The 121,896-nt window shown below is 43.8% G+C and overlaps 2 protein-coding genes across 5 annotated transcripts; one reads left to right on the forward strand and one right to left on the reverse strand.

The window, feature by feature from the left end:
• Positions 1–60,189: 60,189 nt before the first annotated feature.
• TRMT10B (tRNA methyltransferase 10B) lies at positions 60,190–121,349 on the forward strand. 4 transcript variants are annotated; one of them, XM_077475274.1, is made up of 9 exons: positions 60,190–60,257; positions 64,824–65,021; positions 67,044–67,158; positions 72,369–72,496; positions 73,001–73,153; positions 73,390–73,468; positions 76,460–76,527; positions 77,934–78,057; positions 82,951–83,080. In XM_077475274.1, the coding sequence occupies exons 1-9, from the start codon at positions 60,237–60,239 to the stop codon at positions 83,055–83,057; spliced, it is 993 nt and encodes a 330-aa protein (XP_077331400.1). In that variant the 5' UTR covers positions 60,190–60,236; the 3' UTR covers positions 83,058–83,080. The 4 variants fall into 4 exon arrangements, with proteins under 4 accessions (XP_077331400.1, XP_077331402.1, XP_077331399.1 ...); XM_077475276.1 differs by lacking the exon at positions 82,951–83,080 and adding an exon at positions 121,149–121,349 and having other exon boundaries at positions 60,205–60,275; XM_077475273.1 differs by having other exon boundaries at positions 60,205–60,275.
• On the reverse strand, positions 86,729–97,850 carry EXOSC3 (exosome component 3). Its single transcript, XM_077475272.1, has 4 exons — positions 97,574–97,850; positions 90,811–90,960; positions 88,959–89,110; positions 86,729–87,028 (listed from the first exon to the last, which is right to left on the reverse strand). Exons 1-4 carry the CDS (start codon positions 97,817–97,819, stop codon positions 86,821–86,823), a joined length of 756 nt encoding a protein of 251 aa, XP_077331398.1. The 5' UTR covers positions 97,820–97,850; the 3' UTR covers positions 86,729–86,820.
• Positions 121,350–121,896: the final 547 nt, after the last annotated feature.

The raw sequence follows: 121,896 nt of genomic DNA on the forward strand, positions 1-121,896 counted from the left end.
CAGGTTAAGGACGTGAGCTACACAGGGCACATGGGTCAGTTGTCCCTGTCGGAGGGCGGAGAGGAGGTTGGTGCCATTGTCGCAAACCACCATTCCTGGCTTAAGCTGGAGTGGCGTCAACCACCTCTCGGCCTGCCCCTGCAGAGCTGACAAAACATCCGCCCCAGTGTGGCTCCTGTCCCCCAAACAAACCAGTGCAAGCACGGCATGGCATCGTTTTGCCTGCGTACTTGCGTAGCCCCTGCAACGCCTATGGAGCACCGCTGGTTCTGAGGACAGAGCACTGGAAGAGGTCATGGAGGAAGAAGAAGAGGATGGGGTGGAGGAGAGAGGTGTGTCACAACCAATAGTAGCATTTTGGAGGCGTGGTGGCGGAACAACCTCCAACACTACTGCACCTTGTCCTGCATCCTCCCCAGCAGCCAGAAGAGTGACCCAATGGGCCGTGAAAGACAGGTAACGTCCCTGTCCATGCCTGCTGGACCATGAGTCAGCGGTAATATGCACCTTACCGCTGACCGCCCTGTCCAGCGAGGCAAGGACATTGCCTTCCACATGCCGGTAGAGAGCCGGAATCGCCTTCCGTGAGAAAAAGTGGCGTTTGGGGACCTGCCACTGAGGAACCGCACATTGTACAAACTCACGGAAGGGGGCCGAGTCTACCAACTGAAAAGGCAGCAGTTGAAGTGCTAGCAATTTAGCCAAGCTAGCATTCAACCGCTGGGCATGTGGATGGCTGGGAGTAAACTTCTTCCGCCGGTCCAGCAGCTGCGGCAGGGACATTTGCCTGCTATAATCGGACGTGGGTGTACCGCTAGCAGAGTTCCCGGAAGCACTTGACTGTGACACACCTAATTCTACACCTTCATTCCTCTCAGAGCAGGTTTCAGAGAGGACTGAAGGTCTAGTGGGGTTGGAGATGCCAGCTGATGAGGAGCAAGGAGAGGTCCGCTTTGTTCTTTGGTGTGGGTCTTTGAGGTACGCTTGCCAACGAGCTGCATGGCAGGTCAACATATGTCTGGTCAAGCATGTGGTGCCCAAGCGGCTGATGTTTTGGCCACGTGAGATACGCTTGAGACATATGTTGCAAATAGCAGCGGTGCGATCTGATGCACTCGTCTCAAAAAAGGCCCACACCAAAGAACTTTTAGAATAACGCGCAGAGGCAGCGCTCTGCACAGGCGGAGCTCTGCGGTGTGATTCAGTCGGTGTGCTGCCCCTAAGCTGGCCCCTGGAGGGCATCCTGCCTCGTTGGACATGTGCCTCCTCCTCCTCCTCCTCCTCCTCCCTCCTTCCAGGCACCCACGTGGAGTCAGTGCCCTCATCATCCCCTCCCTCTTCATCGCTGTAGCAAACCTGGCAGTATGCTGCAGCTTGTGGAACATGACTGCCAGATTGCTGTCCTTCTTGAGCATCCCCTCTCTCTGCGCTCACGCTACTGCCTTCCTCTAGCTGAGTGTCATCATCGGAGCCCACCAAACACACTGGGCATCCTCCTGAAGCATGTACCCAACACTGTGCTCAAAGAGTTCAGGAGACTCCTCAGGAGGACGTGGTGGGTCTAGGGAAGGAGTCACTGATAATGACATTGAGAGGAGGGAAGACGATGCGTTGGCAGCTGCTTTGCGACTACCCTGAGACTGGGTGAGAGAGGATGAGGAGGATGAAGAGGGCTTGGTCATCCACTCTACCAAGTCGTTGGCATGTTGCGGTTCAACATGTCCAGCTGCCGAAAAGGACAAGCATGTCCCATGGCCACGTGCTGATGACAATGCACCGCGTCCACGACCAGCACTGTTGTCTCTAGACACAGAGCCTGCTTGCCCTCTTTTATCGGCTCGCGCCTGTCTGCCTCTCCTTGCTGGCCTTCCAGACATGGTAATGGCCTGAAGGGAGTTGGGTAAAACAGCAGTTGGGTAGTTTATATTGTGCTGGAGGCACACACAACTTCCAATAACTCCTGCAGATGGCAATTGGGCTCAAATAGAGAACAGCTATGTAGGTGGATTATAGCGGTATGTACTGGGTACAGAGCACGCAGACAGCACGCACTATCTCCTAACACTACTGACTGCAAGCTCTATTATTAACGATAGATCACTAGCTATATAGGTTAGGTGAATATCGCGGTGTATACTGCGGTCAGGGCACGCAGACAATAACCAGAAAACAGCAGAGATAAAGGGGTATATACAGATGTATACTGTGCTGTGCTGGAGGCACACACAACTTCCAATAACTCCTGCAGATGGCAATTGGGCTCAAATAGAGAACAGCTATGTAGGTGGATTATAGCGGTATGTACTGGGTACAGAGCACGCAGACAGCACGCACTATCTCCTAACACTACTGACTGCAAGCTCTATTATTAAAGATATATAAATATAGTGAAGTGAATATAGTGGTGTATACTGCGGTCAGGGCACAGACGATAACCACTACACAACAGCAAGATAGGAAATCAGCCAAAAACGATCGGTGTGTACTGTGTTGAAGGTACACAGAACACCCACTGCTTCAGATGCTAACACACTACACGAGGCCGCCTCAATGGCGGCCTTATATAGTGTGGGGCGTGCACTACACAGCCTCAGCTATGATTGGCCACAGGCATCCTGCCTGTGGCCAATCATGGCTCTCCTCGCTGCTGGCGCTGCGATTGGCCAAGCATGCGGGGTCACAGTGCATGCTTGGCCAATCATGAGCCAGCAATGCATTGCGCCATCGCAGTGCATTGTGGGCCGTGAGCGCCATGCGAATTTTGACGCGAACGGACCAAGTGTTCGGATTTCGCCGAACGGACGAACAGCCAATGTTCGAGTCGAACATACGTTCGACTCGAACACGAAGCTCATCCCTACAGATCACTCTCTGTGTTCATTAACCACTTAAGCCCCGGACCAATTGTCAGCCTAAGGACCAGAGGCCTTTTTACAATTTCGCACTGCACTGCTTTAACTGGTAATTGCGCGGTCATGCAATGTTGTACCCAAACAAAATTTGCGTCCTTTTCTTCCCACAAATAGAGCTTTCTTTTGATGGTATTTGATTGCCTCTGCGATTTTTATTTTTTACGATATAAAAAGATCATTTCTAATTTTTGTTATAAGAAAAATCGAATAAACTCAATTTTAGTCATACATTTAGGCCAAAATGTATTCAGCCACATGTCTTTAGTAAAAAAAAATGTCAATAAGCGTATATTTTTTGGTTTGCGCAAAAGTTATAGCGTCTACAAACTAGAGTACATTTTCTGGAATTTACACAGCTTTTAATTTATGACTGCCTATCTCAATTCTTGAGGTGCTAAAATGGCTGGGCAGTACAAACCCCCCCAAATGACCCCATTTTGGAAAGTAGACACCCCAAGGAAATTGCTGAGGGGCATGTTGAGCCCATTGAATATTTTTTTTTGTCCCAAGTGATTGAATAATGACAAAAAAAAAAAAGTGCAGTGCATTGTGGGCCGTGAGCGCCACACGAATTTGGTGCGAACGGACCAAAATGTTCGGACTTCGCCGAACGGACGAACAGCCGATGTTCGAGTCGAACGTATGTGTCACGATCGTTCCACCATCCCGATCATACATAGGAGACTTACCCGCAGGTTTCCTGTACAAGAGGATCGTCGGTGCCCTCGGACGCGGGTTGGCGCAAACGAACGCACACGAGTGCATGTAGTCCCTAACAGGCGCACGCGGGTGCGCGTTGATACGAGCGGGCGCACGCGGGTGCGCGATAAGCCGAACGGGCGTACGCGGGTACGCGGGGTCACGAACGGGAGCACGGTTACCCGCGGGGGTACGCAAACGTACCGTGCGACCGTTCCTGGCGCCCAACAGGCTATTTAAGGGATCAGCTTCTGTTCCACAGTGCTGTCCTGTCTACAGCGTTCCTGTGACTTCTGCTACCAGTTCCTGTGTGTTCCTGATACTGTACCCGGCCTGTTCCTTGACCTTGCCTGTTTGCCGCCTGCCTCCGACCCTTTGCCTGATTGACCACGCTTCTGCCTTCTGCTCTGTACCTCTGCTGCCCGATAGTTGCCGACCCGGCTCGCCTCTGACCACGCCTGCCTGTCCTCCTGAATTCCAGCACCAACTACTCCTGTGGTTCCTGCCTGACTACCTGTGCCAGCTGTTTCTGCAGTTCCTGTCCGGCTTCCAGCGCTGGTTGCACCTACCGTTCCAGTCAGCTACCTGTTCCGGCTGTGCCTGCTATCTGCTACCCGGCCTGGCACTTGTGTCCTCCGGACTCTTGAATCCCTGTCTCCACCTCCAGGGGCTCTCGAGCCGGAGGCTTACGAGGCGCCGCTCCCTGCACGTTTGGGCTGTCCAACCAGGTACGTGACAGTATGTTCAACTCGAACACGAAGCTCATCCCTACTCTACAATAATAAAGCTGAGGGAAAAGGTGATGGACTGGCCAAGCATGTCTCCAGACCTAAACCCTATTGAGCATCTGTGGGGCATCCTCAAATGGAAGGTGGAGGAGCGCAAGGTCTCTAACATCCACCAGCTCTGTGATGTCGTCATGGAGGAGTGGAAGAGGACTCCATTGGCAACCTGTGAAGCTCTGGGGAACTCCATGCCCAAGAAGGCTAAGGCAGTGCTGGAAAATAATGGTGGCCACACAAAATATTGACACATTGGGCCAAATTTGGACATTTTCACTTAGGTATGTACTCACTTTTGCTGCCAGCAATTTACACATTATTGGCTGTGTGTTGAGTTATTTTGAGGGAACAGCAAATTTTACACTGTTATTCAAGCTGTACACTCCTACTACTAAACACTGAAGGAATGACACTTTGCTACAATGTAGTCACATGAAAATATATAATAAAATATTTACAAAAATATGAGGGGTGTACTGTGAGATACTGTATATACTGACTATATATATATATATATATATATATATATAATCACCCTCTAGTGTACAAAGTTGGTAGGAAAATTTTGCTGATTTTCTATAGCTTAAGTGAGTCTGGGGTATGGTTGTGGGTTCAGATGTAGATCAGGCTATCAGCATCTCCCCTGGTTCTACCAGAATGTTCTATAAGCTAACGGGCGGAGGTAAGGGGGCAGTGATCTACATATTTATGAGAAGCTGACCACTCCCTGGGCAGGAAGCCTGGCAAGGTGTTTGGGTGGGCTCATATATATGGAAGAGCTTGGTCAGCAAGGTTGTCGAGTGGAAGATGGAGTATTGAGGCTGGAGTTGTGAGGCCTGTGAGTGGACCCCTGGGGCTGGGGGTCTACTCACTTATTGTGGCAAATGTTACAAAACATACTGATGGCATTGGTTACAGAAAGTTTTATAAACTTCTGAATTTTCCAGTGAGTAATGTTGGGGCAATAATCTGGAATAATTTTACCATAAACCGGTCACGACCAGGTGTTCCTCGCAAGATTTCTGACAGGGAAGTGAAAAGAATTATCAGAAGAGATGTCCAAGAGCCAAGAACCACTTTTGAGGAGCTCCAGAAAGACCTAGAATTAGCAGGTACAATTGTTTCAAAGAAAACCATAAGTAACACACTCAACCGTCATGGCCTGTATCCGCGTTCACCAGGCAAGACTCTGTTGCTGAAGAAAATGCATTTTCAAGCTTGTTCAAAGTTTACTGCACAACATTTAGACAAGCCTGTGAAATAGTGGGAGAATATAGTCTGATCAGATGAGACCAAAACTGAACTCTTTGGATGCCATAATACACACCCTGTTTGAGGTCACCCCAAAAACACCATACCAACAGTGAAGTTTGGAGGTGAGAACATCATGGTCTGGGGCTGTTTTTCAGCATACAGTACTGGCAAACTTCAGATCACTGAAGGAAGGATGAATGGAAAATTGTACCAAGACATTCTTGATGAAAATCTGTGGCCATCTACAAGGATGATGAAGATGAAACGAGGGTGGACATTTGATGCCAAGGAAATTCTCAATTGGTTTCAAAGAAAAGAAAGCTGCTAGAAGGGCCTAGCCAATCACCTGACTTGAATCCAATAAGAAAATCTATGGATAGAACTAAAGATCAGAGTTCAAAGAAGAGGAACCTTTAAGATTTGAAGACTGTGCGAAAATCACAACTGAGCAATGCATGAGACTAGTTTCGAAGCGGTCATTACCAACAAAGGATTTTGTACCAAGTATTAAAAAAAAACTCAGTTAGCGTGTTCAATAATTTTTCACTGTGCCATTCCACTTTAATATACATAACTTAAAGTGTTACTAAACCCACAACAGTAAAATCTGTCTGTATATGCAGCATAGCATGCTTGGTATACTCACTGAGGAACTTAAGGGGTTAATCCTGTGCATTGTGTAGAAAGGCTGTTTTATCCTGTATGCACAGATCCTCCCCCTCCTGCACTGTCTATCTGGGGAAAGCCAGCTAACACAGGCAGAGTAGCCAACCTGCACATGCTCAGTTGTATCTTTTATGCTGGAGAGAACATTTACTTGTTCTCAGAGATAGCCAGGTCACATGATTTTGGTATCACACATGTGGGCGTGTATATAGGCTGCAGTGGAAATCTCCACCTTTCTGAACAGTTTATCACTGACTGTGGTATACAGATCAACCAAAAAGGTATATAGTGGCAGCATTTTTATGTAAAAAGAAAATTTATAAGCAGTGGGCACTGTGGGGGGATGAACTATCTTCATATTACTGGGTTTAGTAACACTTTAATTTCTGAACTTCTTTGTATGTATGGATTGCATCTTTGTATGCATGTATTCCCGTTTGTATACTGTATACACACACACACACACACACACATTATATATATATATATATATATATATATATATATATATACATACACAAACCTGGCAAAAATGATCTGTCCATATAATTCTGTAATCAGTGCTAGATATTTTTTTCATGATATAGTATATAATATTGATACTTAGCAAATCACTGTGTGATATATAAAATGGCTACAGCAAGTCATAACAAAGCAATTTCTGAACCACAAACATTTGGGGCTTTCCCTACTCTTGTTCTGCAAAAGTTAAGCTGTCTGTCAGTGCACATAGGTATTAGCTAAGCAAATAATATGTGTAAATCCAACACTGGCTGGGCTGGAAGCATTGTGAACCTATTGTCATTAAATGCTGTATGCAAATGCATGGCTGCAGTGAGTCATGAATTTTACACTGGCAGGTGCCTTTGAAACAAGATATGATTTATTCATGACCTGTTATTCCAACAATAAAAGCAGCATTCCTGCATAATATTTTCCATTCCATGTCATGAATACATATTGTAATGTGGTGATATTAAATATTCAATTTTTTATCCAAACAATTCTCTTAGCAATCACAGGTGTGCCAAAAAATGTGCATTTTTTGGCATGGGGCCTGTGCATTGTATTAAACGGAACGACTTAATGCAGGCTGGTGCTCATTCCATTGTTTTCAGAGAATATTTCACTTTCCATTTACCTCTATGGCAACACCTGCAAAACATACATGTGGGAATTTATAAAGGATGTCGTAGTCACCCTTTAGAATTCCGTTGGGCTGTAGCACCAAAAGTGTCAATGCTTGTGCTCAAATAATGTCCTTTCCTTCCCCAGTGCAGACACGGACAAATTCATGTACCTGTGAGTAGGCAACATAATGCCTCTACGTGTCCTCTGAAAAGCTATCCACTGTGGAATGCTCATCAGAGACTGACACCACTGTAAACGAGCCCTGAAGCCTCGTACACATCGGATTGTTGGCCAACAAAACCGTGAACTTTTGTCTGAAGGGCGCTGGCCCAAACTTGTCTTGCATACACGTGGCCAACAATTACAAATGTAGTGACGTACTACATTGTTTTTCAGCTCTTCTGCTAATTTCATGTTAGTAGAAGTTTGGTGAGTGTTGATTTGTGCTTTTCATTTTGCAATATCTTGTTTGTTTCTGAATGGCTGTTCGTCAACCAGACATGTTGCGGAATCGGAGGAGATAATGTGTTATTTATTATTGGCCTTGGAGTTATTGCTTTGACATAATTTTTTTGGTTGAATAATGATTTGATTTGGTATATTTTCTATATTTTTGGATGCATAGAATGTACTTTTTGGTTAAGTTCTATTGGTAGATAGCGTGTCTAATTTTATTTGTTTTCTTTTTTTAATGCACAATAAAAAAACTGTGAAGAATAATGCTATGTTTTTAAATGACAGTTTGGGAGTAAGCAGTTATATTTTAAAAAATACAATGTAAAATTGACAAGGGACACCAACATAGTTGTATCTTTGATCTTAAAAACTACAGGATAATGGTGTTGTGGTAACTTGCACCAAAAAAATAAAGCATAATAATATTATTCTTGATATCACTAGAAATAAAAAGCCTTTGAAAATTAGTTTGCAATAACTCCACCAGTATCACCAGCATAGCAGCTTCATTATTATCCCATTAAAGAAGAGAATGTGTGCTGCATTTCGAGATTTCATAATTTGCCACGTCACAAATGTTAATTCTACATTACGAACGCTAGTTTACAAGACCAACCGCTTCTGGCTTGTCCTTGCTTCTGAGCATGCGTGTTTGTACTTTGGACTTTTGTCTGACAGACTTGTGTGCACACGCTCAGAAAATCTGACAAAATACATTTGGCCCCAGAAAATTTATAAACCTCTAACATCTGTCCGTGGAAAATCCGACAACAGTTGTCCGATGAAGCATACACACGATCGGACTTTCTGCCAACAGCCTGTCATTACACATTTCCTGTCTGAAAATCTGATCATGTGTATGAGGCTCCAGTGGTGCACGAGACAGGGTGACAATGCAAGAGCACAACTAATGCCGTGTACACACGATCGGAATTTCGGCCAGCAAAAGACAGATGAGAGCTTTTCATCGGAAAATGGGACCGTGTGTATGCTCCATTGGAATTTAGCTGGCCGCATTCCCGCCAGCAAAAATTTGAGTTCTCAATTTTTCAGACGGAAAAACTTTCTATCGGAAATTCTGATCATGTGTATGCAATTCCAATGCGCAAAAACTCATGCATGCTCAGATTCAACTGCGAGATGGATGCTATTGGCTACTGGGTATTGAACTTCCTTTTTCTAGTCCAGTCATACGTGTTGTACGTCAACGCATTCTTGACGGTCAGAAGTTGGTGTGGCTGTGTGTATGCAAGACAGCTTGAGCGAAATCCCATCGGAATTCCGTCGGGAAAACCATCAGAGCTTTTTCCAACCAAAATGTCAATTATGTGTACGTGGCATAAGAGATGATTGCCATTCAGGAAGTGCCTCACCAAGGACCTTCATGGCATGATGACAGGAGTTATTTTTAAAAAAGCTGAAGATTTAAGAGAAAATAACACTTGCAATGACCTAACACTGAGAGGTTTATATGATAGTTTATTATTGGGGTTAGACCTACTTTAAAACATTTCTAGAAATTATATACTTCCCCATTATATTTAATTTGACAATAAAGGATTAAATAAAATATGTAGGTATATATTCAAAAATTATACTCAAAACATTTTGACTACAACTTATTTTTTCTTTTTTTTTTTTATCTGAGCCAAAACTATATTGGGCATTAGTCAAGGAAAGGAAACCTGTGTTAGATTAGTAACATTATAAATAGGCTGCAATCACACTATAATATTTTGTGGATGCACACAATAGTTTGTGTGCATTTTGGAAACACAAAAAAGTGTATCACACTTGTAAATGGCAAGCAAAATGAAAAAAAAAAATAAAAACGTGTGACAAACACTACAAAGCTCAAAAAGATAAATTTGCTACTTTGCGTGCTTGTCACATATAGTTTCCCTATTTGTGTGGCACATCATCACACAAATGAATGGGTTTTCCTATTTCTGTGGCACATCATCATACAAAAAATGTGCATATGCGCTGCACAATTATGTGCGCATTCACAAACACTGTAAAGTGAATGCAGCCTAATAGGCTTGTGTACTCCTCAAGTGGTTGTAACGACTAAAGGTTTTTTACCTTCATGCATTCTATGCATGAAGGTAAAAAACCTTCTGTGTGTTGCTCTCCCCACAGCCCCCCCAAAAACTCATCTGTGCCCCCTCTTGAACCAGTGATGTGCATGGGAGCCTCGGCTGTCTTGGGTCTCTCTCTCCTCATTCGCTAAGACAGCAGTGGAAGCCACTGATCCACCTCTTCTCGAGTCCCCGCTAGCACTCTGGGCCCCTCCCTCTTGCCGATTGTGCCCATAGCAACCCATTTTCTATAGGGGCACTCTTGTGTGCTCACTCCCAAGCCAGCTCTCTGCGTCCATAAGACACAGAGAGCACGTCTCAGCCCCACCCCCCTCTCCCACCTCATTGGCTGTGATTGGCATTGTCAGCCAATCAGGAGAGAGACCCGGGAGAGCCTTGGGTCTCGTGCACATCGCTGGATCGAAATTGGGTTCGGGTAAGTATTAGGGGGAGCTGCACACTGAAGGTTTTTTACCTTCATGCATAAAAAATCTTCAGCCATTACAATCGCTTGAAAATATACTGTATATCTTATGCAGTGACAAATCAGACACAGAATTTCAAGTTCCTTCAATGTTTTTTTTTTTTAAATGTGATTAAAGAAAGCAAAACAGCTATAGATAACCATAACATGTACAGTTGTGAATGTTCTTTTATCATTTGGCCACCTCTTATTGTTATTTTTTTACCATAAAACTGTTTGCTAAAATCTCACTGTATGTGCCTTGCATTTTGAGGCTCTTTACCATGAAGAGCACAGGCAGACTGGGTCACTGATAGAAACCACAGGGCCCCGTACAGCCTACCTGACATGTGGAGCACCCGCGGAAGTGACATTCAGCAGAAACACAAGAAATAGTCCCTCCAACACACCCACAAGAACATCTACAGTGAGGGACCCAGGACGTTAACAGATAAGTCGAAGGGGGCGCTGGTTGGAGAATTTTTTTTTTTCTTATTCTGCATGCATTCTTCTCTGTCAGATTGCCCGGGCCACTCTGCTGGCCGGGACTGGTACAACAGGGCCAGTTGTACTGGCTTACCAGCGGCCCTGCGTGCATATGCATTTATACGGACCATCTTTGCAACATTTTCTTCAAAACGTTAATAAATACAATTGAACTAGAAGGAAAAGACATAGATTGTCTTCACACAAAAAAAAAAAATTACTTCACAAAACGTATGCACAACAGCGAAGGAAAAACACCCCTCTGGGACTTTAGAGGCAGAGCCACACAGGAGGTTTGTCTACAAGGCGCCAAGTAAAAAGGACCAAAGGTCCTAGTAAAATAACATCACATTAGACAGACATAGTTGTATATAAAGAGCAATACACCTATTGTTATTATCAACACCCAATTACATCAAGGTGTCCCCCCCCCCCAAAACAAAAAAATCCAAACAAAATACGCTTGGTCAGCCTGGGTGAAATCCTTTGATGAGTCTCAGACAAACCTTGTGTGTGGTCTTGCCTCTAAAGTCCCAAAGGGATGTTTTTCCTGCACTGTTGTGCATAATTTTTGTGTCAAATTTTTGGGATGTTGGCAGTATGAATTTTACTACACTCAGCCCTTGCACCTTTAAGCCCTTGTACACACGGTCGGACATTCTGACAACAAAATCCGTCGGATTTTGTCCGAAACTTGTGTTGCATACACACGGTCAAACTTGTCAGAAAATCCGATCGTTTAGAACATGATGACGTTATTTTCTTACGACGGGACTACGTTCAGGCTAGTAGCCAATAGCTTTGGTCTTGTAATTTGATCTGAGCATGCGTGGAACTTTGTCCGATCGGAATTCTCTACTAACGATCGGACAATGTTGTCTGAAAATTTTATAGCTCAGCTCTAAAACTTTGTTGGTCGGATATACAATGCGGTCCGATCGGACATTTTCCGTCGGAATGTCCGACCGTGTGTACAAGGGCTTAGATTGTTACTTCGGTAGTTAAGAAGAAAAAAAAAAGACAAAAAAAATTGTGACAATGTCTAATAAAAAATAAAAAAATTGTATTACTAGCAGCCATGCATCTTCGCAAATAAAAGAAGACTATAGTAATGCTTAAGGCAATTTCTTCCAGACAGAAACTTGACTTTAACTGTGATTTCTGGCAACTGGCGTGTACTCTGATAATCCTTTAGAAGGTATCTAGGGATCATTTGTCCAAGAGACTGCAGTGAAATCGCTGTCAAATATTTAAAATCTTCAAAGTTCTCTTTTGTGACAAAAGCAAGTCTTTCATCTGCACATAAGTGCTAAACAAAATACCTAAAATAATAATTGTTTGTTATTCTAATTAGAATGGTTCCCTACATGTTAATGAATAGTTGAAGCAAAGATTCTTATTTTTACTATTTTATATGAGTTTTGTATGGAGGCACAATAACAACCTTCATCATGACTTCAGCAAGTCTGTTACTTCCTTTATGTCCATGTGGCTTGGTCTTCCATTTTTTCTCAATGACATTGAAGGATGTGAGGGCATACATCTTTAGATGTGACATAGAAAGTAATATACTGTAACTATCTCAAAAGCTCTACATCTTTCTCACTTTATCTCACTTTGAGGGAACAACATACAGTTCAAAGATAAATGTTAGGAGTGTTTTATCTATGTTAGCAAATACTGTATATCTATATGATGATGATGATGATAAATCCCTTTTGTTTTGTATATGTATAACATGCCCAATAAAGATGTACAGTTATAATTTACATTAATCTGAAGTTAAAGGCCCCTTTCACAGTTTAAGGCCCTGTTTTTAGATGGATCTGAACGGTCGCTCCATACAGCTCTATGGTGCATTGAATGTCAGTGGTGACTTGTCTGCTGACATCCGATCCGATCCTGAAAATCCAGATGGATTGGATTTCCTATTTTCCATCCGTCTGGCGGATCGGATCAGATGAAAACAGACAGGCGGTCCGTGATCATTCGATCCCCCCCCATAGGGGAGAGCAGACTCTCTGACAGGTCCGTCCCAGCACAGAGTGCAGAGACAGACTTGTCATCCGCCGGTTCAGCGGGGATCGACGGAGCGATCCCCACTGAGCAAGCGGAGTAGTGAAAACGGACAGCCCCGTGTGAAAGGGGCCTAAGTGCGATTTTGTTTTTCTTTTTGCACAACTTGGAAAAGTCTATAGATTATGCTAAGCAATATACATCTATTCCTCTTTCTAAAGAAAATGTAATTAACCCTTTCGCTGCCAGGCCCTGTGCTTCATTTTGTACACACAGGTGGCCAGACCATTTTTGCAATTACTCCTTTGCTTTTTTAATTTTTCACTTATAGCTTTCAAAGTTTGTAAAACCCCCAAACCATATATTTTCTGAAAGCACATGACCAGTGGAATAAAAAGAAGGTGCTACTGATTTCTAAGGTCCCATGATATTTGCGTAAATGTTTATCAAAAACAATATTTTTGCTAAAAATCCAATAAAATCATGATTAGCACATAAATACACAGCAAATTTGACAAAATTCCTACTAAATATAAAATCTTAACCTGTATTGAGTTAATAAATAACAAATATGCATATGACCTCTAGAATAAAAAGAAGGTGCTACTGATTTTTTAGACCCCACAGTATTTGTGCAAATGTTTATCAAACCAATATACACAGCTAATGTTACAAAATTCCTGCTAAATCCCTACTAAATATAAGAGATTAACCTGTATGGCGTTAATAAATAACAAAAAATTTAATTTTTACATTGCGCCTTTTTTCAAAATGGTGAAAATAGAACGTACGCAAAAATGTAAATATCCAAATCTCTCTAAAAATCTGGTTTCCAGAATTTGTGAAAGACCCCCAAAACCATATATTTTCTGAAAGCATATGACCTCTAGAATAAAAAGAAGGTGCTACTGATTTTAGACCCCGTGGTATTTGCGCAAATGTTTATCAAACCAATATATATATGCAAAAAATACACTAAAACCATTATTAGCAGATAAAAACACAGCAAATTTTACAAAATACCTCCTAAATCCCTACTAAATATAAAAGCTTAACCTGTATGGAGTTAATAAATAACAAATATTTGTAAATTTTAAATTGTGCCTTTTTGAAAAATGGTGAAAATCGAATGCACCCAAAAAGTTTTAATTTTTTCACTTACAGCTTTCAGAGTTTGTAAAAGACCCTCTAAACCATATATTTTCTGAAAGCATATAACCTCTGGAATAAAAATAAGGTGCTAATGATTTTTTAGGCTCCACTGTATTTGTGTAAATTTATTATTATTAGCAGATAAAAACACAGCTTAGTTTACAAATTTCCTGCTAAATTCCAACTAAATATAAAAGCTTAACCTGTATGGAGTTAATACATAACAAATATTTTTAATTTTTACATTGCGCCTTTTTGGAAAATGGTTCAAATTGAACGTACACAAAAATGTAAATATACAAATTTCTCAAAAAATCTGAAGGTTTTCATTTTTCCCTTACAGTATTCAGAATTTGTGAAATGCCCCCCAAACCATATATTTCTAAAAGCATAGGATCAGTAGATTAAAAAGAGGGTGCAAATGATTTTTATGGCAGCGCAATATTTGCGCAAATGTCTATCAAATCAATATTTTCGCTAAAAATACACTAAAATAATGAATAGTGCGCATAAACACAACATAACCTACAAAATTCTTGCTAAATTGCTACTAAAAGATCGTTCACATGTGCCATACTGTGGTATGCCCATGGAGGGCCATGTTTACCCGCACAGGAATGCACAGGTTTTCCCTGCATCCCCGTACAGGCAGTGCCATTTATGTCAATTGGGATGCAATGGCTGCACAGGCATAGCTGCTGTTCCCAATCTGACATCTGTGTGGGTGTGGGTACATGTCCTCAAACGCAGACAGTGTGAGCTCAGGGACATGCATGCGGACCTACATGGATGTAAAATTGGGAGCAATGGCTCTGTTCGTGCAGTTGTTGCATCCCAAATAGCATCAATGCGATGGCCTGCACAGAGATGCATGGAACATCTGTGCATCCCTGTAAAGGTACGCTGTGTATGCCCTGTGTGCACAAGGCCTTAGGCCTAATTCACACAAGCACACCGATCAGATCTATCCAACCGCCCCATAGAGAACAGCGAGCTGTGTCCGTGTCTTCTCTGCATCAGCGGAGCAGACACAGACCTGTCATCTGCCTGCTCAGAGGATCAGCAGACAGAGCAGGCAGATCTGCTGGACAGAGTCTGCTCCATGTGAAAGGGGTCTTACTAGGAGTGGCCGGTCCATTAGGGATGCCCCCCATGCAGGGTGCCTGACTTTTTTTTTTCAAGCCACATGATTAGAGCCTGAGGCTATAATTGGCTTGAAAAAGGTTGCGCAGAGCATCACATCCCAACCCACCCACTTGTGACAATAGCGAAATAATATTCGCTATTGTCTTCCGGCTTCTACTCCTGGCCAATCAGGAAAGATCGGCTTGAGGTCCGGAGCTGAGGAAGCCATGGAGGGAGGAGTACGCGGGGGGACCATCACTGTTGAGAGGCTAAGTGCAGGTGGACCTGTGGAGGGGGTTGTTTGCCGCCTCGCCCCCCTAACTATTTTTAGTTTTTTTTTTTTTGGGGGGGGGGTCTTTGGTGAGATATTAGAGGTCTAAACAGACCCTAATATCTCTTTTTTTGAGACAGAGAAAGGGACTGAAAACAGTCCCTTTTTCTGTAGCACTGTAGTTGAATGAAATAAGGAATCTGTACACAGATTCCTAATTCATTCATAAAATGACAGCCTGATACATAGTAACACTCGCGTTTACTATGATCAGCTGTCAGTGTCAGTGGGTAGGGATGAGCTTCGTGTTCGACTCGAACATCGGCTGTTCGCCCGTTCGGCGAATTCCGAACGTTATGGGCCGTTCGCGCCAAATTCGTGTGGCGCTTACGGCTCACAATGCACTGCAATGGCGCAGTGCATTGCTGGCTCATGATTGACCAAGCATGCACTGTGACCCCGCATGCTTGGCCAATCACAGCGCCTGCAGCGAGGAGAGCCATGATTGGCCACAGGCAGGATGCCTGTGGCCAATCATAGCTCAGGCTGTGTAGTACACGCCTCACACTATAAAAGGCCGCCAGCGCGGTGGCCTTGTGTAGTGTGTTGGTGTCTGTAGCAGTTAGCGGGTGTTCTGTGTACCTTCAACACAGTATACACCGATCGTTATCGCCCGATTTTTCGTTCTTGCTCTTTTGTAGTGGTTGTTGTCTGCGTGCCCTGACTGCAGTATACACAGCTATATTCACCTATATAGCTAGCGATATATCTATCGACGTACGTTTCGTTTGACACATCATCAGGAAGCGCTTCCTGATGACGTGTCAAACGAAACGTACGTCGAGGCGGTACCTAGTCACGTTCGTACACGTACAGTTCCGGACGTTTTTTGGTTGTCGGCTGTTTCTTGGTGGAACGCACGCCCTACACAACGAGGAACTACGCATCCATTACGAAACGATTGTTTTAAGCGAGCAGCCCCAGTGCCAGGTCGGGCACCGGCATATGTAAGCAGCCATTTGGCCTTATGTTTTTTAATTTATTTTTATTATTAAACGGTGTCACACTATGGATTCTGTTTGCTCTCCTTTTTTTATGACCTGTCTGAATCTATGAGGAGAAGGTTTTTTCCATTTGTGCTAATTAACCATCATAAAGGTCCAGCATATTCCATGTGAGCAGGGAATTCACCTGCATAAGCCTATTTGACTATCTTTTTAAGTAAAGTAGTCAACAGCATCTGGTAAGAAGACAACTTTATCTTCACAGTTGGGGTGTTTTTCTGTGTCCAAAAAAAAGTTTGGTGAAGGGACGTATCACAACTTTGTAGAAGATTTTAGCCGCCTTCTGGCATATGGATTTAGACGGAGTTTTTCACTGAATGAATCACTGTCTTGGACTGTGGATATTTTTGTTTTTCTAGTATCTAAGTGGGACTTTATTTTTTATTATTATTCATTTCGTTGCAAATATTTGTTTTTCAATTCATGGTGATAGGTTGACTATTACTTTTTATGTTTGTGTTTTATGATTATTAATTTTCAAATTTGTAATTGACGTTTATATTTACAATTTTTTCAGCGCCCCTACGATCACTCTATTTTCAGCACTAATGTAAGTATGCATATCTCATACCTGACGGATCCTTGTGCAAGCTGCAAATCACCACAATCTTCCAAGTCCAGTGCTGAGTGCCTGTAATTTTGCATAGTGACCACAGGGGAGTTGCTGCACTTAGCACTGTCACCAATCTAATAAAGCTTTGTATTTTATTCAATGAATACAAGGTATTCTCTGATTGGATAAGGCAGAGTCTGTGACATCACAATGTCACCTCTCCACTCCATCCAATCAGAGAATGCCTTTTATTCATTGAAAAATAAATACAAGGTTTACTCTGAACCTGGAAGACTGCTGCTGCCACTCCACTATAGCTTACTCAGGTATGGGATATTCATACTTACATAGGTCCAAGTTGGATCAATGTAACTATGCAAAAAATCCTACCTAAAGCTCAGCTTTAAGTTTTCTTTTAGAAATAGGAATAGCTGTATATTGCTTAGCAGCCTCATCATTTATAGACTTTTGCAAGCTGTAGTGTTGCCATGGATGGAATGCATGCATGTTAATCATTTAATTTTAAAGCCTGACTCCATCAAAAACCATAGCAACCATTCCGTTATATTGGGGAAATGTAACTTTTTGTCAGGACAGAGAGTGATGGATTTTTTTATTTAAAACTTTTTATTCCTGTCTATGTCATCTGTTTTTATTGTAGAGATGTTACAGGGGCAGAAAGTGAGAGAAAATCTTTCCTAAATGAGGAGATGAACAGAAATACAAACCTATCCAAAATGACTAAAATACATTTAGTATGAAGCTTTAAATATGAAGGTATTTAATTATAGTATAGCTTGTCACTGTCCGTTCTGAATTGCGAATTGATGATGGTTAATTAGCACAAATGGAATGATTTTGGACAGAGGTGTTTTGAGCAATACAGTTTTTTTTTTTTTTTTTTAGGAAATGTAGTTGAAGGTCATCTTTACCCCCTGGTATTTATTAAGCTATAAATGTTATTTATACAGCTGAAGACTTTGCATTAAAAAATCATCTACTGAAACCATTCCCTCACAAGCACACGTATGAATGAAATATGTATAACTATCAGCTACCCTACACAGCATGTAGCCAAAAATTGCTTTTTTTACAATATCTCAGCATTTTTAAATTCTCCTTACATCTGTAGCGGCGGCTCCTGAAGAGCACGCACTATGGGTTTTTCAAAGTTAAAGTTATGCCTGAATTGCAGTTCGGTTTGGGTACAATTGTCTAAATTTAGACTTCGGCATCAGTCTGACTGGACTGTGAGATGTTCAGCCTGGCCACAGGGGACACTGTCTCTCTTCTGGCAGGCATGGAACTATGGTCTGGTTAGGTGCTTAAGTTACTCTCTTTCGGGAGCCCGCCCAGTGGGAGTGGCGCTCTCGCTGTGCTTTCTGGGAGAAGGTATTTAAGATGCGGACATCTTGTGGTTCGGGGTTCCGGTCCAGAATGATGTACTGACTTCATGGTCCTGGTCCTCCTGACCAGCCCCCAAGGAAGGCTATGGCCTGGGGTGCGGATCCAACCGATTTTAATGTCTCGAGGCTGGCTAGCCCGAGGCAAGGAAACTAAAGGAGGATTCTGAGGTGGTTGGGTGCCGTCTCCGGTTTGGGAGAGACCCAGTGACTTGAAGCATTCCAGGGGAGGACTTTTCAGAAGAAGACCATATACGGGTTGGTTTCTTAGTAAGAGCTTGGAAGCGCTGAAGTACCCAAGAGAATCCGGTCTCGTGGATATCGCCAAGCTGGCTGAAAGATCCGGGAATCTTACGAGTGTTCTTCAAGTTTAGTTTCCCTACGTGTTCTACAACAACGTCTGTGGCAGAGAAATTATCTTGTACTTTCTACAACAACGTGGCAGAGACTTGGCAGAGACTTGTTTAAGTAAGCACCTGTTGGCTGCTAGGCCTTGTGAGAAAAGGACTGTCCAACTTGAGTGAACATCCAGTTGCGAATGGCTATTCTCTGGATGCAGTCAAAGCAAGTTCTTCAACATTTTGATTTTGACACTAAAAGTACCTGAACTTCCTCTCCAACCCTCTGATCCCAATTTAACAGACTGTTCGTTGTCTACGTTTTGCAAATAAAATCCATTCAAGTGGATCTGTTGTCAGTCTCTAAAGTTACTGGGCCATCTACCACGGGACACCCCTAGACGTGAAACGAGGAGAACAGAAGGTAACGGTAAGCCCAAATCTAACCAGCAGATCCTTCGGGGGTAGTGCTACACATCCCTTAATTTTAAAACTTGGTTAGGCTTAGATATTAGTGCTTACCCGGGGCCTTCTCCACAATTTCCCTTAAAGGCTAAAAGTCTTAAAGGCAAAACGAAATAAATAAATGCACATATTTTTGAAGGTCAAAAAATTTGCTTTTATTATTATTTTTTTACTGGAGTCTGCAGAGTATTTTGCAGGCTGGCTGGTAAGTGTGTTGAAAAATCTTTTGTATGTCTGTGACGTGCATCGCCCTTCTATGTTCACCTTACTCCAAAGACTAGTTATATTTTTTTGTGCAGTTGGTTGAATTGGGAGCAGGGACGCACTGGATGCCTTTCGCTGCCACTGTGCTGGGTGTCACATGTGCCCCTGTGCCTTTAAGGAGGGGTGGGCTCCCTTCAGGCATGCCTGCCCTTAATCTATCCTACTGCTATATGTGCTCTTGGAAATTTATAGAGTTCCAACCAAAATTAGTGGAAGTTTCCCATAAGGGTGACATAAACCACATCACTTTCGCTGTATACTACGCTAGTACGTAGTTTATGTTTGCCTTTGTCTGCCAAGAATTGGCAGTTGGCAAGTCAATACCATTCTGAGTACATCATGATACGCACTGTCGTAGAAAATCATACAATCGCCCGTCCAATATTTTCATAGTGTGTACTAGGCTTAAGGCTACTTTCACACTGAGGCGTCGGCGGAATAGAGCCTCTATTTTTATCGTTTGTTTAGCTGTGCTATTTGGCCGCTAGCGGGGCGCTTTTAACCCCCCCCCCACTAGCGGACGAAAAAGGGTTAAAACCGACTGCAAAGCACTGCTTTGGTGGCGCTGCCCCATTGTTTTCAATGGGCAGGGGCACTTTAGGAGCGGTGTATACACCGCTCCTACAGTGCTGCAAAGATGCTGCTTGCAGGACTTTTTTTACCATCCTGCACGCGCACCGCTCCAGTGTGAAAGCACATTGGATTGAGAGGAGAGGCTCTTTACAGGTGCTTTGCAGGTGCTATTTTTAGCATTATAGCGCCTGTAAGCCGCCTCAGTGTGGAAGTAGCCTTAGGACTGTGCTTTACAGAGGAGCCTTGGTGTGGGCACTGCAGGTTATGCATATATTTGAAAGTGTGTGCAAACAAAACCCTCTGTTTTTAACGTGAATTGTTAGACAGGGTCAATTATGTTGTTTTGCAGGTTGGCTGGTATTCCTCAGTTCTGCTCCACTCCTTCAGTACAATGACAGGATTTAACCTTTTCAGCTCTGGAAGAATTGACCCCCTTAATGACCATAGCATTTTTTGCGATATGGCACTGCATCGCTTTAACTGACAATTGCGCAGTCGTGCAACGCTGTACCCAAACAAACTTGACGTCCTTTTTTTCCCATACATAGAACTTTCTTTTGGTAGTATTTGATCACCTCTGTGTTTTTTTTATTATCTAAATAAAAGAGGAGCGATAATTTACAATATCTTTTACTTTTTGCTATAATAAATATCCCACATTTTTTTTTTTTCAAAAAAAACTAACTTTTTCCTCAGTTTAGGACCATATGTATTGTTCTACACCGTGGTGCTTCTGGCATATTCAGCTTATTTACATCAATATATTGTGAGTGTAACTTATTTTAATGCTTTAATTATAATAAAATATGGAATTACGCTATGTAGATCTCTTTATGATCCTCTTTGTAGGAAATGGATATCCACCATTAAATCCTGCCATTGTATCGAAGGAGTGGAGCAGAATTGAGGAATACAGGAATACAGAACCTGAGACCAGAATATCCCCATGCAAGTGCATAGTGACTTTGAATGTTTAGAGTCAACTACTGTCAGTGAGTGGGGGCACACAGGACGGGAGCACGGCTCTGTGGTTCTTAGAACGTTTTTAGACACATAAATTGTATAGTTCTAGATGTAGAATTGATTTAAGGAAGGGCAGTGCTTTATATTTGTATATTACTATTTTTGAAGGGGTTTGTCCTCTGCAACAGCAGCCATCCCAGAAGAAAAAATTAAGCTAAGCTCTGGAAAAAAAATGCCCATGCAAAGTGAACAGCCTATTTGCCTGTGTTTGGTTATGCCCCGCAAACACGATCGGATTTTCCAACAACAAAACTGTGGATTTTTTTTTCTGAAGGGTGTTGGCTCAAACTTGTCTTGCATACACACGGTCACACAAATGTTGGGCGAAAATTCTGAATGTGAGAAAGCGGTGACGTATAAGATGTACGGCGAGCCGAGAAAAAGGAAGTTAAATAGCCAGTGCGGCTCCTTCTGCTTTATTCAGAACATGCGTGAACTTTCGTGCGAAGACTTGTGTACACACGATCAGACTTTCCGACAACAAAGTGTTGTTGTCGGAAAATTTGAGAAACTGCTCTCAAATTTGTGTGCCGAAATCCCAACAGCAAATGTTCAATGGAGCATACATACGGTCGGACTTTCCGACAACAAGCTCACATCGAACATTTCCCTTCAGAAAGTCTGACAGTGTGTATGTGGCATTAGACTTACCTTCCTTGCAACAGTTTTTTTTTTAACTTGTATTGGCCTTTCTCTCTTTTCTGATTTCAGTATGGAATTTAACTTATTTGGGTGCCCATATCACTGGCTGGTTGATGCTGACACTTCCTATTATCTTTCCAGCAGTCAAGTTCTTTTGGGTCCTTAAGACCTCAGGGTCACAACAAGGCCCCAGTGAGGGTATAGATCGTATAGTGCTGGATCTCTGCTCCTGGAAGAGGCTCAGCAACAGGCACTGACCCAAAACAAACAAAAATACTCAAATTCAGAGTGAAGTAAAATTCAGATCTGCATCCTTGTTCTAGGCCAGTAATTTATTTGAAATTGAAGCCTTTGGAAAAGCATGACAACTGACCAACTAGCATTTTTAAAAGAGGAGGTTAATGTGATTGTAACGGGCCAAATTTTTAGTTTTAAATAAAAACCATGTTATACTTGTTCAATACAATAGTTTTGCACAGAGCAGCCCTGATCCTTTTTCGCCTTGGGTCCCCTGTCAGCGTTTATGGCCCCACCCCACTGCCCCATAGCCAGCCACTGGCTATGGAGGCACTGGAGCAGGCTCGATCCTGAGCTGTGCTTTGTGTGTCCATTGAAACACACAGTGCTTCTTGCCCCAGTCCCCTCCTCACTGGGTGGGATTGACAGAAGCAGGAGCCAATAGCTCCCACTGCTGCCTTTGAGCCAATGCAGAGGGAGAGAGCAGAGAGCTACTGCTCTTGTGCACAAGGCTGGATTGTGATCAGGCTCAGACGCGTATTAGGTGGGGCTGGGGGGTAGCTGCATGTAGAGGCATCATATTAGACCAAATTATCTTTTAAAATTTGTAACACTTTTTTTTTTTTATAATAATGTTTTCAAACTAAAAATCAACATTTGGAAAAAGATATGCAACTGAAAGATTTTTTCCTTAATGTGAAAAGAAGATCCAAAAGACAGGAGTTGCCTACATTGATTATTTTTTCAGCTGCACAGCACCTACACAGCTCTATGTGACAGCAGCTGAAATATCAAGAGCGATTTGCTGACATCAACTCTCATTATCTTCTAGGAAGCTAAATATGTGGTAGAGCCAAGGCTCTACGTGAAAAGTACTGTAACACTGTAGGTAATTGTTCTTTGAAACACATGAAGCAGAATAACACAAGTATTTTTAACCTTAAACAGCTCACTTTACTTTGCTCATTCGATCAACTTGTTAAAGAAAGAATGAATAACGTTAGAGAATGATAATAAATATATGGTATAAATTAAAGTGGTATTAAACATAAAAACAAAAATGTAATATATTGCAGCTTAGCAATGCTTAGATGTGGTGGCTGCATTAGTTAAAATTTCTAAGGCTTTTTTCCTTTATTTTCCCCAGGTGATCTGGCAAGTAACACCCCTCTTGTATTAGAGTACCCCCACCCTGGAGGAAGAAGTAAAGGGGCACCTTTGAATAGCAGCATCGTCAATCTGGGGAGTGTTTGTCTAATGCCCCATACACGCGGTCGGATTTTCTGACGGAAAATGTGCGATCGGATCATGTTGTTGGAAAATCCGATTGTGTGCGGGCTCCATCTAACTTTTTCCGACGGATTTTCTGATGCACAAAGTGAGCAGGATCTAAATTTTTCCGACAACAAAATCCGATCGTTTAAATTCCGATTGTGTGTAGACAATTCCGACGGACAAAGTGCCATGCATGCTCAGAATAGACTAAGAGACGAAAGCTATTGGCTACTGGCCTCTTTATAGCCCCGTCGTACGTGTTACAAGTCACCGTGTTCTGAACGATCGGATTTTCCGACAACTTTGTGCGACCGTGTATATGCAAGACAAGTTTTAGCCAACACCCGTCTAAGAAAATCCGATTTGTCCGACTGTGTGTATGGGGCATAACAGATGAACTTGACTAACAAATTTAAGCCAAATCCAGCTAACGCTTTATAATCAGTTACAGTGTTTTTTTTTTCTTTTGGGATAAAGGTTTTTACATAAATCAATAAAAGCTGACCATTCTTTATAAAGTGCATATGTGCTTTAACAAATAATAAATTCAAACAGCAAATATATAAAAAAAAAATTCATCCTGTTAATATCAGTAAAGGAAATTTATAACATCTGTGCTATCAAGTTTAAATGAAAAAGTGCAAAATCCAAAAGGAAGAGAATAATTAAAAGTCCCACATATGATTTTTTGAAATAGATGTTTAACAAGTACACATTCCTATTTCTTAGTGTTGCAGGTGATCACCAATCAGTGCTCCACTCCGAGATGAGAAAAAAGAGCCTCTTACCAGATAATAAGACCTTTTAAGGGTCTAAACTCGCTTTCCTGACAGACTCCATGGAAGCATATGTATGGGTTAACCCCGCCTCCCTCCACTCCTCTCCTGTAGGACCCCACTCCCATAAATCTTTGCTCTGATCCAGAGGCCACTTTCTTTTTTTGTCCTCCTCCTGAGGACCGGTTAGTTTATTCAACAACCTGAAGTTTTTCCTTCTCTGCGATCAGGACTGGCCAACGGCAATTACTGGGAAGACGGGTCGCGTTACTCCGATAAGCCTTAGCTACTAGCGAGGTATGGGGTGGGCAAATGGAAGAGGTGCTGGAAGAGCTGAAGCCTGGCTATTGGCAGGCAAGCGGCGCATTGGTCAGATAGCCTAGCTACTAGCGTGTGGCCCTAACTGCCCCAACTACTGTGTGATCAGCCCACCTGGCCAGTTTGATCGTGGAAGCAGGATTGAATTACAGATCTATGTTCATGCAGTTTGCCATATGCCATATTCCATGGCAGCAGTTTGTGTGTTTTCTGTTTGTCTGTTTTCTTCCCTGGCTCTAGTGTCTCCCAGTCTTCGACAGATGAAGTGCATTTGTGTTCCAAGCCTCTGCTTTCTCTTTCGGCCTGGTGTCCCTGGGTTACTCCTGCCCAGGGGAACTGTGGGCGGCGGTGGCATCTTTTCAGTGAATAAATTCAATCAGTGGTTAGTTCTGTTGATGTTGGGATTTCTCTGTGGGCAGCTTGCAGCAGTTTCTCTAAATGCTGTGTGCAATCATCACAGGTATCTGCTCTGCACTAACACCCTTGAATGCTGCCTGTGTGATTTTGCTATGATTTGATCACCTGTGCAGGCTATCTGTGCAGTTTTACACTGTGGATTTTTCACTGCCCCCCCTTGTGGCCAGACCTTGGTGTAGCAGGCATGAGAGGGTGGGTCTAACCCTTTCCTTGCTGACCTGGGTACTTTTTGTTTTTTTAACCATTTCCTTTCTATCCTAGTTTGTATTTTTTTAGTCCTTCTAGGTTAGATTGAAAATACACGGCACAAGATGATAAAGACCTCATTAGGTCACAACATTCCTCTTCTAGATGTATTTGGCATAGGTCACCATCAAGGCCCAGCCTTCATAGTAGAAACTATAAATCCTCCTTTACGCATCCAGCGCTATGTCAGTTGCTCCAAGGAGGGAGCCTGCTGGGGATGTGGGACTCTGGTCTCAGAGGGCAAGTGTCTGTGTGAGCTATGCTAAGCCCAGGTGGCTGGAAAAGGGGATGGTGATTTCCAGCAAATGGAATCTCTGGTGAGGCATATGGTGCAGAAATCCCTTAAAGAGTGGATACAAGAAACACGCAAAGTTCAATAACCATTGTGGCGTGTTCTCCCACTAGGATGACCAGGAAGAATTGGAACTGTCCAACAACCAAGCCATCCATCTATGAAGAACTCAGACAGTGAGGCTGAGGGAGATGAGTCTCTTTACTCTTGTAACATCTTTTGGTTAAAGTGGTTTGGTACCTAAAAATGAAAGTTCATGTTATTAAAATCAACCCGTGGGAGTAGGCGTGGCTATCGTCCTCGCAATGGTCCCTGGGAAATTTCCCAAGAATCCATGGGGGACAATGAAAGTTTTTCTTTCCTTGTCACTGCTCTCACTGAGCATGTGCAAGATGGAGCGGAGCATGCTGGGAGCCAGACGTCATCATATACCAGGAAGTAAATGCCTGTGGGCTTCAGACGCCCACAGTTAAAATGGAAAACGCCAGAGCAGGTTTTTATAAGTCATCCTGAGGAAAAGATTCGTCGCGCCGGGGGTCAAATAAACGCCGGACGTGGATGCCAATCGAAGGTAGCACTCGCCCACCAGTAAGACAGGTAAGAAAAAAATAAAAAAAGAGCGGAATCCCGCTTTAAGGCAATGATGGGTGCATTTACATGAATAGAACCTGTAGATTCTCCTGCAAAGCAAGAGGAAGTTTCGTTAGCACCTTGGGCTCTGTTTTCTTCCAGTGCCGCTTGTCATGTGACTTTGGATACATAGGGTCACAAGACGAGTCTCAGCCTATTGATTTCAATGGCACCTGTTCCAATTTATGCAACTTAAAGTTGCAGGGACACTGAAAAGGTCCCTGCTCTACTTTGGTGCGACTTTTGATGCAGCTTTGAGAGACTGTAAAGTTGGTTCAGGGCTGCACTCAGAATTGAATCGGGGTTGCACTCCAAAATCACACTCTAAATCGTGCAACTTTGGGGTCGCAATAGTGGAGATGTAGCCTTAGAGAGAGTGTTCTATTCTCCCCATTCCTAATGGAACTAGGGGACATCATTTTGGGTGAATGGAGCAAGGTCGTGAGATATATCTTCCTTCTGAGCAAGCATACCACTTTTCCTCTGAGGATGCAGTGAATAGCCAGAAAGTTGGCCTACTGAGTTTGGGCCTTGGACTATTGGAACATTAAAATGGTCTTTTGAGACATGCGCGGTCAATCAGAAGTCCTCCTGATCTTAGTTTCACTTCAATGGATTGTACCTCACTTTGAGATAAAGGAAGAATATACTCATGCTTTACGTAAGTCGCAGGTGTTGCAAAGTGCTGCCATGCCAGTCTCTGAATGCAAGAGATTTCAGGGCAAGTACTCACCCCTCTTTATGGTCATGAAAAGGAACATCTTGCAGAGGCTGGTTTTGGACCATGCACACCTGAGACAATTTTTAGCAAGGAGAAGTTCAAGGTGTAAACATTGTCCCTGATGATTGGCACTATGGTGTCTACAGATACAAGGGTGGTCAGGTGGAATCTGGAGAAGGGAAGGGGTTTCTCCAGCAGTGGGAGTCAGGAAGCACAATATAGGCCTTTCACCATATAACGAAGGGAACATCAGTCTCCTACATTAAAAGACAAGGGGGGCTAACAGCCTGTTACCTATTACAAGAAGCAGAGCTGATTATGTCTTGGGCTCAGAAGAATCAAGCCTACGTCTCAGCGGCTTTTGTCCCCAGAGTCCAAAATATTCTAACAGATATTCTAACAGACCAGTTCCAATTGGACAACAAGGAATGGTCTCTACATGCGGAGGTTTTTCAGGCACTTAAGCCCTGACGGATGATTGGAAATGCAGTAGGGCCTGTGCATTTCTTCCAGTCCTTGTCATCCTCGGGTCTCTACGACTCTGAACAGAGGTTGTGGAGGTAGTGGCAGTGATGCCTTATTGGCCAATTAGGCCATGGCTCCCCTTGTTAGCACAGTTCAGCTTCCGGAACCCAGTGCACCTGCTCCTCAGATCAGACCTTCTGTCACTGAGTGCAATTCTACATTCATGTCCAGCACGGTTGCGTCTGACAGTCTGGTTTTTGAGATTGGAGGTCCTCGGCTGCTCCTGCAGAGTCATCTCTGCTCTCTTGAATACTAGAAGTATGAACGCAAACAAAGTTTACAGGAGAATCTGGTCAAAGATTGTTCAATACATGTCTGCAGCTGACAGACCATGTAGTGATCTAGAAGTTCTAAATATTCTAGGCTTCCTCCAGTCGGATTTAGATCTGGCTCTATCGGTCAGCTACCTCAGAGTTGAAGTGTCAGCTTTATCGGCCTTTACAGGTGTATCCCTGTCGTTGCATCTTTTCCTGTCCAACAATAGTTCAAGGGAGCAGCTACTCTCAGACCTCGGAGTAAACAGAGATTTTCCAAATGGAGTCTCCCTCTTGTTCTCCACTCCCCCTTGGCAATTGGAGTGGGGTGTTCTAGGGCTGTCTCCGTTAAAGGACTTTCGGTCAAGTTTGCCTCTTTGCTGGCTATCACGTCGGCATAAAAAGCCTCAGAGATTGATTCGCTGGCCATGGAGAGCTTTCTTAATGTTCTTTCCAGTTCGAGCAGTGCTGTTACTTATGTTTGACTCAATTCCCAACTGTGCATTAGTCTTTCATGGGAGCCAAGAAATTGTTCGGCCAACCTTTAGAGTTCTAACTTGTAATCTGTAGACATGAGAGAGGGCGCACTGTGGCTTAGTTGGTTAAGCATATGTCTAGTAAACAGCAAATACTGAGTTGACTCCCAGCAGTGCCTTCCTTCAGTTATAGGAATCCCTCAGATATTGAGATGTTATATCGACAAAGCCACAACTTCCTTCAGGCTTCAGAACGTCTGTTCATTCTTTTGCCAGAAAGGACAGAGGAATGTGCCTCATCTAGATTGATTGTGGCACGGATAGCCTAGGCCATCCAATAGGCTTGGCTCCTTTGGAAGTAGTGCCTGCTCACTCGACCAAGAGTGGGTCTACATCTTGGGCAGCTTCACAGCATGTGGCTCCCAAAGTAGTCTGCAGGGCAACCTTGAGGTCCACAATCGATACATTTATGGCTCATTATTGTGTAGAGTCTGCTTCCTTATCCTCTGTATATTTTGGCTTGCAGGTCCTGTCTGTTGACGGTACAAATTAAAGCCTTTGGGATAGCACTGCCTGCCCATTGGGTGTATGGCGAGTTACTTTTCAGGTGTATGCTGCCATGAAGTCTGGCAGGAAAATTGAAAATTCCCTATCAAATACTTACTGTAATTTTCCTTTCCTGGTGGACTCCATGACAGCAGGATTTTTCCCCCTCAGTGTCTTGAGTAGGCTAGTTACGGCACACAGCCTTTGGCTCAGAGCAAAGATTTATGGGAGTGGGGTCGTATAGGGAAGGAGTGGAGGCAGGGTTAACCCATACGTATGTTGCCATGCAGTCCATCAGGAAAGGAAAATGACGGTAAGTATTTGATAGGAAAATTTCCCTTTTTAGTGAGCTCACCCCTCACTGTGGGAAGGATCCTGTCCTAGGATAAATTATGTTGGTGAAAGGACTGTGGATTAATTTAGAAGATCCACTGCTAGTTTGTACTGCAATACAATGTATATACATGGTGTAGAATCCTTACCCTTATAACCTGCATCTTAGGTGTCGCTACCTAGGACAGGACTTACTGAGAATCTGAAACTGAAGGAATGTCGTTCTAATACCAGGACTGGGAATTAATTAGAGGATCCACTGATAGGCTGCACTGCTTTATATATATATATATATATATATATATATATATATATATATATATATATATATATATTGTGAGGGGTTTGCTCAGCAGCGGGTGTGTGTGACCCCCTGGATGGGTTCACAACACAAAATCAGGCACAGCAGACAGCGTTGTAGGTGGAAACAACAAAAGGTGCAGTTTATTTATGCTACATGCAGTGAAAAATATAACAGCCAAAAAATGAAACAAAAAAAACATGAAAATAAATCCTGGTCAACTTGACCTCTAATTTCACACTTAGACTCCCTGTCTAACAACTGAGTGCAGCCTTGTGCTGCACCAGTCCCTGTCTCTGTTGTAGAGGTTTGCCACACAGGCGTTAACTCACCGCACAGAACAGGTGTCACACTCCCCAGTCTATACAAACACAAAACTGGTTCCAGGATGGAGCATCTCCCTAAGCATGCTGGGGCTTTTTGTAGAGGCCTTAATGAGCCCACTTACTTCAGCTGGGCTCATTAACTCTTCCCCTATAGGACTCCCAGCACTCCCCTCTAGTTGTACAAGTCCGCATAAAGCCTGAATCTAGGGCATAAATATTTTCCATCCTGGATACAACCAGGTGATTTTACCTGCCTGCTGCCACATACCCCCTCTCTTGTTTCCACCTTGGGGTTGTAACACAAGCAGTCAGACACGCATGTATACGAGACAAAGCATCCACATTTCCCATTTTAACACCAGGGCGATGCTTAACTGTAAAGTTAAATTCCTGTAGGGCCAGGAACCACCTATTTACCCTTCTATTGGTCTCCTTTAGGGATGAGCTTCGTGTTCGAGTCGAACGTATGTTCGACTCGAACATTGGCTGTTCGTCCGTTCGGCGAAATCCGAACACTTGGTCCGTTCGCGTCAAAATTCGCATGGCGCTCACGGCCCACAATGCACTGCGATGGCGCAGTGCATTGCTGGCTCATGATTGGCCAAGCATGCACTGTGACCCCGCATGCTTGGCCAATCGCAGCGCCAGCAGCGAGGAGAGCCATGATTGGCCACAGGCAGGATGCCTGTGGCCAATCATAGCTGAGGCTGTGTAGTGCACGCCCCACACTATATAAGGCCGCCATTGAGGCGGCCTCGTGTAGTGTGTTAGCATCTGAAGCAGTGGGTGTTCTGTGTACCTTCAACACAGTACACACCGATCGTTTTTGGCTGATTTCCTATCTTGCTGTTGTATAGTGGTTATTGTCTGTGCCCTGACCGCAGTATACACCACTATATTCACTATTCACTTCACTATATTTATATATCTTTAATAATAGAGCTTGCAGTCAGTAGTGTTAGGAGATAGTGCGTGCTGTCTGCGTGCTCTGTACCCAGTAGATACCGCTATAATCCACCTACATAGCTGTTCTCTATTTGAGCCCAATTGCCATCTGCAGGAGTTATTGGAAGTTGTGTGTGCCTCCAGCACAATATAAACTACCCAACTGCTGTTTTACCCAACTCCCTTCAGGCCATTACCATGTCTGGAAGGCCAGCAAGGAGAGGCAGACAGGCGCGAGCCGATAAAAGAGGGCAAGCAGGCTCTGTGTCTAGAGACAACAGTGCTGGTCGTGGACGCGGTGCATTGTCATCAGCACGTGGCCATGGGACTTGCTTGTCCTTCTTTTCGGCAGCTGGACATGTTGAACCGCAACATGCCAACGACTTGGTAGAGTGGATGACCAAGCCCTCTTCATCCTCCTCATCCTCTCTCACCCAGTCTCAGGGTAGTCGCAAAGCAGCTGCCAACGACTCGTCTTCCCTCCTCTCAATGTCATCATCAGTGACTCCTTCCCTAGACCCACCACGTCCTCCTGAGGAGTCTCCTGAACTCTTTGAGCACAGTGTTGGGTACATGCTCCAGGAGGATGCCCAGTGTTTGGTGGGCTCTGATGATGACACTCAGCTAGAGGAAGGCAGTAGCGTGAGCGCAGAGAGAGGGGATGCTCAAGAAGGACAGCAATCTGGCCGTCATGTTCCACAAGCTGCAGCATACTGCCAGGTTTGCTACAGCGATGAAGAGGGAGGGGATGATGAGGGCACTGACTCCACGTGGGTGCCTGGAAGGAGGGAGGAGGAGGAGGAGGAGGAGGCACATGTCCAACGAGGCAGGATGCCCTCCGGGGGCCAGCTTAGGGGCAGCACACCGACTGAATCACACCGCAGAGCTCCGCCTGTGCAGAGCGCTGCCTCTGCGCGTTATTCTAAAAGTTCTTTGGTGTGGGCCTTTTTTGAGACGAGTGCATCAGATCGCACCTCTGCTATTTGCAACATATGTCTCAAGCGTATCTCACGTGGCCAAAACATCAGCGGCTTGGGCACCACATGCTTGACCAGACATATGTTGACCTGCCATGCAGCTCGTTGGCAAGCGTACCTCAAAGACCCACACCAAAGAACAAAGCGGACCTCTCCTTGCTCCTCATCAGCTGGCATCTCCAACCCCACTAGACCTTCAGTCCTCTCTGAAACCTGCTCTGAGAGGAATGAAGGTGTAGAATTAGGTGTGTCACAGCCAAGTGCTTCCGGGAACTCTGCTAGCGGTACACCCACGTCCGATTATAGCAGGCAAATGTCCCTGCCCCAGCTGCTGGACCGGCGGAAGAAGTTTACTCCCAGCCATCCACATGCCCAGCGGTTGAATGCTAGCTTGGCTAAATTGCTAGCACTTCAACTGCTGCCTTTTCAGTTGGTAGACTCGGCCCCCTTCCGTGAGTTTGTACAATATGCGGTTCCTCAGTGGCAGGTCCCCAAACACCACCTTTTCTCACGGAAGGCGATTCCGGCTCTCTACCGGCATGTGGAAGGCAATGTCCTTGCCTCGCTGGACAGGGCGGTCAGCGGTAAGGTGCATATTACCGCTGACTCATGGTCCAGCAGGCATGGACAGGGACGTTACCTGTCTTTCACGGCCCATTGGGTCACTCTTCTGGCTGCTGGGAAGGATGCAGGACAAGGTGCAGTAGTGTTGGAGGTTGTTCCGCCACCACGCCTCCAAAATGCTACTATTGGTTGTGACACACCTCTCTCCTCCACCCCCTCCTCTTCTTCTTCCTCCATGGCCTCTTCCAGTGCTCTGTCCTCAGAACCAGCGGTGCTCCGTAGGCGTTGCAGGGGCTACGCAAGTACGCAGGCAAAACGATGCCATGCCGTGCTTGCGCTGGTTTGTTTGGGGGACAGGAGCCACACTGGGGCGGATGTTTTGTCAGCTCTGCAGGGGCAGGCCGAGAGGTGGTTGACGCCACGCCAGCTTAAGCCAGGAATGGTGGTTTGCGACAATGGCACCAACCTCCTCTCCACCCTCCGACAGGGACAACTGACCCATGTGCCCTGTGTAGCTCACGTCCTTAACCTGGTGGTGCAGCGGTTACTGGCTGGCCACTCTCCTTGATCCACGGTACAAGGGTAAGGTTGCCGACCTTATCTTGCCATCGCAGAGGGAGCAGAGGATGAGACATCTCCGGGAGGCCTTGCAGAAAGCTCTGTGCAACGCGTTCCCAAAGACTGGGAGGTTACAAACTCCTGGTCCTGGACAACGTGTTGCTGAGGCATCAGTCAGAAGGAGCGGTGGAGAAGGTGGCCGTCTGACTGATGCTTTCAGACAATTTTTTAGTCCGCAGCCCCAAGGTATGATTGGTTCCAGCACCCATCGCCAGCGTCTGATTTACATGGTGCAGGAATACCTAGGGGCAAGGTCAGACTTGGACACCTTTCCCACCGAAAATCCTCTGGCTTACTGGGTCTTGAGGATGGATCACTGGCCAGAGCTTGCACAGTATGCAATTGAGCTACTGGCCTGTCCTGCATCCAGCGTTCTTTCGGAACGCACCTTCAGTGCTGCTGGTGGCTTTGTTACCGATCACAGGGTGCGCCTGTCCACCGAATCAGTTGATCGACTGACCTTCATCAAGATGAATCAGTCTTGGATCACCCACAGCTACCAAGCACCTGAAGCTGATGTAACCGAATAATTTTTTTTGAAATGCCACATCCCTTCAAGACTGCCTATGCTGATGCTGAGTGACTGTCCTGTTATGTTGATTGTCTATCCTCTTCCTCCTCCGCTGATATGTTGGAAGAACATTTTTGGTTCTGGGTGATGCCAGCAGCCCAATTTTTCTGCCCCTGTTTAACAGGGGCGTTTAATTACAATTTTTGATGCAATGCTTTGCAGCAGGGCTAATTCCTGCAATAAAACTAGAGTATATGGCAGAGGTTGCAGTGTGGTGGCACCAGCACCAGTGCCTAAGGCCCAATTTTTCTGCCCCTGTTTAACAGGGGCATTTAATTACAATTTTTGATGCAATGCTTTGCAGCAGGGCTAATTCCTGCAATAAAACTAGAGTATATGGCAGAGGTTGCAGTGTGGTGGCACCAGCACCAGTGCCTAAGGCCCAATTTTTCTGCCCCTGTTTAACAGGGGCGTTTAAGTACAATTTTTGATGCAATGCTTTGCAGCAGGGCTAATTCCAGCAAAAAAACTAGAGTATATGGAAGAGGTTGCAGTGTGGTGGCACCAGCAGCAGTGCCTAAGGCCAAATTTTTCTGCCCCTGTTTAACAGGGACATGTAATTACAATTCTTGATATAATATTTCACAGGAGGGCCCCTTCCTGTGCCCACCCAGAGTAACGGTGAGGACTTATAGTGTTGTGGCACCAGCACCACAACCACCAAAGGTCAATTTTTCTACCACTGTTCAACAATGGCATGTAATTACAATTCTTGATATAATCGTTCACAGCAGGGCGCTCCAGCGCCCACCAAGAGTCACTTTGAGGGCTTACAATGTTGTGGCAAAACCAACACCTTGTTCCGCCATTTCTGCAGAGCATATAGGGCAGGCCCCTACTTTCAAACATCCAACTTACAAACATCTCCTACTTGCAAACGCAAGGAGACAGCAGCAAGTGAGATTAAAAAAAAGATGGACGACAAAACAAATTATACAGGGGTGATAACCCTTCCCTATGTTTTCCAAAAAGCTTAAAAATAGTTTTTTTGACTGGAGCTACACTTTAAAAATGTACCAGTTGAAAATTACAAACAGATTCAACTTAACACAACAAACCTACACAGTCCCTGTCTTGTTTGCACCGCCTGTATACTGCTGTTCTGAGTATATAGGGCCTGGGGGCCACACGCATTTCCTTTTTTTAATATGGGTACAGGGTTCCCCTTAATATGTGTACAAGACCCAAATAGGCTGGTAATGGGCAGGGAGGGCTACCCATACCATTTTTTTGAATGATTTTCAACCATATTGCAGGAACCAGATATAACATTAAAACCGCAAGCAGTTTTAAATGGTGTTATTTCCGTTTAATGTCATTTTGTGCAGGGACTGTTCTAAACACGGGAAACACGTGGCACTTCACAGGCATACTACAGACACCCCCCAAGCACCATATTTAAAGGAATATTTCACTTTTTTTTTCACTTTAATCGTCAGTAAAATCAGTGCTCCCACCAAAACGGCCATTTTTAAAAACATTTTAGGCATTGACCCATGTCCCCTGGGGCAGGAGCCAGGTCCCCAAACCCTTTTTAGGACAGTATCTTGCATATTAGCCGTTAAAATTAGCACTTTCCATTTCGAACGTTCGAGTCCCATAGACTTCAATGGGGTTCTAACGTTCGTAACGAACGTGGGGTCCGTTCGAAAGTTCTGGTGCGAACCGAACCGGGGGGGTGTTCGGCTCATCCCTAGTCTCCTTGTTCTGAGCCATCCACTTTAAAGGAGCGTGATCAGTCACCAGGTCAAAGTGCCTACCTAACAGATAGTACCGAAGGGAATCTAGAGCCCACTTCACTGCTAAACATTCCTTCTCAATCGTGGCGTAATTTACCTCATGGGACTTCAACTTCCTGCTGAGGTAAATGACTGGGTGCTCTTCCCCGTTCCAGACCAGGCATAACACTGCTCCTAACCCAACGTCTGATGCATCAGTTTGTACAACGAAGAACATGACAGTCTCTTTCCCTTTTGTCAGGTTGGTGAGGGGCACAGCCTGAGAAGCAAAATGGGGAATGAAACGTTGATAATAGCCAGCGATTCCCAGAAAGGCTTGTACCTGTTTCTTGCTGTTGGGACGTGGCCAACTCTGTATGGCCTCGACTTTATTGACTTGGGGTTTTATCACCCCCCTCCCAATAGTGTACCCAAGATATTTGGCCTCCTCCTGTCCAATGGTACACTTCTTTGGATTGGCCGTAAACCCAGCTTCCCGGATAGAGTCTAGGACTGCTTGTACTTTTGGCAAATGTGAGACCCAGTCTGTGCTATGGATAATCACATCATCCAGGTAAGCTGCAGCATATTTCTGATGGGGCCTCAGAATCTTATCCATTTTCTGCTGGAATGTTGCCGGTGCATTCTGTAACCCAAACGGCATTCTCTTATATTGGAATGCCCCATCTGGGGTTACAAACGCAGTTTTCTCCTTGGCCAACTCGGCCAGGGGAATTTGCCTATACCCTTTGGTGAGATCAAGAGTTGTCATATATCGGGCTGTTCCCAGCCGGTCAATCAACTCATCTATACGCGGCATGGGGTAGGTGTCAAATTTTATAACTTTATTCAATTGTCGAAAATCGTTACAAAACCGCCAGCTCCCATCAGGTTTGGGCACTAGTACGATAGGACTGGACCAGTCACTCTGGGACTCCTCTATCACACCCAATTCCAGCATCCTTTGAACCTCCCCACGTATTGCCTCCCGTCGGGCCTCTGGTATTCTATACGGTTTTAGTTTAACCCTTTCTCCTGGTGGGGTGATAATGTCATGCTCTACGCCAGATGTTTGTCCTGGCAGCTCCGAGAAAATCTCTTTGTTGCGAAGTACAAACTCTTTAACCTCCTGTTGTTGGGGTTTCGATAAGGTGACTGCTATTCCAACCTCAGGAACTAAGCAATCAGACTGGGCTTGTGACCAAGTCTCTGCGACTAGGGATTCCCTATCCCTCCAGGCTTTCAGCAGATTGACGTGATAGATCTGTTCCGGCTTTCGTCTTCCAGCCAGGGTCTAACCCTGTAGTTCACCTCACAAATTTTTTCAATTACTTCGTATGGACCTTGCCATTTGGCCAGAAATTTGCTTTCAACCGTAGGGACTAGCACCAAAACCCTATCCCCCAGGGAAAAAGTACGGGTCTTGGCCCCACGGTTGTACACTCTCTGCTGTGCTAACTGTGCTTGGGTCAAATGTTCCTTTATGATTGGCATTACCTGTGCAATTCTATCTTGCATCAGGGCGACATGCTCAATCATCACACTCCTGTGAGGAGAACTCTCATTTTCCCAAGTTTCCTTGGCGATATCCAGCAGCCCTCTTGGGTGTCTCCCATAGAGCAACTCGAAGGGTTAGAAACCCGTAGAGGATTGGGGTACCTCCCTAATGGCAAACATCAGATAGGGTATTAGACAGTCCCAATTCTTTCCATCCCTATCCACCACCTTCTTTAACATTTGTTTTAGGGTTTTGTTGAATCTTTCAACCAACCCATCTGTTTGGGGGTGACACACAGATGTACGCAATTGTGTCACTTTGAACAACTTGCATAGTTCTTTCATAACCCGGGACATAAAGGGTGTACCTTGGTCCATAAGCAGTTCCTTACAAATACCCACGCGGCTAAAAACAAGAGATAGCTCTTTGGCTATGGTTTTGGCCGAGGTATTTCGAAGAGGAATTGCTTCCGGATAACGGGTGGCATAGTCCAATATAACCAAAATGTACTGATGCCCCCTAGCGGACTTCATTATCGGACCTACCAAATCCATTGCGATCCTCTCAAAGGGGACCTCAATGATAGGAAGAGGTACCAGCGGGTTACGGAAATGTGGCATAGGTGCCGACTTCTGACACACAGGGCAGGAGGAACAATAATTTTCTGTTTCCTTCATGACCCCAGGCCAATAGAATCTCTGCAATACCCTCTCTCTGGTTTTCTCGGTCCCCAGATGACCTCCCAGAATGTGCCCATGGGCTAATTCTAACACCAACTTCCTGTAAGGTTTGGGCACCACAAGTTGCTCAATGGTTTCTTCTGCCCTTTGAGCCACTCGATACAGCAGGTCCCTTTCCATAGTGAAGTACGGGTAAGTGCAAATCTTATCTGGGTTCACTAACTCGCCATCTATTTTCACCACATTTTCCCGTGCCTTTATTAGGGTGGGGTCTTTTAACTGTTCTGTGGCAAAATTTTCCCTGTGAACCTCAAGATCCAAAAACTCCACAGACGGCATGTTTTCATCTGAGGAGGTTGGCTCCTCCCCAGTTTCTCGAGTTTCCCCCACCAATACCGACAAGGGAATTTCAGGAGAGTCCTCACCACTCCCAGAGGAATTCTGGTCATCTTCCTGGTCTATAGGGCCACCAGTGGGGGGCTCAGGACAATCCCAGAGTTCCCAGAACTTTGGAAAATCCCTTCCCACAATAGCATCATGTGGTAAGTGAGACACTAACCCCACCTGATGAGAGAGGTTACCTTTGGGGGTCTCAAAAAACACTGAAGTTACAGGATACTCTGGGGTGTCCCCATGCACACAAATAACAGCCACCTTGTTATTCCCAGAGACCTCTGTAATAACTAATTCAGCTTTTATCAATGTTACCAGGCTACCTGAATCCAGCAACACATCAACATTTCTACCATTAATACACATTTTACATAAATGTTTCTCAGGTCCCCAAATGGCAGTGCATGCAACTGTCGCAAACAGCGACTGACGTCTCTCCCTTATAAAGTCACATTGCATAGGCTCATCCACAACTGGGCAATTGGCTGCAATATGTCCCTCTTGCCGGCAGCGGTAGCAAATAATCTTTTTCGCTGCCTCTTGCAGCCTGGGCTTCCCGGGCTGCTCCCGCCAGACCTTAGGTAGAACCAACCCTCTCACTCTCTCCACCCTCACCCCTTGGAGTCATCTTACCTGCCACTGGGGATGATCTGGTCTTAGGGTGGAAAGTCTGTGAGTCCCTGGAAGAGGTGGTCAGGTTCTCTGTAGCCAAGTACCTCTCAACCAGATCCACAAGTTTATCTGCATTTTCTGGGTCTCCATGGCTTACCCATTTTTGGACGGCAGTAGGAAGAGCTCTCAGGAAACGATCCATAACAACACGTTCCACAATGTTTGGTGCGGTCAACGTCTCTGGCTGCAGCCACTTCCTGCTCAGGTGAATGAGATCATACATTTGAGACCTGGGGGGTTTTCCAACCTGAAAAGTCCAATTATGCACACGCTGAGCCCGGACGGCCAGGGTGACACCCAGCCGTGCCAATATTTCTGTTTTTAGCACCACATAGTCTTTTGCTTGGTCAGGCTCTAGGTCATAATAAGCTTTCTGCGATTCCCCAGTTAACAGAGGGGCCACTAGTCCAGCCCACTGCTCCTTAGGCCACTCTTCCCTTTCAGCAGTCCTTTCAAATGTGGTCAAAAACACCTCCGGATCATCCTCTCCAGTCATTTTTGTCAGTAAACGGCTCTCACCAAAGGATGCGGTATTAGTGTAACCACTTGCCTCATTGGTCTGCGGACGTTGCTGTATTAATGTCTCTATTTGCTGTTGAAAACTCTGCTCTTGCTTCTGTAACAGGTCTATGAAGCGGGCTTCAGATCGTTGCTGGGCTTGTTGCTGAGCTTCCAGACTCTGCTGCAAAGTTGCATTTGTCTGCTGCTGGGCTTGTTGCTAAAGCCTGAAATAAATAAGCCTGATAAAGCCTGAATCTAGGGCATACATATTTTCCATCCTGGATACAACCAGGTGATTTTACCTGCCTGCTGCCACAATATATATATATATATATATATATATATATATATATATATATATATATATTTCTCCTGGTATTGATAACTACATCCTGCAACTTGCACTAAGGGTACAGCCCTCCTAGGAGCCATTGAAGTTTCTGTCTTTTGATATGAGGACGTTGCGCAATGAGATTTTCTTCTCTTTATACCACCCCCTCCTGTATGAGTAATATTTGGTGGAGAGACCTGAAAATTGTTTCCGCACCAATACTCTATTGGCCATTTTAATGGAAGACACTCCACAGTGAAGGGAGAGCTCACTAAAGCGAGTTTAGACCCTTAAAAGGTCTTATTATCTGGTAAGAGGCTCTTTTTTCTCATCTCAGAGTGGACCACTGATTGGTGATCACCTGCAGCACTAAGAAATAGGAACGTGCACGTGTTGAGCACCACTTTCAAATAATCACGTGGGACTTTTAATTATTCTATTCCTTTAGGATTTTGCACTTTTTAATTTAAACTTGATAGCACAGACAGACCTTATGGCTTTCATCTTTACTTATAATAACTGGATTCATTTAATTTTTATATATTTAATGTTTGTATTTAGCATTTGTTTAAGCACATATGTATGCACTTTATAAAGTATTGTTTATTAATTTATTCTATATGAGGATATGAACACACTTTAAGACATTTTTATTTTTATGGTAGATATTGTTATGTGCAATATTGTGAGTGCAGCTATTGTGATTACTGATTAGCATTATTGATATTTATTTTTGCACTGAGTGCAGATATCACTGTTTAAAAAGCTGACCATTGTAACCACCTCTGTCAGTGTTAAATGGCTTGTCTCAACTCTCTAACTGCTACATTGTCTGGTTTGCTTGTTCTGTTAAAGTAAGTTGAAAAATAACTGAATTACTGGCTGGATCACCAGGTGAAATAAAGGAGAAAAAGTCTAAAAAAAGGAGGGACTAATGCAACCACCACATCTAAGAATTGGTGAGCTGTAATTTAAAGCCACATGAAACTGTGAATTAAACTGTATCTGAGCACCACAAACTGAAAATGCTATTTGCTAGTGTAAATGGCTGTGGATATGGATGTGAAATATTATCTGTAAAAGAAGGATCCTAGTGACTCAGTATCAGCAAGGTCCATGTTGCTATATAATTTTCAGTATGGTCATAGCATTGCTTTTATGGATTGTTTTCCAACTTTGGATACCTTACTTTTGCAATGTTTTCATTGTGATGTCACAAGAAGTATGTACATGAATAACCTCAGGCTTGGCATCCACTGCATACAGTATAATAAAGCCCAATTCCAGTGTGGGTAAAAAATTTATGTATGGCTGTATGGCTCCTCACAGCTCTAAAAAAAAAATATAAAAAAATACCTGAGTGCAACTTACAGTGAGCAAAACAATTACCGTATTTGATCCCCTGCAGATTTTGTAAGTTTGCCCACTTACAAGAAATGAAGGGTCTATAATTTTTATTATAGGTGTATTTTAAATTAAAGAGAATGAATATCAACCAAAAATCCTGAAACACATTATACAAATGTTATAAATTGAGTTGCAGTTCAGTGAGTAAAATAAGTATTTGATCCTCTACCAACCAACAATAATTCTGGCTTCCACAGACTGGCTACAGTATGTGCTCATGTGGTACACAGATTAATCCTGTCAATTTTAAGAAGGTGCTCCAAATGACAACTTGTTATGTATATAAAAGACACCTGTCCACAGAACCTTTCTTCCATTCAAACTTCACCATCATGGGCAAGACCAAAGAGCTGTCAAAAAATATCAGGGACTAGATAGCAATCACCCTTGGTCTGGAGCTCCATGCAAGATTTGGCCTCATGGGGTAAGGATGATTATGAGAAAAGTGAGGGATCAGCCCAGAAATACACGGGAGGAGCTTGTGAATGATCTCAAGGCCCTTGGGACCACAGTCATCAAACAAACCATTGTTAACACAATACTCTGCCATGGACTGAAATCCTGCAGCTCCTGCAAGGTTCCCCTCCTCAAGGGACATGTACAGCCTTTCCAATGAACATCTATAAATGATTCAGAGAAGGATTGGGAGAAAGTGCTGTGGTCAGATGAGACCATAATTGAGCTCTTTAGCATTAACTCGACTCGCCGTGTTTGGAGGAAGAAAAATGCTGACTATGACCCTAAGAACATCATGCCTACAGTCAAGCACAGGAGTGGAATCATTATGCTTTGGGGCTGTTTCTCTGCTAAAGGTACAGGCCAACTTTGCTGCATTGAGGGGACAAGGGACAGGGCCGCGTATTGTAAAATCGTGGCTGAGAACCTTCTTCCCTCAACCAGAACACTGGTTTGTGGATGGGTCTTCTAGCATGACAATGACCCAAAACATACCGCCAAGGCAATGCCAAAAGAGTGGCTCAAGAAGAAGCACAGCAAGGTCATGGAGTGCCCTAGCCATTCTCCAGACCTTAATCTTATAGAAAATTTATGGCGGGAGCTGAAACTTCCAGTTGCCAAGCAATAGCCAAGAAAACTTAAAGCAGAGCTCCACCCCTCTGATGTCACATTTGGCACTTTTTGGGGGGCAGGCACCTGGTTTTGACCATGGCGAACTTTGTGCATACGCAGTACAGAACCCGCTGTGAAGTCACAAAGTTTCATTGGTGGTTTCTCTTAGTGGAGATGATGGTGGCAGCACCTGAGGGCCGACTGCAAAATTGCTGGATCCCTGGACTGGTAAGTGCTCTAATATTAAAAGTCAGCAACTACAGTATTTGTAGCTGGTGACTTTTTTTTTTTCTTCCTGAGCTCCTCTTTAAGGATTTAGAGAAAAATTATAGAGAAGAGTGGACCAAAATCCATCCTGAGATGTGTGCAAACCTGGTAACCAACTACAAGAAACATCTTACCTCTGTGCTTGCCAACAAGGGTTTCTCCACCAAGTACTAAGTCATGTTTTGCTTGGGGATCAAATACTTATTTTACTCACTGAACTACAACTCAATTTATAATATTTGTGTTTTTTTGGTTGATATTCTGTCTCTATCATTTAAAATACACCTATGGTAAAAATGATAGACCATTCATTTCTTTGTACGTGGGCAGACTTACAAAATCTGCAGGGGACCAAATAATTATTTCCCCTACTGTATACCAGCGTACAGCTAGTGCACAGCCATTTATTGCTATGGGCAGCTTTACACTGAAGCTGTGGCTCTCAGGCACAGAAATATGCCTGCTATTTATACTCTAAAGCCTCATATGCCCATGTGCATGAGGCCTAAATACACATTTGGGATAAATGATAGTAGCTGAATTTTGACTCTGGGCAAACAGGATACATTTTTCAGCACTGTATGTAAAACTGTCCTCTGCTTGCCTTTCGCCTCAAATATGTAAGTATACGTTTTGCTGTTATCACCTTTATACCCTAGCTTATTGTTTATTAAATGTTTCGGGTTCACAATGCAACCTGAGTAGACAAGAATTTCTAAGAAACTGCAATCTCTACTGCCATCCAGTGGCAACACTGGAAACAAGATTTTCTTGTTTTGCAGTGTTTCATTAAATTGGAAAGGAACAAGCCAAAGCAAATGTTTTAACATGGGACAGATTAGTCAGACAGTGCATGTAAATCTTTCATATTAATCTTTGCATTGGAAATAATACTTTTATGTTTATTAGCTTTTGGTATCACAATTGCAAGGTAGCCGCTTTAGTTGGGTGCAGCGCAGATTTTTTGTTTTATTTTAATACTTTTATACATGTTATCTAATTCTGAGTCTAAGTATTTAGCAAAAGTTATCTCATTTGGTCAAATTCTAACTAAATAGCAAAAGTGTGTCCATTTGAGCAAAGAAGGGTCCAAAACCAGGAATGGAAACTGGTAAGCCTGATGGGTGACAGCATACAGTGGTAGGATAGACACAGTAAAGTTTATAAAGTAGAAATATGGGGTATATAGTGTACAGCAGAGAAAAGACTATGGAGCTGTGTAGCATATAAGCATGCAGCATATTTTAGCATGTGAAGCAGAGTGCAGTTAGAAATATACACCACAGTCCCAAGAATGGAACAGTATGCACATCTTAGAGCTCGCATTTGCGTCAGCCCTTGTCGCCCCTCTAAAAAGCAATTGCTTTTCCTGGGGTGGCAAAACCATAGATGTGCGCAGCCTATTGCATTAGGGTGTGCACCCAATAAGCTCAAACGCACATGGATGCGTGTGTGTATATACAGTATCTCACAAAAGTGAGTACACCCCTCACATTTTTGTAAATATTTTATTCTATCTTTTCCTGTGACAACACTGAAGAAATGACACTTTGCTACAATGTAAAGTAGTGAGTGTATAACTCGTATAATAGTGTACATTTGCTGTCCCCTGAAAATAACTCAACACACAGCCATTAATGTCTAAACCACTGGCAACAAAAGTGAGTACACCCCTAAGTGAAAATGTCCAAATTGGGCCCAAAGTGTCAATATTTTGTGTGGCCACCATTATATTCCAGCACTGCCTTAACCCTCTTGGGAATGGAGTTCACCAGAGCTTCACAGGTTGCCACTGGAGTTCTCTTCAACTCTTCCATGACGACATCACAGAGCTGGTGGATGTTAGAGACTTTGCAATCCTCCACCTTCCATTTGAGGATGTCCCACAGATGCTCAATAGGGTTTAGGTGTGGAGACATGCTTGGCCAGTCCATCACCTTTACCCTCAGCTTCTTTAGCAAGGCAGTGGTCATCTTGGAGGTGTGTTTGGGGTCGTTATCATTTTGGAATACTGCCCTGTGGCTCAGTCTCCGAAGGAAGGGGAATATTGCTCTGCTTAAATATGTCACAGTACATGTTGGCATTCATGGTTCCCTCAATGAACTGTAGCTCCCCAGTGCCGGCAGCACTTATGCAACCCCAGACCATGACACTCCTACCACCATGCTTGCTTTTAGGAAAGACACACTTGTCTTTGCATTCCTCACCTGGTTGTCGCCACATGCGCTTGACACCATCTGAACCAAATACATTTATCTTGGACTCATCAGACCACAGGACATGGTTCCAGTAATCCATGTCCTTAGTCTGCTTGTCTACAGCAAACTGTTTGCAGGCTTTCTTATGCATCATCTTTAGAAGAGGTTTCCTTCTGGGATGACAGCCATGCAGACCAATTTGATGCAGTGTGTGGCGTATGGTCTGAGCACTAACAGGCTGACCCCCCCCCCCCCCCTTCAACCTCTGGAGCAATCATACGTCTTTTTCCCAAAGACAACCTCTGGATAGGACGTTGAGCACGTGCATGCAACTTCTTTGGTCGACCATGGCGAGGCCTGTTCTGAGTGGAACCTGTCCTGGTAAATCGCTGTATGGTCTTGGCCACCATGCTGCAGCTCATTTTCAGGGTCTTGGCAATCTTCTTATAGCCCAGGCCATCTTTATGTAGAGTAACAATTCTTTTTTTTTTTGAGAACCTCAGAGAGTTCTTTTCCATGAGGTGCCATTTTGAACTTCCAGTGACCAGTATGAGAACGTTAGAGCAATAACACCAAATTTAACACACCTGCTCCCCATTCATACTTGAGACTTTGCAACACTAACGAGTCACCTCACACTGGGAAGGGAAAATGGCTAATTGGGCCCAATTTGGACATTTTCACTTAGGGGTGTACTCACTTTTGTTGCCAGCTGATTAGACATTAATGGCTGTGTGTTGCGTTATTTTGAGGGGACAGCAAATTTATAGTTATACAAGCTGTGCACTCACTACTTTACACGCACATGAACTTTAACCACTTATGGACCACCTTCCATCATTTTACTCCGCTTTGAAGAGGAATATAGTTGTTGTCAGCTGCCATAACCCCCGGTATCCTCAGCGGGTGGTCTGCTTCAAGATAAAAGTGGTCTCTGCAGCAGATTTGTTGCGTGCTTACTGGAGCCGCCGGCAGATTCGGAGGCGATCGGATCCTGTCCCCTGCTTGGTATGGAGACGAGTGAGGGGAAGATGCCCCCCCCACCCATCTCCATAACATTGCAGGGCGTAATCGGCATCAAAATGTCACTTCCGCCCGTAGCTCTTAAAGGGACTTTTTTTTTTTTTTCAAATCACATAAATTATTTTTTTATTGCATTTTTGTGTAAATATGAGATTTGAGGTCTTTTTGACAAGGGATGTTTACATTATTTGTAATAGGAATAAAAGTGACACATTTGTTTTTTAAAAGAACAGTGCAAAAAATGTAAAATAAAATAAATAAGAAATAAAATTAAAATGCACACCATCCCGCCGAGCTCGCATGCAGAAGTGAGCGCATACGTGAGTATCGCCCGCATATGAAAACAGTGTTCAAACCACACATATAAGGTATCACCATGATCGTTAGAGAGAGAGCAATAATAATTCTAGCCCTAGAACTTCTCTGTAACTCAAAATATGCAACCTGTAGACATTTTTAAACATTGCACATGGAGATGTTTAAGGGTAAAAGTTTGTCGCCATTCCGCGAGTGGGCGCAACTTTACTCAGCGTAACATTATCTTTCACAATATAAAAAAAAATAATTGGGCTAACTTTACTGTTGTCTTATTTTTTTTATTCAAAAAAGTGCACTTGTAAGACTGCTTCACAAATTTGGCGTGGCAAAAAGTATTGCAAAGACCGCCATTTTATTCTCTAGGGTGTTAGAAAAAAGATATATAATGTTTGGGGGTTTCAAGTAATTTTTTAGCAAATAAAAAACAGTTTTTAACTTGTAAACAACAAATTTCAGTAAGAGGCTTGGTCCTTAAGTGGTTAATGGCATACCAGTCTTAGTCCGTAGGGTTCAATATTGAGTTGGCCCACCCTTTGCAGCAATAACAGCTTCAACTATTCTGGGAAGTCTGTCCACATGGTTTAGGAGTGTGTCTATGGGGATGTTTTATCATTCTTCTAGAAGCACATTTGTGAGGTCAGACACTGATGTGGATGAAAAGGCCTGGCTCACAGTCTCCGCTCCAATTCATTCCAAAGGTGTTCTATCAGGTTGAGGTCAGGATCTGCGCAAGCCAATTAAGTTCCTCCAGTCTTTATGGATCTTGATTTGTGCGCTGGTGCGCAGTCATGTTGGAACTGGAAGGGGCCATCTCCAAACTGTTGCCACAAAGTTGGGAGCATGAAATTGTCCAAAATGTCTTGGTATGCTGACACCTTAAGAGTTCCCTTCACTGGAACCAAGGTGCAAAGCCCAACCCTTAAAAAATAACCCCACACCATAATCCCCCCTCCACCAAATGATTTGGACCAGTGCACAAAGCAAGGTCCATAAAGACATGGATGAGCGAGTTTGGGGTGGAGGAACTTGACCGGCCTGCACAGTCCTGACCTCAACCCGATAGAACACCTTTGGGATGAATTAGAGCACAGACTGCTAGCCAGGCCTTCTCATCTGACATCAGTGCCTGACTTCACAGAGGCGCTTCTGGAAGAATGGTCAAACTTTCCCATAGACAAACTCCTAAACCTTGTGGACAGCTTTTCCAAAAGAGGTGAAGCTGTTATAGCTGCAAATAGTGGGCCAACTCAATACTGAACCCTACAGACTGGGATGCCATTATTAAAGTTCATGTACATGTAAAGGCAAGGTATACACACACACACACACACACACACACACTGTTTGTATGTGTATATATATATATATATATATATATATATATATACACACACACACACACATCAGCTTGTGATCAATCGAAGTATGAGGAATTGCAAACAAGCGATTCAGTGTCAATTAAAATATCGACCAATGCAACATATATGATACTGATTGAAAATACAATCAGAATTTATCTATTGAAAGCCATCAACTAATCGATTAGTAGTCTGACACACAAGCAGATATTCATTTGATCAGAAATGATTGATAACATTTCACAACCATCTTGAATTTCTATTTCTTTAATATTTAAAAGAATGGATCAGGAGATGCAACTGGGACACAGAATGAAATAAAAATCCTCTTGTTGAATCCTCTTGACTCTTGCCAGGGCAATTCTTGATAGCATAGCAGCGGCCATATTTCACTATTGTGTGAATCTTTTGTGGCAATCTTTTGGCTGAATCTTGTTAAAAAAAAAAAAAAATTAAAAAAAAAAAAACACTAACCCAACTATTCACATGCCGACGATTACTATCCATGGTGCTGAAACTATTTCTAAACAGTATGTCATTTTATATATGAGACAAAAAGTAAGAAAAATCTGTTACAGGCACATAAACAGGGAAAAAAAAAAGCTGTCTGGGGTTCTATTCCCCCCTACTAAATTAATAAAAGTAATTTTTCAAGACTACTAGTTAGGGCCTTTCACAGGATAGATATGAATTATCTTTTCCAAGGTAGAGTTAATTAGATTTCCTTTATGAATACCAGACCTGACCACTGGGGGGCATGGTGAGGTCTATTCACAGAATAGGAATTAGGGTGTCTTCACAGGGTCAATTAGATTACATTCTTCAAATTCCCATGGCAACACAGCTGGAATGACAGGCGAGTGTGAAGACCTATTGGTGACTATTTGCACAGCAAAATGACAGATAATTGTGTCTGGATATGGGATAAGGGGCTGCAGCTTCTGTACACACCTTTCATTCCAGCAGCAGGAATCTGCAGATTATTGCTGCTGGTATCCGCAGGGTGAACATACCCGGATCTGGAATTCAAACCCCAATGAAATCAATTGGAGCCATTGGTGCGTGCAGCCTATTGCATTAGGGTGTGCATCCCGACAGTGCTGATCCTGACCTCCCTGTGGCCCTAAGCAAAATTCTGCTAAGGTGCCCTCTACCTGACCCATGATGCCATGAGCTATGTAAACCATTTTCCATTGTCACACAGTCACACCTGACACTTCAGTGCTCCCAATACAATCCTCCCTCCTTTAACCCTTTCATGACTAAGCCTATTTCTGACATTTGGTTTTTACAAGTTAAAATCCGTATTTTATGCTAAAAAGTTACTTAGAACCCCTAAACATTATATAATATATATATATATATATATATATATATATATATATATATATAAATTTTAGCAGAGAATCTAGAGAATAAAATGGCGATTGTTGCAATATTTTATGTCACGCGGTATTTGTGCAGCGGTGTTTTAAATGCAACTTTTTGGGAAAAGGGACGCTTTCATGAATTTTAGAAAAAACAAAACCGTAAAGTTAGCCCATTTTTTTTGTATAATGTGAAAGATGTCACGCTTTATAATTGCACACACTTGTGGAATGGAGACAAACTACGGTAACTAAAAATATCCATAGATGCTTTAAATGTTTCTTTCACGATTATCAAGTCAGAGTTACAGAGGAGGTCTAGTGCTAGAATTATTTCTCCGACGATCGCAGTGATACCTCACATGTGTGATTTGAACACCGTTTACATACACGGGCGCGACTTCCATATGCGTTTTCTTTGGTGCGCAAGCCCGCGGGGAGGGTGGCGCTTTAAAAAAAAAAAATCGTATTTATTTTTATATAATTAAATTGTGTTTAAAAAAAAAAATGATCACTTTTATTGCGGTCACAAGGAAGGTAAACATCCCTTGTGACAGTAATAGGTGATGACAGGTACTCTTTATGGACCCCCGATCCCTCCTTTGCACTTCAAAGTATTCAGATCACCATTTTCGGCGATTCTGAATAGTGTATTTTTTTTTTAAACCGGTGCCATTGGCAGCTGAGTAAACAGGAAGTGATGTTGCTTCTGTGTTTACAATCAGGAGACTGGAACAATCTGTCCCTAGCCGTCAGAAGTGGCGGACCGAGTCTCTCGTAAAAAAAGAAGGAAAATTAGTCATGAAAAAAAAAAAGACTGACACCATCCACCAATGCTTATATGCATGCATGTGTGTTTGTGCTCTGGGATCAGAGCCAATCCGCCCTATACTCTCACTACGCAAGCTGCGTAGGGCCCCGCCGCTGTGTCCCCAAGGGCGGATCGGCTCTGCTCCTGGAGCTCCGCAGCTGCAGGCATCATCCCGGTACTGTTGTTTAGATTGGGATATTAGCTTTCCAGGGATAACAACCGATGCAGCTAACGTCATAAGTGGGAGTGTCTGGTAACCAATGAAAATCAACACAGATATAGTTTTTCTATTCCATTCCACCACCACCACTATCACACGTCATAAGTGGGAGTGTCTGGTGACCAATGAAAATCAACACAGATATAGTTTTTCTATTCCATTCCACCACCACCACTATCACACGTCATAAGTGGGAGTGCTGAGGGGGTGGAGTAAAAATCAACACAGATATAGTTTTTCTATTCCATTCCACCACCACCACTATCACACGTTTTTACTCCACCCCCTCGGCACTCCCACTTATGACGTGTGATAGTGGTGGTGGTGGAATGGAATAGAAAAACTATATCTGTGTTTTTTTTATAATATTATTTTGTATTATTTTTTACAATTGTTTCAGGAGCCCCATTACTTTTGAGACAGAGAAAGAAACCGAGGACAGAGTCCCTTTCTCTGCAGTAAACATAGTTTACTATGCTTTAGTTAAGAATGAAGACATGAGCGATCAATACAGATCACCGGTTACTGAAGAATTTACCAGCTGCTTACTCCTGGGAGGAGAGGAGGATGGCTGGCAGCACTTTAGGGCTTGAGACAGGAAGTAGGAGGAATAAGCACTGCATAGGCAAACCCTGTGCACACGTCTATGATGGAAGCTGAATGTTTTTTTTCAGAAATGGCAATATTCCAAGCTTAAAAAGGTAAGGGATTGAGAAAGAAAGGCAATATTGGGGGGGTTGCACTGCCCCAATAGGAAAAGAAAAAAAAAAACTTAAAAAATGATTGTTCAATAAGAAAAGGCCATTTTATTGTGCTTCCGAGGGGAACATTAAAAATTTGCATTTGCTTTAAATACCGCGAGTTGAGGGTGCCTTAAAACTACACATGTAATTACAGAATGGTATGACTCTTGGGGGCAGCGTCAACAAAACCAAAATTCTGGCATCAGAAGTGAGAGTTACACATTTTTACCGCTCTAACAGTAATGAACCCCATACACAGTTTAGAACTGAACTGCTTCTCGTCAAGCATTACGACTTTATGACCGCCCACCACACATTTACTGTGGCAGGGTGGCCGCTCTGCATCGAATTACGTAACTAGTATGAGGCCGAGGTAGAAAGCGCTGTTTTTTTTCTTCATGCAAAGCAGCCTAAACAGTAACACATGTTGGCCACACAATTAACCCCTTGATCGTCCTAGATTGGGGGTCAGAAAGCTGAAGTGGTTAAAACATTTTCTCCCAATGTTACAATCACCAGTCAAAAAAAAAAAAAGAGTAAAAGCGTATATAAAATAGAGTTTGTTTTTCCAGAGCACCAAGCCAGAAAAACTGAACTGATTACCTGTACAATATGTACTTCTTATTTGCTACTAGATTCTATGTCAGAGGGAGATCCAGCAACAGACCTGATAAAAAGGGATAAACACATTTTTTGAACACTGACAATAGAATTAGAATACTGTTTTTTGTCAAAGCTAGAAAACCTGATTGAACAGGCGTTTAACATTGGTTTAAAAAAATAAAAAATAATATTACTGTCTTTCTTGGATACAGATGATGGTAGTGGCATACAGGTTTGAACCACAGCTAAAAAGGCAGTTTGAACTGGCTTTAAACTTCTGAGCAATTGAGCAGACATTTAGCATCAGGAATGTAACAATTGTTTTTCCACACTGAGGATGGAAAAAGCATACAACTTAGTAACACAACAAAGTGGTAAAGAAGAAATTTTACAACAGAAAATGTGGTGCTTTTGTTTTGTGAAGAACAGTGAAGAAGGAAACAGCATATATTCTGTGCCATCACACAGCCATGAAAAATTGGGTTTCTAGTGCTGGTGGTGTCCAAACACCATAACCCAACCCAAAATTTCTTGCAGAGCACAGGATGGACACTGCTTTAATATTTACCATATCTGCAACTGTGACACAGCTGCAAAGAAATTGGGTTATTATAGCATCTAAACACCATAACCCCACAGATAAAATCCTGCAGCGCACAGGATGGACACAGCTTTGAAAAAAATGGGTTTTGGTGGAACCCAAACTCTGTAACCCCATTGATAAAATCCTTCAGGAGCACAGGATAGTCCATTTTAAATTTACAGAACGTGTTAAATAGCTGCTACAAATTTGGGGTGCAAAATTAAAATTGCTGTTGCAAAGAACAGCAGCTACTGTATGGACCCGTGTTTACGTGGCTATGGTAGCAAATCTACAACAGTGGCAGGTAGAGGGATGTGCTGACAGTGGCTTGGTGTGGTCAAAAAGAACAGACATAGCAACGGAGGCCGAATTTTAGATGTCCTTTGTGGCCTGCAGAGGTGAAAGTAGAGGATTGGGATGCAACAAAAAATATTTAAAATTTGAGGGTATCAGGATCCCCTAAATATTTAGTCAGCAGCATCTGAAGCAGCCTCTAAAGAGGAGTGGCAAAGGTTACTCTGTAGTGCATCCTCCAGATCTTGCACCCTTTGCAAACAAGCTCTGTGACTTTCCTCTTGATTAAGGTGGCCAACCAGTAATTGTCCCACTCCTTGGCGACAAATCCTAGGTTTTTTTCAGGATCTGGAACACAAGGGAGTTCATTGGCAGAAAAATTGCTGAAGGCAGAAGAACTCAAGTCCTTGTGGTTACTGAAGATGACATATTTCTACCTGCCCTCATCTACCTACTATTACCAGGTTTGGGAGGAATGAAACTAACCCTTAGAAGACTGTCCCATGTTCTCAATTCTCCCCATGGCATCCATACTCCTCTTTGACTTGCTGTGGCCTCACAGGGACAGTGTCTGGATAGAGCAGGCCATGAGATGCAAGGAAGTCGCCCTCTTCCTCCTCCCAGAGGATGCCGTACCTAGTCCGCCGCAAAAGTACTGTGTGTGGGCAGGTAGCTCGTTCGGAAAGTCCGGTGGACAGTCTGATACGTGTGTACGCGGCATCAGTCTTTCTCAAATCGCCTTTCAGGATAACCCCAGAGAGGATAACCGATAAACTTACTCTAGGGTGGGACTACTGCCTGCAGTACCTTCCTGCTGAAGACCTGATCTGCAGCGGACAGTAAACCCAGACGGTAGTGCCGGAGAAACGTTGAATAACTGGACCAAGTGGCAGCCTTACAAATCTGTTCAGGCGTAGCACCGGCCCTTTCAGCCTAGCAAACTGCCGTGGATCTCGTAGAATGAGCAGCAATCCCTGAGGTATGTATTTCTCCTTTCGCTTTATAGGCTTCTGCAATAGCCAGCTTGAGCCACCTACCCAGTGTACTTTTTGAAGCTCTCTCTCCCTTGCGTGGGCCAGAGAAAACATCTTCTCACATCCAAAGTGTGGAAAGCCTCTTCCCCTGGATTAGCTGGAGTCGCAGAAAAGGTGGGCAGGATTATTTCCTGCGACCTATGAAAGGTTGAAGACACTTTAGGAAGGAACGTTGAGTCTGTCTGAAGGACCACCCTGTCTGCAAACACTCTTAAGAAAGGTTCTGTAACTGCCAAAGCTTGTAGTTCACTGATTCTTCTTGCAGAGGTGATGGCCACCAGAAAAATCATTTTGAGACCCAAATTCTGTAATGAAGTTTCTAGTAAGGGTTTAAACAGAGCTCCCGAGAGACCTTGCAAAATGGTAGACAAATCCCAACTGGGAAAGTCTTTAAGGGCTACTGGCCTACTTCGTGCGAGAGCCCTGAAAAATCTAGAAATTAAAGCTTCTTTTGATAACGTCTTTTCAAAGAAAACTGATAAAGCCGCCACCTGAGTCTTCAGGGTGCTGGCTGCCAGACCCTTCTCCTTTCCCTCATGGAGAAATTCAAGAACGGACACCACACTTCTGACTTGGAGGCCTTTGGACACGCACCAGGAATTAAACTTTTTCCAGACTTTCGTATATATTGCCTGCGTGACTTCTTTTCTGCTAGATAGTAGGGTCTTTACTACTTTGTCTGAAAATCCTTTTGATTTCAAGAGGTCTTCTTCAGAAACCAAGAGGTTAACTGCAGAAAATCCACTTCCAGATGATTCACTGCCCCCTGGAATAGCAGATCCTTCCTGAACGGTAACTTCCATGGGGGTTCCATGGCTAAATTCAGCAGAACCGCGCATCAAGGTCTTTTTGGCCAGAAAGGAGTGATTAGGATCAGATCTGTCTTTTCCTCTCTGAACTTTCTTAAGGCCAGTAGAATCAGAGAAAAGGGGGGGGGGGAGCATAACACAGTTGGTAATGCCAAGGGTGGGCAAACGCATCTATGCCTACTGCTTTGTTCCCTCGGTAAATAGAAAAGAATCGGCTTACTTTTGAATTTCGTTGGCTGGCAAATAGGTCTATTTGCGGATGTCCCCAAGTCTTGGAAATCATCAGGAAGACTTCCCGAAATTCTGCACATCGCCTTCTGCCATGAGTCTCTAAGGGGGTTCTTGCAAGACGAACATTTTCTCTGGCTTGGTTTAGGCCTTCCTAACGTTTTTTCCTGAAACGACATACAGTTTACACTACACCTAGTGCCCAGGCTGCTAAAAAAAAAAAACACCACAAGCCAGTGCAGAGCCTGAACACCACAGATACATGTGAGACACCCAAACCATGCTGCAGGGTCCGAGTGACATCATCTCTGACCCTGCAGCGAAAGGCCCCCGATAGGGGGGAACAGACAACATCACATACAAAGCCCATAAGGTAGCATAGAAAGGCACCACTGCAGCCCACCTACCTGGGCTTGACCGGTGCTAGGGGTGCCTGCCTCCACCATTGCTGTTTTGCTCTTGTCCATTCCACGGAGGAGAAAAATCCATCTGAATTAATTTCACAGACCTTTTTAAATTTCCCAGCCGGCGCGTCATCAGTGCTGCCCGGAAACTGAAGCGCCGGTCCCCTGACCCGCCCCCTGGTCCCTGCGTTCCAGGTGCTTGGAACCACAGCGCCACGCCCCCTCAGGACGCCCTGCGTCACCAGAAACAACATTCTCGCCGGCCGGGACCTGAATCCGAGAACATGCTGCTGACCTGCAGCGACCCCCGCCTGCTACAACCAAAGCCCTCTCTGAGCAAAAAACACGGACCCCAGGCACAAGGATGCCAGCTCCCTGAAGGTCCTTACTCCCCTGAGATGGTGGGACCAGAGACCCCAGACCACCCCACACCCTTGGAAGGGCTGCTGGCTGGCCAAAGGACTGCAACACAACACCGGTAAGCCTGCTCCACATGCTTCCACCATGGAGGAAACACAATAACTGAAGCCATGGTGGAAGAGGAGGAGTTTTTAAAAGCGGTCATGTGTTTCCTGAGAAGAAGGTAGAGCTATACCCCCAGACCCCCCCCCCCCATTTACCCCCGTAAATCACTTGCAAACCACAGCATATATACTGTACACTCACTGGCCACTGTGTTAGATACACCTTGCCAGTATCGGATTGGATCCCCTTTTGCCTTCAGAACTGCCTTAATTTTTCATAGCATAGATTCAACAAGCTGTTGGAAACATTCCTCAGAGATTTATGTCTTTATTTTATTTATCTATTAATATTGACATGATAGAATCACGCAGTTTCTGCAGATTTGTCGGCTGCACATCCCATTCCACCACATCTCAAAAGTGCCCCATTGGATTGAGAACTGGCGATTGTGAAGGCCATTGGAGTACAGTGAACTCATTGTTGTGTTCAAGAAACAAGTTTGAGATGATTTGAGCTTTGTGACATGGTGCATTATCCTGCTGGAAGTAGTCATCAGAAGATGGGTACACTGTAGTCATAAAGGGATGGACATGCTCAGCAACACCACTCAGGTAGGCCGTGGCATTTAAACAAAGCTCAATTGGTACTAAGGTGCCCAAAGTGTGCCAAGAAAATATCCCCCACCCCATTACACCACCTATGCTTTCATTTTGTTTACATGAAATTCCGACCCTACCATCTGAATGGCACAGCTGAAATTGAGACTCATCAGACCAGGCAATGTTTTTCCAATCTTCTATTGTCCAATTTTGGTGAGCCTGTGTGAATAACAGCCTCAGTTTCCTGTTCTTAGCTGACAGGTGTGAAACATGGTGCAGTCTTCTGCTGATGTAGCCTATCTGCTTCAAGGCGCAATGTGTTGTGCAATTAAAGATAGTATTTTGTATACCTTGGTTGTAACAAGTGGTTATTTGAGTTACTGTTGCCTTGCTATCATCTCAAACCAGTCTATCTATTCTCATCAGTAGGGATGAGCTTCGAGTTCGAGTCGAACTCGAACATTGCCTGTTCGCCTGTTCAGCGAACAGTGAACAATTTGGGCTGTTCGCAGCAAATTCGAAAAGCCGGAACACCCTATACAAGTCTATGGGAGAAATCTAAAGTGCTCATTTTAAAGGGTAATATGCAGGTTACTGTCCTAAAAAGTGTTTGGGGACCAGGGTCCTGCCCCAGGGGACATGGATCAATGCAAAAAAAAGTTTTAAAAACTGCCGTTTTTTCAGGAGCAGTGATTTTAATAATGATTAAAGTGAAACAATAAAAGTGTAATATTCCTTTAAATTTCGTAGCTGGGGGGTATCTATAGTATGCCTGTGAAGGGGCGCATGCTTCTGGTGCTTAGAACTGTCCGTGCACAAAGTGTCATTTGTGCAGGAAAAAAAGTCTTTTAAAGTCACTTGCGGCTAAATTGTCGGGTCTCCGTAATACAGAGAACACTCAATGAGTGTTCTCTGTATTAGCCGACAATTCATTCATTCATTCATTAAAAAAAAAAGCGTGGGGGTTCCCCTAAATTCAATTACCAGGCCCTTCAGGTCTGACATGGATATTAAGGGGAACCCCCTGTCAAATTAAAAAAAAAAATTGATGTGGGGGTCCCCCTAAATATCCATACCAGACCCTTCAGGTCTGATATGGATATTAAGGGGAACCCCGCATCAAATTAAAAAAAAAAATTGACGTGGGGGTCCCCCTAAAAATCCATATGAGACCCTTTATCCGAGCACGCAACCTGGCAGGCCGCAGGAAAAGAGGGGGGGGGGCAAGAGAGCGCCCCCCCTCCCTCCTGAACCGTACCAGGCCACATACCCTCAACATTGGGAGGATGCTTTGGGGGTCTGTGACCCCTCAAAGCACCTTGTCCCCATGTTGATGAGGACAAGGGCCTCATCCTCACAACCCTGGCCGTTGGTTGTGAGGGTCTGCGGGCGGGGGGCTTATCAGAATCTGGAAGCCCCCTTAAACAAGGGGACCCCCAGATCCCGCCCCCCCCTGTTTGAAATGGTAAGGGGGTACAAAAGTACCCCTACCATTTCACAAAGAAAGTGTCAAAATGGTTAAATAAGACAAACACACTTTTGAAAAATTCCTTTATTAAAAATGAAAAAAATAAAAAAAAGATTCCAGCGGTGCTAATCCACTCTTGCTATCCAGCGACGAATCTCCGGGGTCCAGCGATGGATGATCATATCCAGCGACGGGGGATCTCTCAGTCCAGCGCTGTCCATACATCCTTCTTCTGTCTCCACTCCGGAGACACTGCAGAGAGCCCAGCGCTGACGTTTCTTATATTAGGAGGGCGGGGCCACCCGTCACCTGACCCCGCCCCCTCTGACGCTGGTGAAGGGAGCCAGGGGTTCCCCAGTGACGTATGGGTGACCCCGCCCCCTCTGATGTAACGGAAACCTGCGTTACATCAGAGGGTGTGGGGTCACCCACACGTCACTGGGGAACCCCTGGCTTCCCTCTCCAGCGTCAGAGGGGCGGGGTCAGGTGACGGGTGGCCCCGCCCTCCTAATATAAGAAACGTCAGCGCTGGGATCTCTGCAGTGTCTCCGGAGTGGAGACAGAAGAAGGATGTATGGACAGCGCTGGACTGAGAGATCCCCCGTCGCTGGATATGATCATCCATCGCTGGCCCCCGGAGATCCGTCGCTGAATAGCAAGAATGGATTAGCACCGCTGGAATCTTTTTTTTATTTTTTTCATTTTTAATAAAATAATTTTTCAAAAGTGTGTTTGTCTTATTTAACCATTTTGACACTTTCTTTGTGAAATGGTAGGGGTAAGTACCCCCTTACCATTTCAAACAGGGGGGCCGGGATCTGGGGGTCCCCTTGTTAAAGGGGGCTTCCAGATTCTGATAAGCCCCCTGCCCGCAGACCCTCACAACCAACGGCCAGGGTTGTGAGGATGAGGCCCTTGTCCTCATCAACATGGGGACAAGGTGCTTTGAGGGGTCACAGACCCCCAAAGCATCCTCCCAATGTTGAGGGTATGTGGCCTGGTACGGTTCAGGAGGAGGGGGGCGCTCTCTCGTCCCCCCCTCTTTTCCTGCGGCCTGCCAGGTTGCGTGCTCGGATAAAGGGTCTGATACGGATTTTTAGGGGGACCCCACGTCAATTTTTTTTAAAAATTTGATGCGGGGTTTCCCTTAATATCCATGTCAGACCTGAAGGGCCTGGTAATTGAATTTAGGGGAACCCCCACGCTTTTTTTTAATGAATGAATGAATGAATTGTCGGCTAATACAGAGAACACTCATTGAGTGTTCTCTGTATTACGGAGACCCGACAATTTAGCCGCAAGTGACTTTAAAAGACTTTTTTTCCTGCACAAATGACACTTTGTGCAGGGACAGTTCTAAGCACCAGAAGCATGCGCCCCTTCACAGGCATACTATAGATACCCCCCAGCTACGAAATTTAAAGGAATATTACACTTTTATTGTTTCACTTTAATCATTATTAAAATCATTGCTCCTGAAAAAACGGCAGTTTTTAAAACTTTTTTTTGCATTGATCCATGTCCCCTGGGGCAGGACCCTGGTCCCCAAACACTTTTTAGGACAGCAACCTGCATATTACCCTTTAAAATGAGCACTTTAGATTGTGAACGTTCGAGTCCCATAGACTTTAATAGGGTTCTAAAGTTCACACGAAGTTTAGGTCTGTTCGCAGGTTCTGGTGCGAACCGAACAGGGGGGTGTTCGGCTCATCCCTATTCATCAGGCCTCAACAAGGTATTTTCTTCCACTCAATGGATATTTTCTTTTTCTGACTATTCTCTGTAAACCCTAGAGAGGGTTGTACATGAAAATCCTAATAGATGAGCAGTTTTTGAAATACTCAGACCAGCCCGTCTGGCACAAACAACCATGCCCAAAGTCACTTAAATCCCCTTTCTTCCCCATTTTGATGCTCGGTTTCAACTTCAGCAAATCGTTTTTACCACGTCTAGATGCCTAAATGCATTGAGTTGCTGCCATGTGATTGGCTGATTAGCAATCTTTGCTACCAAGCAATTGAACAGGTGTACCTAATAAAGTGGCCGGTGAGTGTATATACGTATTGCGGTCAGAAAGTGCTTATGCAGCATGGTCAAAGTCGAGTTCCATCTGGTCGACATCAGATCAGGAGGTTTGTGGGCAGGTAAAATTCCTGCTGAATTTCACCCAGATATATACTTGTGGGGTCAAACCACCTGAAATGGCTACCAACTCCTATGGCCTTGAAAAAAAGGAAAATTGGTCACACACCATGAAAGGAAGAACTTCTGTAGAATAGTTATTTTATTGTCAAAGTGCCAAAGGACGTTACAGGAACATTGGTAGACCAGTTTCACACGGATAACTTGTGCTTGTCACCCTGTAACACTGTCCCAGCATTGTCACGTTACCCTGTCCCACCATTGTCATGTCCCCCTGTCCCAGCATCGCCATGTCACCCTGTAACACTGTCCCAGCATCGTCATGTAACACTGTCCCAGCATCGTCATGTCACCCTGTAACACTGTCCCAGCATTGTCATGTCACCCTGTCCCAGCATCATCCTGTCACCCTGTAACACTGTCCCAGCATCGTCATGTCACCCTGTAACACTGTCCCAGCATCGTCATGTCACCCTGTAACACTGTCCCAGCATTGTCATGTCGCCCTGTAACACTGTCCCAGCATCGTCATGTCACCCTGTAACACTGTCCCAGAATCGTCATGTCACCCTGTAACACTATCCCAGCATCGTCATGTCACCCTGTCCCAGCATCATCCTGTCACCCTGTAACACTGTCCCAGAATCGTCATGTCACCCTGTAACACTGTCCCAGAATCGTCATGTCACCCTGTAACACTATCCCAGCATCGTCATGTCACCCTGTAACACTGTCCCAGCATCGTCATGTCACCCTGTAACACTGTCCCAGCATCGTCATGTCACCCTGTAACACTGTCCCAGCATCGTCATGTCACCCTGTAACACTGTCCCAGCATCGTCATGTCACCCTGTAACACTGTCCCAGCATCGTCATGTCACCCTGTAACACTGTCCCAGAATCGTCATGCCACCCTGTAACACTGTCCCAGAATCGTCATGTCACCCTGTAACACTGTCCCAGCATCGTCATGTCACCCTGTAACACTGTCCCAGAATCGTCATGTCACCCTGTAACACTGTCCCAGCATCGTCATGCCACCCTGTAACACTGTCCTATAATCGTCATGTCACCCTGTAACACTGTCCCAGCATCGCCATGTTACCCTGTAACACTGTCCCAGCATTGTCATGTCACTCAGTTCCCCCAAACCTGCAGCTTAACCCAGCAACCTCGTGTCACTCTGATGGCCATACATTGATCAAAATTTGTCCAGCATTTGTCCAACAGGGACTGGACAAATTTTGTATGGTGTATACCCAGGGTGGTTGTACGGAAGCCAATCTACCAGATTTTACCAGCTCAATTAGAGCTGCATTGCTATATCTGGCAAACCTGATCAGTGTATTCTGATGGCAGGGAAGTCTCCCAAGTGTCAGAATGCAAAAACTCAGTGGGGAGGATGGGGGAACCAAGTCATTTTTTTCATTTAACCCTGTGCTTGAATAAAAAACAAAATAAACAAACACGTGAGTTTCCTTCCTCTCCCCCAGTATACCCATGTACCATATGACCCTGCAGCACTAACAATGCTCCTACTATCTAGCAATGCAGCGTCTCTTTATAAAGCCGATACTTCACACCCCATCACCCACCTCCACAAACCACACAGTACTGACAGTGCACCCACTCCATCTGTAACCGGCACCCCTATACTCCTGTCACTGCACATTGATCCCCTATGTGACACTTCCCCTCCATTACACTCTTATTATCACAAAGGGACAGTTACATCCGAGCTCCTCTGAACTGTCGTTACTGTGTGTTTGCTCCTCCCACTCCTAGTGCATTCGCAGCATCACTTCCGGTTCCTTCTATACCCATTGCTGTGTTTCTATTTCCGGGTTGCTTTGTGTGTCTGTGTGCAATGTACTCGGAGGATAAAGCTGTGAGTAATACAGATCAGGTGGGGGATCCTCACCCTTATAATACACAGTGGTAATAGGCAGAGGGCACCCTTGTGGGTCACTGGTACTGCGTGCGTTATGTATATAGGACATTACACTCTACAACAGCTGAAAAATGTCATTGCTGCTCTCAGTGTTTAAACACACCTTCAGAATCATGTTCTTATTTCATCTCAGACACAATGAAAAGGGAAAAGTAGTGCAGAAAAAAAGCATACATGTATTCAACCAATCATATTCAGCTTTTATAGCATGAAGAAATGTGGTCATTGACCCCTTATTACATAATAAGGATGAGCTGAGGCGTGTTTGCATACCCCGCGTGCAGAGCCCGCCAGGAAGTCCGCGCGTCGCTGATCGCAGGCAGTGAGACATTGTCCTGATGTGCGGCTGCAGAGATCGGGACAATGTCTCACTGCCTGTGATCAGCGCAGTGCAGACTTCCTGGTGGGCTCTGCACGTGGGGTATGCAAACACGCCTCAGCTCATCCTTATTACGTAATAAAAGGCATCCTTCAGAAAGTTGGGAGGTGTGCTGGTGACCTGCCACTGATCAGCCATAACATTATGACTAAGGATGAGCTCCGGCGTGTTTACACACCCCACTTGCAGAGCCCGCCAAGAAGTCGGCGCTACGCTAATCACAGGCAGTGAGACATTGGCCCGATGCGTGGCTGCAGAGATCAGGAGATGTCTCACTGCCTGTGATTAGCGCTGCGCCAACTTCCTGGCGGGCTCTGCACGTGGGGTGTGCAAACACGCCAGAGATCATCCTTAATTATGACCACTCACCAACTGGTTGGGACATGGGCTCCACCAGACTTCAGAAGGTATGCTATGGTATCTGGCACCAAGCTGTCAATAGCAGATCCTTTAACACTTGGTTCACTTGGTCTTTTGCAGTTTATAGAAACGCACTACCATTCATTTAACATAATTTCCTATGGTACACATTCACATCTATGCGTTTTTCAGCCTCTGCGTTTTTGGAAAGGGCCAGGGACTTTTTTCCCGCAGTAGATTGCGTTTTGTATGTAATAGACTTCAATGGACCTGCACCAAAAATGCAAGTTTTTTTCATGTGTTTTATTTTTTTTTCAATAACAAACTGTGAATAGCTGGTTGTTAAGGAGGGGGCTGGGAACCTGTCGGCTGCGTCCTTAACAACCAATACATCCCCAGCAGTGTTCCCTGCTGACAGCTAAATGTAAAAAAAAAACTCCCCTACAGGTCTGGTGTGGATTTGGAGGGGAGCCCCACGCCAAAATTACAAAAAAATAAAAAATGCCATGGGGTCCCCCCCAAAGTCCATACCAGACCCTTACCTGAGCATGCAGCCTGGTAGGTCAGAAAAGCGAGCACCCCCCCAACTCCTCTTAAACCATACCAGGCCACATGTCCAACATGGGGCGTGCATGCTGAAACACATAAAAATTGCGTGCTCTAAAGCGCAAAACGCACCAGAAAATCACAGCTGCATAGATATGAATCTAGGGTAAGTCCTGGAAGTTGTGGGGTGGGTGGGATCTTCATTCCACAGATGCTAGTTTTATGCTAACAGCACCCCTCTGTGTGATGAAGTGACAACCATGTGCAGGGAGTTAGAATAATTTAACTCCAGGATGAATGCTACTAGTTACATTATTAGCTACATTATTAATGGATTAAAGATGCTGAGTGTGGAAGATGTGGTTGAGAGCGCGGACCCGTCAGTGCTGTAGAGGTAAGTCTGTCATGTTAAAGACATTGTACACTTTAAAATGTTTTTGTTATTTTAACTAGGTATTAGTGTAGGTTGTTCCCTGTGCTGTTTTGTTTACCTTATGGTATAATGATAGGCTCAAGTGTTGTGGCTGCAGTTTGTAGTGTCATGGCTGACTGATCCTTCTATGTCCATGGTTCACTACAGCTAGTCTGTCCCTAGTGGTCAAAGGGACAGGCAACTTCTTGTCCTGGGTCACTTAGTGTCCAGTACATGCCTTGCCATTTCCTGTGTTGCATCAAAAATGTTAATGTGATGAATAAGAATGGGCTCGGACGTGTTCAGGATCCCTCATGCCCGATCCCGCCAGGAAGCCGACATTGCACACTGCTAATCACAGGCAGTGAGACATTTCCCGGTCCGCCGCTGCACAGATCAGGAAATGTCTCGCTGCCTGTGATTAGCAGTGTGTAATGTCTGCTTCCTGGTGGGATCGGGCAGATGGGTTGGGACCAAGATCTCAAACACGCCGAGCCCATCTCTCGTGTTGAAATAGTGATCGCTCTGTTAATTGCTCTGTATGTGTTAGATATAGTTACTAGCTTTCACCTGCAGTACATTCAATTAAGAGACTCGGGATTGTGGGATATGTAGTTTCTTCAAAGGAAGTGTTAGTTTTTAGACTACAGACAGAGGCTATGTGCAGTGTTTTTCAGCATGCCTCATGCTTAAACACAAACAGAAACTTCTGACACCGGAATATGAAGATTTACTCTACTCTAGACTTAGCATACAGGCCAACAAATGGCACCATGAAAACATGTGATCAATCCACATTTATGCAGGTGAAAAACACAAAGTGCAGGTAAGAAGGTTTATAATGCCTTAATGGAGTCACATTATCCTAAGGCTCTTTCAGCCCCGAAACAAGTTTTGCTTATAGGATGAAAAAACGGGTTTGCTTTATTAGAAAGGTAACTATGTGCTGCACAATACATGGGGATTAACTTTAACCAGCCACACACACCCAACTACTAGTCAGTACTTAGATGTGGCACTTGAAGAGAATAAAGATGTCTGAGTGGTCCCTAAAAATTATTTTAAGAAAGTCGAGAGTAACAGCTATTTCAATTTTAGAAGCTGCCATCACAAACTTTGGCTTTTCAGACATCATGGCAAACTGTTCCACAGGAAATCGACTAACTCAAAAGATAGTTTCAATGCAGAGCAGCAAAATGTTTTGTCTACCTTAACGAGGCTAAAGAACCATTCAGTATCTATTTATATTCTTTTACTATTGCCTTCTAAATATTTATATAATCTTCTGTTTATTAGGGTCCTGAAATGCATTTGCGTTATCCTATTTCATAATGGAATAAATATAAGTAGACCATTAAAGCGGAGGTCCACCCTAAAGTGGACCTTCCGCTCATTGGAACCCCCCCCCCCCCTCCGGCGCCACAATTGGCACCTTTTAGGGGGGAGGGGGGTGCAGGTACCTGTACAGTACAGGTATCTGCACCCACTTCCGACGTAGATTCTGCAGAAGGCACACCCCTTTCCGCAGAATCTACGCTCCTTTCTGAAAGTCCCCCGCTGCCTGCTGGGAAACACACGGATCCCAGAGACAGCGGGAACTATCCTTATTGCGCAGCGCGACTCGCGCATGTGCAGTAGGGAACCGGGAAATGAAGCCGAAAGGCTCCACTTCCTGATTCCCATACCCAAGATGGCGGCGGCAGCACCCGAGAGACGATCGAGAGATCGGCTTCGGGTGCCGACATCGCGGGCGCGCTGGGCGGGTAAGTGTCACTATTTTAAAAGTCAGCAGCTGCAGTATTTGTAGCTGCTGGCTTTAAAAAAAAAAAAAAAACGCGGACTCCCACTTAAATCCTGACGTGGCACTCTAATCTCAGGTCTGTCAGTCTTTTTAGTATGCAACACTTCCGGAATGGTGGGATGCCTGTGTGCCCCGATGCATACTGTGATTTCTTCCTCTGACCCCAATATCTCTACTGTGTGCTGTGGTGATGTAAGGGTCAGAGGATAGAACCACAGGGTGCAGCAGGGTACAAGAGCATCTGACACGCTGAATTGTTGAATACGAAGAGATTGACATAGGCTGCTATGCTTGCCTAGAGGGAAAAATAGGAGATGAATGCCTCCAGAGTAGGGTTGCCACCTGTCCTGGATTCACCCAGACAGTCCGGGTTTTGAATCATGTGTTCAGGTTTCGGACTGAGACCTGAACAAATTATTCAGACCGGGCTGTGGCTCCTTAAGTAACCAAGATATTCACTCACAAATCTGTAGCTATCCGGGAGCTGCGGACAGGTTCGGCATTACTGGGGGGAGGGTGATGATGTCAGCAAAAGCAATTTGGCCACACCCACTGTTCGCTGTGGCACGCTATGCTCACCGTATTACTACTCTCCTTGGGGCAAAGATTTCCCAGGCCACTAAAGTGTTCGGGTTTGGCATGAAGAAAAGGTGGCGACCCTACTCCATGAGGTGAGTAGACTACTACTACTATTGTAGGGCAGTAACATTTCGATATGTTTGGAGACGTGACAGGATCTCTTTAACATGCATTCTTTTAAAAAGTAACAACAAAATATATTGGAACTCATTTCTAAAAATGATTTTGCGGGCATGATGCAATTTAAAGGAAATTCAAAGAAAGTATAGCACTAATGTGTCTTAGGCTGCTACTATGGAACTGCCTTCTCTCTAGAATTAGCCAACTCTCTACTTTATTGCCTATATGGTTTTATCCAGCCATGTTTAAGATAGCACAGCTTTATTATGGTTCAGATAATGGTCTGTTTGTTTTTTGTTTGTATAGGAGTCAGGTGAAGAAGACCTGATAAAACTTACTGGGGGAAGACTAATGGATGATTTAGATTATAACAATACATTGGAACTAGAAGAAAGGGATCAGAAACTTGATGATGTGGACTCCTTAATGGAACATCTTACACTAATTCAAATTGATCTGGAAAATGCCTCATCTGGTTCATCGTCTGAAAATGTGTCCTGTTCGGTAAGGTTTTTTTTTTTAGATATGAAAGATAAAATGTTAAATACCTTTCACAACATTCTCAATAAGATTCTTTATGCTTAAACTTTGGCTTAACTACTTGGATCTCTTTCATGTAAGAGGTGAGAAGGAGCTAAGATCACCAGCTGCATACTTGTTCTGGGACAGTGACTTAGGCTCCATTCACATTAGTTGTCTCCAAAGTCTCACAATTCCCAGTACGACTTTTGGTGTGACTTTACATTCTGTGGATCAAAGTCATATCAAAAGTTGCACTTTAAGTCACACCAATTTGAACGGTAACCATTTGACCACTGGGCACTTAAACCCCTTTCCTAACCAGACCAATTTTCAGCTTTCGGTGCTCTCACATTTTGAATGACAATTACTCAGTCATGCAACACTGTAACCATATTAAATTTTTGTCCTTTTTTTCACACAAATAGAGCTTTATTTTGGTGGTATTTAATCACCGCTGTTTTTTTTTTTTTTTTTTGCGCTATAAATAAAAAAAGACTGAAAATTTATGGCCGATTTTTGGCGAGTATTGGCAGAGTATTGGCAGACTGTTTCAGAGTATTGCACATTATTTCAGAGTATTGGCAGCGTATTGCACAGTACTGCAGAGTATTGGCACAGAGCAGCGCTGTGGGCACTTCAGATCCAGCCCACAGCGCTGCTGCAATCTCTCCCCCTCTCCCCTCGCACTGTACCGAGCGGTACAGGGGGGGGGTGAAACGTTTTTTTTACAAGCGATCGCTCCATCATTTGACAGAGCGATCACGTGGTAAACGGCCACTACCAGCGGCCATTTTCCGTGATGCGCTGGGTCTTCCGGATGTTTGTAGGATCGCGCCCCAGGGGCACGCGAGAGCAAGATTCTGGGAGGCCGTCCCTGAAAAACCCAACCGCGCTGTAGCCATCTTTCAGCTATGGCCCGATCGGCAAGTGGTTAAAAAGAATGGGCTGCAGCTTGTCGTGCGACTTTCATGTCCAATTTCACATGACAAGTCATGCAAGTGTGAACGGAGTCTTACTGAGTGGTGAAGAAAGAAGATCAGCATAATCATCAGGGAACTTGTAACTTTTCAGAGGTGTTGGGAATGATTTCACTTGTATTTCTGTCATACCAGGTCTTTTTAGTGGGTCAGTAAACTAAAACTGGATGTTTCAGTCAAAGTAATTGTAAACTCTCTTTTTTTTTTAAATACAAACGTGTTATATTACCTGCTCTGTGCGTTGGTTTTGCACAGAACAGCCCAGATCCTCCTCTTCTCGGATGCCTCTTCTGTGCTCCTGGCCCCTCTCTCCTGTTGAGTGCCCCAACAGCAAGAAGCTTACTATGGGGGCACCTGAGCCGAGTCACAGCTCCCTGTGTCCATTCCGACACGGAGCCCTGACTCGGCGCCCCCCCTCCTTTCTTCTGATTGGCTAACTGACTTTGACAGCCGCGAGAGCCAATGGCACCACTGCTGTTTTTCAGCCAATCAGGAGGAGAGTCCTGGACGCTAAGACACTCGTGGACATCGCTGGAGAAAGATGGGGTTTAGGTAAGTAATTAGAGGGTGCTGGGGAGGCTGCTGCACACATAGAATGCATTAAGATAAAAAACAAAAACCTGCGTTTACAACTCCTTTAAGGGTTTGAACCACCTACTGGCATATTATTTCTCTTAGTGGTTGCAGAGGGGAAGTTTCAACTCTTGAATCCACCTGACTACCCATTCCACCATAGAGTCTTCCTCCTTCTGCAGTAGGGTACTCACACTATGTACTACTTTTTATAAAATAGTCCAGGAGAGCAAGTCCCTGGCAACTCGTAGGATTTGGGGACCAAAATGCAGAGATCATGCTGCTGGAATTGGTGAGAGCTATAAAAATTTAAGGGTTTGTTATTTACCATTATTGAATATAACTAAAATGGATATATCTTTTTAGATAGAATGAGCTTGTATAGGCAACTTTAAAATAAACATACAAAATATTTATTTTCTTTCCAATTGCTTTTTATTTTTACTTGAAATAGAGAAATGTTTTAAGGAAGCAGAGGCACTGGGAAAATATTATCATGGCTAAAAAGAGTAAAAGAAAACAGGAAAAGGAAAGAAGAAAGATAAAGCTGTCTGGAAACACTGATACAGGTATGTTGGCCTATCGCCATCATTAACCTCTTTCCACTGTCCGTATGCATATATGTGGCAGCATGACGGTGGGCTTTAATGCCGGGCTACCATGTGCACAGCCAATGCTGCTCTCACACAGCATGCCCAGCACAGTAACAGCTGCTTGTCACTATCTACAATTCGGAGCTGAGGGCAGGCTCAGAATCATGTGATCACGGTGACAGTAAATTACAGTGATCACATGATCAAGAAGCCCCTTTCTGACACCCAGCTTTAGGAACCTATTAACCCATCTGCTGCCAGTGCTGTTATTGCACACATTTAATGGAATGGAATGCCTTACCCCAATCTGTCCGCTTATCTCCTACTTTATTAGCTTTTAGACATCCCTGAAAACACTTCTCTTCAGAGAAGCCTACCCCACCCACACCTAATTGTATTTTCATTTTCTCCATCAGCTCATCCCCCACAGTTATTACCTTTTGTTTCAACTTGACCCTCCCTTCTAGATTGTAAGCTCTAACGAGCAGGGCCCTCTGATCCCTCCTGTATTGATTTGTATTGTAAGTGTACTGTCTGCCCTCATATTGTAAAGCGCTGCGCAAACTGTTGGCTCTATATAAATCCTGAATAATAATAATAATAATAAAAAAAAAAACGGTTTTATGTCTGAAGATTTCATAAAACCCCCAATACATATATTTTGGGGGACAGGTATGGGGTGCTTACCTTAGCTGTGTACTCCTCAGTGTCTTCATGGCAAAGGATATGTCGTAGCTATAGCAGATAACAGCAATTTACCTGCATCTGAAACGTGGGACCTTTCCGACCCAAAATATATTGACCACATTCTGAAAAGCATGGGAGGATGTTGCAAAATTGGTGACATCACACGCATCTCACAGCTGCTAACTGAAGTCCATCAGCAGTAAAGCATGCTTTTAGCCATAGATCCCTTTGCAGGTCACAGCAATACAGGGGTTACCTTCTGCCACAGCATCCTGCCAATGCTGCAAGACCTCAGTGGGGAGCTTGAAATGCAGTCAAAGGATGATATGTATACTTATCTTGTGGCCCTCTAGATCTGCTAAATACAACGGCCTACCACTTTCGATGATTTAGGTTTTTCCAACTGCTTCCTATCCAATAAGTAGAGCTCTTCCAGGTCCCCCTGCTTTATACCAACCATTCTTACCCTACCCATGCCTTTCCAATTTCTACTGGCCTTGGCCACTCTTCCCCCGTTTACCATGACCTTTAAAGGTTTTTTAACAAAATTTTGTTCTGACATGAATTTTTTTATGTTAGTTTGGCAGAGAATTTAATCAATGCAGGATATACATTTTTTAAGTTTTTACAACTGCATCTTGGTGTCGTCAATTTTCTTTCCATTTCTAGTGAACTGGTTAACTGCACAGCAGCACACAGTGGGATGTTGGTCTCCATTGTGTTCTGGCGAACAGTGTGTAAAATCCTCATGAAATTCTCTGGGAGTAGAAGCCTTACCGCATACGTTTGAAAAGACACAACTTTTCTATTGGGTGTGGTAATGTTGCTAGTCACTGTGAATGGAAGCACATGACTGAAAATGTACGGCACTCCAGAAGTTGTAGCACTACAAGTTCCTGCTTGGTAATGTTTACATCAACATTAAAATAAAAGCATACCTGTGTGTGACCAGGAGATGTTCTTCAGGTGACACACATCTCCTCATTTATTTATCCATGTGGTTGAGTCAGGTCGAATGCAATCAATTAGGGCATTCAAAAGTGGCAATAGACATCTGGGAAAATTTGAAAAACGTTTCAAGGTATTTATGCAGCTCTCTATACATGCTGGCAAAGTATCCAGGTGACAAAGGACTACAAAGGATGTGTCCAATAGTGATGGCTGGATCTGTTCTTTTCCAACTCTCACAACATTTTTCTCCTCAGAAATATCAATGGGATAGCTGTCAATCAAATTTATAACAGGATCCATGTTGGATGCAAGTGCAAGCCAGGAAAGCCAGCAAGCACATTTCTAAAGGTGCTGTTAATATTAATACAGTGCCAGATTAGAGTACATGTTTTGTTGAAGAAATTATGCATCTGGTCATCTAAGAGTGAAAAATGAGCAGGGGTAGTATATGAAAAAAATTATAAACTCTGAATAACACTTGTACAATGTGTGCCATTACTTATGTTTTTGGATTTCCCGACAGCAGTTTTTGCATATTGAGCATCTTTTTACATACACCTGTGTGCACGAGGCCTTCCAAAAGTCCCATATGTGATACTATTTTGTTATGACAGGTTCTCTTTAATTGCCTCACCACACCTAGCCTCCATTGAAGCTAATGGAGTGCAGATAGCATTCCGTTAGCTGTTTATCATGCCACAGCAGCTGGAGAAAGCAACAGCCAAACCTGTAAGTGATGTAATACATGTTGCTTATAGGTTCTTCCTTGAGAAGATCAGAAGGGGCGGGGGGAGCTTAGAAGCTTTGCAGCTGCCTGACTGTTTCAATCTAACAGCTGATTGTTAGCTTGTCAGATATATACCCACACTGAGTACATGTTAAACTACTCCACCACCACTGCTGCTGCTTATTGCATAGGTCAGTGGCAGCAAAAGGGTTTAAGGGTCACTGGAGCCGGTGGCAAATGGTCATAGAAATTAGTAATGTAACATGAACATTTTGTTCTTTTGTAATCGCTGTGCACTCTAGTAAAGCACTGAAAATCTTTTTACATGCAGAAACACATCCACTGCTGTGTAAAATTTATGTTGATCATTTAAGAGAAGTATGGCAAAGGCTCTTTTGGTCATACTTCTCTTCTGGGTCACAGGAAGGCACTTACACTTGATATGCAGAGAAAGGCGCTTCTAAGTGCAGCATGTTAGCAATTTTATTAAAAGGCAACAGTTAAAAACACTTAAAGGATTACAGAGTAGACAGGCTCATCAGTGTATGATGTTCTCCTGAGATAGGCAGTGTCACTGTGCCAACCAGCAGCTGCAGAAACCAAAAGGTCTGGAGAAGCAAGATGGCCGCTGCACTTCCTGAAACCTCATTGGAACACAGGCAGCGGAAATGTCAGCAAGAGGGCAGTCCCTTGCTGACGTCACTTTTACCACCTGTGTTACACGGTGGTTTCAGGAAGCGCGCTGGCCATCTTGCTTCTCCAGACCTTTGGTTCCTGCAGCTGCTGGTCGGCACAGTGACAGGGTAGACCATCTCAGGAGGTCTTCATACATTGATGAGCCTGTTTACTCTGTAATCCTGTAAGTGTTTTTAACTGTTGCTTTTAAAAAAAATGCTGACACGCTGCACTTTTGCGCCTTTTTCTGCATATCTTTGTGCAGAGCCTGCTTCTCTCCTGTAAGTGCTGCTCGAGTGCCTGTCAGCTTGCTATCCTGGATGTATATAGCACCTGGAGGACCCTCTAGCAGAAGCGTTCCTACTTACCATTCTCCGGGCACTTAATCTTGCACTCATGTGACCCAGATTCAGCCCACAGCGGGCTAAATTCCATTGTCAGCTGATGTTATAGAGAAGGTCCCCAGGCTCTGCAGAGTTCTTCATAATAATGTCGGGATCCACCCAGAAACCTAATCGGTAGCTGGCTCAACCTCCCAGCCTGTGGCTGAGAGCCAGAGAGCAGCTCCTACCCCCTCCACAACCCAGAGTTCCAATAAGCACTGGGAGCGCAGAGCAGAGAGCCAGTCACTGACAGTCTCTGCTGTCCGCACAGTGATCAGCATGATGTGATCACTCAGTTCTCAATCTTAAAGCCAGCTGCAGCATCACACTGACGCTACCGCCACATAGGAATTTTTTTTTTTTTTTTTTTTTAATATCCCACACTTCTCCTTTAAACACTGTAAAGCCCCATACACACTATCAGTTTTTTTTCTGCTGAGTTTTTCCTTCAGATTTACCAAAACCATATAATATGAGGTCAAAGTTTAGGAGTTTCAATTTGTATGCAATCAGGCAGGTCTTTGCACTACATGGTTTTGGTAAAGCTGAAGGAAAATCTCAGCAGAAAAACTGATAGTGTGTATGGGGCTTTACAGGCAGGGTGACAAATTAGATGAGCTGGATCTGCAGAATTCATGGCAAAGGTACTGCAATTCTTGTTTATTTTAATAAAGCACTACCTCATAAAGCTAAGTATTTGCATATTGACCAGCTCCTGACAGTATTGGCTTCCAGAAAGTATTTGGCTTATTTCTGGAATCTGCTTTTGAAGGTCCCCTTTTGTATGGAAATAACAGAAACACAGATCAAGCATTTAAGCCCTGAGCTGCATTACGTCCATTAATTGGACAGTTTCTCTAAAGCCCCATACACACTATCACATTTTCTGCTGATTTTTTCCTTCAGATTTAACAAAACCATATAATATGAGGTCAAACCTTAGGAGATTCAATTTGTATGCAATCAGGGAGGCCCTTCCACTACATGCTTTTGGTAAATCTGAAGGAAAAAAACTGCAGAAAATCTGCTTAAGACAACCTTCAATAATCCAAGGAAAAGCTTTTGCACAGATTATGAAGTCTGTTATGTGTCAGATTGTATACAGCTGGAAGATCAGCCCCACAGATGGCCCATGACTCCTCAAAATATCTGTATTTTCCACACAAAAAAAAGTGTCAGGAGTTAAATGGGCTGCTGTAGAAGTAATGCAAGTCAACATTAGTGCCTTGGCAGTTAGACATTTATCTATAAGAATTAGGAATGTCTGATAAAATGGCATGCTCATGCCATGACAGGCCTTTGTCAGTCATTTTCTACTCTCACACCAAAGACAACAAATTAAGTTTAGGTGGGATGCAAGACATACCTTTTTCTGAGTGGGGGAAATAAATAATGTTTTGAGGAGAATTTGTGATATTTGAGCATAAAGAAACTCTGTATAAAAAAATGGAGCTTGAAACCAGGTAATATAAGACGCCAGAGCATAGGACAAGAACCCCCCCCGTCCCGTCCCATATGTGACAGTGTTTTGTCTGAGTGAATGCACATTCCGACACCAAGCACTGAATTCCAAGAGAAGTGTACTGGGTTTTGTAGGGGGTTGTAATGGAAGATCAGGACAGGGTAGTGGGGACACAGTATGAACAGACATCTCATGCTTTAGTAGAATTCTTGAAAAAACTTCTGGAATTTGTTATATTTCAATCACTGATGTCTTACTTATTTAAAAAAAAAAAAAAATTCTTGTGGTCTTTTTTTATCAGGTACTAGCCAACAGTTGCACAGTAAAAGATTTTTAAAAGCTTTGACCAAAGAGCGTCTTTTAGAAGCAAAGGATTCTGGTCCAAGACTTTGTATTGACTTGAGCATGACAGATCACATGAGCAAGAAGGTAATATTGTAAATGAATTGCATATTGTTTGTTGCATGGACCAGTAATAGTTGCACACCATTTCCAGTACAGATTTCCAGATAGTGACAACAGGGATCTGTGCCTGGGAAATGTGTACTGGCACCGCTGCTACCAGTCTGCCTTATTTTCTATGTAAGCACCCCAATTATTGAAGTTAGAGCACAACTCCATCCACTTGAAAATCATTCAGGTTTTCGTGATACCTGTGGCCCCGCCCCCAATCACAAAATTTCCCTCACTTTCTCTACCATTGACACTGGGAATTGAACAAAACAAGTGACTCCAGGGATTGTAAAAATGTTTCAATGCTTACAATCCATTTGACCCCTTATCTCCAGGACAGGAAATGAGGAGAAATCTCATGAGTTGCAAGCTGACAAAACAATTCACTGGAGTTTTAAACGTGAATAAAAAGGTTGTGGTAGTGTTAGATGTCATATGAAACATAAGTCATAATTTCCAAATATATTTTTCATCTTTTAGGAATTAAGTCGTCTGGCAGCTCAGATCAGGAGGCTTTATGGGTCAAACAAGAAAGCTGCAAAACCATTCTGGCTGTATCTGACAGGTTTTGTACAACACAGTCTGTTATATGATGAATGTGTGCGAATGAATGACGGATTTGTCAATTATCTTGTAAGTATTTCTGCAATTTTAACTGTGTTTATGGTACTATGCATTGAGTGCTACATATTAATGTTAGCTATGTAAACTTTAATAAATATTTGTCTTTTTCCAGAACTATAAATTGTATGTATTAAAAGAGATTTGTGCAGCCTCACTTTGGATACTTTCCAAAGTTTAAGTGCAGGCTAGCCGTCTGTATGTTATTTATGCAATGTGTTAAAGCTTGCATTTGCATACTTCTTCAGGTTGACTCAACAGAAAGCAGCTTTCTTGACATGTTTCCATTAGAATCGATCATATATCTTACTCCAGACTCGGACCATGGTAAGTTTGTGGAACCTAAATTATTTGTCTATTTTAAGTATGAAAAGCATGTTTTGCTCCAAATGGGCAAAACATAGGATTGTTTTATGTGCCATTCACACTAGCAAAATCATGCGATTCCCACTGCAACTTTTGATCCGACTACACTCAAGTAGTGCAGGCATCTTTATAAAATCACTGTGACCGTATATTGCACCGATCTAAACAGGTGCCATCGAAAATAATAGCTTCAACTTGTCATGTCAAGGGTAAGTTCACCTTTACAGAAAAAACTCAAGCTCCCCCCCGCTGACCTGGAGCTTGGCAATCACCCGCTAGGAGACCTCATATAGCCCCTTCACCAGTCCGGGGCTTAGAAATCCCCTCGGCTTAATCTCCTAAACGTACATCATAAGGAGGTACGTTTAGAAACATTCTAATTTGTTGGAGCTGACCAATCAGAAACCACGTAACCCGTCACCGCAGGCAAAGAGGAGAGAAAGCCGTAGGGATTTCAAATTCCCAGACCTAAAGCGGCTATACGATCTGTCAGAACGGGTGATCACCAGACTCCAGGTTAGCGGGACCAGATGCGATGGGAAGAAGGTCCAATGTAAGTTCACCTTACTCTTTAATCTTTCAAAATAAAAAGTCAAGCAATACAGCAGTCACCTCTAGAAATCCTCTTCTCTACCCTACTTGGAACTCAATTTCATGTGTTGCTGAGGGATTGAGGGAAAGCCTATGGGATTAAAGTAGTTATAAACTCAAAAGGATTTTCACCTTAATGAGATCTCTGCATTAAGGTAAAAAACCTTCCAATACCCCCTCTCTCTTCATTGGATTTGACTGACAGCAGCAGGAGCCAATGACTTCCCCTGCTTCCGTCAGTCCCAGTGGTGGATTGATCCAGGAGTCAAGTAAGCGTTTACAAGGAGCACAGCAAGTCCTGAAGCATTCATTATTTTTTACCTTAATGTAGGTTAAAATTAAGATAAAAAATGTTTAGCTTTATAACCACTTATTTGCAGTATATTCATGCAGATTTTTTTGTACTCTGCATCCTCTCTGTCTGGATTTGAAATCGCAGTCTGCTATTACAGCCAGCTTCAGTAAAAGCTGGCCACTGACTTACAGGACCAGCTTGTTAGCGCTCTCTGAAGTTGACACCATCCCTATACTGGGTGCAGGATTTACAGTGCCTTGAAAAAGTATTCACACCCCTTGAAATTTTCCACGTTTTGTCATGTTACAGCCAAAAACGTAAATGTATTTTATTGCGATTTTATGTGATAGACCTATACAAAGTGGCACATAATTGTGAAGTGGCAGGAAAATGATAAATGGTTTTCAATTTTTTCTTACAAATAAATATCTTAAAAGTGTAGTGTGCATTTGTAGTCAGTCCCCGAATCAATGCTTTGTAAAATCACCTTTCACTGCAATTACAGCTGAAAGTCTTTTGGGGATGTCTATCAGCTTTGCACATCTAGAGAGTGAACTTTTTGTCTATTTTTCTTTGCAAAATAGCTCAATCTCTGTCAGATTGGATTGAGAGCGCTTTGAACAGCAATTTTCAAGTCTTATCACAGATTCTTAATTGGATTCAGGTCTGGACTTTGACTGGGCCATTCTAACACATGAATATGCTTTGATGTAAACGATTACATTGTAGCTCTGGCTGTATGTTGAGGGTAGTTGTCCTGCTGGAAGGTAAACTACTGCCCCAGTCTCAAGTCTTTTGCAGACTAACAGGTTTTCTTCTAAGATTGCTCTGTATTAGGTTCCTCCCATCAACTCTGACGAGCTTCCCTGTCCCTGTTGTAAAAAAGAATCTCCACAACATCATGCTGCCACCACCATGTTTCACGGTGGGGATGGTGTGTTCAGGGTGATGGGCAGTTTTAGTTTTCTGCCACACATAGTGTATTGCTTTTAGGCCAAAAACTTCAATTTTGGTCTCATATGACCAAAGCACCTTCTTCAACATGTTTACTGTGTCCCCCACATGGCTTCTCGCAAACGGGACTTCTTATGGCTTTTTTTTCTACGATGTCTTTCTTCTTGCCAATCTTCCATAAAGAACAGATTTGTGGAGTGCATGACTAATAGTTGTCCTGTGGACAGATTCTCCCACCTGAGCTGCTGATCTCTGCAGCTCCTCCAGCATTACCATGGGCCTCTTGGCTGCTTCTTTGATTAATATTCTTCTTGCCCGACCTGTCAGTTTAGGTGCCGGCCATGTCTTAATAGGTTTGTAGTTGTGCCATACTCTTTCCATTTTCAGATGATGGTTTGAACAGAGAGAACTGAGATTGTCAAAGTGGAGTATTTTTTTTTTAGAACCTACCATGCTTTAAAAACTTCTCCACAACTTTATCCCTGACCCGTCTGGTGTGTTCCTTGGCCTTCATGATGCTATTTATTCACTAAGGTCCTCTAACAAACCTCTGAAGGCTTCACAGAACAGCTGTATTTATACTAAGATTAAATTACACACAGGTAGAATCTCTTTACTAATTAAGTGACTTCTGAAGGCAATTGGTTCCACTAGATTGTAGTTAGGGTTATCAGAGCAAAGGGAGCTGAATACAAATGCATGCCACACTTTATTATGTGCCACTTTGTGTTGGTCTATGACATAAAATCCCAATAAAATACATTTCTGTTTTTGGTTGTAAAATATGACAAAATGTGGAAAATTTCAAGGGGTATGAATACTTTTTCAAGGCACTGTATATACTGAGCAATACAAACGTTACCTAGCACAGAATCCAGATAGCCGACACATAAAACATACTTTTTGCTGCATACATTTGCAAATATATGTGAAGCCTCATGGTCATACAAAGACAACTTTGTAAAGCATGGCCCTATATAAAAAATAAATTTATTATTTCAGTAAATTTAAAGCACATTTGTGATCTACTATTTATATATATCTTGTTTAAATAGAGACAAAAAAGAAGTTGCATTTGTTTGTTTTTTAACTTGCCTTTGCTTTATTCCAAGTCCTTGAAGATTTTGATCCATCTAAAGTGTATGTTCTGGGAGGACTGGTTGATGAAAGTATTCAAAAGGTCTGTATAAAAATGTTGCATTTGCCTATTAGATTATACATAGAAATTAGGGATGCAACAATACCATTATTTTTTTTTAACACTGGGTACCGATACTTACTTTTTTTTTTATACTCGCCAATTAACAATACCTATCGCCTAGGAAGAGTAGGTGATGGGGTGGTTTTGGAAGTGTGTGTGTGGGGGTGGGGGGAGATAGCTGCAGAGAACTTCTTATGCCGCGCACACACGACCAGACTTTTCAACATCAAAAGTCAGACGGAATGATTCCGGCAGACCATTCGATCGTGTGTGGGCTGCAGCAGACTTTTGATTTGCAAAAGTCTGACAGACTTTAGAAATGGAACAGGTTTCAAATTTTTTCCTGACAGAACTCCGCCGGACCCAGTTCCTACCGAGAAATCCGCTCGTGTGTGTGCTAGTCCGAGGGACAAAAACCGACGCGAGCGCAGCTATTGGCTACTGGCTATGAACTTCCTTATTCTAGTCCAGTCGTACGTCATCACGTTCAAATCCGTCGGACTTTGGTGTGATTGTGTGTGGCCAAGTCCGTTCATTCGGAAAGTCCGTCAGAACTCCGTCGAAAGTCTGTCGGACCTAAGTCCGGTCGTGTGTACGCGGCATTAGAGAGAGCAGCACAATTTTCATGGTGTGCTCTAAGATAAGGAGTTGTCAGCAGCAGGGAATGAATCAATAGGTAGGCTGTGCTGTGTTCTCTGCGGGTCTCCTCCAGTATCAGCCTGAGGCTTCATAACTGATTGTGTGTCGTCCATCCCTCTTCTGCCTAGATTTGGCTGGACTTTGTGTGGTGGGGTTAGAGGGGAGAGAGAATACGCCAGTGTCCTGAAAAGTGGGCCGCATCTCCAGGCATGCAGCTGGTGCCATCTTGCCTGTTCTGCCGGCAGAGGGATAGAAATCGGTAAGCCGCTAGGGGGGGCTTGGAGGACTTTTGAACATGTCACCCAGGTAAAAGAGGATCCTGGGCAGCAGCCTAAATGGCAAAATCCACTCCAATAAAGTTGCTCTGTTCGCCACTGAACACATTAGGAAGGCAGGAGCGCCAAGCAGCCTCTTCCTCGCTGGCCAGACACACACCCTGTTGACAGCTAAAATGTCATTGGTTGTTAAGGATGCAGCGGCTCCGCTCCTTAACAACCAATAATTTCTGACATTCTTTTCTTTACATTTCAGCTGTAAGCGCGGAAATCTCCCTGAAAGAACAGAGCCAGACAGTATCGGTACATTTTCACGAGTACCGATACCCGTGCGAATGCCTAATGTCGGCACCGGTGCAACCCTAATAGAAATTGTTCACATTTCTGTATTTGAGAAAATATTTGTACACCTGCTAAACATAGTATACTAATCATAAACATATTTTTTTTTTCTCTATTCTTGTGGCTTAGAAAGTAACATATCACAAAGCTAAAGAAAATGGCCTGCAGACTGCACGACTGCCAATTCAAGAGTATATGGTTAAGAGAGAAAATGAGAAAAATTTCCACTCTGAGATACTGGCCATTAATCAAGGTGGGTTTTTATTATGCTATTGGTATTGATACAGTGGGGAGAATTTACTAAAGCTGGAGCAGCTGTGCATAGTAACCAATCAACTTCTAGCCTCAATTTGTTCAGTTAATATTTGAAAATGGAAATGGATTGGTTGCCATGTCCACTTACTGCAGATTGTGACAGCTTATGTTTTAGTAAACTCTCCTTGATGTACAGAGGGGACAATTATTATTTGTTCCCCAGCTTTCATAACCTATCGTTTTTTTATCATATGTGTATTTTAAATGATAGGGACAGAATAGCAACCAAAAATTCAGAGAAAAATAATATAACAAATGTTATAATTTGAGTTGCAGTTCCGTGAGTAAAACAAGTATTTGATCCCCTATCAACCAACAATAATTCTGGCTACAGTATGTGCTCATTTGGTACACAATTTAATCCTGTCAAGTTAAGAAGGTGCATCTAACGACAGCTCGTTATACAAGTGATACTCAAAAAATTTGAATATCGAGCAAAAGTTCATTTATTTCACTAATGCAACTTAAAAGGTGAAACTAATATATGATATAGACTCATTACATGCAAAGCAAGATAATTCAAGCCGTGATTTGTCATAATTGTGATGATTATGGCTTACAGCTCATGCAAACCCCAAATCCACAATCTCAGAAAATTTGATTATTATGAAAAGGTGCAATATTCTAGGCTCAAAGTGTCCCACTCTAATCAGCTAATTAAGCCATAACACCTGCAAAGGGTTCCTGAGCCTTTAAATGGTCTCTCAGTCTGGTTCAGTAGGAATCACAATCATGGGAAAGACTGCTGACCTGACAGTTGTGCAGAAAACCACCATTGACACCCTCTATAAGGAGGGAAAGCCTCAAAATGTAATTGCAAAAGAAGTTAGATGTTCCCAAAGTGCTGTATCAAAGCACATTAATAGAAAGTTATGTGGAAGAAAAAGGTGCACAAGCAGCAGAGATGACCGCAGCCTGGAGAGGATTGTCAGGAAAAGGCCATTCAAAAGTCCTGGTCTGTTGCTCGGTGGTCTAAAGTCCTCTTTTCTGATGAGAGGAAATTTTGCATCTCATTTGGAAATCAAGGACCCAGAGTATGGAGGAAGAATGAAGAGGCACACACTGCAAGATGCTTGAAGTCCAGTGTGAAGTTTCCAGTCTGTGTTGATTTGGGGAGCCATGTCATCTGCTTGTGTTGGTCCACTGTGCTTCATTAAGTCCAGGGTCAATGCTGCTGTCTACCAGGAGGATTTGGAGAACTTCATGCTTCCTTCTGCAGATGAGCTCTATGGGGATGCTGACTTCATTTTCCAGCAGGACTTGGCACCTGCCCACACTGCCAAAAGCACCAAAACTTGGTTCAGTGACCATGGGATTACTGTGCTTGATTGGCCAGCAAACTCACCTGACCTGAACCCCATAGAGAATCTATGGGACATTGCTAAGAGAAAGATGAGAGACATGAGAACAAACAACGCAGAAGAGCTGAAGGCCGCTATTGAAGCATCCTGGTCTTCTATAACACATCATCAGTGCCACAGGCTGATAGCTTCCATGCTATGCCGCATTGAGGCAGTAATTGCTGCAAAAGGGGCCCAAACCAAGTGCTGAGTACATATGCATGCTTATACTTTTCAGAGGTCTGATATTGTTCTATGTACAATCCTTGTTTTATTGATTGCATGTAATATTCAAATTTTCTGTGATTGTGATGATTATGGCTTACAGCTCATGAAAACCCCAAATCCACAATTATGACAAATCACAGATAGCTTGCTTTGCATGTAATTAGTCTATCTCATATTAGTTTCACCTTTTAAGTTGCGTTAGTGAAATAAATTAACTTTTGCACGATATTCAAATTTTTGCTAATTTGCAGAATTGTCGCTGTCATTAGATTTAGTGTTTGATGACGAATTTCCCCACAAAACGATATCGCTCAATTCTGCAAGTGATTCTAAATTATTATCGCTGTTTTCTAGTTGGTCTAAAATCACTTGACATAAAGGGACACTTTTTGGTTGCTATGGACAATCTCCAAATTCCAGCTAGAAAAAAAAAAAAAAAACAGTATTTATAATATAAAAGTGCATGCACGGCCCTGCACAGACCACTAGGGACAAAGGGGGTGTGTAATTTTTTTTATACCGTACTGTAATCTGTAAGATTACAGTACTGTGTTTTGTGTATTTTAACTTTTTCGAATTGGGCGCCGATCTCCGTCCTCATGCGCCGTAACGTCGCGGAGCTCGGCGGCACTCGGGCACTGTGTGAATCGAGCGGACAGCTCGATCACACAGCGCGGAGGACATCGCTGGATCCAGGGGACAAGGTAATTAACCTCTCCCTGTATGCAGCGATGCGATCCCGAGTCTGGCTTGGGGTTACCGCTTATGATACTAAAATCCTAACCCGAGCCAGACTCGGGATTACCGCCAGGGAGGTTAAATTGCCGAAGTCGGGACTTGACATGTGGGAATGAAATGGTGCGAGTTCATCTGTAAAAAATGTCATTCCCGCTGTCAGTGTGAACCAAGGCTTAAAGATCACCATCATGGGCAAGACCAAACAAAATTGTGAAACTACACAAAGCTGGAATGGGCTACAAGACCATCAGCAAGAAGCTTGGTGAGAAGGAGACAACTGTTACAGTGATTCTTTGCAAATTGAAGAAATACAAAATAATCACCCTTGGCCTGGCAATCCATGCTAAATTTTGCCTCACAGGGAAAGGATGATCATGAGAAAAGTGAGGAATCAGCTTAGCACTACACGGGAGGAGCTTGTGCAGAATCTAAAAGGTAGTTGGAACCACAGTCAACAAACTAGAGGTGCCACGACGAATCAACGTAATCGATTACGTCGACGTGCGTGCAGGGCATCGATGCCTCACAGTGCTTAGTATCTACCGCTGTCCTCCGTGCTGTCATCCCCCTCTCTTCTCACTCTCCGTGCCGCTGTCCCTAGGGGTGCAATGGATCGTCACCGATCCGTGATGCGAACGGGTCACCCCGCTCGGATCGGCACATGCCGCGGCCTCGGCCTTAGGAGAGGCCGCGGCTTCGGCTTAGCTCTGAAGTGGCGCCCATCTTTCTACACCCAGGCGTTTACAATGTGATCGCTCCGACAGAGCGATTACTTGTAAACAAACCGGCGTCATGACGCCGGTTTCTCTCTCCCCTCTCTGTACTGATCTGTGCAGTGGAGGGGAGAGGTCGGATGGAAGCAGCCATCCCTCCATACCCAGCCCGATACTCTGCCTGCCTGCCAATACAATACTCTCAAGGTTATCCAAAGGATTAATTAGCTAATCAAAAAAAACAAAAAACACTAGATTCATTAAAAATAATAATCGGATAGTCGTTGACTAATCGAAAAAATAATCAATAGATTAGTCGACAGACAAATTAATCGTTAGTTGCAGCTCTACAACAAACAAATTACTGGTAACACAATATGTCATCTTGGATTGAAATCCTGCATTGCCTGTTAGGTCCCCCTCAAGTTTTCCGATAAACATCTAAATGACCTCCAAACCTTAATCCTATAGAAAATGTATGGAGTGGCAGGAGCTGAAACTTAAAGTTGCTAAGCGACAGCCAATAAATCTTAAAAGGAGGAGTTCCAGTCTGTAAAAAAAAAAAAAAAAAAAATAAAGTCAGCAGCTACAAAATACTGTAGCTGCTGATTTTTAATATAAGGACACTTACCTGTCCAGGGATCCCGCAATGTTTTCACATCTAGCCCATACGTTAATCGGCTTTAGGTGCAGAGGCCAGCATCTCTAGTGAGGAAAACGGGAAGTAAAACCTTGTTTCCTACTGCGCATGGGCAAATTGCGCTGCACTTTCTGAATGGTCCCCTCCTCCTCTGGGACCTCTGTGTCCCAGAAGGCAGCAGGGGGGGGGGGCAAAGAAGGGGCCATAAATGACAGGCAAAAAATATTTGGGGGGGGCACACCCTAAAAGATGCATTAAAGATGGTGCAGCCATAAGACCATACAACAGAACAAAATATTACAGCGCACACATGCAAAAAAGACATTTACCTCCAGCAAGTTTTATTTAAAACACCTAGACATTTTCAAAAAACATTATCAAAAAATATGGGGATTTGGTCACACCATATTGCTATATGGTGCTTAAGCCCACTTACTGCAACAAAATACCCCATGACTAGTGAGTCCTACGCTATCTACAGATTGGGAGATCCTGCTTCTCTGAACCATCTTTCATAAATGATGTAGATCTTACCAGGAAGTGGGAACCCGCTTACACCAACCCCCCCCCAAAAGTGCCAATGGGAGGTGTGAACAAGCGGAGCTTCCCTTTTTCTAACTGGATTTAAACACTGAATCTCCAGCGGCCACTTTCCAGTGTAGAATTGAATTTGTTTAGCTTGCCCTGCCTTATAACAGTCTTCCAGACTCTGTAAATACGGTCCATTTTTTTGTATTTCACTATACACCGCAATAACCAGTCAGCTGTCGATCACAAAAGTTACCTTACAGGACGAATGCATCCTACCACCAACAAGTGATTGTAGTAGGTTACACAATTTTAGCTGCAGTTCTCCTTATAGCAAAGAATTAAAATTAAATGTCCGCTTATTGGAGCACATTCTTGATGTATTTGGGATCCCAGCAGCAGGCTCATTATTGTCACCCTTACCAAGGGCAACAAGTGTAAGGCATGTCTGACCATGTTAATGTTTTCGGTTTTCTTTACTCTTTTTTTTTTTTTTTTTTTTTTTTTTGTCGAGGGTGGCCTCGCTAACAAGCGAAGCTTGCTTTTTCATACATAGTCTGCATTTATGGTCAGTGAAGCTCCTGTTTTGATTTTGTCTATTTTAAATGTATAATGACCATGACCTTGTTTACACTTTTCTTTAGCGTTTGATGTCTTATGCACATACCATGAAACTAGAAGCTGGCCAAAAGCATTAAAAGCTGGTGTCTCCCAAGGAAAAGGCTTTGTACTTCATAATGATGAACTATAAAATAAACAGTTGTAAACTTTAAATCCATGGACCTGTTTAATTTTTTTTTTTATCTGTTTATTGAGGGGTTGCATACAAACATTTTGCATGTTTATTTTTTTTTAATAAATACTATGACAGGCAGTAATACAAGATTTCTGTAAAGCAGCGTTTAGACTGCTTTGCCAGCCACATTTATCTGGTAAGCGCACCCTTCATTTGGGGTGTGGAAGGAGCACTTACTATGGATTCTAAAGCCCACATACACACCATCAGATTTTCTGCTGATTTTTTTTCCCTTCAGATTTACCAAAACCATATAATATGAGGTCAAACCTTAGGAGTTTCAATTTGTATGCAATCAGGCAGGCCCTTGCAATACATGATTTTGGTAAATATGAAGGATAAAAAAAAAAAAAAAAAAATCTGCAGAAAATCTGATAGTGTGTATGGGGCTTAAGAGGTAGTCCACTGCAACTAATCACGCAAGGTGTATATAGTGGTGATCGGGACCTTCTCCTAGCAACCCATTGCGTTTTTCCTTTTATAGACTGAGTTGGTCAATGACATATGGTAGCATTGCTATGCCTAATACTTTATCGTACAGGCCTAATCAACCCATCGTTTTATTGCTGGGAACCACAGCTTTCATTACCAAGTGCCTCCCTTTTTGTTGCTATAGTAATACAATGGGTTTTCTTGGAGTTAGGCTACATTTACACTGGCAATTGAGGACACAGTGAATTGTAGACGCCGGAATCAGGAGGTCCCTGCTGCGACCACATTCACTATGACAGGTTGCCGGTGGCCGCCACCGTCCATACAGCCAGCAATTACCTGCAGTGATCACAAAGTGCACTCAGCAGTGACAGATTTCTTAAAAGGCAAAAGTCCAGGTTTCACTGGGCCAGTGGTCGCCAAACATTTCTCCCATTTACACCAATGACAGGGCACTAGTTCTCAGATACCAAAGCTGCAAGCTTTATTGCAACTAGGACAGTTTCTACTCCCAATGACCATAGTTCAGCCTCGCTAAAGTCGGAAGCGCAATAAACTGGTCCTTTGTTTAGAAAATTTGAAGACCCCTGGTCTAGGCCAAAGCTGACCCAAACCATTTTCATTACTAGGTTATTCAGCTTTAAGCATTGTATCATACTGTAGGATGTGTCGGCTGGATAAATGGATCTTTAGCGGCACTGTTTCTGCAGCAGAGTTTCCCAAAATCCTGGGCTGTAGTAACCGGAGTTTTGTCACTTTCTAGTAGTGTTGGACCAGTCCCTCGCTGTTTGCATTGCTCACTGAGGTCTCCATCAGACTGATGATCCATAAGTGATGTACAGGCTCTGGTAAAAGTGCTAGTACTGCAGCCCAGATTTTTGGCAGAGGCTATGAGTGAATGTGTTTAACCACTACAGATCCGCGCTATTGCCAAATGACGGCATCAGCGCGGACCTACATTTCCGGGACTACGTCTATTGACGTCGTCCCGGATACGAGCGGCCTGCGCGCCCCGAGGGGCGCGCGCGGCGCGCTCTGTGATCGGCGAGTCCGTGAGACTCGCCTGATCACCGATCCGTGCAAGGGGGTCGATCCCGACCCCTTATCACGTGATCAGCTGTCAGCCAATGACAGCTGATCATGTGATAGAACGGAGCCGGTAATCGGCTATTATTCCTCCTCGCGCTGACAGCGCGAGGAGAGAAAAAAAAAAGCCGATCACCGGCGGCCGTGATCGGGACATCAGTCCCGATCACAGCCAGCAATACAGCTGACCACCTGCCCCCTGCCAGTGCCCACCGCCGTGCCATCCTGAATAAAAGTAAGTGCCCCCCATCAGTGCCACCTACAGTGCCACCCACAGTGCCATCCAGCAGTGCCACCCACAGTGCCCACAATCTGCCTCAAAGGTGCTGCGACCCAGTGCCGCCCATCAGTGCCCAGCAGTGCCGCCCATCAGTGCCGCCCATCAGAGCCACCTATCAGTGCCACCTATCAGTGCCACCTATCAGTGCCCATCAGTCCCATCTATCAGTGGTACCTATCAGTGCCCATCCGTGCCACCCATCCATGCCATCTTATCTGTGCCCATCTTTGCCCATCGGTGCCGCCTTATCTGTGCCCATCTTTGCCCATCGGTGCCGCCTTATCTGTGCCCATCAGTGCCCACCAGTGCAGCCCACCAGTGCAGCCCATCAGTGCCCACCAGTGCAGCCCATCAGTGCCCACCAGTGCAGCCCATCAGTGCCCACCAGTGCAGCCCATCAGTGCCCACCAGTGCAGCCCATCAGTGCCCACCAGTGCAGCCCATCAGTGCCCACCAGTGCAGCCCATCAGTGCCCACCAGTGCAGCCCATCAGTGCCCACCAGTGCAGCCCATCAGTGCCCACCAGTGCAGCCCATCAGTGCCCACCAGTGCAGCCCATCAGTGCCCACCAATGCAGCCCATCAGTGCCCACCAGTGCAGCCCATCAGTGCCCACCAATGCAGCCCATCAGTGCCCACCAATGCAGCCCATCAGTGCCCACCAATGCAGCCCATCAGTGCCCACCAATGCAGCCCATCAGTGCCGCCTAATCAGCGCACTTCAATGAAGGAGAAAAATGACCCGTTTGCAAAATTTTATAACAAACTATTAAAACATGATTTATTTATTTTTATTTTTTTGCATCTTTTTTTGTTTGTTTAGCAAAAAATAAAACTCCCAGCTGTGATTAAATACCACCAAAAGCAAGCTCTATTTGTGGGAAAAAAAATGATAAAAATTTCATTTGGGTACAGTGTTGTATGCCCGCGCAATTGTCATTCAAAGTGCATCAGCGCTGAAAGCTGAAAATTGGTCTGGGACTGAGGGGGGTTTAAGTGCCCAGTAAGCAAGTGGTTAAAGTTATGTGCAAACTCCTTTTGGAAACATATCATGGTGCTGCAGTTGCATTGTACCACATTTATGTACTGTAGAGACACTTTAGAAAACTCCTTTTAGTAGTTTAAAAGGATAAGTTCACCTTTGGAAACGGGTTACTGCAGGAGTGGGAACATGCATCTTTCTGATCTTCTGGATCTAGTGACAGCAAGCGAGAAATCGTCTAACCCTGACCAGCTCACGGTTTGTTTTTTTTCTTTTTAAAAACAAACCACGGCTGGGTGAGGTTCTGCCCATGTCATTCATTCAGAGTATATGCCTGCATGTATGATGGACAGGCAGGCAGATACACTGACAAGTTTGCAGGAGTCCTGCATAGCACCTGCAATCTACTGATCACAAGTGCAAGGCTGTCCAGGCTCCTAGTAAAAATAAAATAAAAATGTATGCAAATTGATTTTGGAACAGGATGTCAAATTTCATATAGGTATGATGGTCAGGGGTTCACAAACATGGATATGGATATAGATAGAGAGATATATAGATATATTTATATTCACCAGCCGGCCTCTACCTGTTTATATCTTTAGGTTTTAGTATGTCATAATGGAAAGCTGGGTACCATTTTTAACTTGGTCATTTCTGAGTTCCCCCAAAAGTCATTCCCACATTTTACAGCAGTCTGACCACTGGCAATCCATAAACCCCTGTATATAACAAAGAAAAGTAGGTGGTCTTTCAAACTGCACAGGAACCAAGATAGATTTTTTTTTTTTTTGGAGTAAAAGTAAAAAAAAAAAAAAAAAAAAAAAAAAAAAAAAGCACAACATGCTATGTAACCAAACAATTTTTTTAATTAAAAAATAAAATTTGTATCTCAATACCATAAAACAAATCCTATGTGGTTCATTTACATCTGGATGATCAATACACGCTGTCTGAGAACTTAGCAAAAACCTGTTTCCTCTGGGCAGCAGTCAAAAATTCACAGGCTTCCAATAAGTTGGCTACAATTAAAGTTTGTTGAGTAGTTTTAGCCTTAATCCATATTCTTCCATTCATTCCAATTACCATTTCAAATGGAAATGCATTCATCAATTCCTGGACAATGTCATTCTGGGGTGTTAAAAGCCTAAAAGTAAAATAGAAAACAAAGTAAGTACCTTTTCATTTTAGCCACGTTTAAAAGGCATTCCAAAAAAATAGTAAAACGTTTACCTTAAAAGTGGCACTATACCCATAACAGTCCGATAGCTTTTGTTCTTCACCAAAAGAAGATACATTACAGCATACACTAAAATTGGTAGCATAATTAATGTGTAACGTGCCTCCAGCATTGCTCCTGTTTTTTCTTGCTGGAGGACACCATTTTTTTGGAGCCTAGAGCAGTTGCTTACATATTGGAACCTCTCCCCCCCTTCTGTGTGGTCTCAAAAAAAAAAAAAAAAAAAAAAAGTACCATCTTTCTGGTTTGTGTTTCCTGTAGAGGGCAGACCCAATCATCTCTCAAGTAAGCTGTCCTGAAACATGAGAAGGGAAAAATACATTTCCAGCCCTGATTGTCTTGGCTTAGCCATTGAGGGAGGTTGACAGAAGCTTTACAGTGCTGCAGTTCACAGGCTGCCAATGAGGGAGAGGAGAGAGAATCAGATAAGACACTATGCTTGTAATTTTGTGTTTTTTCCTTAGCAGTCTGTTGCTTTCTTCCCCCCTTCAGCAACAGTAGATCTTAAAATTGTCAGCTGATCGCCCTCTAGTGGCTCCAATTTTAGACAATGCAGAGAATAAAGAGCAACTGAGTATGTGCAGAGCAGGATGAGACCGTCCATCACTGGATTTTAAACAGTATAGACACTTATTTTTAATGTTTACAATGCTACACCTGCAAAAGGGGTCAGCCTGAAATGATCTATCAGGATTTAATGTTTCTGACAAAAATTCCACTTTAATGCATTCCCTACATGAAAGTAAAAAACAGTTTGTCAGTTGCTGTGCCCTCGTCCCTCATTGGCTCTTGCTGGTCAAACCACGCTGTGCTTGAGCCTGCACGTCTGCCCCCATAGCAACCGCACGTCACATGTTCCCACTCCTGTATCTCCCTGATCTTCTGCATATAGGGACAGCAAGCGAGAAATCTGCTAACCCCATCCACTGTCTCTCTCCCCCCCCCCCTTTTAAACACACGGCCAGGTAGGGCTCTGCCCACATCATTGATTCACAGAGTATGTGCCCGAGTGTTTGGTGGACAGGCAGGCGGAAGAGGAGCCACGATCACCAGTAGACGACCAGGCTTCTGCACAGGTGTCAATTATAATAGCACCTCAAAGACTTTTGGGAATCCGTACAGCACAGATTCAGACAGTGCCATTGCAGATTTGATATGTCAAATTGCTGCAATGTGAATTAGGGCGTAAAAGGAGAAGTCCAGCCTAAGCTTGTTTGGCTGGCCTTCTCCTATGGGTCACAGGAGTGCAATTCACTTCACACTCCTGGGACCCATTTTCAGCAGAGAGAGGTCTGAAGTCCGCTCTGTACACATCACGGATATCAGTCCAGGCACTACGTCATCCCAACAATAGAAGTCTGGATCTGCCAGGTGCCTGGACTGATGCCCCTCTCAGTGAACCGCTGAGAGCCTGAGACGGCAGCTCCTCGCCCCTCCACATCTCAGCGCTCCAGTGAGTGTAGAAGAACAGAGGAGAGCTTCTGATTGACAGTCAGCAGCTCTCTGTTTGGGGAGCTGCAAGAACTGAGAAGCTTGATCACTCAGTTGTCAGTGCTAAGACGCTGGGGGACAAATGCAGCATTGGACCGATGCTGCATCCACCTAAGTATAATGGAGGAAAAACACATACTTCTCGTTTAAAACCATTTTAAAGTGAAAAGTGAAAACCGGTCATGAGAGACATGTGGTGACTACTGGACATGGGAACACACGAGAAACGCTCAGGCTATGCTAGACTACAAAGCGGACCAGACAAAGGTTAGCATCTGTCTTTTTAACACAAACCAGTTTATAAAATATTAGGATTTAACCACAGAAAGTTAAAATAAGTGCTTACTTTCTTACTAGTCCTAAGGTTACTTTAAACATAAAGCCATCTTGTCCAATGACACCCTTCCCATTCGCTTTTCCAGAACCGTCAATACATGCCAACTCTGGTTCCATGTCTTTATTTGCCACGATGAACTGTCCATAAACGACGTCTCCAACCTTCCAATAAGTATAAACAAGATTAGATTTATATTTTGGAGGTATGCAAACATTCTACTGTAGTTGTGCATCCTGTTAACATTTACAGCTTAAAGACAGCCAGAAAACAGTTTTTGGTAATCTACAGAGAATCTACACTGGCATTCTGGCAAGAGAGGTGCTAAAGTTCCCAGGTATTCCTGCTAGACATGGTTATTAAAGCAACCTTTTTAAAAAAAAAAAAAAAAGTATTATATTAGGAACCAATCCAGCCATCTAACCAAACTGTATGTATGTATGTATGTATGTATGTATGTATGTATGTATGTATGTATGTATGTATGTATGTATGTATGTATGTGTATATATATATATATATATATATATATATATATATATATATATATATATATATATATATATATATATATATATATATATATATATATATATATATATATATATATATATATATATATACATACATACACACACATATATACACACACATACATGCATGCATACACACACACACATTTCAGACAATTGGCATAATTTGCCAATATGTACCTTCTGAGAGCAAAGGACTCCATTCCAAACTATTTAGTTGGATTGGTCCAGATTAATCAGGACGAACGTTATACTATGGCCATAGATTGAAGTGGCAGGTACTTTTTATGAAGAGATCTGGGGTCTATTAGACTTCAGATCACTCCTCTGCCCTTAAAGGCATTTGATCACACCAAGTGATCAGATTCTTTTCATTTTTAAAAATGATGCTGTCTACATCCTGGGAAACCGGAAGTCATGTATGCTCATCGCTTCTGGTTTCCTATAACAGAGGCAGTCAGAGCCATTACGTTCTCAATTTGCTTCTATGGTCAGCTGGCAGAAGCAATGGCTGGTGGATCGGGCATCCTGGAGGGACAGACGAGCCAGAGAAAGCCACAGAAGGCAGCGAGGGGGCCTCCCCTCCTGACGCTTGTAAGAGCAATCCAGCAGGTAGTCAGTCTCTAGGACTGCTTTTACAAGAGACGACTGTTTGCTCTAAAAAAAAAAAAACACGATACCAGGATGATGCCTGCAGCTGCAGGCATCATCCAGGTTTAACCATTTGATATCCAGCTATGTAGCAGTATGTCACTGTTCATCAAGTGGTTAAAGGGTTACTTTAATAACATATTTACCACCACTGTGCAGTTTGTTTTGCACAGAGTGGCCTCGAGTCCAGAATGCCGGACTCGGCCCTGCCCCCATCACTGGATTTGATTGACAGCAATGGGAGCCAATAGCTGCGCTGCTATCAATCTATCCAATCAAAAGCCGAGAACCCTGGGCAGCAAAAGGTAGAGCACATCTCTGCCAAGGGAACGAGATGAGTGACAATTTTTTTTAACCTTAATGCATAAGACGCATAAAAAGGTGGAAAAACACGGAGGGTTTACAACCCCTTTAAAGTGGAGTTCTAAAAACACACACACACATTTTTATATATATATATATATATATATATATATATATATATATATATATATATATATATATATATATATATATATATATATATATATATATATATATATATATATATATATATACACACACATACACATATATACACACACACATATATACACATATATCTTATATGCAATGTTATGCAGGAATTTTTAATCTGAAGGTATTGTTACAGAAACACGCAGTAAGCAAGTAAAACCTACCTTTACATTGGGTCTGTTTTTTTTAGTTGCACCCTCAAATGCCAAGAATGATAAAGAAGCTTGATCACTTCCACCAACATCAAGCTTAAAAATATCTCCAGCCTTGGTGGTGACAATTCCAATCACATGGTCCCCTTTAACAGGCACATACTAGAATAGGAAAAAAAAAAAAAAAAGTGATCACAAAAGATTTTTTTTTTTTTTTATAGATAGCATTACTACACATATGCTTCAGGTACTACAATGCAACAGACTCTGAATTTCAAAACACTTGGCAGGGATATCAAAGCTTAAAAAGTGTTACTAAACCCAGTACTCTGCGCATTCACTACACCTGATCTCCCACAGTAAAAGGACATGCTATTATTTTTGCAAATCTAAACTGCTAAATACTTTTTCTCATCAGCAGTATATAGCAGTCTTGTGACTTCTATCAGGTCCTAGTAGACCTTGTAGGAGTATTTCAAACTGTCTGGACAGTGCTAATTGGCCCTCTGTTGATCACATGCACCCTCCCAAGAAACCCCCCCCCCCCCCCCCCCCACAACAAAACTCTAGCAATACACACCAAACTGAGCAAGTGCAGCCAATCTACTGGCTCTGTAAATAAAAACAACCCTTTGAGACAGTGAAAGAAGGAGGATCAAAATAGCCTTTTTATACAATGCAGATAATGAACCCCTTAGGTTTCACAGTGAGTATAATAATCATGCTTTACTGTATATATAGACCGATTGTACTGTAGTGGGTTTAGTAACACTAAGTTTAGGTATGGCAATTTTTACATTGGTCTAGCTTACATGCCAGATCTCCAAGATCCCCTTGGAAGCTGGAGATCAAAAAAGAAGTTGTCTGCTCTGCATGGGCGCCATTCAGAGAATACTTACCATTTTCTCAGTATTCATTGAGAAAATGCTAAATGTTCTCCGTTTAGACGAGGTGGAGATCATGTCACCACCCTATCTTGTACAGAGAACTCTTTGCATTCATTGTGAAAATGAAATTGTTCTCTGACCTCCTGTGTTCACAATTAAAGAGGAAGTAAACACTGATGGGTTTACTTCCTCTTTGATTCCCTGCAAAGGTAAAGCATTACTATGCATCGCATAGTAGTCCATTATGTGTCACTTACCTGACACAGGAGCCAGTGAAGACGTCACTCCCGCACATGCGCACGGGAGCCGACACTCGCAGCATATCGCCGCGATCTGCGGCTTACCCAATCGATGGCTGTCTTCAGGTAAATATCTCCTAAACCGTATAGGTTTAGGAGATATTTCTTGGACCTACAGGTAAGCCTTAATCTAGGCTTACCTTAAGGTCAAAGTGGTTTGTAAGGGTTTACAACCACTTTAAGCAGGGCAGCTGTTTGGTATGGGACCTGGAAGCAAGTGGAGATCAGTGGAGTAGCAAAGTATAGTGGTCAAAGCACTTTTGGGGGGGGGGGGGGGGGGGGGGATTAGCTGCTCCCACTTCCGCTCCAGTTTTTGCATCTGCTGATTTAATTTTTGGACAGGAAATTGGAGCTCCTCTTTAAGGAAATCTCTTAAGCCCCGTACACACGAGCGGACTTTTCAACATCCAAAGTCCGAAGGACCGAGTCCGTCAGACTATCCGATCGTGTGTGGGCTGCAAAGGACTTTTGATTCGCCAAAGTCTGACGGACTTTAGAAATGAAGCATGCTTCAAATTTTCCCGAAGGAACTCCGCCGGACCCGGTCCCCTTCGAAAACTCCGCTCGTGTGTATGCTACTCCGACGGACTAAAACCGACGCTAGGGCAGCTATTGGCTACTGGCTATGAACTTCCTTATTCGAGTCAGGTCGTACGTCATCACGTTCGAATCCGTCGGAGTTTAGTGTGATCGTGTGTGGCCAAGTCCGTTCGGCCGAAAAGTCTGTCAGAACTCCGTCGGAACTCCTTTGGAAGTCTGTCGGACATAAGTCCTCTCGTGTGTACGGGGCATTAGGGCCTCACAGGTCCCCGTGGGAAGATTCCCCTCTATTACTTTTTTGGAAACAACCCAAAGTTTGGGATTTTCTGTACTTTCAATAATAACGGTAAACAGGGCAAAGAGAATAATGAATCCCCTCAACGGGGACACAGACAGCAATAAAAACCTGGCAGGGGTTCTAATTCCTCTCCACTCTATCCAAAACTAAAGAAAAATAAGTTTTACCTTCAGCCCCCATTCATTGTTTTTTGAGCACCCTACACACAATGGCCAACATCAAGAATCCCATTATTTTCCATTGTGGCTGTTCCCATCTGTATGCTCAGTCACCTGAAGCAGTAAAGCACATTTTGGCCCAACAGACTTTAATAGAAGCACCTGTAAATGCATGACAATACATGTCCTTGTGCCTGAACAACTTTTATCCTTTGATCCTCTGCACCAAAATGTGAATAAAAAAGAAAAATCAGCTTAGAAAGTCTCAATTTAGGTGTGAATAATATGTCTCTCACTCCGATACCATACATGTGTGGTGCAATTTTTGTTTCATCCACACACCTGCCTTATGCTGCATTTTTTGTTTTTGTTTTTTTAAGAGGTGTGTGTGCAGGGACGATACAATTTTTTTTAGGATAAGTTCACTTTTTTTCTTTTTATAAAAACACATGCATGTTTTTTTAAAGTAAACAAAATGTGCACTTATTTTTTTCTTTAGACTGCAGTCATTAAGGTTTCCAGGCTGACATTTGGTAACTCAAAGTTCTCGAACCTTCAGCTCCCTCCACATATTTTCTGTGGGATTAAAGTCTGGAGACTGGCTAGGCCACTCCAGGGCCTTAGTGTGCTTCTTCTTGAGCCACTCCGTTGTTGCCTTGGCCGTGTGTTTTGGGTCATTGTCATGCTGGAAGACCCATCCATGACCCATTTTTAAATGCCCTGGATGAGGGAAGGAGGTCCTTACCCAAGATTTGACGGTACACGGCTCTGTCCCTTTAATGAGGTGAAGTTGTCCTGTCCCCTTAGCACAAAAACACCCCCAAAGCATAATGCTTCCACCTCCATGTTTGATGACAGGAATGGTGTTCTTGGGGTCATAGGCAGCATTCCTCCTCCAAACACAACGAGTTGCATTTATGTCAAAGAGCTAAATTTTGGTCTCATCTGACCACAACACTTTCACCCAGCTCACCTCTGAATAATTCAGATGTTCATTAGCAAACTTCAGACAGGCCTGTACATGTCCTTTCTTGAGCAGTGGGACCTTGTGGGTGCTGCAGGATTTCGGTCCTTCAGGGCATAGTGTGTTACCATTTTCTTGGCGACTATAGTCCCAGCTGCCTTGAGATCATTGACAAGATTTTTCCCCATGTAGTTCTGGGCTGATTTCTCACCATTCACATACATGATCATTGAAACTCCACGAGGAGAAAATGTGCATGGAGCCCCAGACAGAGAGATTGACAGTTATTTTGTGTTTCTTCCATTTACAAATAATTACACCAACTGTTGTCACCCTCTCACCAAGCTGCTTGGCGATGGTCTTGTAGCCCATTTCAGCCTTGTGTAGGTCTACGGTCTTAGCCAGCTCTTTGGTCTTGGCCATGGCGATTGGAATTTGATTGCTTCTGCAGACAGATGTCTTTTATACAGATAACAAGCTGAGATTAGGAGCACTCCCTTTAAGTCCCAGTTCACACAAGTGCAGTGGACACTGCAAAACCATTGCGGGTTCCCACATCACACCTGACTCTCAAGGCAGTTCACACTACCATATGCAAACTGCTGGGAGTGTCAATAAACTGTTAATGACACCCCCATTTCAGTTCACATATCACAGTGCAAACTGACAGTTCGGACAGGACTCAGATCACATGGGTGTGAACACCCATGTGATTTGAATCTGGTGCGGACCAAAAAAAGGGCCCTGTGCAAGTTTGGTCTGAATGAGAAGCAAATTCAGCTATACTATCTGTATGGCTGAAATCGCAGTGCAGACATTGCGTGCAAACATGTGATCTCGCACAGCGCACCAATGTGGACCCATTAGGAGTGCTCCTAATCTCAGCTTGTTACCTGTATTAAAGACACCCGGGAGCCAGAAATCTTGCCGATTAATAGGGGATCAAATACATATTTCACTCATTAAAATGCAAATCAATTTAACTTTTTGGAAATGCATTTTTCTGGATATTTTATTTTTCTGTCTCTCACTGTTAAAGTGGTTCTGCACCTTTAAAAAAAATATTAAAAGCCAGCAGCTACAAATATTGCAGCTGCTGACTTTTAATAAATTGACACTTACCTGTACCAGGGTCCAGCGATGTTGGCGGCAGATGACGAGCAATCGCTCGTCTCTCTGCTGCCCCCGCCGCCATCCTCTGGCAGGGAATCGGGAAGTGAAGCATTGCGGCTTCACTGCCCGGTTCCCAACTGCGCATGCACGTCTCTGCTGGTCCCCGCTGTGTCCTGTGAACTGTGTGTTTCTCAGAAGACAATGGGGGGGGGGGGGGGGGCATCTGAGGCAGTCTTGTCCTGGAAGTGGGTGCAGATACCTGGATTATCCAAGTAACTGCACCCCCCCTCCCCCCTGTAAGGTGCCGATTGTGGCACCGGAGGGGGGGAGGGGGGAGGTTGATCAGATGAGCAGAACTTCCACTTCAGGGTGGAGGACCGCTTTAAAATAAACCTATCATTAAACATAGACTGATCATTTCTTTGTCAGTGGGCAAGCGTACAAAATCAGCAGGTGATCAAATACATTTTTTACTGTAGTTTATTCATTCACAGAACTCTGAACTAATGACATGGCTGCGTGGGTGTTATTTTTAAGTTGTGACAGCGGGTGTGGGGGAGAAGATCCCCTGCTTGCTGTCACAATAAGGGTTTGGGGGTGCTGTACTTTAAAGATGTTATACCTTAAATACGATGAGTGTATCCTTTATTTTTTAATTTTTTTTACAATTCATTTTTCGTTACTTTACTATCAAGTAGGGGCTTAATATTCCCCTATGTCAGTGATGGCGAACCTTGGCACCCCAGATGTTTTGGAACTACATTTCTCATGATGCTCATCCACTCTGCAGTGTACTTGATCATCATGGTAAATGTAGTTCCAAAACATTGGGTGCCAAGGTTCGCCATCATTGCCCCATGTCATAATAAGATCAGATAACAGGTCCTCTTCATAGAGACAATAGGGGTCTATTAGACCCCTAATGTCTCCCTTGCCACCAATGCAACTATTCTAACACAGATTGTGCTGGAATGGTTGCAATAGCTTCTGTGTAATAACGGATGGCAAAACCCAACAGGGATCGGGGGGGGGGGGGTTCTAGAGCAGCCCACTTTTATCAGAAAGGATTTTGCCGGTGTCCTGTCGGATAGTGTCCGCTGCGTACTGGACAACCAGATTCTGAAAATAGCCGAAGATGAACGGCGCCTACGCCGTAAGTCCAGGTTCTAGCCCCACCATCCAAGTGGACATAGAGTTAGACTAAAAAGAGCCGAGCGAAGCGAGCCCACGAGGGGCACTCTAATATGTGCAGCCCTATGTCCACTTGGATGGTGGAGCTTGCACCTCTACTCAAGGCGCAAGTGCCGTTCATCGTCGGACATTTTCTAAATCTGCTCCGCACTGCGCAAGCGCAATACGGGGCGGACACTTTTTGATGGCAGGACTGTATATGTCACGTCGGCTCTTAAAACTGGCATCAGCAACAGCTGTGAGCTTGATGTAACCACTTGTCTACCAAAGTAGCAATGGGAGAATCAAGGTAACATCATGGGAGACAAGTAGTTACACACATTACATCACCTCCTCACTGTATCAAAAGTCTTTGAAAAGCAATCACAAATGACTTTGCTGAGAGGTGACACTAGCATCTACATGTGTAAATGTAACATGTGTAACCACTTGTCTACCAAGGTAGCAAACATCATGGTAGACAAGTGGTTACACACGTTACATTTACACATGTAGCTGCTAGTGTCACCTCTCAGCAAAGTGATCTGTGATGGATTGCTTTTCAAAGACTTTTGACAGGGAGGAGGTGATGTATTACCGCCCATTTTAACCCTGTTCATGCCCCACCATGGCTCCAGTCACTTGAAAGGGTTGAGTCCGGTGGTGGTACCACCTACTATATGGGACAAGGATCATTTTGGCTGTGGTCATGAAGCAAAGCATTGTGGCACTGGCATACATACACCCTGTCCAGCCGTGTTTGCAGTTTAAAATTGAACTTCCGTGCCACATTTGGCATATACCCAGTTTTTACAGGCACCCTGCTCCCACTTCCTCCGGAAGGGAGATCACCTCTCTCTGCAATCTTCTGGGGCACGTCACAAGTCCCAGAAGTTTGCCTGGCCATTCACAGCATGACTCACGCATGCGCAGTGTGCACCCGCAGTTAGATTGCTGGCACAGCTGAGAGGAGCAGGGCTTCATACGCCCGCATCGCTGGACCGTGGCCGATTAAAAATCAGCAGCTACACATTTTTGTAGCCGACTTTTAAATGGGTGGAACTCCGCTTTTCGGGGGGGGGGGGGGGGGGGCGCTGGTGGGGTTGTAGAAACTTGGCTGGACTTCATGCCCCCCCCAAGTCTAAAACCAGCTCAGAATATATAGACAGCACTAAAAAGTACAGGCCCTCTTTTTGTACAGCGACCAATCACAAACCTGATTTCATTTTCAAGTCATGCTCAGCAACATGAAAAAAAAAAAAAGCAAAACGCTGATTGGCTGCACACAGTATCCTTATTACATCTGTTCATAGTAGATATAAGCACACAGCGCAGGCGGCCCTCACCCTCTTCTGCTGGGAGTCCACCCAGTACACCGCCGGGTCCCTGTGCTTCATCACTCCGCACTTAGTGACCCGCAGGTTGTCTCCATGCCGAGCAAGCCCCGGACCGCACACAACCCGCTCCCGGCCGGATGAAGGAGACGAGGATGTCAGAGACAGCAAGCCGTCCCCTGTCTGTGCCGGCAAAACGAGCACATCTCCAGGTAACACCACCTGACCCACCGCATCCCTGACTGCCAGGGAAGCCATGCTGGGGAAGAGTAAGAGACGACCCGGAAGTAGTAAGAGTGGGAGGGAGGGGACTGAAAACACGTGGGGCCATTGTGTACAGGAGACAGGAACCACGTGGGCTCACCGGGCTAGATGCAGTACAGAGCTGTCTATGGAGCTCTGGCTCCTGTCTCCTTTTATGTTGTCTGCAGGATTATAGTTTTTTTTCCCTCTGATTTAAAGGCATAGTAAACCTTTTTACAAAAATGTGATCAATTCACCCACATTATACGCTTTAACCACCGAGCCTCTTTCTGAGATTTCTTGTTTACAAGTTAAAAACTGTTTGTTTTTTTGCTAGAGAATTACCTAGAACTCCCAAACATTATACTTTTTTTTTTCCTAACACCATAGAGAATAAAATGGCAGTCGCAATACTTTCTGTCACACCGTATTTGTGCAGCGGTCTTACAATCGCACTTTTTTTTCTGGACAAAATACACTTTTATGAATTAAAGATTAAGACAACAGTAAAATTAGACCAATTTTTTTTTTTTTTTTTTTATATTGTGAAAGATAATGTTACGCTGAGTAAATTGATACCCAACGTGTCACGGTTCAAAATTGCGCCCGCTCATGGAATGGCAACAGACTTTTTTACCCTTAAAAATCTCCATAGGCGACGTTTAAAAAATTCTACAGGTTGCATGTTTTGAGTTACAGAGGGGGTCTAGGGCTAGAATTATTGCTCTCGCTCTACCGATCACAGCGATACCTCACGTGTGTTTTGTACACCGCTTTCATATGCAGCCGCTACTCACGTATGCGTTCACTTCTGCATGCAAGCTCGGCGGGAAGGGGCACGTTTACATATTTTTTTTCTTATTTAGTTTACCTTTTATTTTTTTATTTTACACTGTTCTTTTTTTTTTTTAATGTGTCAATTTTATTCCTATTACAAGGAATGTAAACATTCCTTGAAATAGAAAAAAAGCATGACAGGACCTCTTAAATATGAGATCTGGGGTCAAAAAGACCTCAGATCTTATATTTACAAGATTTTTTTTTTTTTATTACATTTAATTTAAAAAAATACAAAAAAAAATGGCACTTTAAGAGCTATGGGCAGAAGTGACGTTTTGACATTGCTTCCCCTCACTTGTCTCCATGTCAGGCTAGGGAAAGGATCCGATTGCCTCCGCCGCTACTGGAGGGCACCAGAGCACAGCGGGAGGGGGGCCCCCTCTTCCGCCACCGATAAAAGTGATCTCGCGAATCCCCTGCAGAGATCACTTTTAAAGTGGACCGCCCGCTGAAGAAGAGGATACAGGGGTTATGGCAGCTAGCTGCTGCCATAACGATATACCTCTTCAAAGTACCGACGTATAACAACGGTGGGCGGTCCTGAAGTGGTTAATACAGGGCAATTTCCACCTCATTCCTGCCCAGGCCAATTTTCAGTGCTGACGCACTTTAAATTACAATTACGGGGTCATGCAACACTGTACTCAAACTAAATTTTTATCATTTTTTTTGAGACAGCTATTTTTTGGTGGTAATTAATCACCACTGAGTTGTTTATTTTTTGCTAAAGAAACAAAAAAAAGGCCAACATTTTGAAAAAAAAAAGTTTTTCTTAGTTTCTGTTATAAATTTTTGTAAATAAGTAAATTTTCTCCTTCACTGATGTGCGCTGATGAGGCTGCACTGACGGACACTGATACGCTTCACTGATGGGCACTGTAAGGATGCACTCATGGGCATTGTTAGGCTTCACTGATGGGCACTGATAGGCTGCATTGATGGGCACTCATAGGTTGTACTGATACAGTAGATGGCACTGGTAAGGCGGCGCTGATGAGTCTACATTGATAGGTGGCACTGATTGACACTGACAGGCACCACTGGTGGGCACTGATTGGCAGTACTGGTGGGTACTTTTGGGGCTGGGGAATGTGACCATGGTTTAGGTTACTCTCTAAATATTGGTGTAACATGAAACATGGTCACAAAGGTGGATTTAGCAATTAACCTAGTGGAGAAAAGTAAAAGTTGGAAGATTGTCAGTGCAGATGTCCCCTGTGTGGATTTGCCAGTTTTCGGCTCTCCTCAGGCATGAGGGGAGGATTGTCAATAACCAGCAAATCTTGTTTACATCCATGATCAGCTGTGATTGGACACAGCTGATCACATGGTAGTGAGCCGTCGTGATTGGCTCTTTACCCTGATCTGTGATTAGCTGTGTCCAAAGGATATGACAGATCACAGATCACTGCCAATGCACACCGCAGGCAGCGTGAGCATGGGAGGACATCATATGATGGACGCCTTGCAAAGTGGGAAGCGAGAAGGGGTTAAAGTGTAAGTAAAGACAACACTATTTTTTATTTTTTTGGACAAAGTGGAGAGGGCTTTATTGCTACCTCTGCCCCTGCTAGTGAGATTCGCCCTCTATTTGGCCTGTTTACCATTGTCATCAAAAGTGAAAGTAAAAAAAAATGTCATATTTTTGGGGTTTTTCCCAAAACAGTAATAAAGGGTAAATCTTCCAATGGGGGAGCCAATTCTGGTGATCTGGGGAACCCCAATGGATTCCCCATAATTTCCAGGGTTTTCTTCTCACTTCCAGTTTTGGGTATAGGACAGGAGGTGAACGGAAAGCACTCCAATGGGACAGTTTTTTTTCTGCCATCTAACATGGGTTATAACCCTCCCTAACTCTATCCAAAATCTGATAAATTGTCCAACTGGTATCCCCCGTATGACATGTTTGGGGTGTCCATAGTTGGCATGGAGTAGTGTGTTTCCAGAAAGGGTTTTTCTGTATAAACTGGAAAGAAAATGCCCCCCCCCCCCCCCATTGGAAAGCAACACATCCAAAAACGAAATGGACTCCGCATCTATCTGTCCAATGAAACGTACATTCAGACTGTTATCGTTCATATATCCCAGAGTTTGTCAAGATCATTAACGTCCTCTGAACAGATGAATAACAGGGTGAGAAGCTGTTTGGTGTCCCTGAGATAGCTGGGAAGATTTTACTAATTGACTAATGGTTGTAGTTGGTAATCCACCCAAGGACCTAATTGTTTGCCAAAAGAACCAATCCCAGCCACAATGGGACGTCCAGTCCAGGGGGTAAGGCCATTATGTTTTTTAGGGAGGTGATGAAAGACATAATTGGGGTGAACCATAGCCTCACCCTCCTTCCTAGATAGTACCCATAAGTGCATACCTCTTTCTACAAGTGTATGTAAAATGCTTTTATATTTATTGGGGTGATTGCTGGTTAATGTCTGGTATATGTTATGATCTAACAATTGTCTGTGAGCTTCCTCCCTATAAACATTGGAATCCTGGACCACAACTAGACCTCCCTTGTCTGACATCTTTATAATAATAGAGGTAACCGTGCTAAGTATTTTTAACACATCGGGGGTTATGTACGAAAGGCAAATCCACTTTGCACTGAAAGTGCACTTGGAAGTGCAGACATTGTAAATCTAAGGGCTAGATCGGAAATTAGTGGAATCTCTGCTGATTTTATCATCCAATCATCTGCAAGCTAAAATGCTGTTTTTTTATTTTCCTTGCATGTGCCCCTCGGATCTACAGCGACTTTACTTCCATGTGCACTTGCAGTGCAAAGTGGATTTTCCTTTAGTAAATAAGCCCCATTGCGTTCTTCTGACCTAAGATTATCATTATGGATATACCCTCTATTGTTAGAACATGTGGCTAGTCTGGTGAGCTCTTTTTGAAAATGATCCATGCATTTACCCCTAGAGTTGTTTGGTTAAAAATCTGATCGCACCTCAAAGGGGGCTTGTATTGGTGGAACATAATCTCCATCCTGATCCTCTAAACATTTCAGCGCACATACATCCTGAAAATCATTACATGTGGGCATATCAGTATAAGCAGTGTCAGAAACCCTGTCAGACACTGCCTCCTGTTGATCCTGAATTTTTTTTTTTACGTAAAGTAAGTTTCAGGTTAAGCTTTTTCCTCCTGCCACCTCTCCTTGTTTTACTGTGGGATATCTCTTTCCCTTTTTCTTTTTGGGCAGAGGGCCATGCGATGCATTTAAATGAACATCATTAGATAGCTCTGTATCTCTTCTAGCAGTATTCTGAATGGACGAATCCGAGCCTGATCCAGTGTGTAATCCAATACCTCTGTGACAGTATCTGGAAAATTGACATGTTTCCATGCATTGCTAGATGTTTTGCGATGTCTGTGCTGGAACTGGGGCTATTTCCAAATATACACGGTGTTAGCTTCATAGTCAAATCGATCTCGTAATAGCTTAGATTTCTTATTATTAATAATGTCTCTTTCCATACGATCCAATTTGTCACTCAATTGCAAATCAAGATCTTTAAAAAATGTGGATTCATTGGATGGCAGAATCTCCTCTTTAATGTTGGAGATCAATGTCAACTGTTTTGGAGTTGATGATGATCCTCATGAGCTCAAATGAGCAATTTGTAAGTGTATCAGTCCATTGCTTTCTCAAAATATCTTAATTTAATTCAAATGTATGAAACTTTTTTTAGCCTCAGTCCTCGTAGGACCCGTTCAAGAGTCAAATATTCTGTGACGGTCTTTTTGTCCCAAAATATGTAACTTCAGCTTAAAGATAATCTTTTCTGTAACATGTAACAAAGTAGCAAACAGGCTAGGTTTGTACTCATGCAATGCAGGAAACGTTGCGAGCCGTGTGCGCTTCCCATACCACATGCAAATTGCACTAACCTTATGATCTGCTGTGGCTGTTAATACAAAGTCAAGGATACCCCAAACGCAAGTACAAACAGAAAAAAGGTGGGACTTTAAAGGGGTGGAAACCTCCTTTCAGCCATCATTGCAGAGGAAAATACACATTTAGGCAGGATTATCACAATCCGGACATGTTTTGTCTTCTCGGCTTCTTCAAAGGCTCAGAGGAGTGTGGTAAAAAAGAGTTGCTAGAAAACAAGGAAAACATATACATAATATACATCCAGAGCATATTGTTCATCATATAATTTCTTTATGGAATGTTTCCCTAATGACACCCGAGTATGAAAGGGGTTAACGTCATTTAGGACATTCCATAACCAAACACAAAGGCAGCTACCGAACACTTCAATCAGCCGAACAAGGAACCCTACATCTGTGCTGATAGTGTGTAATATAACCGATACTATCTAGGCTCCAGTTTTAAGCTTACTGAGGCTGTAGAGGTTCTTGTGTTTTCCTCGAGTAGTTTATTTAGAAAGTCACAAATAAGAGAAAAAAATAATGACTGCGCTCCTAATCTAAAAGATTAAAAAACAAAAACCCAGTTACAGCTGCAGCTACCAGGATGTGATACACATCCAAAATACAATGCATATAAAGAACAAAATTAGCTGCGCTACCTACCCCCACTGAGGCTATTACTGTTTGTGCAAAGAAATGAAAATGAATCAGATACTGTAATTCCAATAGATTAAGTGAAATCAGCTAGAACAATTCATATACAATCAAAATTAAGTGATACATGCTCAAAATTAAATATGATTAAATTAATATAGTAATTAATAACAGTTAATTATATTCAAAAAGTGAATAAATAATTATAAACGAATAATGAATTCATTAATTATTGACTATAAATAAATTAATTTAAATCAATTATATTCAATAAATAAATAATTATAAATAAATACAGTGATTATTAATTATAATTAAATAAGATAAAATCCCAGTGACAAATTAATAAAAAAAATTATATCCATAAAAAAGTGAACCAGTGACCCACAACCAATAAGGAAAAAGTCCAAACAAAAAGTCTTTATAATGGAAGAGATATCACACGGTCGGAGATTCCGACAACCAAATCCGATGGATTCTGTCCGTCGGATTGTGTCCGAAACTGTTGCATACACACGGTCGGACGAAGTTGTCGGAAAATCCGATCGTTCAGAACATGATGACGTTATTTCGTTACGACGGGACTACGTTTAGGCTAGTAGCAAATAGCTTTGATGTAGGAATTTGATCTGAGAATGTGTGGCACTTTGTCCGATTGGAATTCTCTACACATGATCGGAGTATGTCCGATCGGACCAGTTTGTCGGAAAATATTTCCAGCAAGTTGGAAAATTGGGTCCGACGGAAACAGTCCGATGCATACCACACACAGTCGGATTATCCGACAAAACGATCCGATAGGACACATTCCGACGGATTCTCCGACCGTGTGTACAAGGGCTTAGAGGGTGCCAGTCAGTCGTGCGATCCACCTTCACCAAGCCAGAAACCCGTGAGTCATCAGTGGGAATGCGGATGTCTGACGGACATGTTTCCTATTTTTCCCCAATCGTCTTTCAGGACAGCCACCTTTGAGAGACACTGGCTCCTCCCCTCTTAGGAAACACCGCCTTGATTTTCATGATTTAAGCCTCCTCCTCCCTTCGTTCCGCAGTTATGGTGTTTCCTCCGGTGGGGAGACATCGCTAAGGAACCTTAGCTGAATTCGGTTGGTGAGACTGAAGCTATCCGAGCGGAGCCCCGGCCCCACTCGGTTACCCGACCGTCTATCGGTCGGCCCTTGACAGTCGGATCAGCGGGGAGCTGAAGCGTTCGTACTGTCTATACACCCTAAACTTCGCTTGGGGAAAGCAGGAAGTTTTACAGGGTCGTCCGTCCGTTCACCCGCGGGTGTTTTAACGGAACAGGCAGTCCGGTCGGCTGGGGAAGCTGAACTTTTGACTGACCTTTTTCTCTATACGCACTCCAATCTTCGCTTGGGGAAAGCAGGAAGTTTTTGGGGAGGTTCATCCCTGCGTTTCGCCCAGTGGGGCGCTGCAACGAGGACGTCCAAGGCCCCCCTGTGTATCCAGTCGGCTGGGAGCCAGAGGCCGGACCGGTTGGCGGGCGACGTCAATTCCGGTGGGGGCGGACCTCTTCGTTGGATCCGCGTCTTCCGGTTCCGGACGCGGCACGTGGAGGGGAACCTAGCGTTCGGCTGGTGCAGCCTCTCTTTCTACAGTTGCACAGGTAGCTGTTGGAGGCACGTTCGTACCACTCTTCCTCAACAGGAGAATGTCCAAAGCAGTGGCTTCGGGAACTCCAGGAGTAACGGCACCAGCCACTCAAAGGTAAAAGCCCTGGCGAGGGGTTCCCTTACCTTACAACCAGTAGCTCCACTGGTGTTTTTTCCCCCTAGGTGGTCGGGGGGAAGGGCAGTGCGTCTGGGATCCAGATGGAGATTGATCCTAGGGGAGGGCACTCCCGGTGGTCCTCTTAAGTAGTGCTGGTGTTTGTTTTTTTAGGATTTTATGCTGCTCTTTTATCTCTAGATCTCTGAAGGACATGAGCAAGTCTCCCTTTGGTTCTAGGAGGGAGCATCCTTCATATAGAGCCTCTTTGGGGGAATCCCTGGTTCAAAGGCACTTGGTAAAGAGTGTATTGAGGCACCGGATAGCTCAGTCAGACCTTTAACCTAAGGTTCCAGTGGCCTCAGAGGGTTCAGGTCCCTGTTTGAGCGCCATTAGGAAACAGGCAGCAGAACACGGTGCATATCTGGCGGCTTCTGTGAAGGTTACAATGGCCTCAGCTCCAGAGCACTCTTTCACCAGCACAGCAGAGTGTTCCACCTAACCCGATGGATGTTCCTCCTGCAGGTTAAGGGAGAGTCTAGAGGGTTCCAGAGAGGAAGTTGAGGAAGAAGTTGACAGTGCCGTCTCAGACTCCCAAGGGACTCTGATAAAGGTGAGGGCTTGGGTGGGGAACCCAAAAGAACCCCTCGATATAAACTTCCCCCTGGATGAAGTGGATAAGCTCTTGAGAGCTATTCATACCACTTTAGGAAGAAGGCATTGTCACCCCACGATCAGATGTACTAGGACCTGGGGGAAGCGGGTGTTCCCGGTTCATGATGTCTTGATCGATGCCATCAGGATGGCGGGGTCCCGAAGGAAAACCTTTCTTTTCTGGTGCTTTAAAGCAAAGGTTTTTTCTTGGGCGGAAGAGGAAGCTCTTGTCTGGAATAGAATCTCCCAGGTTAGAGACTACCTTTCTTCAGACGTCCAGGCATACTGACCTGTCCTCAGGGACATGGGAATACTTTCAGACCCTATGTTTGAAATGATGGACTCACTTCTGAAGTCTATCCTCCTTTCCCATACTGCTTAAGGTGTTGGCATACGCTGCTTCGATTCAATCCAGGCGAATGTATGCAAGATCTTCGGCTCTGACCAACTCAGCCTGGAGGGCTCCAAGGCTGAAGACATGGCAGGGGGTCAAGGCGTCCAAGGCAAAAGCTCTGTGTAATCCTTTTTACAGGAAACCTGCTGTTGGATGGATTCACTTCTGAAGGATGCCTGGGATTTATAATAAGAAAATCTTTAAGCCTGACATAGAAGCCACAGTGGTGGCTCGTAATATGAAGTGTTGGCTTATCCAGATTAATGCATGAAGCAATGACAGCAGAGGAGACTTTTCTATCCTCCTCTCCCATGGTGCTTAAGGAGTCAGCATACACTGCGGGTGCTTCGACTCAATCCATGCGAATGTATGCAAGGTCCTCGGCTCTGGCCAACTCAGCCTGGAGGGCCTTAAGGCTGAAGACATGGCAGGGGGACAAGGCGTCCAAAGCAAAGCTCTGGAATCCTTTTTACAGGAGACTGCTGTTACTGCTACTGTTTACTGCTGTTTGGGCCAGGTCTTGAAGCAGTGCTAGATCGCACGGCTGATAAGAAAAAGGCCTTTCCCCTTAAGAAGAAATATGGGGAGCAGTAAAAAAGGGGCCTTCCTCCCCCAGTGGGAGATGATCACCTCCAATCAGTTTGTGTTGGGGATCATAGTAAGAGGTTACCGTTTGGAGTTTTCAGAGCTCTCCTCTTTTGAGACTCCTTGTCACTGAGCTGCCAAAATGTGCCCTTCTTTCCTCTTCAGGAGTTAGAGGAACAGGAAGTGGTAATACAGGTCCCAGCAGGATATATAGAAAGGGCTCCTATTCTCACATTTTTGTGGTTCACAAGCCTTTGGGAAAATTCAGGCTCATCCTGAACCTGAAACGTCTGTGTGTCTTAGTCACCTACAGATGGCTTTCGTTGGTTTTGGTCACTGGGTGAGGGCACCTCTTCCACCAAAACTTTTTCAGGGCATGGATAGTATGGATGCATACCTGCATATTCCCATTGCAGAGAACCACCAGCGTTTCCTTAGGCTGGCAGTGATAACTTCTGTAGGGGTGCTACACATTCAGTTCAAAGCACTTCCCTTTTGGGCTATCCCTTTCCTCCTCCTATCTTCACCAAAGTGATGGTAGAAGTTCTGGCATTCCTGCGTCTCAGGGGAGTCTCGGTGATCGTGTGTCCTGAAGATCTTCTCCGGTTTGTACCTTCTCTGACGCAGTCGATTTGGGATCAACAGGTAACAAAAGACCTGTTTGTGAGCCTGGGTTGGCCTCTGAACCTAGAGAAACCCAACTTAAATTCCTTACCAGGGGGTCACCTTCCTGGGGTAGGTGCTGGGCTCAACAGAACAAAAGGTCTTCCCTCCTTGGAGAAGATCCAGAAGATAGACAGAGCACTGTTGTTTCTCCAGGGCAACTGTCAAAAACTCAGTTAGGCAGGTTGAGTTTACTGACAGCCACGCTCCTAGCAGTTCAGTGGACGGGGTCATGTTACCGTCCTCTGTAAACTATTCATCTTGAAGATTTGGGACCACAGTCAGGGGTCTTGGGACTCTTTGGTTCCAACTCAGGTAAAGAGGTCCCTTTGGGAAAGGGAGCACGTTGGTTACAAGACCTAGAATGGAGTTTCCCAGTATCCAGGGTGGTTACAACCGATACGAACGGCTTAGGTTGGGGTACACACCTAGACTCCTGTTTGGTACAGGGTACCTGGGAGAGGAAGGAATCTAAGAGATCCTCAAATTGGAGGGAGTTGAGAACAGTAGATCTGGTTCTCAGGACCTCTCAGAGTTCTCTGGAGACTTCATGTAAGAGTCATGGAAACAATCCCTTGGCAGTGGCTTGCGTCGACAGGATGGGGACTCCTGGAACGGATCCTTTATGGGTCCTAGCGAAGGCCATCCTCAGATGGGCCGAATATTGAAATCCTGTCTTTTCAGTGATCTGTTTTGAAGGAGAGCAAATCCTGATTTTAGATTTCCTCAGAGCAACCAGGTTCTCAAGCAGGAGGTTCTTCGAATGGATCACCCAGAGTTGGGGGATTCCTTGGATGGACCTCTCTTTTTCTCAAGGGAAAACGCAAAGGAAGCCATCTCCTGTTCCATGAACAGGGGAGATGGGAGGTCGGGAGCAGACACACTAAAGCACAGAGTTAGGGTTTCTCTAAGTGCTATGCTTTCTCCCCTCCCGTTCTGATTCCTGCAGGGTCAGGGAAGTTTTCAGGTGGAGATTACTACCTATTTTTTAATCACACCTCTTGGGCCCAGGAGGCCGTGGTTCTCCATTCTGAAGGGCCTGTCAGGGGAACCCCCCCCCCCGGGTTTCCCCGGTCTAGGAGGGTCCCTTCTCCCAGGGTCCAGTCTGCGGTCCCCAGGTGGATTCTTGCAGCTTGGCTACTGAGAAGGAATTGCTGAAGGGCAAAGAGGTCTCAGACTGTTTAATAGCCACTCTTCTGAATTGCAGGTAAATAGAAACTCAGACCATTTTCTTGAAGGTATGGAGACGGTTCAACAGCTGATGCTCAGAGAACTCCTTCAATGTGCACAGCCTCGTAGCCGTTCTAGAGTTCCTGCAGTCAGGGGCAGATAAAGGTTTAGCCCCATAAACATTGAAGAGTCAGGTTTTCGCTTTTAGCGTATTCCTGGAAGGGCATCTAACATCAGACCTTGGTATAGTAAGGTTCTTAGAGCCTTAAGTAGGCAAAGACCAAGCCTTTGGTCGCCCCCTTCCCAGTCGGGGTCACTCATTAGTTTTACAGGTTCCCACAAAGGAACCTTTTTCAGCAATTGGAATCTGGCTGGTTATGGTTGATCACTCTCAAAACTGTGTTTTTTGTGGCGATCACTGCGGCAAGGAAAGTGAGTAAACTCGAAACCTTTTCTGTTAAGGCACTCCCTTTCCAGACCATTCAGTTTTTAAGATCATTCTGGCCTTTTTACCTAATGGTAGTCTTTAATCCTCAGAGAGTCCGAGAGATTATGCTGCCTATTTTTCGTTCAAAACCAGTGAGCGAACAGGACACATCTTCTTGGACGTGTCCTTCATTATTTTGGTTACACAAAGCCAGTTCAGGAAGTCTGATTTACCTTTGGTGTTACTTCCAGGGGCTAGGAAGGGTTCCAAAGCCTTTAGACGTACGCTAACCAGATGATTAAGGTCAGCCATTGGGCAGACTTGCGCGGTTGGGGTATTAAAGCCTCCAGTTAGAATTAAAGCACACTCAGCCAGGACAGCGGCAACTCCGCAGACAATGTGGGCTGGTGTGTCTCCTGAACAGATCTGTAGAGCCGCAACGTGGTTCAAGTTTTCTACGTTCGTGAAGCACTATAGATTGGATCTTCTCTCAGCCAAAGACCAAGCCCTTTGGTCACAAGGTGCTGCAAGCAGTAGGTCCCACCCTAAGATAGGGTACTCGCTTATCCTCTCAAAGGTGGCTGTCCTGAAAGACGATTGGGGAAAAATGGAATTACGTACCGGTAATGTCCTTTTCCAGGAGTCTTTCAGGACAGCACCGGTTCCCACCCAAGTTTTTTGCAGATCATCGGGAACTCATTACATGAGGCCGTCAGGTAAGACTTAAAAGTTTGTTTATTTGACGTGTTCTTGTGTCTCCCCAGTTGGCCGGAGGTACTCTGGAAGAACTGAGGAACGAAGGGAGGAGGAGGCTTAAATCATGAAAATCAAGGCGGTGTTTCCTAAGAGGGGAGGAGCCAGTGTCTCTCAAAGGTGGCTGTCCTGAAAGACTCCTGGAAAAGGACATTACCGGTACGTAATTCCATTTTTTCTGCCGGAACCAGTTCCTATTGAGAAATCCGTTCCTGTGTATGCTAGTCCGATGGACAAGAAACGACGCTAGGGCAGCTATTGGCTACTGGCTATGAACTTCCTTATTCTAGTCCAGCCGTACGTCACAATCCATGAGACTTTGGTGTGATTATGTGTGTTCAAGTCCGTTCATTCATAAAGTTTGTCATTCGCCGAAAGTCCGTCGGGAAGACCGTCGGACCACCAAGCCTGGTAAGCATGCATTTCCACTGATGACTCACGGGTTTCTGGCTTGGTGGTCCATCAGATTTTTAAACACCAAGGTCCAATGAAGCCCACACACAATCGAATTGTCCGGCGGATTCGTTCTGTCTGACCTTTGCTGTCGAAAAGTCCGGTCATGTGTATGCGGCATCACTGCAATGTACACCTTGTGTCCTGTGCTTTACAACACAGTAATTCCTTTCCACCACTAGATGATACCTGGTAAGATTAGGTCATAATGGGCCTCTGGGAAAGGTCACAGTATAACTATACATAGAATGGTGCTCACATCATTATGCCAGTAATGCTCTCTGCATAATTGCCTAGTACTGAACAAGAGGTGAAGAGGACTCTGCATGCCACTTGACTGTCAAGAAGACATGTGGAAAAGGTGAGTGTAGAAAAAAGAAAATACATGCTGGAGGCATCCAGGGAAAAGGATTGAAAGTAGGAGGCAGAGGGTGCAGTTGAGTTTTAACAGATTTTTCTATGTTGGGGGGGGGGTTGTGTGTAGCATTGTCCTATGCCAGAATCACAATGAGAGGATGTCTCGCCAAAGTGAAGAAAAATCACATCTTAGACATTGGCTAATGGGATGGGTGGAAGATTTCCCCCCACCTCCTGTTTTGGTCATCAGTCAGGAAAAGTATAGATTATGTGTTCCTTTAGCAGGAGTAAAGCCTGCAATAAAATCAGAGGTCTATAGTTACTCTTTAAAATGATACTGCCAACATTCTACACTGTATTGATAATATAATTCCCACACATACCACTCTCCCTCTGGATACATCATTCTCTGGATATCTACTTAGCAATGCAGTGTCCTTGGAGGTCAAACACTTCCCATTCCTGGCTCAGTAGTATGGCATCCCTGGAAATATTCTTCCATGCCTGGCAATATCACTCTCCCATTCTTGGCTCAATAGTATAGTGTGCTTAGAAACTATTATACGCTCTCATGCAATTGGCACAGTGATGTCACCCAGTGTCGGGACAATTTCATCCAGTGCCCAGGATGAAGATGGCAAACTGCTCTCCGCCCCCCATCCTTAGCTCCATAAACCCCGTTCCAGCAGAAATCCTTTCTCAGCACAAACTCTCCCCTCCACAAACACCCCTGCATAAATCCCCCCCCCCGCCCAAATCCCCCCCATATCCTCTCTTCCAGCATAAATCCTCCTCAAAGCCTTCGTTCTTACCCAATTTCTGCCTCCTCTCTCAACACAAATCCAACCCTCCATCTACCCCCCCCCCCCACAGCACAAATACCCTTTTCCAGCACAAATCATCCCTCTAAGCACAAATTCTCACCCCCATATACCCCCTTCCAGTAAAATCACCCCAAACTATTCCTTCTTACACAAATTCTCTTGGCCACCCCCAAAATGCCCTTCCCAGGACAAATCCCCCATTTCATCACAAATTATAACCCCCGTATACCCCTTCTAGCACAAAATCAATAGTATACAAGCTCTTGGAGGGGAGGATAAGGGACTATATACAAGATTTTAGTAATGAGAACGGTATCATTAGCAGTAATCAGCATGAATTCGTGAGGAATCATTCTTGCCAAACCAATCTACTAACCTAACCTTCTATGAGGAGATGAGTTGCCATCTAGATAAAGGAAGTCCTGTAGATGTGGTGTGTGTGGATTTTGAAAAATAATTTGATACAGTTCCCCATAATTGTTTACGGTACAAAGTAAGGCCCGTTGGCATAGACCATAGGGTGAGTACATGGATTGAAAACTCTCTACAAGGCAGAGTTAAGAGGGTGTTGATAAATGGAGAATACTTGAAATGGTCAGGGGTGGAAAGTGGGGTCCCCCAGGGTTCTGTGCTGGGACCAATCCTATTCAATTTATAAACGACCTGGAGGATGGGGTAAACAGTTCAATCTCTGTATTTACAGACAATATTAAGCTAAGCAGGGCAATATTTTCTCCGCGGGATGTGGAAACCTTGCAAAAAAAATCTGAACATATTAATGGGGTGGGCAACTACATGGCAAATGAAGTTCAATGTATAAAAATGTTAAATAATGCATTTGTGTGGCAAAAATATGAATGTAATCTATACACTGGGGGGAGATCCTCTGGGGGAATCTAGGATGGAAAAAGACCTGGGGGTCCTAGTAAAGGATAGGCTCAGCTGCTGCTAACAAAGCAAACAAAATATTGGCATGCATTAAAAAGGGGATCAACTTCAGTGATAAAACAATAATTCTCCTGCTCTACAAGACTCTGGTCCGGCCTGACCTTGAGTATGCTGTCCAGTTCTGGGCACCAGTCCTCAGGAAGGATGTGCTGGAAATGAAGCGAGTACAAAGAAGTGCAACAAAGGATATGGAGGATATTAGTTATGAGGAAAGCTTGCGAGCACTGAACTTATTCTCTCTGGAGAAGAGACACTTGGGATATGATTTCAATATACAAATACCATACTGGTGACCCCACAATAGGGATAAAACTTTTTCGCAAAAGGGAGTTTAACAAGACTTGTGGCCACTCATTAAAATGAGAAGAAAAGAGGTTTAATCGTAGAGGGTTCTTTACTGTAAGAGCGGCAAGGATGTGGAATTCCCTTCCACAGGCAGTGGTATCAATGGGGAGCATCGATAGTGTAAAAAAAACACACATAGGTTGGATTTGATGGGTTTGTGTCTTTTTTCAACCTCCCCTACTATGTAACTATATAAGTATGTAACTATGTAAATCCCACATCCCCCCTTTCAGTATAAATCCCAGAAAGACAAGGAGAGGGGCGCCTCTGAGTATATATCAAAAACTATTTATTATAAAAACAATATCCACTCACATGGAAGAAAGTAAAGTTGAGTTCAGGTACATCTCTGGGCTGACAAGGTGGGACTACAGGTTGCAGTGAGTCCACTTCTAGCTTGAAGGATGCAGCACATCAAACATCAGTCAGGATAGTGTGGAACTGCAGGTCACAGCAAGACCTATAGGTACTGGCCAGGTGCAGCACTACAGAGCTCAGAGAAAGTATGGTGGCTTAGTAAAGGAAGTCCACTGAGTGGGGGTAGATTCCAGAAGACATAGGGGCAATGTAGTGCCAGAGCCTGTGGCATCCACGATGGTGGAAACAGCCGCACGGCGAATCCGCCGCAGAAACCACTTTTATCTTGTACCGGACCACCAGTCGAACGCGGCGATACCGGGATTATGGCAGCTACCTGCTGCCATAACAATGATATCTGTCCTCAAAGCGAAGGACATATATCAGCGTGTGGCAGTCCGGAAGGGGTTAAAGAACAACCCTCCCTTCTAACTTACACAAACAATCCCCACCTCAGCCTCTTAACCCTGGAGCAGAGCTGAATTCTGTGCAATGTTTTTTGCTTTTTAGGTAATGTCATCTTAGGTAATGAGTGCTTAACCCGTGGCCCTCCAGCTCTTGCGGAACTACAAGTCCCATGAGGCATTGCAAGGCTTACAGTTACAATAATGACTCCCAAAGGCAGAGTCATGATGGGGCTTGTAGTTTTGCAACCGCTGAAGGGCCCACAAGTTAAGCACCCATGTCTTAGTTCCAATGTTGTGGTTAACCTGCCCTTGGCAAATTAATCAGATAAAATGAAGATGAGAAAGTAAAAAACCTGACTGCAGCACTCAATGATATTTACACATAAATATCAAAATACTAATTCAATATAACCGTATAACAAACAAATATAAAAATAAAAAGTCCTACAAACAAAATATCAATGTCCACCAAAAGTGTGCAAAATCTAAGTGATTATACCACTTACCAGATCCTTAGACCCCACAACTCACAAGGTTTAATGCCCCATACACACGAGCGGACTTTCCGACAGACTAGGTCCGAAGGGATTAGACAATCTGATCGTGTGTGGACAATAAATCCGACGGACCTAGAAATAAAACATGTTTCAAATCTATCTGACGGACTCAATTCCGACGGACTAAAATCGGGAAAACCGTTTCTCTGTGTGCTGGTCTGATGGACCAAATATGACGCAAGGGAAGCTATTGGCTACTGGCTATTGAACTTCCTTGTTTAGTCCCGTTTATGTCATCACATTCAAAACTAACGGACTTTCAAGCGGACTTAGTCCATTCATGTGTCGCCAAGTCCGTTCGTTCAGAAAGTCCATCGGAACTCCACCGAAAGTCCGTCCGACGTAGTCTGCCGGAAAGTCCCGTCGTGTGTACACGGCATAAATCAGCATTTAAAAGATGACAGATCTTGCATGAATGCATGGCTCTAGCTCTCTTCTTCCGACACCTCAGAAAGCCTCACTCTCTCTGTGACATGCCCCAAAAGTGGTCCCTGGATCGCTTCTCATACCGTATACCAGTCTCAGCAGAAAAACACACATACCAAGGAAAGAGCAAGGAAATTCCATAGTGCAGTATCGTTTAAAAAACATTCATTGATAATCCAAGTGGGTACTAAACAGATAGTATGACAAGCATATTGCACAGCAACGCCAACTCTGCAGGCAGGCGCGATAACGTCACCGCTAAACATTGCCCTGCATACATTTCGTCCAATGGGACGTCTTCCAATCCCAATCAGCGAATCCCAGGATTACTGTGACAAACTGTCAGATTTTTTCATCGATAAAGTCAAAACCATCAGGGAAACAATTTGTCAGAAGAAAACATCCGACCCCAGCCAGCAAATACATAAAGAGGATGTCTGCACCAACATACCGCAACCGCCGAAATTTTCACTATCCCCAATTACCGTAGACACCGCAAAAAACATCATTAATAAACTGCGTGACAGTACCTCACCTATTGACATCATCCCCACAAAACTACTGAAAGAATGCTCCGACATCGTGGCTCCAACCATAACCCACCTCATAAACCGATCATTCCACGAAGGGACTGTTCCCAGCATCCTCAAACAAGGCATCGTCAAACCTCTACTCAAGAAACCAAACCTGGACCCTCAGGATCCAAACAACCGTAGGCCAATTACAAGCCTCAACACCATTTCTAAGATCATGGAGAAAGCTGTAGTACATCAGCTACAACTTCACCTGGATACTCACAAACTCCTGGACCCGCTGCAATCAGGCTTCCGCCCGGGTCATGGAACAGAAACAGCTCTCCTCAAGATTTGGGATGACGCCCTCGAAGCGGCAGATGACGGAGAGCCGTGTCTCCTCGTACTGCTAGACCTAAGTGCAGCGTTTGATACAGTAGATCACAATACTCTACTCGTCCGCCTCACAGAAGTAGCCGGAGTCCAAGACATAGATCTCCATTGGTTCGCGTCCTTCCTAGGAAATCGGTCACAGACAGTGAAACTAGGAAAATTCCTCTCCGAAACTCGGGCAGTCACCTGCGGAGTCCCTCAAGGCTCTCCGTTGTCACCCGTTCTCTTCAACATTTACATTCGCCCACTCCTTCAAATCATCAGATGCTCAGATCTCTGCTTCCACTCTTACGCTGACGACACGCAACTTTATTTCCGGATCAATGGAAAAAAAGATCACCAACAACAACTTGAAAACTGCCTCAAATCAATAGAGGACTGGATGACCACCAACTCCCTCCAGCTGAACCAATCAAAGACAGAGCTTCTTATCTTACACCCAAATCATAAGCCCGCAACCAAAACCTCCTGGTCTCCACCAACCGTCTTTGGGCAGACTATCTCCCCAAAGACCAAAGCGAAGAGTCTCGGGGTTATTTTAGACGCACAAATGTCAATGGATGCGCAAATAGGAGCAGTAGTCAGTCGATCTCACCATCTGCTGCGCATGCTTCGCAGACTCATCCCTTTTATCCCAAAGAATGACAAAGCAGTGGTAGTTGGAACAATCATTAATTCACGACTGGACTACGCAAACTCGCTTTACATAGGATTACCACAATATCAACTTGCGCGATTACAACTGATCCAAAACACGGCGGCAAGGCTGATAACAGGAAAAAAACCCTGGGAATCCATTTCTCCTTCACTGAGGAGCTTACATTGGCTAACCGTAAAAAATCGGATCACGTTCAAGACCCTTTGCCTCACCCACAAATGCGTGCATAGAGAAGCTCCGCAATACCTAATGGAGAAAATAAATCATTACACACCAAACCGCAGTCTTCGATCAGCCAACAAAAACCTCCTCCTCGTGCCCGAAGCCCGGTATAAATCCAAGGGGGATCGGAGATTCGCTGTCCAAGGGCCTCGGCTATGGAATGCTCTACCAATAAACATCCGCCTGGAAGAAAATCACCTGGCTTTTAGGAAAAAACTCAAGACCTTCCTCTTTTAGCAGATGATCAAAGCTCGCCACAGCGCCTAGAGGCGATTCAGTTCGCATTGTGCGCTATATAAGTATTTCATTCATTCATTCATTCATTCCAAGGGGCAACAGAGTGTGGTGGAAGAGAGGTGCGAGAGGAAGAGAGCTGGAGCTATCTATCCATCCATCCATGTGGGTTTTGTCATGTTGTGGTGTCTAAGGATTTGGTAAGCGACATTATAATCACTTGGTGGTTGAGCAGAGCAGCTGAAGATTTTACACACTTCAAAGGTAAGTGAAAAGGTGGAGTGGGAATTGTTGGTGGAGGTTAGATGAACAGTTTGGAGGAGATTAGCACTGAAATATAGTTGTTATCAAAGGAACTTTTTACCGTGGGAATATGTACAGTAGGCTGTCATTGCTGACCTCTTATAAAAATGTTAGTCATATGGCTTCTATGATTAACTTATGGCATGACTACTTTCTGTGTCAATAACGTACAACATGTTTGCATATTAATAATTCTAAGTTCACTTGACAAATGCTTGTTTAAAATCAATGACTCCACTTATTAAAGTCAAAAATAGGCAGCTATAATGTTCGGAAATAAGTCAGTAATGAAAGTCTTCATAATTTGAGGCATTTCTGTGTTTGAAACCTTATTGGCATTGCTAACAAATTGCAATGTGTAGGACAAGAAAAAAGAAATTACAAGCTCTTCTATCTTTTGTATAGCCTTATGGAAGAAATGCAGCCTTTTATAGCCTAATAGGCCTTTTATAGCCTAATATGTACAGTGTAATTTCCTGGCAGTTTTAACTAGTTTGTGATCACAAATGATTAGATCAATTCAACCTACTATCATTCTAGCTGTATAAATAAAAGTGAAAACTTGCTAGAAAATTGCCATGCATATGACTAGAATGATTACCTAAAAATGTTGTAAAATTTGATTGAAATGTGTGTGACCAGCTTTATGTTTATAAAGGATCAAGCCATCCATACTATTTCTGTATTGGTCTCCCAGGAAATTGGACTGTAAGGCAGACTTTGAAAAATGTATTTTTGTATTTATTTATTACAGGTACTTATATAGTTTCATCAGTCTATGCAGCACTTTACATTTTTATTATACATTAAGATCGGTCCCTGCCCTCAAAGAGGTTACAATCTAAGATCCCTAACTCACATTCATACATACACATACTAGGACCAATTTTAGACAGGAGCCATTTAACCTACCAGCATGTCTTTCGTGAGTGGGAGGAAACCAGAGTATCTGAAGGAAACCCATGAAGACATTTTATTTTTTCCAAAGAAGCTTTCTTTCACTCTCACACATAATCTACATCCTTTAATTTTCAAGGGAAAAATTATACAAGATTAGAGGATTCTGGGATGTATACATAGCGTGAAATCACACTACTGTCAATGTTCCTAAGTCCTAACTCAAAAACTGAAAAGGAAATGCACAGACATTGCTTGACTGAGTTGTCATCATGGATGTAGGGTGCACATGGATTGGAGAAATGTTACTATTAGACTGTATAAACCATAGTTACATACACACAAGTCAAACTAGTTCAACTATAGAAAAATAAATAAAAAAATAAATAGAGCAAATAAACAGAAAAACACCACATACCGAATCATATGCCCACAGTTGGATGTAGGTATATAGCGAACAATTAACACCTTTGTAGAAACAAATTATAAACTTCTGTTTAGATGGTACATGGTCTGAAGTAGACTTTAAAGTTGTAAATCTGGTGTTGCAAGATATCTGTTTAACCACTTACAGTCCGGACCATTTTGCTGGTCAAAGACCAGACCACTTTTTGCGGTTCGGCACTGCGTCGCTTTAACTGACAATTGCGCGGTGGCTCTCAAACAAAATTGACGTCCTTTTTTCCCCACAAATAGAGCTTTCTTTCTGTGGTATTTTCGGTTTTTATTTTTTGCGCTATAAACAAAAATAGAGTGCCAATTTTGAAAAAAACACAATAATTTTTAACTTTTTGTTATAATAAATATCCCCCAAAAATATATAAAAAAATAAAATTTTCCCTCAGTTTAGGCCAATACGTATTCTTCTACATATTTTTGGTAAAAAAAAAATGCAATAAGCAATTATTGATTGGTTTGCGCAAAAGTTATAGCGTTTACAAAATAGGGGATCGTTTTATGGCATTTTTATTAATATATATTTTTTTTTACTAGTAATGGCGGCGATCAGCGATTTGTATTGTGACTGCGACAATATGGCGGACACATTGGACATTTTTGACACATTTTTGGGACCAATAGCAATAGCAATCACTGCTATATAAATGCAGTGATTCCTGTGTAAATGACACTGGCAGTGAAGGGGTTAACCAGTGGGTGGCAGTGTAGGGGTTAAGTGTTCCTAGGAGTGTGTTACGAACTGTGGGGAGCAGAGATCAGCGTCACTAGTTGTTAGGCAGAATAGGGAAATGCTGTTTACAACAGCATTTCTCCATTCAGCCGCCCCGTGAGACGATCGCGGGTATGCCCGCGGTGATCGAGTCCACGGGACCCGCGACCGGACTCACGGAGGTCCCAACCGACACACGAGGGCGGCAAATTTAAAGGGACGTACAGGTACGCCCATTTGCCTGCCCGTGCCATTCTGCCCACGTACATCGGCGTGCGCTGGTCGGGAACCGGTTAAAGGAGTTGTAAATTCAGAAGGTTTTTTAACTTAATGCATCTATGCATTAAGATTAAAAGCCTTCTGTGTGCAGCAGCTTCCCCACCCCCTCCCCTAATTCTTACAATACCTGAGCCCTGTCTCTGTCGCTCTCTGTCTCTCTCCCATCTGATTGGCTGAGACACAGCAGCGGCGCCATTGGCTCCCGCTGCTGTCCATCAAAGTCATTCAGCTAATCATGAGAGAGAGGGGGCAGTTGCAGCTCTGTGTCTGAATGGACAGCTGCTTGGTGTGGGGGCATTCAACAGGAGGGAAGGGCCAGGAGCAGCAAAAAGGGACCCGAGAAAAGGAGGACCTGGGCTGCTCTGTGCAAATCCACTGCACAGGGCAGGTAAGTATAAGATATTTGTTATTTTTATTGGGAAAACAAAACAAAAAAACAAGACTTTACAATCAGTTTTAGCCCGTGTACACACGGTCGGACATTCCGACAACCAAATCCGTCGGATTTTGTCCCACAGATTTTGTCCGAAACTGTTGCATACACACGGTCGGACAAAGTTGTCAGAAAATCCAATCGTTCAGAAAGTGATGACGTTATTTCGTTACGACGGGACTACGTTCAGGCTAGTAGCCAATAGCTTTGGTATAGGAATTTGATCTGAGCATGCGTGGCACTTTGTCCGATCGAAACTCTATACACATGATCGGACAAGGTCCGATCGGATCATGTTGTCGGAAAGTTTTATAGCCAAACTGGAAAACTTGGTCCGTCGGATATTCCAATGGAAACAGTCCGATGGAGCCCACAACACGGTCCTATCGGACATTTTCCGTCGGAATGTCCGACCGTGTGTTGATGTCCGACTGTTAAGATGTTGTAAGGCAAAAGACATCTTTTTACATAAATGGTAGGATTGACCCCAAATTAAGATTTTTTTTATTTTATTTAGGATTGGCATCTGACAATTATATTTTACTGTACTAGATAAAGGTACTGTATGTGTAAAAACCCTACTGAAGCTCTACTTATTCTAAAAACCAAAATATTACACCTATATGCAATTTTAACAGCTTAACCATCTTCAAAGCTGCATAACAAACCTTGGTAAAAGTGTGGTGTTCCACATATCCCGCCATCGCTCAGGTGACACTAAAAATTAACCAGCTCCTCCAAAATTAAACATTCTTAACCTAAGGCCCCTTTCACATGGGACGGATCAGTAATAATCTGCCCCGTGATGATCCGCTTGCTCAGCGGGGATCGCTCCGTTGTCCCCGCTGAGCCGGTGGATAACAGGGCGGTCCCGGCACACTGTGCAGGGACCGCCCTGTCAGCTCTCCGCTCTCCTCTATGGGGGATCGGATGAGCACGGACTGTCTGTCCGTGTTCATCCGATCCACTCTGCAGACAGATAGAAAAATATGATTTTCCTCCGTCTGCAGAATCGGACAATTGCGGAGGTGGACAATAACGGGTGTCTGCGGATGTTCATCCGCAGACACCCACTATCCCATAGGGATGCATGTATGTCCGTATTTCATCCGCAAAGGGATAGATGAAATACGGACATAATGTCCGCATGTGTGAAAGGGGCCTAAAGGATTCCATTCTCAAATCCACACTTTGGATCAAACACGTTTTTCCAGCTGATTTCAACTTAAGGGCGTTAACCAAATAGTACATCAAGAAGCCAATTTAGGATGTTGGAAAAAATGGATTCCGACGGAATGTGTCCTATCGGACCGTTTTGTCGGATATTCCGACTGTGTGTGGTCTCCATCGGACTGTTTCCGTCGGAATATCCGACGGACCAACTTTTCCAACTTGCCCGTAAAAGTTTCCGACAAAATGCTCAGATCGGACATACTCCAATCATGTGTAGCCTACTCCGACCGCCAAAGTGCCACACATGCTCAGATCAAATTCCTAGACCAAAGCTATTGGCTACTAGCCTGAACGTAGTCCCGTCGTAACAAAATAACGTCATCACGTTATGTACAATCAGATTTTCCGACAGCTTTGTCCGACCGTGTGTATGCAACAGTTTTGAACAAAATCCAACGGATTTGGCTGTCAGAATGTCCGACCGTGTGTACAAGGGCTAAGACATACATCTTTTCCCTTAAAGTGGAAGAAAAGCCTAACTATATCTATTCTTAAATATGTTCCCTTCCCCTCCTCCTACCTATCCTGCCTAACGTGTATAAAAAGGATGTGATTTTTTACCTATTTTTAATCCTGTCTTGTCCAGTCACATGATCGCACAGCTCAATCGCTCAAGCCCTCCAGATGACATCTTGATGACGAAACGCGTAGGGTGTGGCCATAGGACGTACTCTCTCTCCGTCAGAGCTGTGGAAATCAGCGGTAACCGCAACAATATTGCTTTTAAAAACATTTGCGAATGTGAGTACATTTCTTAAACTTAATAAATTGTAGTCTTTAAACAATACTGCACTATGGATACTCATCTTTTTTATGGTTTAACTGAATGAGGTGGTTGGCATATGCTGAAAAAACAAAGGTCCCAGAGAAACATCATATAGCGACACAGGGGCTCACACAGTGAAGGCGCAATTACCCCTGTAGGGCCAAGGCATCTGGTGAGTGCAAAATCACTACTTGCACGAAAAAACGCACCGGGACTTTCAGCATATTAAGGAGTAGTCACAGCATCTGCCATACTGTGCACAAGTCACTTTCCTCACGTCTTTGGACTATAAATATATCTTCTAAGTTAATTAATTTATACACCTATTTATTTATTTGCCTCATATTTTGAATATGTATAATTTTTTGCTCTGGCACTTTGACAGCCCGTTCACACCTGAACGTTTTGTAGCCCTACGCCTGAAGCTACAAAACGCTGGAGGGGAAAAAATCCATTATTCTCAATGGAGATGGTTCACATCTCCACTCCATGTCGCCTGAAGCCGAACGCCTGAAGCTCCAACAAGTTCCGGACCCTTTTTTGTCGCGCGAATTGGGCTGATTTGGGC

This window comes from Lithobates pipiens, unplaced genomic scaffold, assembly GCF_037356315.1.
Source record: "Lithobates pipiens isolate NorthernLeopardFrog02 unplaced genomic scaffold, aLitPip1_a1.2 Scaffold_13, whole genome shotgun sequence".
NCBI classification, from domain to species: Eukaryota; Metazoa; Chordata; class Amphibia; order Anura; family Ranidae; genus Lithobates; species Lithobates pipiens.

What these genes read in the sequence shown, in the direction of transcription:
- TRMT10B (XM_077475273.1), top strand. Translation starts at nt 60,237, where the DNA reads ATGTACTCGGAGGATAAAGCTGTGAGTAATACAGATCAG. An exon ending in CTGTGAGTAATACAGATCAG is followed by an intron (nt 60,276 to 64,823) that starts GTGGGGGATCCT and finishes TTGTTTGTATAG; the next exon opens with GAGTCAGGTGAAGAAGACCT. An exon ending in TACTCCAGACTCGGACCATG is followed by an intron (nt 73,469 to 76,459) that starts GTAAGTTTGTGG and finishes CTTTATTCCAAG; the next exon opens with TCCTTGAAGATTTTGATCCA.
- EXOSC3 (XM_077475272.1), bottom strand. Translation starts at nt 97,819, where the DNA reads ATGGCTTCCCTGGCAGTCAGGGATGCGGTGGGTCAGGTGGTGTTACCT. An exon ending in AAAACAGACCCAATGTAAAG is followed by an intron (nt 89,111 to 90,810) that starts GTAGGTTTTACT and finishes ACTTATTGGAAG; the next exon opens with GTTGGAGACGTCGTTTATGG. An exon ending in ACCTTAGGACTAGTAAGAAA is followed by an intron (nt 87,029 to 88,958) that starts GTAAGCACTTAT and finishes TTTTACTTTTAG; the next exon opens with GCTTTTAACACCCCAGAATG.